Raw genomic sequence first — 101,294 nt, forward strand, 5'->3', positions numbered from 1 at the left:
GCTGTGCAATCATCACCACCACCCACCTCCAGAACTCCTTTCATCTGCAAAACTGCAACTCTGTACCAGTTAAATACCTCATTCCCACCCATTCTTTCTGTCTGTATGAATCTGATTACTCTAGGTACCTCGTATAACTGAAATCATATAGTATTTGTCCTTTTGTGGCTGGCTTATTTCACGTAGCATAATGTTTATCCATGTTGTAGCATGTATCAGAATTTACTTCCTTTTCAGTGCTGAATAATATTCTACTATGTGAATATGCCACATTTTGTGGTACATTTATCTCCATCAACAGACACTTGGCTTGCTTCCACGTTAGCTATTGTGAATAGTACTGCCATGAACATGGGAGTACAAATACCTGTTTGAATCACTGCTTTCAATTCTTTTGGATATATACTCAGAAGTAGAATGGCTGCATCATATGTTAATTCAATATTTAACTTTTTAAAAAAAATCACTGTACTTCCAATATTTTTTTACACAATCTACTGCTTGCCACTGTGGTTGTTTTAAAATTTAATAGAAACAATCTGGAGTAACCAGACCATCTTTAATATTTTTTTTCTTTTTAGGGCTGCACCTGCGGCATATGGAAGTTCCCAGGCTAGTGGTTGCAATGGAGCCGCATCTGCAACCTATGCCGCCGCTTGCAGCAATGCCAGATCCTTAACCCACTGAGTGAGACCAGGAATCAAACCCACATCCTCATGGATACTAGTAGGGTTCTTAACCTGCTGAGCCACAACAGGACTCTCATCTTTAATAAACGATACCTGGATGAAAGCAAACTGTTTGGCGTACTGGTCAGCCAAGGAATTTCCTTTTGTTTCATGGGTCTGTTCCCTAGTCTGAGCTTTGTGTATATAGATAAGATTACTTAAAAATAAAATTATGTGTACATCTGAAAAGCCTCATGTAATTAAAAGGCAAAACCCAGGAAAAGTATGTGCAATATATATGACAAAATGGGGGTCAATTCTCACACACACACACACAACTGTTAAAATCAATAAGCTAATTATTTCAAAAATGATAATAAATGCTAGTGAGGATATGAAAACGAAGACGTCTCATAGAATTCTGGATGGCAATACAAATGAGTATTATGTCTTGGCACTGTGTACCAAGAATGATAACAGTATTCATGCCTCTCAATCCAGTAAATCTACTCCTGGAAATCTATTATTTAAGAAATCAGAGATGGTGAAAATATTTATGTACAAAAATACTCCATTTTTTTGATTGCTAACCTTGAAGAATATATCAATTTGTTTTCCCTGCAAATACTTTTTTTTTTTTTTGTCTTTTTTTGCTATTTCTTGGGCCGCTCCTGCGGCATATGGAGATTCCCAGGCTAGGGGTCTAATCGGAGCTGTAGCCACCGGCCTACACCAGAGCCACAGCAACGGTGCAAATACTTTCTCTACAAATTACTAGCATGAATTTTCTATCAAAAAGCAGAAATGGATAGGTGAAGAACAGATATCTGCTATAAATTTAGAGAACATTTTTATCACACCACGTATTGTGGATTGAAAATCTTTACCTACTACACTTTATAGGGCATACTGAGATAGCACAAACAATAATAACATAATAGCTGTAAGTGCCAAGCTAAGAACTTGTTGGGTAATTGATGCTTGACCACTACCCATGAAATAGATGGTATTACCGCCCTCATTTTACGCCTGTGGAAACTGTCAAGGGTCTTGGGGCTCCTCAAAGAGAGTCCCAAAATTCAGGTCCCATGTCTGTCAGACTATATTGCACAATGGTTTGCGGGACGCGTTCCTGCTCCCAATGCAAGAATGAAAAAAGACTCACTGGGGAAGATGGTAAAAAAGCCTACAAAATTTTTTAAAAGGGGAATAACAGTTATTACTCAACAAGAAAAGGCTATAAAAGAGGGGAAAAGCCACACAGAAAACGGGTCATATAGTATACCAGTGTTATGACATATTTACAAAAAAAAGCACCTGGAAGAAAACAAGTACTTACTCACTTATTCAACAAATATGAATTGAGAACACACCACCAGTCACTGTTTTCTTGATGCTGCAAATACTATGATAAGCAAAAACAAAGCAAAAGACATAGCACCTGTCCTTAGGATGATTATATTTACCTTTGGGTGGGGGGTCGGAATTATTCATTCTTTCCAACTCAGTCATTACATATAGCTTTTCTACTCTTTTAGACTACGGATTCTTTCGGGAGAGAATTGAAAAAAATTTTTTTCGGGTCTCTTCAAATAACTTTTTAACATACTTTATCAGATATAAACAAAACATGTTTAAATCATAATGTGATATGAATCTCAGTGTGTTTACAATTGCACCCTTAAGTGAAGAAATTTATCACGAACTCTTATTAATGGTCATCACTGGGTTATCTGACTGTGACCGAAATTGTTTCTCTATTATTTCTTCTCCAAATAAAATACAGTGGAGTTTAAGCGAATGTCTTAGTTAAAAAATATAGCATTAAAGATCTATAAACCCCCAATCGACTGGAGAAAGCCAATGACAAGACCGTCCAGAAAAGCCGAATTAGAAGTTGCTAAGCAACCCAGTCACCCTTCTCAGGAAGAGAAGCCAATTTGAAAAGCTAGCCGGCTCGGTCTCCCAGCAGAGAATTTGGACAAGGGGCCCCGCCGCCTAAGGGGGCTGAAAGCCAGCAGAGAATCTGGACAAGGGGCCCCGCCGAAGGGCTGAAAGCCAGTTTTAACCGGAGAGCCTGCCAGAGCAGGCGGAAAAAAAAAAAAGAAAAGAAAAGAAAAGAAAAGAAATCCACCAGCCGCTGCTCAAAAGGCTAAACAGAGTTTTTTCAAGCACGAAGGGCGGGGGAGAAATGGGCCGAGCGGCAGCACGAAGCAACACTGCCACCTACAGACCAGAGAAACTGGATCGGCAAAACCGAGGAACTAAATCCACCTTTTCCACTGGTTTTCCGCGCTGAGCACCCGGACAGCGCGGATGCGGAAGCTAGGGCGGAATGCCAGTGAAGCTCACGGACCCGAACGGAAGGGAACGGAACCGAACCGCTCGAGGTGGCTCGGCCGAACCAGCCCCGGCACCGCAGCCTCGGCTAGTCCCGCCCCAGGAACCATAGCAACAGCGGCCGGAAGTTCCGGCGCCCAAGGAGTTAGCGACGCTGCCCTCCGATTGGCGGGCCTGCGCGCCGGAGCCCAGCGAGATCAGTGCCAGTCTCTGAGTCCCGCTCCCCTAGGGGTTTCCCCTCGGACCCTCCTGTGATGGCGCACAGAATGGAAGAGAACTGCCCGAGCCGGCCGGGCGGAACAAGCCCCGACACCCAGCCTCCTCTAGTCCCGCCCCGGGAACCATAGCAACAGCGGCCGGAAGTCCCAGCGCCCAGGATGTACGCGACGCTGCGCTCTGATTGGCGGGCTCTGGGCCAGCGCTCCAGGGCTCGGGGAGATCAGTGCCGGTCTCCGAGACCCGTTCCGCCAGGAGGGTCCTCTCCGGCCCCGCTGTGGTCTGTCGGCTAAGCGACTGGACCGGCGGTGTCTGGGTCCTGTCGCCCACTGCCCCGGCCGCCCCACGTACGGGACACGTGCCAATCCCCTGGTGCTTCTCCTGCGCACGCCTGAACTGTGAACGCGCTCGTGCGGTGGCACACTCACTGGCCCTTCCCTTAGAACGCACTCCTCTTACCCATCTGCAAACTCAGGGCTCACGAGGCTCACCTGGTCACCCGGAACCTCTCGGTCCTCAGCGATGTTCTCCTCTCCCCGACCCCAGCACTCCCCCCCCACCCTCGCCCACGGTCATTCCCTAGGCAACAGGGAAGACCTCACGATGTCTGTTTCTAGCCTGCCTGTCTCTTCACTCCCAGCACCAAGTCCCGGTGGTCCAGGCCAGCTGCCTCCCTCCAGTGCCCCTGCAGCGGTGGCCTCAACCTCCCGGAAGCCTCCAGCCCACGGCCTTCCCCACCGTCCACCTGGCCCCTCGCTACTCAGCCGACCCAGGGCTGGAGACTCTCCCTCACAGACACACCTCTTGGGTTCTTGAGTCTTCTTCCCTACTCACCCCCTGCTAGTATCAGACCACCTGAGCATGGAAGACAACGCTTTACAACTTCACTGAATTGTTTTATTGTTTTCTCTTAAATCCTTGACCAGGAGAGAATTGCTGTTCATTTTCACTTTCACCTACCTACACCACTGCATTACTCACTACCAATCCTCCTCCATTCTAACCACCCCTGACCCCAATTAATTCTTGAGAAGACATAAGCAATCCCATGGGGCTTCTCAAACTTCCTCATTCCTATTGCCTGTTTCTACCCTGGCCCTCTGCTGCCCTTATGCACACATGCTCCTGGCGGCACTCAGCCCCTCACCTCTGTCCAGGGTCCCGTGCCTTCCACCTCCTCAGGGACTCTGTCCTTGCAGTTATCACTCCTCTCCCCTGAACCATCACCTGCTCCCTCCACATCGGAGCATTCCACAACAAAGAGGAGACACCCACCTCCCTCACCACGCATTTCTGCAGCTACTGGCACATGATCTGTTGCCCTTCAAAGCAAAAGTGCCTCAACCTCTACGGAGACCATTACCTCCTCAACCCCCCTTCGGTGGAGCTTTTGTCCCTATCACTTCACACAATCTGGTCTTGTCAAGGCCGATCCACACTTCTTGATCCCGCAGACACTCTTCGGCGCCCCTTTTAGGCAACAGCCCAGGCACCTTTGACCATTCTGTTCTTTACCCTGTTTCTCTTTATATTTGGGGGGCGGGGGTTACCTGACAACACATTCCCCTGTTGTTGCCAACAAGGTACACATCCTACAGTGTGCCCCCTTTGACTGGGATGTGGTGTGGGAAGTCTTGGGTCAAAGGAAAGACAAGCCAAAGGAAAGAGGGTCCGCCCAAACCACGGGGGGGCGGGGCGAAGAGCCCGCAGAGGAAGTGCAGGCAGAGGTCAATCAGCTGAGACAGGGGAGGTGTGTAAAGAAATGAAGAGGGAGTTCCTGCTGTGGCGCCACGAGATTGAAGGTGTCTTTGCAGCAGCAGGGACTCAAACGTTGAAACCCGGGAGGGGGGGACACTGGCTTAAGGACCCACCTGTTGCTGCAGCTGCGGTGTAGGATGCAACTCCAGCTCGGATTGGATCCCTGCCCTGGGAACTCCATGTGCCCCAGGACACACAAAAAAGAAAAAAGAAAGAAATGAAGAGGGGCACCAAGGGCAGGAGGATTTCACCGCATTCCATCACTTGGGACTCACAGGAGAACATGCTGTACAATGACCCAAGAGTGTCTCTGGGCAGAGAGATGGCTGCAGTTCAGGAGTTTTGTTTTCTGGAGCTGATCTTGGTTCCTACTGTGGTGCAGGTGAGATCCCAGGGCTCTGCATTCCCCGAGTCCAGAGCCAGGGGGTTATTACGGAAGCCTAAGCAGGCACTGGAGAAGGTGAGCCTGCAGCTGAGGCTGTGGAGTGGACGCCCTGGGTCTGCAGATGCCAGCAGAGTGAGCAGGGCTGAGTCCTCCTCAGAGCTCCAGGTCCCCACCAAGAGGAGAAAGACAAAAATGCAAGTTTCACCAGCCCCACCCATGGGCAGTGCAGGTCAGGCTACCAGCTCCCTGGAGGGGAGGGTCATCCTTCCCTCAGGGACCGCCCAGGCCACCATGAGCAACACCGATGTGTCATGTTATCGGTCCACTTCCCGCATCACCACGAGACTTGTAAGTGACACACATACTCCTTACCCGTCTTGGAAAGAAGGGAGGTGGGTTGGAAATGCGAGCCTGAGCGTTTCCGCCAGAATCGACTGAGCGAGCATTTGTGTATGTGGACCGTTCGCTTGGTTGCATCCAACCACGCTTACCTGATTAGAAACCTATTCAGTGGGGTTTCCCCTTCCTACTAACCGGTGTGGAAGGTGGACCCGCGCGAGGAGGATCAGATCAGTCAGGGAGGATAAATACACCGAGATGCCCGGGAGTCTGAGGAGCATGAGTGAGCCTGTGATCTCGGCATCCCCTCCCCACCGGCTCCTCCTGTCAACAAGGGTCTGCGAGGCAAGAGGGGGGCCTGGAGGGAGAGGATGGACGTCTTCCTGCAACCCCACTGCTGCACTGAAGCCACCGCTCCCCACCACCTCAACCTGAAGACACACCTGTGAGGCTCTTCCCAACTCTCTCCATCTGTCCTCTCTATTCAGCTGTCCTGAGGATCCTTAGGAGTTTCTAGAAGCGGCATCCTGGGTGTTTTTCCTCTCATTTGGGGGACAGAAACTGACAGCCCCTGACAGCACACAGCCTTCTGCTTCTACTCACCTGCGTCTTTGATTCCTTTCAAGCCAAGGTTCTTGAAAGATGCTCCAGGATCATCCTTATTTGGTTCCTGCCCAATGGGCCCCCATCCACGGCACACCCCCTTGCCAACGCCTCCCAAGAGTTCCATGCGGCCGAACCAGAGAACCGCTGTCAGTCCATTTTTCAAAACACTTTCCTTTGTCAGAACCTGGGACAGCAGCCCATTCTGGCTTTCCTCCTCCCTCACACTCAATCATTACTTGTCTCACTGTCGGTCCATTTCCTTTGACCCCGTCCTAAATCTTGGGCTGGTTTCCACCCTCTGGCCTGTGCTCTTCTCATGCTATACATGATCCTTGGGTGACCCCCTCACCCCCACCCTCACCCCAGAGCCTTTACCCATCTGACATGTGCACCCCGCAGCATGCGGATGGCTTTTCCCACCACCAAGGCACCCAAGAAATCTCAGCTGGTCCCCAGAGGTCCCCGTGCCCCTGCCCCACCACTGCCACAGGCCGGGACCAACGAGGCATCTGCACTCAGATCTCCCACAAGCCCTGCACATCTGCTGGTAGCCCCAACCTGTGTTCCCGTCTCATGGATGGGCACTGCCATCCACCCAGTGCCTTGCACCCAAATCCCGGGGTTGCCGCTGGGTGTGATCTCCATCGGGCCCTGACTCCCTTGGACCTGCTGTGGCAAGGGTGAACCCTCGATCTTGACGTTGCCCAGGACGTGGGGACCTTCCTCTGTGAAACCTCGTTCTTGGTAGACACACTCTGAACGCGTCCTGAGCACGGGCCTGTGCCCGGTTTTGGGTGGGCCCTCACAGGACCTCCAAGGAGAACCTGGGCACGTGGTCCAACGCGCCTGAGGCTGAAAGCCTTGTCTTTTGCTAGAACTCACCAGACAAGGTCTAAACTCGATGAGTCAGGACACGGCAGTGTGAGCCCATCCTTTGGGGATGCGCAGGTGAATCTCCAGAAGAGACCCTGAAAGAGACAGTTTGGGGAGGTGGGTGTTCATGAAACAATGGCTTGCTCAGTTGTATTTTTCACAATAAACACCCTGGTCCTCCTTGGTCTTTGACTGAGCAGGGAGTCAGATTGAGCTCCTAAGTTTTAGGGAAGTTCCCGTTGTGGCTCAGCGGGTTAAGAACCCGACTGGTATCCATGAGGGTGCGGGCTGGATGCCTGGCCTCGCTCAGGGGGTTAAGGATCTGGCGATGCTGCAAGCTGTGGCGTAGGTCACAGATACAGCTGGGATCCTGCGTTGCCATGGCAGCTGCAGCTCCAATTCGACCCCTAGCCCGGGGAACTTCCATATGCCCCAGGTGCGGTACGAAAAAGGAAAAAAAAAAGGGGGGGGGACCCCAAACCAATAACAATAATGATAAAACGTTTTCCAAAGCAAATCAGCACCCTCAGCAGATGAGGCGAGAGCTGATCCTTCTACATGCATGGATACAATTCCCAGCATCTTTCATTGTCAGAGAACTCTTCTGATCTGGTGCATGAAGTTATGCCTACAGTGTTTCACAAACGTTTTCAAGGAACTGAGCACAAGGCACCTGACGAGAACTAAAAAGCACCTAGTTTCATTAGCCAATGCAGGACGCTAACTGCAAAATTTTGGTTTCGGGAACAGGGAGAAGAGCTGGTACAAGGTCACTTTTAAAACACATGTTTCCTTGGACACGTTGTCCCTTTCCTCGGCCAGAGACATGTGGCAAGCGTAGCAGGTCAGGATGAAAGCCTGCCTTCCTTTCCTTGTAAAGAGGACTCTCAAGTGTCCGATCTTAGGTTTCCTCCTATAAGGATGGCTCTGTTTCCAGAGCTGCAATCTTGCCTTTCCTAAGGGAACTTCTCAGATAGTGCTCATGCTGGGACCACAGTCCAGACCTGCTGCCTCAGACTCTCCTGTTCCTGTAAAGCCTCCCCAGGGCAGATCTGATGCACAGCTTAGGCTGAGACGCACAATCCCGTGCTGATACCCCTGTCCTGGTTCTCGATGAAACCTTGGACTTCATGTTTGCTACAAATGAAAGTTTTTCCCTTGTGTGTCTTCTCTTTCAAGAGCTGTCTTTGGCATACTGATTTTATTTCACAGCCACGTTCAGAAGCATTTCAGGGACTCAGGAATGTGTCCACGCCCCCAAGTCCCCTTCCATACCTGGTCCCCAGGCAGGAGGAGGGAAGGGGAGGGAACGGGCCTGGGTCCTGGGGGGAGGAGGCTGGAGTTCCGTTGCCTTGGTTACTGCCCTGCTGTGTAACCCCCGCCTGAGTTGCTGAGCTCAGCCGGGGCCCTTATGGGGTGGGGTGGGGGGGGGGGGTGGACACACAACCCCCTCTACACACTGCAAGTCTTCCTGTGACCAGAGGGTGGAGCTGAGGGCTGAGATCGGTTCCCAGGGAAACGGACGCTGGGGCCCTGGGATTGGAGAAGAATGGAAAAGCTCCTAGGTGGAATTTCAGACCAAGGATGAACTGTGGGAGCCTGCCGTGAGCCACTGAACTGTGCTCACACAAAGGGTGCCTGCGGATGAACACACACAGACACACGAGTCCATGTGCGCTCCCCCAGCAATTCTGTCCCGTTGGCCCAGTGGCTCCATCTGGAGGGAGCGTCTAGCACACATGGTGGAGGCAGGACCCAGAACATGGAAAGAGGGGGGGGATCCTTATTGTCACAACATCACTGGCATATCTTTTCCTGCATGACTGACTTGGACACTGGCATTACATTTCCTAAACAGCTTTACTGAGGAATAAGTTACTTACCACAAACCACACCCACGCAATGGGACCAATGCAGTGACTTTCAGCAAATTTACACAGTTGTGCAACCATCGCCACAACCCAGCTGTGGGACATTGCCAGCACCCCCGAAAGAGTCCCCTGTACCCCTTAGCGGTCAACTCCCCTTAGTACCTCCAGGCCCAAGTATCCTCTAATCTAATTTCTGGGTCGGTTGATCTGCCCTTTCTGGGTATGTCATGTAAGTTGACTCCTGCAGTAAGTGGCCTTTTGCATCTGGGTTCTTTCGCTTAGCATAGTGCTTTGGAGGCTCACCCATGTTGTAGCAGCAACCGGAAGTTTGCCCCTTTCTATCCATCGGTGCGATTCTACTGTATGGGCATGGCACATTTTGTTCCCATGCACAAGTTGACAGACCTTGAGAGGGTTTCCACCTTGGGGAGATTACAGTCAATGCTGCTGTGAACATCTAAGGACACATATTTGCATGCACGTGGGTTTCCTTTTTAATTTCTCCATGATGTATTTTCTTTTTTCTTTTTTCCTCTTTAGGGTCACACCTACAGCATATGGACGTTCCCAGGCCAGGAGTCGAACTGGAGTTGCAGCTGCCGGCCTACACCACAGCCAAAGCAACGTATGATCTGAGTCACGTTTGCAACCTATACCACGGCTCACAGCAATGCCGGACCTTTAACCCGCTGAGCGGGGCCAGGGATTGAACCCTCGTCCTCATGGATACTAGTCGGGTTCCTTGCCACTGAGCCACAATGGGAATTCCTAACTTCTTGATGATTTCATTTCTGGTTTTGCATGATCCTCCAGCTGGAACCTTCCGTCAAAGCTGGATAGAAGTGGCTGGAGCAGACAGCCTTGCCTCGTCCTAGATCTCAAGGGGAAAGCATTCATTCTCACGGTGCTAAATATGAAGCGACAGAGCCGATGTTTCTTGAGGATGTCCCACGTCAGAATGAGGAAGCTCCCTTCTATTCCAAGTTGCCTGACTGTCGTCACCATGAATGGGTTTTGAATTGTGTCAAATGCTTTTGCTTTGTCTATGGAGATGATGACAGGTGGTTTTTGTCCTTTACCATGTTAATATGCTGTTTACCTTAACTGAGGTTGACTGTTATTCCAACATTGCAATCCTGGATAAACCTCGATTAGTTATGTTTCACAGCCCTTTGCAAATGTTGCTGGATTTGCTATTTTCTTTTTCTTTCCTTCCTTCCTTCCTTCCTTCCTTCCTTCCTTCCTTCCTTCCTTCCTTCCTTCTTTCTTCCTTTCTTTCTTTCTCTTTCTTTTTTTTTCTGTGTAGGGCTGCACCTGGGACATATGGAAGTTCCCAAGCTAGGGGTCAAATCGGAGCTACCGCTGCCGGCCTATGCCACAGCTCACAGCCACGCCAGATCTGAGCCAAGTCTGGGACCTACACCACAGCTCACGGCAATGCTGGATCCTTTAACCCACTGAGCGAGGCCAGGGATCGAACCCGCATCATGGATGCTAGTCGGGTTTGTAACCCACTGAACTACAATGGGAACTCCCTGATTTGCTGATATTTGGTTGATGATCCGTGTATTGCTATTACTGATAGATAGCAGTCTAAAGGTTGCTTGTGGTGTTGGTGGCAGGGTAAAACTGTCCCCATAGGATGAGTTCGGCAGGAAATAGTCCCTTGTCCTTTATATTCAGGATGAGTCTGTGACACATGGGCATTGTTTCTTCCATAAACATTTGATAGACTTCAGCAATGAAGTAAGCGGACCCAGGACTTCCCTTTGTCGGAAGGTTTTCCACTTAATGATTTAATACCTTTACTTGCTATAGGTACATTCAGATTTGCTATTTGGCCATCACACCCTAAGCCGACTCCCCGTCACTATTTTCTGGCCTCTGGGTGCCCGTGGCTCAGATTGCGGCCCAGAATCCACGACATAGGTGGGTGTTAGCTCTCTGTCTGATTAAAGACTCGGCTCCTGATGGCGGTGACTGGCTCTGCAACTCCTGCTCACCAGCCAGCCAGCCTGGCACGGAGTGGGCATGGAAGGGACACAGTGAAAACCTTCATGATTGGCTAAACGACTGACTGTGGTTGGCAGGACTGATCTGGGTTGGCTGCTGGAGCGAACCCATCACATCACCACCCTGGTGAACTTGTGCCGGGTGGGGATGGTCACCCCTGCCCCAGTGCACTGTGGGCAGGGTCCTGTGATGTGTCTTACCCGGATGGGGTGCCGCCAGCTGGGTAGGTACACTGCAGTCACCGGCTCCTCCCACTTCACTCCAGCCTTAAGGGCGGGTATGCTTGCTCGGTGATGGTCAAGAGTGTGGGCTGTGACAGAAACAAACTCACACCTGCATGGCCTATTAATGGATGACAACAGAGCCAAGAACATACAACAGGGAAACGGCAATCTCTTCAACACATGGTGCTGGGAAAACTGGACCACTTCCTTACACAATATGCAAAAGTCAACCAAAAATGGATTAAAGACTAATGTAGGACTTGAAATGAAAAAAACCCCTAGGGGAACTCAGAGCCCTTATGTTCTTTGACGTAGGTCTCTGCGATATATTTTTGGGATGGGTCTCCTCAGGCAAGGGCAACAGAAGCAGATAAGCAAATGGGACCACGTGAAACTAAAATGCTTTTACCCAGCCAGGGAAACCATCAACAGAACAGAAAGGCATCCTGCTGAAAGGGAGGAGATATTTGCAAAGGATATATCTAGAAAGAGACAGATATTCAAAATTTATAAAGACTCATAGAACTCTATATAAAAAGAAAAAAAAAATACAAAAAGGGGAGTTCCCGTCGTAGCTCAGCGGTTACCGAATCTGACTAGGAACCACGAGGTTGCGGGTTCAATCCCCGGCCTTGCTCAGTGGGTTCAGGACCCGGCGTTGCCATGAGCTGTGCTGTAGGTGGCAGACGAGGCTCGGATCCCACGTTGCTGTGGCTGTGGCGTAGGCCGGCGGCCACAGCTCCGATTCGACCCCTAGCCTGGGAACCTCCATATGTTGTGGGAGTGGCCCTAGCAAAGGCCGAAACAAAACAAAACAAAAAACAGACCAAAAATGGGCCCAAACCCTGATAGACATTTTTCCAAAGAAGATCTACTGATGGCCAACAGGCCCATTAAAAGATGCACAACACCACTAATCATCAGGGAAAAGAAAAGTCAAGACCACAACGAGATATTTCCTCCTGCCTATTAACTGGCTATTATTGAAGCAGACAACGAAGGGGAAATCTTGGCGAGGATGAGGAAAAAAAGGGAGCCGTCATGCACTGTTGGTGGGAATATAAATTGGTGTAGACACTGTAGAGAATAGTATGGGGTTTCCTCGACAGAGAAAAACTAGAACTACCATATGATCCAGCAGTTCTGCTTCTTGGTGTTTATCTAAAGAAAACAAAACAAAACAACAACAACAAATAAGAAATCAGAAAAGATATATGTACTCCTCTGTTCACTGCAGCATTATTCACAAGAGCCAAGATATAGCAGCAACCTAAGTGCCTACTGATGGATGAATGGACAAAAAAGTGTTGTGCGTTCGTGCGTGTGTGTACATATACATGATGGAATGTTCCTCAGCCGTAAAAAAAGAATGACATCATGCCATTCGCAGCAACACGGAAGGACCTAGAGGGCATTATGCTAAGGGAAATAAGTCAGACAGGGAGGAAAGCCATATAGCACATGATTACACTTCCATATGGAACCTCAAAAATAAATCAAGCGAACACAGAGAACAAAGCGGAAACAGAGTCAGAGGTACTTCCATATCTAACTAACCGGTGGCTGCCAGAGGGGAAGGGGGTTAAGAGATACAGACTTCCAGTCATAAACTACATAAATCAGGGGAACGGAACATACAATGCGGGAGAGAGAGTCCACAATATTGTGATAAGTCTGCATGGTGACAGATGGTGGCCATACTCATCGTGGTCCTCATTTCATAATGTATAAACACACTGTGCACCTTTCTGTGCACCTAAAAGGAATATAGTACCCCATGTCAACTTTAACTTCAAAAGTCAAGTGTGTGGGCTCTGAGTCCTGGATGCATACGTCTGGGTGTCCCTCCTCCTCTGATGGCCTGTGTGACTCAGAGCGGGTCCCCCAACCTCTCCGTATTCCACTTTCTCGCCTTGGCAATGAGCACGGAAACCTTGCAAAACGAGGGGTCTGTGAGAGGGGATTAGATCAGGGGATAGAGAGACACATGGAGAATACTGCCTGATACCTGGTAAAGGGTCAATAAACGTGGAATGCCACGTTACCCTTGCTAAACACACCCCAAATGACTGTCTGAATTTAGACCTTTGACCTTCAGGAGGAAAAGCCCTTCCTTCGACCCTCCGGCTGGGAGACAAGCCTGGCAGGGTCAGGTGAGCTGCCGCGCTCCCTGATGCGACCACAAGTTCGGAATCCAATAAACGTACCTGTTCTCGAGCCAGGTCTGTCCGCAGAAGACGCGTGGGTTTCCTGGGGACACCTAACAGCACAGGCTGACAGAGAGCAGAATTTCTTCCGTTCAGAAGGATCCCACGGGCGCTTGCTGGGTGCACATCACTGGACGTTGTGTGTGGGGAGAAAGTGGATTCAGCAGTCACGCCTCCTGCGAGGAAAAGGCACAAGTCCTAACCCCCAAGACCACTCCTGAACAACTCAATGAGGCCGAATGTGGATCCCATGCAGCAGCCGTGAAAGTGCGATTCACACGCACCGACCCTGAGGACTGTCCCCTGGCCCCCTACGCCAGGGCCACCAGCGCCAGCTGCAGGACCAGCTGCTGTAGACAGCAGACCCTGCTTACAACTCTCCCTGGGCCGGAGGGCCCCTTTCCTTCCTGTCCACCTGGGCCATGTGAAGGCCGGTCTGGCCGCAGAGCCACCAAGAGTGACCAGACGGTGTGCTCTTGTGCCCTCCACCCTGCACTGTTGCAAACCTACGCAGTTGAGAGCGCCTCTTTACAAACTTGGATCTGCTGCTCTGGGATTGAAGGGTAGTAACCTCAGACTTCACCTAGCACAGAACAAGATGAACAAACTTGGATTCTGATGTTAGTTTCCTTTAGTGTGTGTATTCATTTGCTATCAACAACGACAGAAGCGGTCAGAAGGTCCTTCAAGGGAGAAGAGTCATTGCTATGGAGCAGGAAGACCTTCACGTCCGGTGAGCTCCTCAGGGTTGCAAGAACTGACACTGAGAATTCCGTGAAATGGTGAACCACCCCACCCCTCCCCCAGTTCTGGCTCCACACCCCCTCACCACGGCTTGACTGGCCTCATACCATCAAAGCTGGAGCTCAGCCTAGCACACGAGCCTTCCGCCTTCCGGCAGCCCCAGCGCTGCTTCTTGGAGGCAGCCAATAAAATGGCACAGAAGCACATGGACATCAGCAAAGCATGCATAGTACAGGGACACTGGGTACCCCACTGACAACGAAGTAGGGCGGGAGACAGGGTGTGACAGTAATAACACGCATCACGGAAGCTCTGATCTAGGAGCGAAGGTCCACTAGGAATCCATCTCCTTTGCCATAGGATGCCCCAGAATGATCCAGAAATTCCAGGCAGGAAAGATGAGGACCTTCCTGGGATCAGATCAAGTCTCATGCTGATAGGGTTTCCAATGCTCACTCTGCGCTTGAACCTCCTCTGGCTACTGCTCGCTGTTTGGTCCCCAAAGGAAGGCCCGCTCAGGATGTGGCAACACACCAGCACCCCTGTCTGAATCTGTTCAGGTCTATGTCAGGTGGGGATGAGAGTCTCACTTTTCGCCTAACCACCGTGCTGGGAGCCTCCGAAACACTCTTCCGCTTTCCTGTCGCATCTCTAGTTGGAGGTTCTCCCTCTCTCCTGCTGGTGAAGCACCCCGTCTGGCAGAAGGCTGGGCGGTTTGGTACCCAGGCTGAGGGTCAAGGCACTGAGGAACCTGAACTAGGGTCTCCCAGGAGGAAGGATGCCTGGCCCCGTTCCTCTACGCAGGCCTCCCAGAAACACTGGGCCTATGGCTCGGAAAGGGAAGCAGCCCCAACTCACCCGTGGACACAACTGGCACAGACAGAACGGAAGCACAAGACAGAAGCTCTCGTCGGTTGTTGGTCCCCAGGTGGGAGACCCGCAATGGAAGTGCCAGCTGCCTGCTGAGAGCTCCTCCAGGCGAGGGGGAGAAGCTGGAGGACTGGGCCAGAGAAACAGAGAGCCTCTAGGGCTGGACAGAGATGTCTAGTGGGACGTTGAAGTTCATTGCTGGAGCTCATGCAGGGTAAGGCCCGACCTGCAGCCCGCCCCGTGGCAGCATCCGCAGTTGTAATGACGGGGAACGAACGTGCCAGCACATTTCCATGAAGCTTATGACATATTCACAAGTAACACCCTTTCGGGTGGCCTCCTCATCAAGAAGGATTAACCCCTCTTCAGGTGACAGCGGGCCGAGTAAAGTTCTCAAGACCATACGACAGCAAGTGGCAGAACGGGGCTGAAAGGAAGGTTGCCTAGAATCAGAGCTAGTGTCCTTTAGCAAGATGCCATACTGCTCCGCCAAAAAAAGGAAAAAGGGAAGGGTAAGGAAAACAGAAATCCAGACTCAGTGGAACAGGAAGTCTGCTTTGGGCTGTGAGCCAAGAGACAACAGGCCTAATGGGAAAGGTAATTCACAGTCACCCACATGAAGTGGGTGGCAGGGCGGGCTCAGGCACGGTGCACGTGTACACAGACAGCAGTGGGAGTGCAAAGGAGGGCTCGGGGGCGGGGGGGAAGAAGGAGCAGGAGAATCACAGAGGCGAGAGGAAGATGGGGACAGCAGTCTCCTTCCATGAGTGACAGCGCCCACGTGGACCTGCCCAAAGACACTGATTGGCACTGTCCATCCGGCTGAGGGCAGCCTGAGTGATGGCCACTCCTCTGACCCAGGAAACAAAGGAGCCGGGCTGTCCGGGCTGTTTTCATTCAACAAGTAGTCACCCAGGGTGCTTCTGTTCATCAGTGCCCTCTGCAAACTGCCCAATGCAGCTGCGAGTTTGGGCAGACCTCCACCCTGAGAGGGAAAAGATTATCCAAGATACGGAATAAAGGGAAGAAAAGTAGGGAAGAGACGGACCACTGGAAACTCGGGACAGGGTGGCCGCAGCAGACGAGATGCCCCTCACCCACTCAAAGGAACTGCAAGTTGAGCAGAGGCTGTTCACTGCTCACTCACTGGCAAAATGTGCTCAGGAGAGACACGGCTGGTGTAATAGTTATGAACGAGGAAGGGCAATGTGGGTGTTGCACCGGCACCATGGGGTTCTGCACGGGGTGGGGATACAAGAAACCACACCTCCCGGAACAAGAGAAAACGAACCTGAGAGATGTGCTCTAGACACTCTTTCCGATGTGTTGTTTCCAACAAAGGGCCTGACCCTAGCACAGCAGCTACACCGCTCTCTGTGTGCACCCCGTGTTACTCGTGCCATCATCACTCACAGGACGACAGAGGTCAACGTGTTAGAGCATCTGTGGGGCACCAGGCTCCGGGATCCGTGCTTTGGCAGACTTTGTGCGCACAGGCTCGTTTCATGCAGGAAGATGGGCCTGGAGGAGCTCACAGTCTGGTGGGCAGGGAGCTGAACTGAAGACAACAGGGAAGCCGGCGTGATGAGAGCCCGGGCTGGTGGGAGACGGCGGGCCCTGGGACACAGCCCAGAACCCTGGAAGCCAGGTGGTCAGGCAAGCTCCGCCTGGAGGGCGGGGGTGCAATCATACATAATATTAGTGTCCCTATCTTCAGATGAGGTAACTGAGGATCAGAGAGGGTAAGCCTACTCCCACTCAAGGTCACAACCACTGGGGAGTGGTCGCGACCAATGTTCACCCAGGTCTGTTAAAATACAAAGGTCCCAGCACTGTTCACCACACCGATCTCTCCCTCTTAAAGGACTCACCTGTTTTCATTCGCATTCACCACCTTATACGTCCTTTGGCTCTACCTACTACCTAGATGCATACATAATCTTCTAACAAAGCACAGATTTCCTCTTGGCACCTCGACCCCCCACTTCATAAACATTACAGTTTCTCAGGCTGCACGTCGGCCCCGCCTAAACCGAACGTTCGCATTTTGAGCCTGCATCGCACCCACATGCCGGATAAAGAAAAGGGATCCCTAGGATCTGCCGTTTTACTTACCCATTTCATGCAATGACAAGTACAATGTGCAATGTCGCCAATATTCAACTAAAAACAGTAAAACCACTGTTTCCCTGACACGACCACTCACAAAACAGTTAATCGAATGCCAACAAGTTCTAGGCAGGAGACTCCCTTCCCAGAGGGAGCTGGTGTAATACTACTTCTTAAAATATGGAAATCCTTTCTTCTGGTGCGGCTTCTCTGTTGCTGGCACTCCAAGAGACCAGGCACAGGCCATTTCACTTTTCTCTTTTTGAACACCGAGCAAGCAAAATAACCCCAACGCATAGACAACGTATGCAACACGCCCAGTAGGGATACGTCTATGTAGGAAAATGGTGTTGGAAATACAAACGGAAACCCCTAATTAATCTTACATCCACATTTCTGGAGGAGCTGCCTGGTGGCTCAGCAGGTTAAGGAGCCGGTGCTGTCCCTGCTGTCGCTCTGGCCGCTGTTGTGGCACAGGTCCCACCTCTGGCCCAAGAACGTCTGCATGACACAGGCATGGCAATAATACAAAACAAAACAAAACAACAAACAAAACCCCAAACCAACCCTCTCGAAACAAATTTCTGGTACAGTGCAGGTCCACTGCCCAAGATCCCCTGCTTTCCAAACAAGACAAGAAAAGATGCTCTCCTCCTTTTACTGCTTCCACACTGCTGCAAGTTGAGTCAGGTGATAAAAGTTGTCGGAATAACTGCACACCAATGCAGGAATCTAAGAGCCTATCAAAAGTATGTCTATTCCTATGTCACATCATGACCTCTTTAACACAGCCTCGAGAAAGAATTTCTCTGACGGTCCCATAGGGAGTTTCAACTACCTCGCTCTCGGGTTACCAATGGCAACCCCCAGCTAGAAAAGAACATTAGCCATACCCAGACTGTCCGACAGCAATTCTGATCCCGAAGAGATGAGGCGTCGGACAGAAACAACTCTTCTCTCAGAGAGCACCTATCCTACTTGGCTAAAGAGAATTCTGGTCCTGAGACACGAAGGCGTACCGGTCTGGTCCTAGGGAGAACTCTCCCTCCGTCTGCTGTCGGTTCCTCTGTCAGTCGCCTGCGCTCGCTCTCACGCACGTTCCTTCTCCGGATCAGGTTCCCGCCAACCCGGTGCCAGCGGACCGCCTCCCATCCTTAGCCCAGGCTCGGAATCTTGGCCCCTGGGAATAGAAGGGTTAAGACCACAGAGGTGGGGGGGTTGGTCCTCCGGAGTCCTAGAGAGGTTACGCGTCCCAAAGGGGAGGTGGAGTCTGAGGGCCTGCGTCTGACGTCACAGGGATGGGACCCTCCCCCTCGGCCACACCCCCTTAGGGAGGCGGGGTCCTCTTGGGCACCCGGTCTGTTGCGGCTGTCCCGGGGGGGGGCAGCCGGGAGCGACCGGAAGGAGAGTAGGTTCCGACCCGGGGACAGCGGCACTAGCGCCTGGGGATTCGGAGCACAGAAGACAGAAGCCGACCGTCTCGGCCGCGTACCGGAGCCCCCGTCCCAGCAGCTTGGCGATTGGAAGCCGTAATAGCTTCCAGAGTCGCGGGAAGTGTTTCCGGGTAGCGCAGGTGACCTCACAGACGGTGCGTCTGGGTGGTAGCCTATTGGTGCTGGAAGGTGGGGCTTTTGTGCCTGCCGGGTAATTTGTGTTGTGTGTCCTTGCGAGAAACGGCTCCGGTTACTAGAGTTTTTCCTTACCAGTTCTTGCAACTCACAGTCAGTGTGACACCTCACACGTGGAAAGACACAGAACTGACCTAGAGACTGACTTTATTCTACGGATTGCAATGGAGAGACCACCCCAGGTCTGAAGAGCAGACTGTGTCAGCAGGGTGGCTTTGCATTGGACTTGAGAGAGATTAATAGACAGTGCTACTGTGGGAAACATTCGGGGGAGGGGGGAGTCTAATCAACTGAACAGGAAATGTTTGTCTTTGTGACTAGCTGGTTTCAGGAGGGCTGACTTTGAATCTCAGTTACGATTCATGAGACAGAAAACACGGAGCTGAGGGTCTGTGTCTGACCTTTAAGGACTCGGAGGAAGGTCTGTGTTTGGCCTGCTAGCAGGGTACACCCATGGGACACCTGAGAGGCTTATGGCAAATAGGACAAAGAGTGGACCGCAAGCCTTACCTAAGTCCTAAAGGGAAGGCCGGTCTTTGCTGGTAAGCCACTTCGGGAACACAGAAGTCTGCAGAGATGTCTTTTCTGTGGCTCTTTCGGGGCTCAGGTGAAGTTCAGCCTTGTCAAATGGTAAAGATGAGCCAGGCATCTTTCGTGCCTGTCCAAGCAGATATGTGGATAAGAAGAGAGGGTCCCTTCTTACCCTGGAAGTCATCGACACTTGAACAACACTTTATAGGTATCAAAAGGTTTTATTTTCGTGGTCCTTGTTTCAAATCTGGATTGTCAGTGGCTTCCTCATCTCCCTGCTATGCCGCCACACACTGATGGTTTCCAGATCCACTTTAATCCCTTTAATCCCCTCCTGCAGATTACAGACCTCCCTGGTCATCTGACAGGAGTGAGGGGCTACAGGGGGAAGACTGGAGGGTCTGAGGGAGCTCTTTCTTCGGGAGACAGGCTGATGGATTGGCACACTACATGCATGTGGCAATAAACACTTGTTATTTTAAATTTATTTATTTATTTGTTTTACAGTTGGCAATACATGATGCACAGTGGCCACACGGAGAGGAGACACAAAGCAGATATGTAAAGCCCAGCAGACATGCGTACAGGTAGAGACGTTGCCATTGTACCTAGGGGGTAACTGACAGTCAAACGGTACTTTGTGGTGTAAAAGAAAATTCCCCTAGACTAAATTAATGACACAGAAAGCAGTTTTCTTCATCATCAGACTCATTCTCCTCTCACTGATGAGGTGTCTTGGGCACAGAGAGGTTAGGTCAGCTCCCCCACGTCATTCAGGTCATACTTGTTTGAATCCCAAAGGCAAGGAACATTCAGCCCGTCCAAACTAAGCCATCCACCCCGAGTCCCTACACACATCTGCACCTCCTCTAGTGTTTGCCTGACTCAGTGCAAGGCAGCCTTCTCCCCGGCTGCTTTGGCCAGAGATCCTTACAGTCATCTGTGCCTGCCGCCTCTGTCTCACCATCCCCTCGGGCACCAAGCCCCGCCTTTCTGCTCCTAAGTCTAGGCAAGATCTTGCCACTTCTCTCCATCACCACAGTGAGATCCCTAGTCCAGGTCACCCTCAGCTCTACCCTGCACGACCACCACCAATCCTGATCCTTTGCCACCCTTTTTCCATTCCACTGCCCGAGGAACCTTTCTGAAGTCCTAATCTAGGAACGCCACACCTGTTCAAACCTCTGTGGGGGCTGTCCGCTGCTCTAGGGATAGTGTCCGGCCTCCTGGACTAGGCACATCAGGAGTCGCGTGCCCCTGAGTGCCTGATCCTCACCGGACCCCTCCTGCTCCATTCCCCCCACTTGACATTCCAACCACCCCAAACCCCTTTCTGTACCTCACATGGCCAGTGTGCTCACAATCGTTCCTGCTGACCACTCCCAGACTGCACATCCTCACAGGTGCTGTTCCCGCCATCCTCATCTGCTGGTTTCCTTCTTCGGTTCGGTGTCACGTTGGGTGGTGCAATTTCCATTTTACCTGGGCCGCACCTGGATGAGAAGTCAGTTAACTCCTACTTTTATAGAATGGGATGTGGTGGGGATTTCTTGTTGAATTCCCCAAATCAAAACAAGGTTTACTGTGGTTCACAGTGAGCTGAGCTGAAATGCAATCTGATGCCTGCCTTTTTTGGGAAAAGCTTCCTTGCTAATAAGCACAGGGGACAGATGGCAAAGGTCTCTCTGCTTATTGTATTTGGGCCCACTTTTGCCTTTGAACATGGACTTTGGAATCAGATCACAATTTTGGAACTATCAATGGATCCAGGGTGATCACCTGCCTGACAGTGAGGAGGGATAACCCAGAACATGGGAGATACCTGTCACTTTATGGTGTCTGTGACCCAGTAAATGGAACAGGCCCGATCTGCTCTGCCCATGGACTTTGTTTTGATGACACGTTCACTATTTCCCACTCGATTTTATAGTCGGAGTTCTCTGTTAGGACAACAGAAAGTACAGTAACTTTCCTCTCTTTGCAGTGGAGCTGATTTTCTAGTTCTTGGGGCCCTGAGGGTGGCAGGGATCAGCTGCCTGCTCAGGATGGGGGGACCCTCCAAGGTCATGTGCCAGTGCCTTCCTGCAGCTCCTCAGGTGTCTGCACAGGGTGCTGTCAACCCCTGGAGGCACCCAGACGATCCAGTTCCTAGAAGGTCCGGGAGAGAGAGTGTGTAGGTTCTACCAGCTACACACTCAGCTGTGAGGATCCCCTTCATTCACTACAACTCCTCTAAGCAGAACACACCTAAGTATGAAATGAAGCGTGTGTCTCTGATACGTAAGGTCAAAGAAAAAGATGGAAATGGCACCACCCCCCCTACCCCACAGCCACCCCAGTCAGAGGGTGGAGTAGACTCCTGGGGCCGTGGCCTGGATCCCTCCACACTGATGTGTCCCTAACAGGGGTGCAGTGTAAACGGCTCTTCCTCAAGCCTGGCTCTTGAGCTCATGTGAGCAGGGCAGACACGGTTTTATTTCCCCAAGGGCCAGAGAGGTAAGTATCAACCCACCGCCTTCCACAGACAAGGAAATAAGCTCAAAGAGGTTAAGTCGCTGATGCAGTGGAGGGTGGATCTGGGAGTCACGCCCCGGGTCTGTCAGACTCCTGAGCCAGTCTTCTTTGCCGTCACTTCACAACAAACTTGGTTTGGGTTTTTGTTGCTGAGATGCAGATACTGTTCCATGATGGGACAGTCACTGTTGTCCCAGTACCGTGTCCACCGGTGACGTCCAGGCACCCAGCAGGGCAAAGGCACCGTGAACGGCTCTCAGACCCTCTCTGTGTCGCCTTCAGGGGAGCTGCTCTGAAGCCCAGAGACCTGGAGTCCACTGGTGGGAAGGGCCTGCCTCAGAGCCAACAGGCAGGCAGGACGTTGACTTTCCCTGCAGGGAGGCACTGCACCATGCCAGAGAGGCTTTGCCATCACCCCCCAGGCCCGGTTACGGCCCAGTTAGGACTCGACCCGTCTCCCTCTGTTTAGCAGATACTAGGAATTGAGAGGCGAGCAGAGGCAGAGGAGGTGCTTTCAGTGGCTGCATGGCCTCTCGGGAGGTGACCCAGCCGCCATGGTGGTCTGGAGCCCAAAGACTGAGAATGGAAAATGGCTGCACTGGTTTTGCTGTCGGTGCCCTTCAGCCTGTGTGTCTGTAAACTGGAAGATCACGGTGCCTCCCTCAGGAACCTCCCCACCCTTGAGAAGTGTGTCTTGACCAAACACCCACAACCCCTCCCCCTGATACTTTGGCAGGGGTCAGTGCCCTCCTCTGTGTTCCTAGGTTTCTAGGACTTAAATCCCGCCATCACTCACACAACAGGTGGCTGTCATCTGCTTGCAGGTTCCAGCCCACATCATCCCTACATCCCCAAACTAGGCCCAGGAGGCTGAGATGTAGTGTCTTGGCGGTGCTGAGACTGTTTCCTCAATGAACAAAGGACCCTGACTCCAGGTCTATTGTTAATAAAAGGCGGCTCTTCTTGAGCCAGTTATTTCTGCGTAAAAATGACCCAGGAGAATGGGGTAACGAGGACATCTGTGGAGTCAGTCTCTTCCCTGTGAGGGGAGGAGGACTGCATCTGTCATACCCGCCTCTTTCCGGAAACTCCTAATACACGCGGCCACAATGCCTACTACACACGTGTGTGTCACTCTGGTACCTCCACTGCCCGCAGTTCTGCCCTCACAGTTGAACCTGGGTCACGATGCTTGGAGCAACTGTACTGAATGTTTCCTAAGCATCAAGCGGCCAGTGCTCAGCGTGGGTGTTGCAAGCATGTAGCCAGTGGATGGGCTGTTGAATGAACCTGGCCAAGGCAGATCTGGTGGGAATGCTGGGAGAAGCTGCCACAGAAGCAGCCACGTTGAAAAAAAGGCTGGAGAGCTTTTTTCCCTTCTTGCCTCGCTCGGGTTTATCTGAAGCTTTCTCCGTCCCAGAAACAGATTTGTGTCCTCCCAGTTGTAGGAGAGAGCAAGTCAAACTTTTAACATTTTTGGCTGACACGAAGGTCACCTTTCCAAGGCCTGGACACACACCCCCCCCCCCCCCCGCCTGGGCCTAGAGGAAATAACAAACACCAAAGTCCGGTGCTCATGACAGGTACCCCCTCACATCAGGCAGCTCAGCAAAGCAGCCCAGGGATGCAGTGAGCTAACCCTCTGATGCGGGATTTCTTGGTCCTCTTTTTGGCCACACGCATTGCACATGGAATCTCCCAGGCAGGGATTAAACCCTTGCCGCAGCTGTATCCAGAGGCACAGCAGTGACACCACCAGAGCCTTAACCCGCTGAGCAACCAGGGAACTTCTGGATCTTTTCCTTTTAACTTAGTAAGGAACGGTTACCTCTCACACCCGTCAGTGGCTCAGTGCTGCTCTATAGCATGGGTACATCCATAGTCACCGAGCATGAAAGGATCATCATCCTACCGCTTCGTCCACCCTTCAAACGAGGCTTTCACTGCATATCAATGAGGCAGGAGCTCACTGGTGAATCTCATGGCTGCCCCCACTGTTTCAGACGTCCAAAACCACTCTTGCTTTTGGTGAATCCCTAGGAGGGCTCACAGGACCCAGCATACAGTCATCCCCATGGCTAGGAATCAGTACTGCAAAAGGATAGAAAGACAAACAGCCAGGGGGAGTGGTGCACTGGGCATCATCCAGAGGAAACCAGCGTACGCTTTCGAGAGTCCTTTCTCCCTAGAGTCACACAATCTGTCCCTCCAGCAACGAGCCATGACAGCTCCTTCAAACACTGTCTGCCAGAGAAGCTCATGAGAAACCCAGGGCCCAAGCTTTTAACTGGGGACTGGTCCCTCGCACACTCTCTGCCCAGCACGTACCAGGATTCCAGGGTCCCGGGAGGCAAGCAGGCGTTTAGCATCGAACATATTGTTTGGACAGTTTCGGAAGAGGAACCTACCCTTCTCGGGGAGGGAACGGTGGGAAACCACCTGAAATCCAAGTTCCCGGATGCAAGGTAAGGTCAACAAGCTACAGTTTCTAAGGATTATCGGCTCCAGCCTGCTACGTTATATATATGCATATATATGTGAGTGAAATAAGTCAGAGAGAAAGACAAATAATGCATGTTCTCTCTTACATGTGAAATCTGAAAACGTCTAGGTTACAGAAATAGAGTTTATTTATTTATCTTTGATAGGCAAGAAATAGATTTATTAAGATAGGACGCTTATGAGAGATGTAAGCAGGCAGGCATGGAAGCTCTACCAGAAGTAGAGTTTGGAAGGGTGCTTGCCAGGGGCTGGGGGAAATGGTGGTCAAAGGGTACAAACTTCTAGCTATAAGATGAATAAGTTATGGGGATCTAACGTAGAGCATGGTGACGATACTTAATATTGTATTATGTACTGAAAATTAAGTGGCACAGTGAGTTAAGGATCCAGTGTTTTCACTGCCATGGCTCGGGTGGCTGCTGTGGAGTGGGGTCGAGCCCTGGCCCAGGAACGTCCGCTTGCTTCAGGAGCAGCCCAAAACAAAACAAAACAAACAAATAAATGAACTAAAACACAAAGAAACAGAGCAAGAAATAAAAGAAAGGAATAGAAAAGAATGAGAGAAGAACTGAAATGTTATCACCAAAAAACTTTTTAAAAACATAATGATGTGAGCGGATACAGTGCTAACTAACCTTATTGTGGTAATCATTTTGCCTTTGTTACCCCGAGTAAAACAGAAACATCCTCACCTCATGCCCCTTCCCCTGATCCAGCCTTTTCCGTTTACATTGCACCTGCCACCTTTGATGTGCTTGCTCTATGTGTTTACGGAGCACCTTAGGAAAGGAGAAACTTTGTCAGTTTTGTCCTGTCAGAAACTCCCAGATGCACTCAGGTACGTGATAGGTGCTCAGAAAACACTTGTTGAAGGATGGCTGGGAAGCAGTCCTTTACACATATGGTTCCACAGATTATACACCGTTAACACCCAGCGACCCAAAAGCTTAGAAAAGACACACGCCCAGGTATATAAGCACATCAAGGCTAAGGCTCTTTGTACTATGGCTCGCAAAACCCACTCATAAAATACCTCTCTCATCAAAAACTCCCGCAAACCCTCAGAGATAGCAGCTGTACCCAAACAGCATCTGTAATGTCAGACGTAACGATACGCATCTCCAAACTGCATGACCCACGTTACCTCTCTATCAAACAATCCCAGAGACCTCTCTCTGCACTTTACACGAATCGGTGCGACTGACGGTGTGGAACCACAAGCTCCAGACTGAAGGCTAAACAAGACGGAAAGAGCTCAACGTGAAGACAGCACGGTCACGCCGCACAACCAGCGACTGAACCTAACCTCGCCACTGACCGGAGCAGCTACGAAGCCACTTCTGGGCAGTCAGCAGCGTTGAACAACTCGGAGAAAAAGCACCGTGACAGTCCCCGCCCCCCGTACCCGCACGCAAGCCCGCAAAAGGGCGGAGACGCAAACGCAGACGTACACCTCTCACCCCGCCCTCCAACTCTGTGATCACCGTGCCAGTCCCAGACAGGCTGCCAATCGGAACCGAGCCGACCACTAGGAAGGGTGGGAGTAGCGGACTTACGGAGCGGTTTGGACCCCGGAAGAGCAATCTCTCCGTGGCCAATCACCGCCCAGAATACTTTCTGACCCTGTCTCCCATTCCCGGGAGCCAATCTCTAGCCCCGTTGCGATCCCCAGTTGGCTGTGACCATATGGAAACGAAGGGGTGGATTTGGAGTCGATACAAAGATGGTTGAATCCTGAGACTCGCTGTCCACTCGTGCTCGAATGCCACAGGAAGAGAGCGCGGAAGGAATGGGGTTGTACCCAGCGGCGCCATGCTTGCCTCTCCGGGAAATGCGGTTGATGCCCTACGCGGCGAAAGGGTACCCTCGTGTTGTCACATAATGGATTATTCCAGAACGGATTATTCCATTATTCAGAATGGATTATCCCTCCTACCCCCAGTGGTACCTCCCTGAGTGGGATGGTCTCACCTCCGCCCCTCAGTGGTACTTCCCACGACGGATGTTTCATCTCGCGCGCCCCTTGGTGGTGGGATAGGGGAAGAGCAGATGCAGACGTTCGTGTACCATTGCGCGTTAGTCCCCAAAGGCAGGGAGGGCCGAGATAGGACGAAAACCCCACAACTCAGTGGTGTCTTGGACTTGGGGAGAAGGCTTCCTAAACGGAAAACTTCCTGCTTTTAGTGGCACCATTAAAGAGGGAGCTTTACAAGGGGTTTTCTCTGTGCCGGGCATTGGGCTTGCTTGTGCCTCCCCCGGGTAATACTGACTAGGTCTGGTGGGGGAAGCCAGCCAGTTCCTCAACAGGCAGGACTGGGCTCCGAGATCCTGGTGCAGGGCAGGCCGTTGTTCTTGAATGTGATTACAAGTGAAAAGGACAGCAGGACCGTCTGTACTGTTAGGAAAATGGCCATCTCCCAGGGGTCGCAAGGACAGTGAGTACGTGAGATAAAGTCCATGGGCTTTGTCATGTACCCTGTTGGAATCCTGGGCCCGTCTAGCTATGCCTCGCAGAACAGCTAGGTGTGGAATACAACTCGGAGAAAAAAGGACAACCGGAAAAGTCACCGCGGCCACACACGCATGCACGCACAAGCACACAGAGCTCTCAAAATTCTAACTCTGCGACCAGTACCAGAGAGACGGCCAATGGGAATGTGGCACGTGGGACTTCAGGCCCCGCTTTGGGACCCCGAGACCTATTTTTGGCCTCTCGTCGTGGCCAATCAATAACCCAAAACGAATCTTGACCCCGCATCCCGGAGCCAATCTCCTGCTCCGACGCTGACCCCAGTAGGATGTGACCATTTAGAAACGAGGGGGTGAGGTTAGAGCAGATACAAAGAAGGCTGCAGCATGGGACTCAGTGTCCGCTCCGGCTCAAATGCTGTAGGAGAACAGAGTGGAGCAAAGAAAGTTGGACCCAGTGGCACCATGCGTGCCTCTCCCGGGAACTGTGGCTGATGCCCTAGGTGGTTTAAGGGGACCCTCAGTGTTGGAACATAACGCATTATTCCATAATGGAGCCGCCTCCCTAACGGTACCCTCCTGAGTGGATGGCCTTACCTCCGCCCCTCAGTGGTACATCCCAGGACAGAACTGTTTCATCTCGCGCGCCCCATGGTGGTGGCATCGCAGAAGAGCCCATTCAGACGCCCTTGGACCATTCCAGGCTGATCCACAGAGGGAGGGAGGATACAGCTAGGATGAAAACCTCACAATTCGCTGGAGTGGTGGACTCGGCAAGAAGTCTTCCTAAACAGATACTTACCTCCCTGAAGTGGCACCACTATAACAGGGAGCTTTAACAAGCGTTTTCTCTGTGCTGGGCATCGGGCTTGTTTATGCCTCACTGGGTCATACAGAACAGGCCTACTGGCGGAAGCCAGCCAAAGTCCCTCAGGGGCAGGAGGGAGAAAGGTCCCGACTGGGCTCCGAAGTCCTGATGAGGGGGCAGGCCTCTGTCCTTGACTGTGAGTACTGGGGGAAAAGGACAACGGGACCTTTGCTTGTTAGGTAAAGTCCATCTCGCAGGGGTTGCTATGCCCCTGAGTATGTGAGATAAAGTCCACAGGATTTGTCACTATCCTGTTACCTCTGAACATGTTCCCTGGCAGAATTCTAGGCCTGTCTAGCTCTACTTCTCTGAACAACTTTGAATCTCTCTATTCATTCCTTCCCTCCAAGGATGCATCAAACTGAATTATCGGTGTCAGGAGAGAAAAAAAAAAAAAACCTCTCATGGAGCTTACATTCTTTTGAAATCATACAGCCCCCAAAGGTATGTGATTTGTCAGGTGTTGGTAACTGCTGTGATTAAAATTAAATCAGAATTGTCAAATAGAGAGGAGGGGGCCTATCTAGAAAGAGCAGTCAGGGAAGGTCTTTCTAAGATTGTGACATTTGAGCGGAAACCTAGAGGAGAGGAACATCTGAAAGAGATGCATGCCCCCCCCTCCCCCGAGTTCGGTACGGGTCAGTGGAAAAGTTCCGGGGTGTAACTCAGTCTGTCATGTGTGAGAAGGTGAGGAGGCTGATTTGGCTGGCTCAGCATGATGGAGGGAGGGGTAGGAGATCTGGTGAAGGGGTAATGAGGGCCAGGTCCTGTAGAGCCTTCTGGGCCATGGTGAGGACTTTGTCTTGAGCCTCCAGAGGCCTTTTAGCAGAGAATTCCCGTGTGTCTCTCTGAGGCCAGAGGCCCAAGTCGCCCCCTTGAGGAGGTGGAGCTCTTGGTTTACCCCAAAGAAGAGCCCCCTCCCCAGCCTCTCTGGGGAAGCTGAACATGCTTTCCTGGAAGATTATGGAGACTCAAGGGGAATCCCCCCAACTGCTCCCCATGAATATCCATGTCCAAAGATGATATGCTCATGTGGGGAAAAGCAAGGGCCCTCATGGTGTGAGCGAGGTCACACCCTGTCCTGTACAAAAGCACAGGAGGGAAACGAATAGAGATTGGAACAGAGAGTAGAAGAAGAATAAATATAATCAATGAAACCGAATGTTGTTTCTTTGAAAAGAGCAGTACGAATTCATAAAATTGCACCCAGAGAGACACAGAAAATGATAAATCCTGCCTCATAGCACAGGGTGCTATATCTAGTCACTTGTGATGGAACATGATGGAGGATAATTTGGGAAAAGAATACACACACACACACACACACACTTCTGGGTCAGTTTGCTGTACAGCAGAAATTGACAGAACAGTATAAATCATTACAATAGAAAAAATAAAAATCTTAAAGAATGATAAAAAGACACAACAATATGAGGAATGACACAGATATAAATGTAAAATGATCTAACAAAATGGGGACACATATTGTGTTCATAGGTTGATAAATGCAATATAATTGGGATGTCAACAGTCCCCAAAAAGATCCATCAATGTCATACAATTCCAATGTAAAATGCCAGCAGGATTTTTTGGTACATATAGACTGATTACAAACTTTCTGTGGTAAGGCAAAGGCAAATGAACGAGAATAGCCAAATTAATTTTCGAAAAGTAAACTGGAGGACTAACACCAACTTTAACATTTACCATGCAGCTTCAGCCAACATATGTTAACGTAAGTGTCCAAGTAAGGATGAATGGGTAAAGAAAACGTGGTGACATACACAATGGGGTATTATTCAGCCATAAAAAGTAGAGTCCTGCCTTTTGCAACAACATGGATGGACGTTGAAGGCTAAGTGAAAGAGGTCAGAGAGAGAAAGGCAAATGCATGTTCTCTCTTACATCTGGAATCTGAACAAAGTCTAAGTCACAGAAATAGAGTTTAGAATGGTGCTTGCCAGGGGCTGGGGGAAATGGTGGTCAAAGGGTACAAACTTCTAGCTATAAGATGAATAAGTTATGGGGATCTAACGTAGAGCATGGTGACGATACTTAATATTGTATTATGTACTGAAAATTAAGTGGCGCAGTGGGTTAAGGACCCAGTGTTTTCACTGCCATGGCTCGGGTGGCTGCTGTGGAGTGGGGTCGAGCCCTGGACCAGGAACTTCCTCATCCTTCAGAGCAGCCAAAAACAAAACAACACACACACACACACACACACACACACACACACACACACACACAGAGAGAGAGAGAGAGAGAGAGAGAGAAATAAAAGGAAAAGAGAGAAGAACTGAAATGTTATCACCAAAAAATTCTTAAAAACATAATGATGTGAGTGGATACAGTGCTAACTAACCGTATTGTGGTAATCATTTTGCCATATATGTGTATCAAATCATGATATTGAGCACCTGAAACTTTCATGGTTTGAGTCGGTAATACCTCAATAAACCTGGAAGAATGAAAGAGTCTCTGGTTTTTCAAGTGGGATTGCCTTTGCCTTCAAGCTGTATTCTCTGTCCCCTTGACACATCCTCCTCATTCCTTGAACTTTTCCTTACTGCTGACATGACAAGTGAAGCCAGCCTCATTTATACTCTCCCTCCTCGGCCTGGGAACCCAGCATTTAGTGGAGAATGGAATTTGGAAGCTAGGATCTGGGACGGGGTGTACTTATTGCCATTGGGATCTTGCTGCTTCCACATCTACATGTAAGTATCTGTCTACATGTGCACACTTATCTACTGAAAACCAGGCCTTCTCATGGAGAACTTCCAATTCCAGCAGAACACCTCAGAATGTGTTCTGCTTTACTTCTTTTCCATATCAGAAATTCCCTTTTCCAGAAGGGGCAGACGTGGCGCCCACTATCCTCAAACATTTGCTGAGGTGATGAATTCCCAACGTAAACAAGCCATCCCTCCTCCACTGAGGTCCTCCTCACATGCTGCACTGACCCATCCCTTGCCCTTGACCTCCTCACCCCAACTCAAGCTTGAATCCCTGAGCCAGTTAGCCTGCACCCTCGCCCAAACCCAGGGGTATTCTCCTTACTGCCTTGCGCTCTGACTCTGCAAGTTGAATGTCCCTACACGCCTACACTTGTCTTGTCCTCAAGCACCAAGTGGCTTTAGGACTGAACTGCTCAGGCCCAAGAGAGAGGGAAGGAAAGAAATGGCAGAGACGGGGAAAAGGTGAGTATATCCTCATATGATCAGTTAAACAAGGTGAACTGGGCCAAATCCAAGCAATATGATGAAGCCAGTGGGTTTTTTCTCACTGTCTTCCAGCTTCTCCTTCCTGCCCCTCTCCTTTGCCCCAGTCCCTTTCTCATTCCTAAAGCCCTGCCCCCCATCAAGAGTAGAAACGTTATGAGGGGCAGGACTCCCGTATTATAAGTGATGTTGGCTGTTTGGCTGACATTCAGTGTGGATGGTGTCCTCCCTGTGGCTCTACCACTCAAGCCCTCTGTCTCTCATGACGGACTAGAAGGTTTCACCCCTCTTCGGTAATGTCAAGCATAAGCAGGGAGAAGGTGCAAGACACATCTTGGAGCCCCGGGTCCTTCATCTGTGAAACGGGGAGGACCACAAGCTGTGGGACAAAGAGCCAGAGCAGCACCAGACACCAGTTCAATGAGTGCTCGGAGCCAAAGCCAGGGCATCACAGGACTCCTTCTTGAGACCCAGAAGCACCTCAAGTAGATGTCCCCGCCAGGACTGCTGCATCTGCTCCTTCTTCCGCCTGGAATGCTCTTCCTTCAGGTAATCCCATGGCCTTCTCCCTCGCTTTCTCCAGCTGTCTGCGCGATCGTCACCTTTCAGATAGACCTGCCTTTGCCTTTGTTACCCCGAGGAAAACAGAAACATCCTCACCCCATGCCCCTTCCCCTGATCCAGCCTTTTCTGTCTACATTGCACCTGCCACCTTTGATGTGCTCTAATGTGTTTACCGAGCACCTCTATGAAAGGAGAGGCTCTGTCAGTTCTGTCCTGTCCGAAACTCCTAGAACAGTACTCAGAAAACACTTGCTGAGCCATGGCTGGGAATCAGCCCTTTACACTGTTACAGTACACTGTTACACAGGTACTGCCCATGATGGCCATTGGCCCCATTTAATTCATTATGATACATAGTGCAACTCCAGAAGAGAAGTGACTTGCTCAAGACACACAACCAGCACGTGGGGTTCGCGGCTTTGGAATCCTATCTACCAGGTTCCAAACCCCTCCGTTCCTGGACAGAGACTTTAAGGCCAAAACGGTAAGAGACGTTACTCCTGACACCCAAACCCCAAACAGCTGAGATCCTCTACGCCTTTGGACAAAGCCTTCCCAAAGCAGCTCAGAGACTTCATAAGTTGGTAGTCAGAATCGCAAATAGCTCAGACACCTCACAGTCCGGGGTGCACACGCCTACAGAGCAGTCTAAAACCCAGTGACTCCAAAGCTCAGAAAGTGCATACCCAAATATACAAGGCAGACAAAGCCTAAGGCTCTTTGAACCATGGCTCCCAAAATCCAGTTAGATAAACTATTCCGTTCACCAAAAACTCCCCAAAGCGCTCAAAGACATCACATGGACCCAACTAGCATCTATGATGTCAGGCGTAGCGATACATAGCTTCGAACTGCATGACACACGTTACTTCCCAGGGAGAGACACCAAACAAACTCAGAGACCTCTCTCTGGACTTTACGTGAATCTGTGCGATTGACCATGGGGAACCACAAGCTCCAGAATGTGGGCTCGACAAGACTGAAAGAGCTCACGTGAAGACAGCACCGTCACTCCGCACAGCCAGCGACTGAGCCTAACCGCGCTACTGACCGGGGCAGCTACGATACCCCTTCCGGACAGTCAGTAGCACAGACCCGCTCGGAGAAAATGTAGTGTGAAAAATACCCGCACGCGCAAGCGCACGGAAATGCACGCACGCACGCATGCGCAAGCGCAAAGACGCATACGTTCACCTCTCACGCTGCGCTTCAACTCTGCGACCTCGGGGCCCCCCCAAACAGACGGCCAATCGGAACTGGGCAGACGACTACGGAGGGTGGGAGTAGAGGACTTCCGTCGCTGGTTGGGACAACGGAAGAGCAATCTCGCCCTGACCAATCATCACTCATAATCCTTTCCGACCCCTCCCACCGCCTCCGGGAGCCAATCCCTTGCCCCGTTGCCGTCAGCCCCAGCTAGAGGTGACCATATAGAAACGAAGGGGTGAACTTGGAGTAGGTAGAAAGAAGGCTGCATCCTGGTATTCAGTGTGTACTCGTGCTCGAATGCTCCGGGAAGACGGAGAGGATACAATGGGGATGGACCCAGCGGCTCCATGAGAGCCTCCTCCGGGAACTGTGGTTAACGCCCTCCGCAGTGTACGTGAACCCTCAGTATTGGAACACGATGGATTATTCCAGAACGACCGCCTCCTACCCTCTAATGGTACCTTCCGAGTGAATGGTCTTACCTCCGGCCCTGTCAGTGGTACGTCCCATGACAGATGTTCCATCTCGCGCGCCCCTTGGTGGTGTCATCGGGGAACAGCCGATGCAGATGTTAGTGGACTATTCCAGGGTGGTCCCCAAAGGGAGGGAGGGCAAAGTTAGGATTAAAACCTCACAATTCGCTGGAGTCTTGGACCCGGCAAAAAGTCTTGCTAAACAGAAATGTACTTCTTTGTAGTGGCACCAAGCGTTTTCTCTGTGCTGGGCATTGGGCTTGCTTGCGCCTCCCTGGGTAATATAGAATAGGTGTAGTGCGGCAAGCCAGCCAGGGTTCCTCAAGGGGCAGGGGGGAGAAAGGTCCCGACGGGTCTCTGATGTCCTGGTGAGGGGCAGGCCTCTGTCCTTGACTGTGAGTACTAGGGGAAAAAGAGAGCAGGACCTTTGGTTCTGTTAGGAAAAAGGCCCTCTTGGAGTTCCCGTCGTGGCGCAGTGGTTAACGAGTCCGACTAGGAACCATGAGGTTGTGGGTTTGATCCCTGGCCTTGCTCAGTGGGTTAAGGATTCGGCGTTGCCCTGAGCTGTGATGTAGGTTGCAGACGTGGCTCGGATCCTGCGTTGCTGTGGCTCTGGCGTAGGCCGGTGGCTACAGCTCCGATTGGACCCTTGGCCTGGGAACCTCCATATGCCTCGGGAGCGGACCTAGCAAAGACAGAAAGACAAAAAAAAAAAAAAAAAAAGGCCATCTCCCAGTGGTCTCTCTGTCCCTGAGGACGTGAGATAAAGTCCACAGGATTTGTCACCATCCTGTTACCTCTGAACATGTTCCCTGGCAGAATTCTTGGCTTGTCTAGCTATGCCTCCCTCAAGAACTTTGCATCTGTTTATTCATTCCTTACCTCATTCATTCCTTCTCTCTAAAGTATATGTCAAGCACAATTATGGGTGTTGGGAAAGAGAAGAAAAACAACCCTTGCTCTCATGGAGGGTCTATTCTATTCAGCCCCCAAAGGTATGTGATTTGTCAGGTGTTGGTAACTGCTGTGATTAAAATTAAATCAGAATCGTCAAATAGAGAGGAGGGGGCCTATCTAGAAAGAGCAGTCAGGGAAGGTCTTTCTAAGATTGTGACATTTGAGCGGAAACCTAGAGGAGAGGAACATCTGAAAGAGATGCATGCCCCCCCCCCTCCCCCGAGTTCGGTACGGGTCAGTGGAAAAGTTCCGGGGTGTAACTCAGTCTGTCATGTGTGAGAAGGTGAGGAGGCTGATTTGGCTGGCTCAGCATGATGGAGGGAGGGGTAGGAGATCTGGTGAAGGGGTAATGAGGGCCAGGTCCTGTAGAGCCTTCTGGGCCATGGTGAGGACTTTGTCTTGAGCCTCCAGAGGCCTTTTTAGCAGAGAATTCCCGTGTGTCTCTCTGAGGCCAGAGGCCCAAGTCGCCCCCTTGAGGAGGTGGAGCTCTTGGTTTACCCCAAAGAAGAGCCCCCTCCCCAGCCTCTCTGGGGAAGCTGAACATGCTTTCCTGGAAGATTATGGAGACTCAAGGGGAATCCCCCCAACTGCTCCCCATGAATATCCATGTCCAAAGATGATATGCTCATGTGGGGAAAAGCAAGGGCCCTCATGGTGTGAGCGAGGTCACACCCTGTCCTGTACAAAAGCACAGGAGGGAAACGAATAGAGATTGGAACAGAGAGTAGAAGAAGAATAAATATAATCAATGAAACCGAATGTTGTTTCTTTGAAAAGAGCAGTACGAATTCATAAAATTGCACCCAGAGAGACACAGAAAATGATAAATCCTGCCTCATAGCACAGGGTGCTATATCTAGTCACTTGTGATGGAACATGATGGAGGATAATTTGGGAAAAGAATACACACACACACACACACACACACACACACACACACACACACACACTTCTGGGTCAGTTTGCTGTACAGCAGAAATTGACAGAACAGTATAAATCATTACAATAGAAAAAATAAAAATCTTAAAGAATGATAAAAAGACACAACAATATGAGGAATGACACAGATATAAATGTAAAATGATCTAACAAAATGGGGACACATATTGTGTTCATAGGTTGATAAATGCAATATAATTGGGATGTCAACAGTCCCCAAAAAGATCCATCAATGTCATACAATTCCAATGTAAAATGCCAGCAGGATTTTTTGGTACATATAGACTGATTACAAACTTTCTGTGGTAAGGCAAAGGCAAATGAACGAGAATAGCCAAATTAATTTTCGAAAAGTAAACTGGAGGACTAACACCAACTTTAACATTTACCATGCAGCTTCAGCCAACATGTGTTAACGTAAGTGTCCAAGTAAGGATGAATGGGTAAAGAAAACGTGGTGACATACACAATGGGGTATTATTCAGCCATAAAAAGTAGAGTCCTGCCTTTTGCAACAACATGGATGGACGTTGAAGGCTAAGTGAAAGAAGTCAGAGAGAGAAAGGCAAATGCATGTTCTCTCTTACATCTGGAATCTGAACAAAGTCTAAGTCACAGAAATAGAGTTTAGAATGGTGCTTGCCAGGGGCTGGGGGAAATGGTGGTCAAAGGGTACAAACTTCTAGCTATAAGATGAATAAGTTATGGGGATCTAACGTAGAGCATGGTGACGATACTTAATATTGTATTATGTACTGAAAATTAAGTGGCGCAGTGGGTTAAGGACCCAGTGTTTTCACTGCCATGGCTCGGGTGGCTGCTGTGGAGTGGGGTCGAGCCCTGGACCAGGAACTTCCTCATCCTTCAGAGCAGCCAAAAACAAAACAACACACACACACACACACACACACACACACACACACACACACACACAGAGAGAGAGAGAGAGAGAGAAATAAAAGGAAAAGAGAGAAGAACTGAAATGTTATCACCAAAAAATTCTTAAAAACATAATGATGTGAGTGGATACAGTGCTAACTAACCGTATTGTGGTAATCATTTTGCCATATATGTGTATCAAATCATGATATTGAGCACCTGAAACTTTCATGGTTTGAGTCGGTAATACCTCAATAAACCTGGAAGAATGAAAGAGTCTCTGGTTTTTCAAGTGGGATTGCCTTTGCCTTCAAGCTGTATTCTCTGTCCCCTTGACACATCCTCCTCATTCCTTGAACTTTTCCTTACTGCTGACATGACAAGTGAAGCCAGCCTCATTTATACTCTCCCTCCTCGGCCTGGGAACCCAGCATTTAGTGGAGAATGGAATTTGGAAGCTAGGATCTGGGACGGGGTGTACTTATTGCCATTGGGATCTTGCTGCTTCCACATCTACATGTAAGTATCTGTCTACATGTGCACACTTATCTACTGAAAACCAGGCCTTCTCATGGAGAACTTCCAATTCCAGCAGAACACCTCAGAATGTGTTCTGCTTTACTTCTTTTCCATATCAGAAATTCCCTTTTCCAGAAGGGGCAGACGTGGCGCCCACTATCCTCAAACATTTGCTGAGGTGATGAATTCCCAACGTAAACAAGCCATCCCTCCTCCACTGAGGTCCTCCTCACATGCTGCACTGACCCATCCCTTGCCCTTGACCTCCTCACCCCAACTCAAGCTTGAATCCCTGAGCCAGTTAGCCTGCACCCTCGCCCAAACCCAGGGGTATTCTCCTTACTGCCTTGCGCTCTGACTCTGCAAGTTGAATGTCCCTACACGCCTACACTTGTCTTGTCCTCAAGCACCAAGTGGCTTTAGGACTGAACTGCTCAGGCCCAAGAGAGAGGGAAGGAAAGAAATGGCAGAGACGGGGAAAAGGTGAGTATATCCTCATATGATCAGTTAAACAAGGTGAACTGGGCCAAATCCAAGCAATATGATGAAGCCAGTGGGTTTTTTCTCACTGTCTTCCAGCTTCTCCTTCCTGCCCCTCTCCTTTGCCCCAGTCCCTTTCTCATTCCTAAAGCCCTGCCCCCCATCAAGAGTAGAAACGTTATGAGGGGCAGGACTCCCGTATTATAAGTGATGTTGGCTGTTTGGCTGACATTCAGTGTGGATGGTGTCCTCCCTGTGGCTCTACCACTCAAGCCCTCTGTCTCTCATGACGGACTAGAAGGTTTCACCCCTCTTCGGTAATGTCAAGCATAAGCAGGGAGAAGGTGCAAGACACATCTTGGAGCCCCGGGTCCTTCATCTGTGAAACGGGGAGGACCACAAGCTGTGGGACAAAGAGCCAGAGCAGCACCAGACACCAGTTCAATGAGTGCTCGGAGCCAAAGCCAGGGCATCACAGGACTCCTTCTTGAGACCCAGAAGCACCTCAAGTAGATGTCCCCGCCAGGACTGCTGCATCTGCTCCTTCTTCCGCCTGGAATGCTCTTCCTTCAGGTAATCCCATGGCCTTCTCCCTCGCTTTCTCCAGCTGTCTGCGCGATCGTCACCTTTCAGATAGACCTGCCTTTGCCTTTGTTACCCCGAGGAAAACAGAAACATCCTCACCCCATGCCCCTTCCCCTGATCCAGCCTTTTCTGTCTACATTGCACCTGCCACCTTTGATGTGCTCTAATGTGTTTACCGAGCACCTCTATGAAAGGAGAGGCTCTGTCAGTTCTGTCCTGTCCGAAACTCCTAGAACAGTACTCAGAAAACACTTGCTGAGCCATGGCTGGGAATCAGCCCTTTACACTGTTACAGTACACTGTTACACAGGTACTGCCCATGATGGCCATTGGCCCCATTTAATTCATTATGATACATAGTGCAACTCCAGAAGAGAAGTGACTTGCTCAAGACACACAACCAGCACGTGGGGTTCGCGGCTTTGGAATCCTATCTACCAGGTTCCAAACCCCTCCGTTCCTGGACAGAGACTTTAAGGCCAAAACGGTAAGAGACGTTACTCCTGACACCCAAACCCCAAACAGCTGAGATCCTCTACGCCTTTGGACAAAGCCTTCCCAAAGCAGCTCAGAGACTTCATAAGTTGGTAGTCAGAATCGCAAATAGCTCAGACACCTCACAGTCCGGGGTGCACACGCCTACAGAGCAGTCTAAAACCCAGTGACTCCAAAGCTCAGAAAGTGCATACCCAAATATACAAGGCAGACAAAGCCTAAGGCTCTTTGAACCATGGCTCCCAAAATCCAGTTAGATAAACTATTCCGTTCACCAAAAACTCCCCAAAGCGCTCAAAGACATCACATGGACCCAACTAGCATCTATGATGTCAGGCGTAGCGATACATAGCTTCGAACTGCATGACACACGTTACTTCCCAGGGAGAGACACCAAACAAACTCAGAGACCTCTCTCTGGACTTTACGTGAATCTGTGCGATTGACCATGGGGAACCACAAGCTCCAGAATGTGGGCTCGACAAGACTGAAAGAGCTCACGTGAAGACAGCACCGTCACTCCGCACAGCCAGCGACTGAGCCTAACCGCGCTACTGACCGGGGCAGCTACGATACCCCTTCCGGACAGTCAGTAGCACAGACCCGCTCGGAGAAAATGTAGTGTGAAAAATACCCGCACGCGCAAGCGCACGGAAATGCACGCACGCACGCATGCGCAAGCGCAAAGACGCATACGTTCACCTCTCACGCTGCGCTTCAACTCTGCGACCTCGGGGCCCCCCCAAACAGACGGCCAATCGGAACTGGGCAGACGACTACGGAGGGTGGGAGTAGAGGACTTCCGTCGCTGGTTGGGACAACGGAAGAGCAATCTCGCCCTGACCAATCATCACTCATAATCCTTTCCGACCCCTCCCACCGCCTCCGGGAGCCAATCCCTTGCCCCGTTGCCGTCAGCCCCAGCTAGAGGTGACCATATAGAAACGAAGGGGTGAACTTGGAGTAGGTAGAAAGAAGGCTGCATCCTGGTATTCAGTGTGTACTCGTGCTCGAATGCTCCGGGAAGACGGAGAGGATACAATGGGGATGGACCCAGCGGCTCCATGAGAGCCTCCTCCGGGAACTGTGGTTAACGCCCTCCGCAGTGTACGTGAACCCTCAGTATTGGAACACGATGGATTATTCCAGAACGACCGCCTCCTACCCTCTAATGGTACCTTCCGAGTGAATGGTCTTACCTCCGGCCCTGTCAGTGGTACGTCCCATGACAGATGTTCCATCTCGCGCGCCCCTTGGTGGTGTCATCGGGGAACAGCCGATGCAGATGTTAGTGGACTATTCCAGGGTGGTCCCCAAAGGGAGGGAGGGCAAAGTTAGGATTAAAACCTCACAATTCGCTGGAGTCTTGGACCCGGCAAAAAGTCTTGCTAAACAGAAATGTACTTCTTTGTAGTGGCACCAAGCGTTTTCTCTGTGCTGGGCATTGGGCTTGCTTGCGCCTCCCTGGGTAATATAGAATAGGTGTAGTGCGGCAAGCCAGCCAGGGTTCCTCAAGGGGCAGGGGGGAGAAAGGTCCCGACGGGTCTCTGATGTCCTGGTGAGGGGCAGGCCTCTGTCCTTGACTGTGAGTACTAGGGGAAAAAGAGAGCAGGACCTTTGGTTCTGTTAGGAAAAAGGCCCTCTTGGAGTTCCCGTCGTGGCGCAGTGGTTAACGAGTCCGACTAGGAACCATGAGGTTGTGGGTTTGATCCCTGGCCTTGCTCAGTGGGTTAAGGATTCGGCGTTGCCCTGAGCTGTGATGTAGGTTGCAGACGTGGCTCGGATCCTGCGTTGCTGTGGCTCTGGCGTAGGCCGGTGGCTACAGCTCCGATTGGACCCTTGGCCTGGGAACCTCCATATGCCTCGGGAGCGGACCTAGCAAAGACAGAAAGACAAAAAAAAAAAAAAAAAAAGGCCATCTCCCAGTGGTCTCTCTGTCCCTGAGGACGTGAGATAAAGTCCACAGGATTTGTCACCATCCTGTTACCTCTGAACATGTTCCCTGGCAGAATTCTTGGCTTGTCTAGCTATGCCTCCCTCAAGAACTTTGCATCTGTTTATTCATTCCTTACCTCATTCATTCCTTCTCTCTAAAGTATATGTCAAGCACAATTATGGGTGTTGGGAAAGAGAAGAAAAACAACCCTTGCTCTCATGGAGGGTCTATTCTATTCAGCCCCCAAAGGTATGTGATTTGTCAGGTGTTGGTAACTGCTGTGATTAAAATTAAATCAGAATCGTCAAATAGAGAGGAGGGGGCCTATCTAGAAAGAGCAGTCAGGGAAGGTCTTTCTAAGATTGTGACATTTGAGCGGAAACCTAGAGGAGAGGAACATCTGAAAGAGATGCATGCCCCCCCCCTCCCCCGAGTTCGGTACGGGTCAGTGGAAAAGTTCCGGGGTGTAACTCAGTCTGTCATGTGTGAGAAGGTGAGGAGGCTGATTTGGCTGGCTCAGCATGATGGAGGGAGGGGTAGGAGATCTGGTGAAGGGGTAATGAGGGCCAGGTCCTGTAGAGCCTTCTGGGCCATGGTGAGGACTTTGTCTTGAGCCTCCAGAGGCCTTTTTAGCAGAGAATTCCCGTGTGTCTCTCTGAGGCCAGAGGCCCAAGTCGCCCCCTTGAGGAGGTGGAGCTCTTGGTTTACCCCAAAGAAGAGCCCCCTCCCCAGCCTCTCTGGGGAAGCTGAACATGCTTTCCTGGAAGATTATGGAGACTCAAGGGGAATCCCCCCAACTGCTCCCCATGAATATCCATGTCCAAAGATGATATGCTCATGTGGGGAAAAGCAAGGGCCCTCATGGTGTGAGCGAGGTCACACCCTGTCCTGTACAAAAGCACAGGAGGGACAATGTAACAGGCACAGAGAAGACAGAAGGAAAGATAAAGCATTAGAGAGACAGGGACGTAGAAACTATTTCTGGGAACACAGTGTCCCCACTTAATTACCACCCTCGCGTGGGCCTGCAGCTCTGTCACTGGATGTGGTGTCTGCTCTGCAGGGGATGAGAAGCCCCTCCCGAGGGACTGTCTCTAGGGAATGACTCAGCTGCCTGTGTCCTGGCCTCAGTCACATTACCTTGACACACATCAGGGCCCTCTGCCCCTCAGGACAAAGACATGTTCCCGTTATAGGCAGGTTCATGATGTACGCAAGTTTCCCCACCTCCCTTCTAGCCCTTGACTGGCCTCCTGTTGATCTCAGTGCCAAGAAGGGCTTGAGGGGGAAAGAAGAGTGAAGGATCTCTACATTTTTGGTGGGTCCTTGGGTGCAGTGATGAATCGGATGTATTTCCCAACCTGCTTGGAGGCTCACCTGTACTTTCACTACCCCCTCCACAGGGAAGGTGAGAGTTCCATTCCATACATCAGGAGTCAAGCAGGGTGTTTGATCCAGAGACACAGAAACATATCCTGACGGTGAGTCGGTCCCAGGGTCCTTGTTGTCTCAGGCCAAACCTCCCCCTCCCCATACTCCCACAGCCTGGCCTGGGCTGTACTGAGCCTTTCCTGCCTCCTCCCAGGAGCCCAAGTTTGCATCCATTTCCTCCTGTCCTCTTGAGCTGAGAACTCCCATCCACCCTGGCCTCAGGCTCCCCATCTGCTAACGGTGACCTCCTTGTTGGGGGTTGGGCAGAGTAACTGCGTGAATATGTGTACATAGGTTTTGTCCCAGGCCCCCTAGCAAGGGTAGGAGTGATGCCACAATATATTGTCCTTATCCTTATCATTACCGTGGTCTCCTGTGAGGTGTACATGACTGAGGACGTGCCCTCCCTGAGGATGGGGACCCTAAGCTTTCATTTCCATGGTCCCAGGGCAGGCATGGGAGACTCACAGCAAACGTGAGATCTCACGCCTTCTTCTAGGACCTGTGAGAGTGAGGCCCATCCTGCCTTCCTCTCCAGAACATTCTGGATTCAGATACGTGAACAGCTCAGAGAACCAACCCTCTGGGAAAAAGACACCCCCCTCCTAAACAGTTCAGAGACCTCATGCCCTGGTACAGAGTCCCACAAAGAGTGCAGACATCTCACATCCTAGACACCACCCACAAACAGCTCAAATACATTACACCTGTCTGCACAGTCCCCAAGCAGCTCAGACAGTTTTGACTGTGGATGCAGAAAAATTAGGATCCCTCAGACAAGGAGAGGCATTCACCCCCCACGGGTTCTGCAAGGGTTAAGGTGTAAAACCCCTGCAGTTGCTGACCAACAGTGCACTCCGAAGGAATTCCGGGTGAAAAACAGGATGAGGCCCTCTGTGCTCTGGACAAGCAGGCCCTTATTTAGTTATGTGCATATCTCAGGAAGAAGTTCAGTGACCCAAGATTCTTCCATCCACAGAAAAGCGTGAACCTCCTTAACCTTAGCTATCTGATTTTTGTGGTTAACAGGAATCTTTTTACCAATACGCATGCTTGACTGCTAGCATTTTCTAGCCCCAGATCATCTCGGTTTCTCCGCTACCTCTCCAGAGCTAACCGAGGAGCTGTCTCCCAGGCTGTAGTCCTCCGGATGACCCCGAGTAAAACTTAAGCCCACAACTCTCAAGTTGTGTGTTTTGCTTTAAGTGCACACCACTCCAGGCAACAGGTCCCCTTCAGCTTAGAGGCCTCACACACCTCCCCCCAGAGCCTAGAGGCTGCACTCTGGGACACAGAGCCACACATCTCCAGTTCTGGGCTGCTGTGTGGGCAGTGACAGTGAGTCTTTGTTCCAACAGGCCAGGGGAGAGGCCTGGTGTCTGCCATCCCTGCAGTCTTCCATCACCGGCATTTCATTGTGACAAAGGCAGGTTCACTCCAGGGATGAGGAGCACCCTGGGGCTGAAGGTTCTGAAGGGCCGTCCCAGGTCTGGGTCCTGGGCATGGCCATCGTCTGACCCATTATTATCACCTCTGGTCATGATGATACTGCATCCTACTCCACAAGGGGTTTAGGGTAAATCCTAGATTCCCAGCGGGAGACCTGTGGAGCTGGTCATCTCTGCCATCTCTTAGCACCCACTTTGCATACTGGATCCTGGAGATGTGAAGTCTTCCCTTCTCATCGCCTATGTCAACCCCCTTAAATCCCTCTGATCATCCCTGTCTTTTCTCACACTCCCTCTCTTGGTACAACTGCCACAACTCCTCTCTCTCCCCACATTCCTCCCACCAGGCCTCCCCTTCCACCCCAGGTGCCTCTGTAGCCCCCTCCCCCAGCCCCATTCTCAGGACATCAGTTATATCCTCACCCCCATTGAGTCCCTTCACCCAGCACCCAGGGCTTCCTCAGAGGATCCCCTCAGGACCCTCCCTGCTCCGTGCTCCCTGCAAGGGCACAACATTCTACAGGACACTTCTCTCCTGCCTAGACACAGGGATTGGTCATAAAGTCCCTGTTAGGGTGGAATTGAACATCTCTACAGGATCCAGGGGAAATCCAGACCCAGACTAGTAGTCCAGGGCAGTTCCTGCAGGGCTGGAGGGAAAGGGATAGGGTTTCTCAGGAGCTTAGCTGAGTGCCCTGCAGGAGGTGGGATGACACAGTGTAGGGCTGGGTCTGTGAGGACAGGGAAGGGGCCCTGACAGGGCCTGGGGCAGCAGGAACACCAGGACTGCCCGCCCCAGCTGTTGTCCTCATGGGCTCTGGCACCTGGCCGAGCTCTGTCCCACCGGAGTTAGAGGATTAAGCAAGCCACTTACGTGCCCTCCCTGGGCCCAAGTGTCCTCATAGGGACGGGGTGACAGGGTTTTCTTCCAAGAGACCTAGTGAGGATTAATTGAGATGCTACCTAAGAAGTGCTTAGGACACTGCAAATCAGATCACTGACTATCTAAAACTCAGAGCCTGGTGCGTGGGTGCCAGCTGACTCCTAGAGGGACATCACTAAATTGGCCACTGACTGCGGTGCTCAGGGCAGAGGCCCCCACTTCGAGCTCCCGCCCCTCAACCTCAGCATCTGACTGTGTGAGCCTGGGGTCTGGCTTTGGGGCTCTGTTCCTGTACCCAGTGAGAGCCTGAGCCAGGTGTCTCTGGTTGGACCATGCAGAGTGGTCCAGGATTCCTCTCCTCCCACGTCTCACAGCTAATCAACTACCCCCTGGTTGGCTCCCGGTGCATTCAAATCTGCAGGAGATGAGCTTGGCCAAAATGGGACTGGAGCCAACTCCCAGGCTGTCTGAGAAAGTGTGGGGGGTCCACCTAGGATGGGATTGGAGGCTGGGGTACCAAGACAGCGTCCTCCCCACCTCTGTCAAAAGCTAGGGGCTGGTTCCCCTGGGGTCAGGCGGATGTTCTTATCCCTCCATACACAGTACTTGCATTGTTACACAATAGAAGCTCCTCCCCTATGGTACCTCCAGTAGTGGTGCCTTCCAGCCCCGCACCTGCAATGGTACATTCCAGCAGTGGAGCGTTCTGTCCTCACACCTCATCCTCTCCACCATCCCTTCCCCCCTCCGACCCTGACCTCCAGGAGGTGTGACCCGCCGGATGGGGGGCTGTTTCTCACTTCAGCCCTGTGGGTTATTCTGGTGGATTTAATGCAAATGTGGAACTTTACCATAGATCCCAGAAATCTGGAGGGCTTATTAAAACTCTGGTCGCTGCCCCCACCCCGCCCCATCGATGCCCCCCACTCCACCCCATCGCTGTGTTTCTGATTCTGTTAAGTCCTAGGTGGAGCCTGAGAATTTGCGTTTCCAACCAGACTCAGCCCCCTCCTACACAATTAAGTGGAGCCTTTGATCCCAACATCCCTTCACCATATCACTAGTGAACTGTTCCTTCTCTTCTTTCCCTCCCTCCTCGCCCCCTAACACACCCAAATGAACAATCTTATCGCCAGACCCTGAAGATCTTGAAGGGAGCAAAGTTCTAAGCATTCTGTTCACTATAGAAGGGCGTCTGCCCCAAGAATGGTGTGAGAAGCTTGTAACAAGTTTTTCTTCTCCTGCACCTCTGATGGACAGCGTTCAGGCAGCAGCTGTCAAACTGAAAAATCCTTACAATGCTCAGTTTGTGAGGGCAGAGACTTTTTTTCCCATCCAATGTAGTCAGTCTCCCCAGTGCCCAGCACGGAGTAGGCACTCACTGGATGATTGATGAATGACTGAGTTTTGACTCAGAAATCCCACCTAAAAATGTATGACAGGAGTTCCCGTGGTGGCTCAGGGGAAACGAATCTGACTAGTGTCCATGAGGACACAGGTTCGATCCCTGGCCTCGCTCAGTGGGTTAAGGATCCAGCGTTGCTGTGAGCTATGGTGTAGGTTGCAGACACGACTCGGATCCTCTGTTGCTGTGGCTGTGGCACAGTCCAGTGGCTACAGCTCCGATTCAACCCTTAGCCTAGGAACCTCCATATGTGGTGGGTGCGGCCCTAAAAAGACAAAAAAAAAAATGTATAATAAACACATTCAAAGATCTGTGTGTACAAGGAAGGTAGCAGCGATCATGAAAAACCACTAAATGTCCATTAATAGTCAGTGATCATTGGATGATAAGTGAACAGCAATGGGTTCATATTATACCACAGAGCACACCCTGGCCATGGAAAAGGATGAGGGGACCAGTGTGTACTGATCAGAGGCATCTTTTTCAGGGCATGTTGTGGGGGGGAAGGGAAGCAAATGGGGAATGTTCACGGTGGAGCCTGGTGTGTGCATGTGTGTGTGTTGTTGTTGTTGCTGTTTAAGTACGGAGAAATATGTTTGAAAGGAACAACGAAATACCTGTAACTAACCCCAGCCCTAGGCACAGGAAAAAGAATGTGAAGGAAAGGGATGACCTGTGTATTCCATGTACTGATGTACTAATGGAATCTTTCACAGCAACCCCATACTCACCTATTATTGAAGAACTCTTTATAAAACAAAGTTGTGTGGTGAAAACAATACCTGCGCCACAGAGCATTTGTGTGAGGGCATCTGCATGGTGTCCAGGACAGGGTTCTCAAACTCACATGCCCCAGAGCCAGGCAGTTAATGTGCACAGGAGAACCCAGCTCTGGGGAAGGTGAGGAAGAGCAGAACATGGTAAATGTTCCCTACCAATCAGCTTCCGGAGTGGGTACAATAGAGAAGATGGGACTGGTGCAGACCCCAGACCCTCACGACAACCTCCTCCTCATCATTAATAGTGGTAGTTGCCAGAATAGCAACAGCTATCCTGACAAGACCTCAGGAGTTTCCCTCAACCTCTTCATCTCAGCGCGCGCGCGCGCGCACACACACACACACACACACACACACACACACACACACACCTCATGATAAAGATAACAGATCCTTTTAACACAGCATTCGGGAACTAGTTAAGACTTACTTAGGAACTGGTTTTGCCCATGATGAATGAATGGGTTTGGATTTACCCTCCCACTGTAAATAACTAAAACTTTGGAAGTGATGGCTTTCAAACCATGCAGGATGTTGATGTCTGAGAGAAGGGGGAAAATGAGGTGAGCATTACAGTTTCCCCCAGCTTACTTCCTGGAGAGAGTTTCCAGACATCGGTGCAGGGAGAGGAAAGCTGAACAGAGGCCAGAATTTCTCCCAGGTGAGGAAATAGAGTTTAGCATTCAGGGAAGCCAAGGAAGCTAGAACTCCTAGAGCAGAGGACCAGAGAAAAGAGAGCTGCATGGACAGGGGAGGGCTGCAGATAGAAGAGAGAGAAAGAGAGAGTGAGCAAGGATCTGGAGTTCTGCAGAGGGTTCCCTGGGACTCTCCTGCTAAATTCAGGCTGGGAAAAGAACCACCAAAAAGGAGTGGGAGTACAGAGCTCTCAAAAGGATAGAAATAGTTTATTTTCTCACCTACCAGAAGTAAGAAAACCTCAAAATAGTTAAGGTATTGGGTAGATTTCTCAGCTAGTTTTTACCCCAGTCGTTAGGAAAATTCGTTCTTGACTAAAAACTATTCTGGTCCTATCTTAATAATGCTTGAGAGCAAGACTCAAAGGGATAGAACTCTTTCCAAGTAACTTAACTATGTCCTGGGATGAAGTTCCCAGAATGTAAAGAAATTACTATTAGTGTAATTACATAATTCAGAACCCAACATGAGAAAATTCACAATGTCTGGCACCAATAAAAAATTATTAAGCATGCACTGGAAGAGAAAATATAACTAATAATGAGGAGAAAAGTCAATCAATAAAAACAGACTCAGAAATAACACAAGTGATACAGTTAACTGACAAGGATATTAAAAGAGCTACTATAAAAGTATTGTACATGTTGAAGAAGATAGAAGGAAGATTAAGTTTGTTAATAGAAGACATGAAGTTATTTTTAAAAGATCCAGATTGAACTTCTAGGGATAAATACACATGGTCTGAGGAAAAAAAAAAAAAAAAAACACTGGAAGAAATTCACAGGAGAAAAGACTAGTGAACTTGAAACATAATGAAATTCTTAAAACATCCAAAATGGAGCACAAAAGGAAAAAGAAAGCTCCGTTAAAAATGAATGAAGCAGAGTGCCCACTGTGGCTCAGCTGTAACGAACCTGACTAGTATCCGTGAGGATGCAGGTTTGATCCCCAGCACCACTCAGTGGGTTAAGGATCCAATGTTGCCTTGAGCTGTGGTGTAGATCTCAGAGGTGGCACAGATCCTGCGTTCCTGTGGCTGTGGCTGTGGCTTAGGCTGACCTAAGTCACCTAGCCTAGGAACTTCCCTATGCCATGACTGTGGCCTAAGAAAGCATACCAAAAAAAAAAAAAAAAAAAAGAATTTATTTATAAAAACAGAAATAAACACATATTTCAGAATCAAACTTATGATTACCATTGGGGAAACCACGGTGGGGCAGATGAATTAGGCTGATGGGAATAACATATACACACTACTGTATATAAAATAGATAATTAGGAGTTCCTGTTGTGGTGCAGCGGAAATGAATCCGACTAGGAACCATGAGGTGGCAGGTTTGATCCCTGGCCTCGCTCAGTGGGTTAAGGATCCGGCGTTGCCATGAGCTGTGGTGTAGGTCACAGACACGGCTCGGATCCTGCGTTGCTGTGGCTGTGGCGTGGCCAGCGGCTACAGCTCCAATTGGACCCTTATCCTGGGAACCTCCATATGCCGTGGGTGTGGCCCTGAAAACACAAAAAGCCAAAAAAATATAGACAGATAGATAATTAACAAGGACCTACCATAAAGCACAGGGAAATCTACTCAATAGTCTGTAATAACCTATATAGGAAAAAAGAATGACTATATGTATATGTGTAAGTGATTCATTTTTCTGTATGTCTGAAAATAATACATTGTAAGTCAACTATACTCCAATAAAAATTTTTAAAAAGGCATTATCACACTGAAAACATAATCTAAATAATTACAATGGAAAAAAAAGAATGAATACCTATCTCACACCATATGCAAAAAGTAACTCAAAATGGATCAAAGACCTAAATTAAGAGCTAAAACTATAAAAATCTTGGAAGAAAATGTAGACCTAAAACTTCATGACCATAACATAGGTTCCTTAGGTATGACAACAAAATCACAAGTAACAAAAGAAAAAATAGATAAATTGGACTTCATCAAAATGAAAAATATTTATGCTGCAAGGGACACCATTAGAAAGTGATAAAGCAACCCATATAATGGGAGATTTTTTTGTAAGTCATGTATCTGATATCTAGATTGCAGAGAGAACTCCTACACTAATAATTAAAAGACCCATAGGAGTTGTGGTACCACAGGTTAAGGATCCAGTGCTGTCAGCAAGTTGCTGCTGTGGTGTGGGTTCAATCCTTTGCAGGAACTTCCACATGCTGTGGGCATGTCCAAAAAAAAAAAGAGCCCAGTTTTCAAATGGGCAAAAGATATGAGTAGACCTTTCTCCAAAGAAGATATACAATGACCAATAAACACATGAAAAGATGCCAACATCTTTAGCCATCAGGGAAATGCAATCAAAACTATGTGAATGACCGCATCATATCCACTGGAATGTTGGTGAGGATGTAGAGGATTGGAACTCTCATCCACTGCTGAAAATGTAAAATAGTGCAGCTGCTTTAGGATACAATCTGACAATTCCTCAAAGATTACATATACAATTACCATGTGACCCAGTAATTCCACTCCTAAATATATACCCAAGAGAACTGGAAGTATATATCCACATGAAAATTTGTACACAAATGTTCAAAGCAGCATTATTCATAAAAGCCCAAAAGTGGAAAAAACTCTAATGTATATCAACTGATGAATTGATAAATAATATATGGTATATCCAGTCAATGGTATATTATTCAGCAATAAAAAGAAATGAAATAATAACACATTCTACAACATAGATGAACCTGAAAGCATTATCCCAAGTGAAAGAAGCCAATCACGAAAAATCACATATTGTACAATTCCACTTACATGAAATTCAGGAATTCCTCTTGTGGTTTCGCAGTATGAGCCCGACTAGTACCCATGAAGATGTGGGTTCCATCCTTTGCCTCATTCATTTTATTAAGGATCCAGCATTGCTGTGAGCTGTGGTGTAGGTCACAGATGAGGCTCAGATCCCAAGTTGCTGTGGCTGTGGTGTAGGCCGGCAGCTGCAGCTCTGATTAGACCCCTTAGCCTGGGAACTGCCATACGCCACAGGTGAGGCCCTAAAAAAAATCACATTTATATGAAATTCCAGAACAGGACCGTTGATAGAGATGGAAAGTAGATTAGTGATTGCTTAGGGATGAGGTAGAAGGGGGACTCATGTGCATAGGTTTTTTTCCCTTTGGAGGAGTGATGTAAATGTTCAGAAGTTGTGATTATTGCATAGTTCTGTGAATATAATTTTAAAATTTAATCGTATCTTTAAAACAATAAATAGTATGGCATGTGAATTAAAACTCAATAAAGCTGTTGTTTTTTAAAGGACATGATAGGATGTTTGGGGTGACAGTAATGTTTGCATCTTGTGGTGGGTTTTTTTTTTTTCTTTTTTTTTAGGGCCGCACCCTTGGCATATGGAAATTCCCAGGCTTGGGGTTGAATCAGAGCTACAGCTGCTAGCCTGCACCACAGCCACAGTAACGCAGGATCCGAGCCACTGATCGAGGCCAGGGATTAAACCCGAATCCTCACGGATACTAGTTGGATTTGGTTCCACTGTGCCACAACAGGAACTCCTTGTGGTGGTATTATAATTGAGTGTATATATTGGTTTGAACTCACTGAAGTGTATGCCTAAAATGAATGCATATTATGGAACGTAAACTGTACCTCAATAAAGTTTTTTTTTTTTAGAGAAAAAAGTAATAATATGGTAAAAGATATTCCATACAAATACTAATATAAAGAAGCCAGAGTGGCTATATTAATATCATAAAAAGTACTCACAGACTTTGAAAAACTTATGGTTTCCAAAGGAGATAGGTTGGGGGGGTGAGTGGAATGGGCTGGGGGTTTGGAATGGAAATGCTATAAAATTGGGTTGTGATGATCACTGTACAATTACAAATGTAATAAAATTCACTGAAATAAAAAAATTTCAAAAACAAAACAAAAAAGTAGAAAAGTATTTCAGAGTAAAGGATGTTACCAGGGATGCAAAGGGCTATTTTGTAATAATGAAGGAGTCATCAGCAGGATATAGCAATTCTGAACATTTATGCACCTAATAATAGAGCTTCAACATACATGTAGCAAAAACTGATGGAACTAAAATGCAAAATGTAAAAATTCATGATTACAGTTGAAGGATTCAACCCATCTCTCTTGTAATCTATAGAACAAGTAGACAAAAAAAATTAATTAGAACATAAGAGTTGAAGAACACTATCAACCAACTTTACCTAACTGATATTTATAGAACACATCATCCAACAACAGAGTAGACATTCTTTTTTTTTTTTTTGGTCTTGTTGCCTTTTCTAGGGCTGCTCCCGCAGCATATGGAGGTTCCCAGGCTAGGGGTCCAATCGGAGCTGCAGCCAGCGGCCCACACCACAGCTCACAGCAAAGCTGGATCCTTAACCCACTGAGTGAGGCCAGGGATCGAACCCACAACCTCATGGTTCCTAGTCAGATTCGTTAACCACTGAGCCACAATGGGAACTCTGAGTAGACATTCTTTTCAAGTGCACACAGCCAAGATAGGCCATAGTACTGGGTTTAATAATGGCCTCTAAAAAGATGTCCAAATCCTAACCGCCAGAACTTGTGAACATGGCCTTATTTGAAAAGAAGGTCTTTGAAGATGTAATTAAGTTAAAGATCTCAAGATGAAAGATGAGATCATGCTGAATTTTGGGTATACCCTAAATGCAATGACAGGCACCCTTATAAAAGAAAGGCAGAGAGAGATTTGAGACACAGAGAGGAAGGCATTGCAAAGGCAGAGACAAAGGCTGGAAGGAATGCCAAGGAATGCCAAGGATTGCCAGGAGGTACCAGAAGCTGGAGAGAAGCATGGAACAGATTCTCCCTTAGAATCTCCAAAAGGAACCAATCCTGCCTACCCCTTGATTTCAGACTTCTGCCCTCTATAATGTGAGAGAATAAATTTCTGTTGTTTTAAGCCATCAAGCTGTGGTAATTTTTTATGGCAGGCTTGGGAAACAAATGCAACCATATTCTGGACCATGAAACAAATCTCCATAAACTTAAAAGATTCAAATAATACAGAGTATTTTCTCTCAACACAATGGAATTAAATTAGAGATAAAAATTTCAAGGTATTCGCAAAATATGCAAATATTTGGAAACATAACACTACTAAATGTTGTGTCAAAGAAGAAATAAAAAATGGGAATAGAAAAATTTTCAGCTTTATTGAGGTATAATTGACAAATGAAATTGTAATATATTTAAAGTGTAAAACATGGAGTTCCTGTTGTGACTAAGCGGTAACAAACCCGACTAGCATCATGAGGATGCAGGTTCGATCCCTGGCCTCGCTCAGTGGGTTAAGGATCCAGCATTGCTGTGAGCTGTGGTGTAGGTCACAGAGGCTGCTCAGATCCAGTGTTGCTGTGGCTGTAGCTGGCAGCTGCAGCTCCAATTTGCCCCCTAGCCTGGGAACTTCCATATGCCAAAGGTGCAGCCCACAAAAGCAAAGAATATGATAATAAAAATAAAGTGTAAAACATAGTTCTATATGTGTACATTATGAAAGTATCCCCACCATCACATCCATCACCTCACATATTAACTTTTTTGGGTTGTGGGTTTTTTTGTGAGAACATTTAACTTCCACGCTCCTAGCAAATTTCTATTATATAATGCAGAATTATCAGCTATAGTGACCATGTTATACATTAGCTCCTCAGACCTTATTCATCTTATAACTGAAAGTTTGTACCCTTTTACCAGCCTCTCCCTAGCAATCACCATTCTACTCTCTGTTGATGAATTTAACTTAAAAAAAAAAATTACACATGTAAGTGATACCATCCACCATGCCTTCAAAGTTTATCCATGTTGTCGCGAATGGCAGAATTTCCTTTTCTTTTTTTTTTTTTTTTTATCTTTTCCAGGGCTGCACTTGCCAGATTCCCAGGTTAGGGGTCTAATCGGAGCTGTAGCTGCCAGCCTACACCACAGCCACAGCAACTCTGGATCCGAGCTGCATCTTCGACCTACATTACAGGTCACGGCAACTCCAGATCCTTAACCCACTGAGCAAGGCCAGGTATCAAACCCGCAACCTCATGGTTCCTTGTCGGATTCGTTAACCACTGAGCCACGATGGCAACTCCCAGAATTTCCTTATTTTTAAAGCTGAATAATATTCCTGTGTGAGTATGAAAATACCACATTTTCTTTATTCATTCATCTGTTGACAGATAAGTTGTTTCCATACCTTGGCTATTGTGAATAATGTTTCATTGACATGAGTGTACAGATTATCTCTTTGAGACAGTGATTTCATTTCCTCTGAATACATACTCCATAGTAGGATTGCTGGATCATATGGTAGTTCTTTTTTTGTTGTTTTTTTTTTTTTTGTTTTTTTTTTTTTTTTTTTGCTTTTTAGGGCTGCACCCTTGGCATATGGAAGTTCCCAGGCTAGGGGTCGAATGTGAGCTACAGCTGCTGGCCACAGCCACAGCAGCGCGGGATCTAAGCTGTGCCTGTGACCTACACCAGAGCTCACTGCAAAGCCAGATCCCTGACCCACTGAGCAAGGCCAGGGATCAAACCCGCATCCTCATTGATACTAGTCAGATTCGTTTCCACTGCACCACAACAGAAATTCCTGTAGTTCTATTTTTAATTTCTTGAGGAAACTCCATACTCTTTCCCATAGTGGCTGCACCAGTTTACACTCCCATCAACAGTGTACAAGTGTTCCCCTTTTTCCACATCTTCGCCAACAGGTCTTTTTTTTCTTTTTATAATATGTCTTTTTTTTTTCTTTTTATAATAGACATCCTAACAGGTGTGAGGTGATATCTCCTGGTGGTTTTGATTTGCATTTCCCTGATGATTACTTATGTTGAGCATCTTTGAAAAACCTACAGCTAACATCACACCCTATGGAGGAAAAACTGAATGCTTTCTCTTTAAGATCAGCAACAAGACAAGAAGGTCTGACCCTACTTCTATTCAACATTGTACTGGAGGTTCTAGCCCTTGCAGTATAGTAAGAAAAAGAAATAAAACATACCAGATTGTATAGAAAGAAATAAATCTATCTTTTTTGCATATAACATTATTGTCTATAGAGAATCCTAAGAAACATACCAAAAAAACTACTAAATGAGTTTAGCAAGGTTGCAGGATAAAAGGTCAATATTCAAAACCAAATGTATTTCTATAAACTAGCATTAACAATTGGAATTTGAAATCAAAATATCATTTATAATAGCATCACAATATATAAAATACTTAGGAATAATCTGATGAAAGATGTGCAAATCCTGCATGCTGTGCATTACAAAACATTACTAAGAGCAATAAAAGATCTAAATAAAAGAAAAAATATCCTATGTTCACAGACTGGAAGACTCAATATTGCTAAGGTGCATACATTGACAAGCCAATTCTAAAATGTATATGGAAATGCAAAGGACCTAGAATAGCCAAAATAATGTTTAAAAAGAACAAAGTTAGAGGACTTACACTACTTGGTTTCAGGCTGCAGTAATCAAGACAAAGTGGTATTGGAGTAAAGATCAGTGAAAAAGAAGAGAGTCAAGAAATAAGCCCATACATAAATGACTAATTGATTTTTAGCAAAGGTATAAATGCAATTCAATAAGGGAAAGAATAATATTTTCAATAAATGGTGCTGGAACAATTGAATAGCCATATGAAAAAAAAATTTGAATTTTGAACACTGCCTCAAAACATGTACAAAAATTAATGCAAGATGGATCATAGGCCTAGATGTAAAACTGAAAATTACCAAAATTTATTAAAGAAAAGTTAGAAGGAAACCTTTTTTTTTTTTGCTTTTTAGGACCACACCTATGGCATATGGAAGTTCCCAGGCTAGGGGTCCAATCGGAGCTACAGCTGCCAGCCTACACCACAGCCACAGCAACATCAGATCTGAGCCACATCTGTGACCTACACCGCAGCTCACAGCAATGCGGGATCCTTAACTGATCAAGGCCAGGGATCGAACCCGCAACCTCATGGTTCCTAGTTGGATTCGTTTCCACTGCACCATGACAGGAACTCCGGAAGGAAACCTTAATCACCTTTGGGTTGGCAGGTATTTCCTAACTAGGATTCAAAAAGCATGGATATAAAAGAAGCATTGATAACTTGGACTTTATCAAAACTAGAAATTTTTTCTTCAAAAAGAGGCTGCTATGAAAATTAAAAGGCAAGCCACAGAATGGAAGAAAAATTTTTGTAGAGCATATATCTGATAAAGGATTGTGGAGTTCCCTGGTGGCTCAGTGGGTTAAGGAACCCACAGTGTCACTGCTGTGGCTGGGTCACTGCTATGGCGCAGGTTTGATCCCTGGCCCAGGAACTTCCGTACGCTGAGGGTGTGGTAAAAAAAAAAAAAAAGTTGATAAAGATCTTGTATTCAGAATATGTAAAGAACTCTGAAAACTCAGTAATAAGAAATCAAACAACCCAATTTTTTAATGGACAAAAGATCTGAACAGATACTTCACTAAAAAAAATACGCAGATGAGAAATAAGCACATGAAAACATGTGCAATAGCATTGGTCATTAGGGAAATGCAAATTAAAGCCATCATTAGATGCTACCATACACTTATTAAAATGGCTAAAATTTAAAAGACTGAACATTCCAAGTTTTGGCAAGGATATGAAGGAACTGGAATTCTTATACACTGCTGGTAGGAATGAAATGGTACAGCTACTTTGGAAAACAGATCTAGCAGTATCTTACAATGTTAAACATATACCTACCATATGATCTAGACTTCCCATTCCTGTGTATTTACCCAAGAGAAAAGAAAGCATATGTCCATACAAAGATGTGTGCGCAAATGTTCATAGCAGCTTTAATTATTATAATAGACACAAGTGGAAACAAACCAAATATCCATCAACAGGTGAGTGAATAAAGAAACTGTGGTATATAAATACAATGGAATACTACTCAGCACTAAAAGGAATGGACTATTGACACACAACCAAAAAGATGATCTCAAACTAATTATGCTGAGTGAAAGAAGCCAGACCAAAATAAAAGAAAGAGAAGAAAACATACTGTATGATTACATTCATATGAAATCTAGAAAGTGCAAACGAATAGATTATTAGACTTCAGGATGTGGGATGTGAAAGAGAGGGAGGAGTGAAGAATATCTCTAAGAATGAGTCCAGAGCAACCAGAAGGATGGAATTGCCAACATGGTAAGAGAAAGACTGCAGGAGGAGCTGGGTTTAGGGGTAAAGTCAGGAGTTTAGTTTTGGTTTTGGTTTTGTTGAGTCTGAGAATGCCTATTAGACTCTCAAGTGGAGATGCCTACTAGAAAGCTGGATATGAGAAACTGGAGATCAGAAGGGAAAACTGAAGAAGTTACTTGGTAGCCTAATGGTTGAGGATTCGGTATTGTCATGGCCATGGCTCAGATTTAATCCCTGGCTCAGGTACTTCTGCATGCTGCAGGCACAGGAAGAAGAAGGAGGAGGAGGAAGAAGAAGAAGGGAAGGAGAAGAAGAGAGAACTGGGCTGGTGAAAATTTGGAAGTCTGACTCTGGGACTTCCAAGCATAACCACCAAAATATATCATTCCCTGAATGTTGCTGTAGCTTCTTCACAGGCCTCCCTGACTCTTGCTCTTATCCCCCAGCCAATCCATCTTCCCTGCCCACTGTTGGAGGAATCCTTCTAAACTGCAAAATAGGCCTTATGATCCCCTTTCTTGAAAAGTAAAGAGGAAATGAAGGAGGAGGAGGAGAAGAGAAAAAAATTTCCTTAGTGTCCCAGTCCCCTAAGGGATAAAGTCTCATCTTCTTAACCCAGCACCCTAGGATTTCTGTGTGACATATTCTTTGCCTCACTAATTTACTCTACAACTTTATTTTCCCCCCTCCACCACTAAATGCAGTGCCCTCTGACCCAGACTTCCCAAAATGGTAGAAGTTCCTGGCTCCTCACCGTGTTCTCCCCCTGCCTGGACTGGAATCTATATATATATATATCCCCCTCTCTTTCTCATAGGATAATAGGGTGAAAAGGTAATAGGGTGAAAAGGATGGGAAGGAGGATGCAAATAAGGTACAGGGCATGGGAGAGTGACATTTCTCTGGGTATAATTTTTTGTATGGTTTTGACTTTTAAAATCATGTTACCCTCCTACACTGTTGGTAGGAATGTAAATTGGTGCAGCCATTATGGATAACAGCATGGAGGTTCCTTAAAAAACTAAAAATGGAGTTACCGTATCATCCAGCAATCCTACTCTTGGGCATATATCCAGAAAGGATGAAAACTCTAATTCGATGAGTTCCTGTCATGGCACAGTGGAAACGAATCCCACTAGGAACCATGAGGTTTCGGGTTCAATCCCTGGCCTTGATCAGTGGGTTAAGGATCTGGCATTGCTGTGAGCTGTGGTGTAGGTCACAGACATGGCTCAGATCTGGCGTTGCTGTGGCTGTGGCATAGGCCGGCAGCTGTAGCTCCGATTGGACCCCTAGCCTGGGAACCTCCATATGCCGAGGGTGCAGCCCTAAAAAGCAAAAACAAAAACAAAAAACCCCTCTATTTCGAAAATGCACCCCAATGTTCATAGCAGCACTATTTACAATAGCCAAGACATGGGAGCAACCTACATGTCCACTGAGATGAATGGATAAAGAAGATGTGGTACATATATATACAATGGAATACTACTCAGCCACAAAAAGGAATGAAATAATGCCATTTGTGGCAACATAGGTGGACCTAGAGATGATCATACTAAATAAAGCAAGCCAGACAGAGAAAGACAAATGCTGTATGATATCACTTATATGTGGAATCTAAAAAATGATAAAAAAGAAATTACAAAACAGAAATAGACGCACAGACACAGAAAACAAACTTATGGTTACCAAAGGGGGAAAAGGAGAAGGGATAAATTGGGAGTTTAGTATTAACAGATGCCCTCTACTGTATATATAATAGATAAACAATAAGGACCAACTGTATAGCACAGGGAACTATACTCAATATCTCATAATAACCTATAATGGAAAATAATCTGAAAAAGAATGTATACATGTATAACTGTCACCTTGCCATGCACCTAAAACTAATACAACATTGTAAATCAACTATACTTCAATTTTAAAAAATCATGTTAATGTTTTATATAGTCAATCAGTCAACAAGTATGGGGGAGAAAGAAAATGAAATACAAATATGAACAAATGAGTCTATTTCAAATGAATAACATAACTACAGTAAAGGAGAAAAAAATTATAAACAAATATTAAACCTAAGTTAGTAGCTTTATTTTTCACAGTAGTAGGTTGGCTGTTCTGAAACTACTACATGCATATTGATTGAGCAAATAAGTAAATATATTGTGGATAATGAGAAACAGATTTCTCACTGTCAGAGAAGGGAATTAGAAATGCAGAAAAGGGTGGGGAGGCCAGAATGAATCTTGTGGTTTGAGATTAGAATTGGAATACCATTATGAATTCAGGATTTTAAGATGACACAGAGATTTCATAGTTAGATGGATAGATAGACAGGTAGATGGATGGATGGATGGATAGCTAGATAGATAGACATGTTTATGTGTTTAAAACTATATACGTATACACCAGCTCTGTCCACTGAGATGGACTAGAAGCAATGACCCCTAGTTGCAGCAATGGTCACACACTAAGTGCCCCTATCTTGGTATCTCTACCGGAAGGAACCAAGGCTGGATTCTTGGAGAAATGGCTGGTTCCAGAGCTGGGGCAGGAAAAGTACAAGACGCGTCTGGAGCATCTTGATGTTCCAGAAAGTAAGTAAAGGCTCAAAAGATGATAGGCATATCAAAAGGACACAAAAGCAAGCTTGAAAGGACTCCCCTTGTCAAATTCTAGGACAATTTGGGAATCAAAATAAACAAAAGTGTAGCCGTTTATGAACCATTGGGTAAAATAAGAATTCACAAACCATATCACAAAACTAAATGAATGAATAAAGGAAGGAAGGAAAAAAGACAGCTATTCCTCATTGTAGAATGTGAACAAATAAACGTAGAAGGAAAAATAGAATTAGAAAATCACCATTTGGCAACCACCGTAGGAATAATTGTTTCAGCCAAGTGCAGTGAGATTGAGAGAGCGAGCAAACCATGGCTTATTGTTCCATATACTTCTGTGTTGTTTGAGCATCTCACGAGTGTGCATGTTCTCATGCATCACCTGTGTAATTAAAAATATGTTTATTCTTTTGACATGCTGAAGGACAAGTGTTTGTCACTGTCAGTGCTTGCTGCAAGATAGTGGGAGATAAATAAGTCGCACTGAGGCAGCACCCAGGAGCACTGTCTCCTGAGAGACAGAGATAAGAGCAACAGCTCTAATTAACTGTAATACCGAAAAAATACACTAGAACATGGTGATAAGTGGGATCACTCGTGCCTGAATACCTCAGCACAGTGCCAGGAATATAATAAGCATTCAGTGGGAGCTTCCATAAGGCGTAAAACAGCATATCCAGTCAATACCCTTGCACAAGAAAGGGGGGCATGCAAAGTATAAATATGATCTATAAATATACATAGGTACATATATAAGCATTTAAGTAGATACTTATATTTTCAAAAAGCAGTATTGGAAGGATAAACCAAAAACAAGTTTTAAAAAGTGATCTATGAGGGAGAGGGTGTAACAGGATGTAGGGAGGATGGAAGTTATGTAGTTTAGACTATATGTTGGAAACATAAAAATGTTTTTACCTATTCAAAAATTTAAATTCAGTTAAAAATTTAAAGCAATCCCTAAAAACTGGAAAATAAACTGGAATGAAAAGCCCTAACTATATCACATTCATGACATAGCTTACAAAGATAATATATTATTTCCAGCAACTTTAGAACACCGTGTTTTGAATGTATGCCCTTAATGGAATATATTCCAAGGACAAATAGAACTGCTAAGAAATCTTAGACCTCTTACAGGGTCTAATTGCTGGTAGAAATATTGGTTTTTATTACTTTACTGCAAAGAAGCCATTATATAAATGTTGTTAGGAACCAAGATTTTCCCACTTTTGAAGTATAATATTTTTAAATTGCATAACCACTGGAACACTAATTTTCAATTGGAAATATCAATATGATCCAATGACTTTTTTGTTTCTCTCAAAGAAAAAAGTCTTGCTCTGTTCATTGAAAATACCTAGAAGCAGGGACACCCACTATCAATGTGCACACCTAGTACCCTTATTTTTTTGTCTAAAAACATCCCAACTGAAAAGAACCAGGACTCCTTGAAAAAGTGGCTGATTTCAGATATGGAGCAGGAAATGTCTAGAATGAGCCTGAAATATCTTTTTTTCCCTAGAAACCATGAAAACTATCAAAGTTTTACTCATGTTATGTGGAAAATGTACAGAATCAAATTTGAAGGGGTTCCCACTGGCCAAATGAGGGAAAATTTGAACATCAAATAAAATAATTGCAATGGACTGAGCACTAAATGCATTTTTATAAAACAAAAACTATAAGTTAATAATGACACTAAAAACAAGAGGAAACAAGATAAGATTAAACGAAAACCTCATTTGAATCATTGGAACCATAGGGCATCAATTCCTTACTCTAAAATTGGCATTTGTGTAGTTCCCTTAGGGCATAGTGGGTTAAGAATCCGGCCTTGTCACTGCAGCACCTTGGGTTGCTGCTGTGGTGCTGGTTTGATCCCTGGCCCAGGAACTTCCACAAGTCACAGGTATGGCCAAAAAACCCTGGCATTTGTAATGACAGAATTACATCTTTATCTTGTCTTTTCTGTATTTTGGGTGACACAATAGCCTGAGTTGATGAAGGAAAATTGGATGGATTTATTTATTTATTTATTTATTTATTTATTTATTTATTTACTTATTTATTTACTTATTTATGTATTTATTGCCACTCCCACATGTGGAAGTTCCTAGGCCAGGGATCAAACCCATGCCACAGCAGTGACCTGAGCCACTGCAGTGACAATGCCAGATCCTTAACCCATTGCACCACATGGGAACTCCAGGAAAGTTTTTGCTTACATAAAAATGCCAGTTAATAAACGTAGAAAAGTGATAGAATTTTAGAAAAATGGTCACTCTTCAAGTCCTAATAAAATAACTGATTCAGGCAACTATCATCAATAGATGAAATCATTAAAGGAAAGGTTGATGGGGAAATTTTTCATGGAAGGATCTGGCTTAACCCACCGATAAATCTTAACATCATTAAAAGCAGGACCACCAGATATTGTACACCTCCTGGTATGATGAAATAGGAATCTCACAGAACCACCTATGAAGTGTTAATAATAATAATAATAATAAATAATCTGAATGCAATACAACCCTCAGAAATAACTTCTATCTCCAGGAAAAATGGAGAGTAAAGAACATGTTAAATGACACCACAAGAGAGCAAACAGACTAATTCAGAAGATGAGTCCTTCTACTGCAATAAGTAAAGGGCATGACACAAAAAGTGGGAAGAGAGGACTTGCTCTAAATTAAGCGACCCTCAAGAGACGTATTAAGCAATGAAATATGTTCTGATTAGAACAAACCCACTGTAAAAAGACATTTGATTATGAAGACAACTAAGTGATTGTGGACTTGCTCATTATTAGTCATTACCAAGGAATTATTGCTATGCCTAAGTGTAATAATGGAATGATGGTTTTATTTAATTATGTCCTTTTTTTAAGAAATGCATACTGAAGTATATATGGATATGATTTAGTGTCTGGGATTTGCTTTTAAATACTTCAATAAAAGAAAAAAATGGAATACTTTAAATATGGCAGAATCTTATTCATTGTCCAATCTTAATGGTGTGTGTGTGTTTAGGCTACCTACTCTCTTCTCATATGTTTGAAATGTTCATAATAAAAAAGTTAAAGTTTGTTGAGAGAATGAAAGGGGCCCTGGGCTATGACAAATCCCAGAATAAGTTGGAAAGAAGCATTTTTATTCAAGCCTGGGATAAAAGCCTTGTTTACATTCAGTAACTAGGACAGTTAAACATGAGTGAGAAATGTACCAAACCATTCCCAACTGTTTAGACACCAAGTAGAACATTCCTTATGATAAGAATGTGGTGGTGGTGGGGGTGTTTTTGTTTTTCTTTTTTGGCCGCCCAGCAGCATATGGAGTTCCCAGGCCAGGAATCAAATCCAAGCCGCAGTTGTGACCTAAGCTGCAGCTGCAGCAACACCGGATCCTTAACCCATGGTACCTGGCCAGGGATGGAACCTGCGTCCCAGAGCTCCCAAGATGCCACCAATCCCGTTTTGCTATAGTGGGAAATCCCGGAAGTTTTTTGTTTTTAAAACAAAAGAATCAGGCATTCCCTGATGGCCTACCAGTTAAGGATTGTCACTGCTGCAGGTTTGATCCCTGCCAGGGAACTTCCACATGCTGTGGGCGGGGCCAAAAAATAAATGGGGGACTGTGGCTACAAGTATATGACTCAGTTTACCCTGTCTTCTCCCCTACAGCTCTGCCTGTTGGATCCTATGTATTTATCTCATAGACAAGTGCCTTTTTGGAGAACTCTTTTTTCCCCCTGCAAAGGGGGGAGAGGAGGGAAGGGAGCTTGGGTCCAGCTGTCCTCTCTTACCTTCTTTTGCAAGCCCTTCTTTCCTCATCGCTGTTCCTCTGCCATCTCCAGCGACCTCACCAGAACAATCCTTTCTCCAGAGGGCCTTAAAAGGACATTGGTTGGAGGCTAAGGGCAAATCAAGAACAGCAGGAGCCCAGGTCAACATCTCTGTGTTCAAGAGAAAGTCGGAGATCCTTAGCCTGGCATTCAGTGTGTAGCTCATGCTGGAAGAGCATCCCTCATCCAGGCCACAATAAATTGCTTCTACCATGCTCCGATTTCACCTTGCCTTCTGGGACCCTCAACCCTTTGTACAAGCTGTTTCACTTGCCTAGGCGCTATTTTTTATTTCATCAAAATGTGCATGGCTGTAATTTTATGCCTTGGCTTTATTATGAACACTTTACAAATATTACCTCATTTATCTTCCCAACTCTATGTTGTAAGCACTATTATTACCTCATTTAATAGCTAAGGACCTTAAGGAGTTCCCTGGTGACCTAGTGGTTAAGGATTCGATGTTGTCACTCTGTGGCTCGGGTTTGATCCCTGATGTGGGAACTTCCTCATGCCATAGGCATAAGAAAGAGAAAGAAAGAAAGAAAGAAAGAAAGAAAGAGAGAAAGAAAGAAAAAAATGAAGGAAGGAGAGAGGGAGGGAGGGAGGGAGGAAGAGAAGAAACTTGAGGTGCAAGGAAGGGAAGAGGCATGTTTTCAAACCCAAGCAGCCTGGAGGCAGTCAGTGCTCTTAGCCACTACACTACGTGGCCTCTTTTTTTTTTTTTTTTTTTGTCTTTTTGCCATTTCTGGGGCCGCTCCCACGACATATGGAGGTTCCCAGGCTAGGGGTCCAGTCGGAGCTATAGCCGCTGGCCTATGCCACAGCCACAGCAACGGGGGATCTGAGCCACATCTGCGACCTACACCACAGCTCACTGCAATGCCGGATCCTGACCCACTGAGCAAGGCCAGGGATCGAAACTGCAACCTCATGGTTCCTAGTCAGATTCGTTAGCCACTGAGCCACAACAGGAACTCTACTATGTGGCCTCTTAAACTTCTCCCAACTCACTTCCACTTCTTCCTCACTTACCCTGGATATCAACACCTCTCCCCACACCACCCATGGCATCTTCCAGCTCCCACAGCTCTCAGTCTCCACCTTTGTCTTCTGTTAAAATGAAACATTCTTACTGCTTATTTTACAATTTCATTTTTTAAAACTTTTTTAAATTGAAGTTTAACACACATAAAGAAAAGGGCATAAGGAGGAATAAATGTACAGCTCTCAATATACTGTTACTAAGTAACCGCACATTTAATAAACACGGAAACCAAGAAACAGAACATTCTTAGCACTCCAGAAAGTCTTCCCTGCCTCCTACTCAGACCCCAAAGGCGATCAAGATTCTGACTTCTATCACCATAATTTAGCTTCACCTGTTTTAGACCTTTGTATAAATGGACCCATGCACTATGTGTTCTTTTGTATCTGGTTAGTCTCCTCAGTATAATGTTTGTGGAACCCATCCATATTGTTGTATGCAGTTGGGGGGCATTTCTTCTCATCGATGTGTAGTATAGAATTATGTGAATATACTACAATTTATCATTCTTCTGTTAATGGCTTCTGTGTAGTTTCTTATGAAATAAATGTTATTGTATATGACTTTTTTTCTTTTTTCTTTTTCTTTTTTTAGGGCCACATCTGCGACATGCAGAGGTTCCCAAGCTAGGGCTCAAACCGGAGCTGTAGCCGCTAGCCTACAGCCACAGTAATGCCAAATCATAGCCGCATCTATGACCTACACCACAGCTCATGGCAACGCCAGATCCTTAACCCACTGATCAAGGCCAGGGATCTAGCCTGCATCCTCATGGATACTAGTCAGATTCGTTTCTGCTGAGCCACAAAGGGAACTCCTCAAATCTCCCGAATTAGTATTTCTAGGAGTTAGCCCTGGGGATCCCAAACTCTATGGAGGTTCAGATGCAGGTGGGTTGCAGGACCACAGCTTGGTTGTGGAGCAAGCATTTACTAAGGGCAGAGAGTAAGTCTGACTCACCAGTCTCCCCTTGTAGCTCACTGGGTTAAGAACCAGACTAGTATCCTTGAGGATCCGGCATTGCCGTGAGCTGTAGTATAGGTGGCAGACTCAGATCAGATCCCAAGTTGCTGTGGCTGTGGCAGGCAGGCAGCTGCAGCTCCAATTCAACCCCTAGCCTGGGAACTTCCATATGCTGCAGGTGCAGCCCTAAAAAGGAAAAAAAAAAAAAAAGATTCACCTGTATTGCCAGTGCTCACCACTGGACCTAGCATACAGCTAAGTTTAAGAAATGGGTGAGGGGAGTTCCCATCGTGGCTCAGTGGTTAACGAATCCGACTAGGAACCATGAGGTTGCGGGTTTGATCCCTGGCCTTGCTCAGTGGGTTAAGGATCCAGCGTTGCTGTGAGCTGTGGTGTAGGTCGCAGACACGGCTCGGATCCCACGTTGCTGTGGCTCTGGCTTAGGCTGGCAGCTATGGCTCCGATTAGACCCCTAGCCTGGGAACCTCCATATGCCACGGGAGCGGCCCAAGAAATGGCAAAAAGACAAAAAAAAAAAACAAAAAAAAAAGAAATGGGTGAGGGAGAGTTCCCATCATGGCTCAGCAGTAACAAACCCGAATAGTATCTATGAGGATGCAGGTTTGATCCCTGGCCTCACTCAGCGTGTTAAGGATCCAGTGTTGCTGAGAGCTGTGGTGTAGGCCAGCAGCTGAAGCTCTGATTTGACCCCTAGCCTAGGAACTTCTATATGTCATGGTGGGCCCTTAGAAGACCCCCACCAAAAAAAAAAAAAAAGCGGGGGGTGAAGAATTCCCATTGTGGTTCAGCAGGTTAAGAACCTGACATAGTATCCGTGAAGACGTGGGTTCAATCCCTGGCCTCGCTCAGTGGGTCAAGGATCCAGCATTGCCGTGAGCTCCTGTGTAGTTCGCAGATGCAGCTCAGATGTGGTGTTGCTTTGGCTGTGGTGTAGCAAGCAGCTACAGCTCTAATTCAACCCCTAGCCTGGGAACTTCCATATGCCACGAGTGTGGCCCTAAAAAGTAAAAAGAGAGAGAGAAAGAAAAGAAAAGAAAAAAGAAAAGGAAGAATCTGGGAATTCCCTCATGGCTCAGCAGGTTAAGGATCCAGCATTTTCACTGCTGTGGCTCTGGTTACAGCTGTGGTGCCAGTTCAATCTCTGGCCAGGGAACTTTTGCATGCTATGGTGTGGCCGGAAAAAAAAAAAGAAAGAAAGAAATGGGTAAAACCAATGAATGAGGAAGAAAACAAATAAAATTGCTTACATCAAGAAAATTGGAATTCTTGAATGTCATAAATTAGGGGAAACACTATGGAATCATTTGGTCCCAATTTAATTTATTCCGGATGGAAATATTTTTTTCCTTGCCTTCGAACCTCTGCCTACAAGACTTTCTCCTTGCCTGTCCCATTCCGCTGTGCTGCAATGTGGCCTTAAGTATGGGTGCGTGTCTCTCTACTGGCCCAGAGAAAGTAGAGGTGGCCCCGGAGATGAGGTCCTGAGAAGGGCTGTTCGAAGATGGGCAGCTCTGCCTGCCCCGCCCCCGCCCCCGCCCCACCCCATCCCACCCCCATCCACCTGCAGGTCTTGCTGGGGAAATGCCCACAGAACCCATTCTAAATAAGGTTGCCTATCCCACCTCTCAGAGCATTAAGTCTCCCCGCCGAGCCAAAGCTTTGAAAAACTTCCACCGGACCTTTCTGCCCTGACCCCGACCGCAGATCCCCCACCCCTGCCTCCTCTCCACTTGTAGCTTATGTGAGTTGCTCCCTCGGCAGCCTCTTGGCCACCTCTCCCCACCTCCACGCTTGCCTCTCTCCAGCATCTCAGAAAGGCCGAAGTCTGAATTCCCCGGCCTGCTACTGTCCTGGCAGCACAGCCGCCACGCCAGCATCCCCACCCAGTCGGCCAGCCAGCCAGCCGGCTGCTCCCGGACCTCGTCAGCGGCCCCCGCCTCTTCCCCGCCCCGCCCCAGGGAGGACCAGGCTGGCGGCTGGGAGTCTCCCTGCCTGTGCAGCCTCCCTCCTTCCCTCCCTCTCTCTCCCTGCCTCCCTCCCTCCTCCGCCCGCCCCTGAGGCAGGGACCGTGCAAATCGAGGAGAGGGGGGACGGACAGGCCGGATGGGGTCCAGCTTAGTGCCTTGGGCTCCCTCCTGATGCCCTCTCCACGCTGGGTGTTTCCAGCATCTTGGGACCTAAATTTGCGTGAGCTTGGGTGGTTCCCAGGCTGGGGAGTCCCCTCCGGTAGGTCCACGGTGCCCCCGTTTTGCTTCAGGACCCCCCCCTCGGATGCTCTGAGCCACCCTCCTCAACCCGGATCTAAAACCTGGGACAGAGCTATCAGGCCAGCCTCTCTCTCCACCCCACCCCCTCTTTCTGGCGTCCATCCCCTCCCCAACCCCACCTCTGCTGCTGCCTCTGGCTGTGGACCTACACCTCTTCCCCATCCCCAGCAGGCCTGGGGAGCAGGGTGAGCCTGGATGAGAGCTCCCCCAACCTGGGGCTCTCCCAGGCCATGGCCCAAGTGCTCCCAGGGAGGAGCCCCGGACCCTGAGCATCTGCTAGAGGCTTGGCAGAGGCCCCGTGGGGACCGTGTCTTCTGAGGACAAAAGGCGGCGGCCAGCAGGCAGACAGGGAGGGGGAAGGGGGGGACCGGCAGCCAGGCGGGCAGACGGGTAGCAGGGACCAGTGCTGGCCCCCCTCCCAGTTTGGCGGTGGCATGAAGATGGGGGTGGGAGTGTATAGTTGGGGAAGCACCTGCCGGGACCCTCACCTGCCAGCTAGCTGGGCACCCCAAGGCTATGTGCTGCCCACCTGGTGTTCCCCAACACCCACAGCCCTGCCCAGTGCACCCCTCCGGTGCTTGCTTCCTCTGATGTCTGCGATTTAGACCAGCCCGGCTGTATCCACGGCAACAGAAGCAGGAGTGTCACTGGCGGCCAGATCACTTGAGGGTCCCACAATGTGGCCTGGGCTGTGATTTATCCTAGGTGAGACAGCGTGAGCCCCTTCCCTGGATTCCAAGACAGCCCTGCTGAGAGAGACCAGGTAAGTAGTCAGCCTCCCTCCACTGACGGTGGGGGGCTGGGACTTCTCTTCTGCCTCCCCACACATATTTCACAGTCTCCATCACTGCCATGCTCTCTGTCTCTCTCTGACTCTATTAGTCTCTCTCTCTTTTTGCTCCATACAAGGGCTACTTGGGCACCCAAGCCTGGAGAGTCTATTAGCCATCTCCATCTTCCTCAATCCCACATGTCCCATGAGAAAGGGAACCACCACCTGTTCCCCCCCCATCCCCGTACAAGGGTCTGTTTTTATCATTATGGTTGCATTTGAGCATGAGGCTGTGTTCATATTTCCTTGTGTGCTATCTGTGTAAGGCATGCCTGGAGCCCGGCGGTGTTCCCCTCCCGATGCCTGCACCCTGGGCAGGCTCAGGCTCCTGCAGCTGCCTCCTCTCCCTCTCCCTCCTCCTCCACTCTCCGCCAAGTTGCTTGGCCGGCATGCAGGGTGTGTGTGTATCTGCCCGTGTGTGTGAGCAGGCAGGTGGGTAGACATGACAGAAAAGCTACTCTCAGCCCAGACCACCCCCCACTCCTTTTTTCCTTCTTTTCCTTCCTTCCCCTGTCTCTCCCGACAGGTAGCACAGACTTTTGCTCATTCACCACGGAAGGTACAGCTGTAATTCCCAGCTAGGGGAAGGAAGCCACTGTAGGGCTAAAAAGAAGGTGAGGTGGGGGTGGGGAGCACTTCCAGGCCTTAGACTGCCTCATGCCTCTGTGGGAACAAGGACCATGCCACACCACCCTGCAGGGACTAGACACAATATGGTTGTCCCCATAGTGTGAGCCCAAGCCTTCATCCAACCCTCTCAATCTCTGTTTCAGATGTCCATGTTGTGTGTAGGACTCCCCAGATATTATGGTCTTGTCCACAGTGGCCAGTGGTCCCTATGTCTGGAGAGGCAGGAGTGCCTGGTACATGGAGAACATGGATTCTCCAGGGACACCTCCCTCAACTACTGGCTCAGCAACTTTAATGAAAGTGTGCTACTTATTGAACCTTGGTTTTCTCATCTGTCAAAGAGACTGATAACCCTTCCTTCATGGTGTGTGTAGTGACTAGATGAGTTGGTGCATGTAAGTAAATGATGTGTATAGAAGTGGCCCTGGGGCAATATTAGCAAAGCTCATGGTCAATACTGTTGCTGAAGATTCATGATTAATATTGTTATTGATAATCTGGGGGAAGGACTGGTCCCTCTTCTCCAGAGTCTTGGCTGAGATCTGGGGAGGGCAGCAGGTAGGTAAATGGGAGAGGGGTGGGGAGGCAAGGCAGGAACAACTCTATATTGTTAACTGCTTGTTTATAAGTGGTAGCTGAGGACATAGCCTCCTGCCCTTACTCTCCTCCAGGCTCCTTCCCTGCACTTGCCCCTGTCTGTACACACACACACACACACACACACACACAGGCTTGAGCCCCCATGAGCTTGCAGAGGCCTGGCTTGCAGCCTGCAGCATTCCTGGCCCTGGTGATGTATGCGTCTCCCTGTTGAGGGGAGACTTGGCAAGAGTTGGGCCTGTGGTCAGTGGTTGGCAGGGCCTAGTGACAAGGCTGAAGCTTCTGAGATCACAGGGCTTTGGGTAGAGCTGGGGTGTGGCCCATGCAGCAGCTAGACCTGTGGGGGACAGGTCTCAGGGAGTTTCTAACATAGAATCTGGTGGCTGGAGGGTTGGTTGGATCTCCTGGCTTGTTTCTGGATGTGGAGATGTGGTGGAACACTGAGTGAGAGGTCAGTGGCTGCAGGAGAATCCTCAAAGCCAGGGGAGGAGTAGGTGGAGGGGAAAGACTGAGACCCAGAAGACCTCCTCGGTTGGAGCAGGGAGGGGTGGGGTCTTGAGGTATAGACTTTTCTGAAGAAACATTTGGTGCAGAAGGGAGAGAACCCTGCCTGTGGTCTAGAGGCATCTAGGACTGAGTGTGAGGGTACATGGGCAACTGAAAATGTATGGATGTGTGTGCAGTCTGTGTGCACATGTCTGCTCATGGGTGTGTGTGTGAGTGAGCAGGTCACATGATGGTACGCAAATGTGTGGGTGTCTGGGTAGGATGGTGTACAAGGGAATGGGTATGACTTAGCATGTCTGTCTGAGTGAGTAAATGGGCATGTTTGATTCTGAACCTGAGTGAGGGTGTGTTTCTCTGAGCCAATAGGCCTGTTGAATGTCTGACTGTACATGTCTGTGGTATCCATTTGTCTTTGAGTGTATATGTCTGATTGCATGTGTATGAATGTGAGGGTTACAGAATGCCTGGGTGTGCATGTCCTATTAGGTGATTGCCTCAGTGTATCTGATTATGTACATTTGCATGTGCCCATGTGTGCATAGGAGTATAGGTGCATCTATATGGTGTGTTTGCAAGTGTAAGGGTGTGCGTGTGTCCATGCATGTATGTGAGGGTAACTGTGTGAACATGCTTCTGTGTGGGTGTGCCTGTCATGTATGTGTATGAGTAGGCCTCTGTGTGAATGTCTTTGTGGACCCTCCAACATTTTGAATTATGTATATGTCTGCGTGTGCATATTGTCTGTAGACAGAGTACATATTGTCTGTAGACAGACCCATTAGTCCACATCTGATTAGGGAAATGTTACTGTAGATGGTCACAGTAGTGTAAGGAGAACTAATTGTGTGGGTAGGGAAAAGTGTGTAAGTACATGTTTTGTGCATAAAAGTATATTTTGTGAGTTTGCCTATGTGTGCACATTTGATTATATATATGGGTATGGCTGTGGGGGAGTATGCCTTTAAGTATATGAACAAAAGTCTGTGTGCATAGGTAAATTGATGCATGTATATATGTCTAGTTGTGTTTATGGGTACACTGTTGCGTGTGAGTGCATGTCTAAGTGTGGTGTGCATGAGTAACTACGTCTTGTAATACGTGATGAACATCTCATTATGTATCTTATTTGAACTTCTGGGCGTGAGTGTCAATGTGTGAGTGTGGAAATACCTGTGAGTGACTAGAGTGAATATGTACGTATATGGTTGTATGTGTGAACATTCGGCTGTGTGTGCATTGTTTTTTTTTTAGGGCTGCATCTGTGGCATATGGAGGCTCCGAGGCTAGGGGTCAAATCAGAGCTACAGCTGCCAGCCTATGCCACAGCCACAGCAATGTGGGATCCTAGCTGCGTCTGTGACCTGCACCACAGTTCATGGCAATGCTGGATCCCCGACCCACTGAGTGAGGCCAGGGATCAAACCCGCATCCTCATGGATACTAGTCGGATTTGTTTCTGCTGCACCACAGCGGGAACTCCGGCTGTGTGTGCATTTGAGTGAACATGTCTATATATTTGCCTGTGTATTCACACACATCTAAGCATATGTGTATGTGACTATGCCTGTGTAAGTGCCTGTTTGAATGTACAGGTGTCTGAACTGTACCAGTTTGTATAGTTCCAGTTATTTACATATGTGTATTTGTATGTATCTACTATTGCTTGTTCTGGAGCATATGTTGTAGAACAATGTGCATGAATGTATGTGCATGTCACTCTTGACCTATAAATGCATTTTAGTGTATGTGTGAGGATGTCTTTGCATGTGTGTGTCTCTGATGAACATTATCAATTATTTTTGTGCAGATGGTCAAGTGTGTAAGAATATGTGACTGTTCTTCCACGTGTGCATGAGTCTTCTTTTGTTTGCATAGCTTCTCCTACGGGTGTACGAATGTGTGTACCTGGTGTGTGTAATTGTTTGAATGTGTTTTGTAAATATATTTGTGTCTCCATGTCTGATTCCATGCATGTAGGAATAAATGATGTACAGCCTGTGTGTATGTGAATGTGCTTATAGGTGTAAAAGCCCAGCACTGTGTACAAGTTGTGTGTGTTAGAAGGTTCATGTATGAATATACCATCTAACTGACAAGCATGTGCACATCTGGATGTTTGTGTGTATGAATACATCCACGTGTGAGTGTGTGTGATCATACTTATGTGGTCATGTCTGGCTATATGTGTATACATTTTAGAGCTTACCTGTGTGTGTCATGTTTGTTCATTGTCTCGAGTATGATAGAGTCTGCCTGTCTGTGGACATATGTGAATATGCCTGTGTATACACTGTGTTTGTATATATGTACTTATGTATGTATGTATGTATGTATACACTGTGACTGTATGTCTTTCATGGCATTATGCCATGTGAATGTATGCTATACATATATATCTTTGAGAATAAATGTGGGACCAAGTGCAGTGAGTGTGCACTGTTGTGAGTGTACCTGTGTAAGGATGAGTGTGGGTATTTGTGCCTGTCTCATGGTATGTATGTAAGGGAGAGAGAGAGATTCGGCCTTGGGCCTGTGCAGATAGGCCTTATCATTGAGCAGGTGACAAGGGAGGGTACTTATGAGTCTACATGATGCTATGTGCATCCCAGCATGTATTTATGCGTGTGTCTGAGAGTCAGTGGTATCCTGCTAGTCCATGTCTGGCTCTAACTGTGTAGACATCCTACAGGATAGCAAGCCATAACACCTGAGCAACCCATGACCCCATCCGGCCTTGACCATGTACTGGGCTTTTGTGAGGGTCTCAGGATAATTCGAGAAATGAGACCCAATCATGGCTAATATCCTACTAAGGAAGGGGGCCTGTGACTTCTTTTGAAAAGGATTTCTTGAGGCACAGAGACCTCCTTTCGCATCCTTTCCCCCACCATTAAAGGCCCAGGACAAAATGTATTGTATGGTATCTAGGGTAATGATAAACCATTATGTAAATTGTTTTCACACGCAACACCCAAATTGTGCCATCCATGCAGAAATCTAGGTGTAAATCTGAATGTATAAGTGAAAAGTGAAAGTATATCTGGGTAGAGTGGGGTGTGTGTGTGGAGGGGGTGCTATATTGGATGAGAGAGAGAGTTACACAGAGACAGAGAGAGAGAGAGGGAAAGAGAGATGGAGAGAAGGGATTTGGGTTGTGTGTATATACGAGAAAGTCAGTGTTTCTGGGTAGGGGGTGTATATGGGACATTTGTGAGGCACAAATGGACTATATGGGTGGAAGATGGTATGAGTGACAGTTTAGGTGTGGCTGTGTGGGAGTATGTGTGAGGATGTGTATATTTGAGAGGCATGTGTATATGCATGTATCTGGATGGTGCAAGAGAGAGTGTGGGTTATCTAGATGATGTATGTTTTACAGTGTAGACCTATTTGTTATGTGTATAAGAGAGACTGTGGGTGTTTCTGGGTAGAGTAAATGTGTGAAGGAGTCTCAGTGTATTGGGGTGGGGGCAGTCAAGTGTGGGCATGTCTGGGTGGTGTGTAGGTGGGTGAGAACACAAGTGTATCTGGGCAATGGAAGTGTGTGATAGAGTATATATCTAGTTGGTGTGTGTGTTTTTATGTCTGTGTAAGAGAGAGAATTTGGGAACATCTGAGTGAGGGTGGGGACATATGTAAGTGTGTTTGTAATTGAGGATATCTGTAGATGCTGTGGGGGTATATGTGGGTGAGGTGTATGTAGTGTGTGTGAAACAGTCTGAGTATATCTGAATGGTGTGTATGGAGTGTGGATATTCTGGATGATGGTGATTAAGGGAGTGGGGAGCTGGATCATGCACATGTGTAAGAGTGTTTCTGAGTGTGGTGGGGATGTGAGAACGTGAATGTATCTGGTGGGAGGTGTGTATCTGATAGGGGTAGAAGTATTTGGGTTTAATTGGGTCAGCGAGTACTTCGGGGGTGTGAGTGGGTATATCTGGATTATGTGTGTGTGTGTGAAATGGATATATCTGGATGGTGTGTCAGAGAGTGTGGTACACCTGGGCTGTTTGTAAGACAGTGCGTGAGTGTATTTGGGGTGGAGGGTATTTGAATGTGAGTGAGTCTGGATGGTGGGTGGGTGAAAACACAGGTTATTTGGGTGGTGGAGTGCGTACTAGGTATATCTGGATGGTGTGTTGTTAGAGTTGTGGTTGTATATCTGGGAGTATATGTACTTGGGTATGTTGTGAGTGTGTGTATAACTGATGGGGTGTGTGAAAGAGAGTTTGGGGGGCATTTCTGGGTGAGAAATGTGAGTTTGGATATAGGTGCACCTGAGTGGTGTGGAGAGGATGAGAACATTGAATGTGTCTGGCCAGTGGAGTGTCTGGGGAGGTGCACCTGGATAGCATTGTGAAAGTTGGATGTATCTGGGTGGGATGTGTGTGTGTGATTTAGCAAATGTATCTAGATAGTAGTGGAGTGTATCAAGATAATGTGTGTGGGTGTGAGTCTATCTCAGTGTCCACATGGGATGAATCTGGATGTTGTGTATATGCATGAGAGGGTGGGTGCATCTGGCTGAGGCTGTGTGAGCGGGGCTCTGTTTGTGTTTGTGTGTGTGTGTTTGAGAGAGAGACAGAGACACAGACATAGACATAGAGAGAGACAAAGAAACAAAAAGAACATGAGAAGTGTAGGCATATATGGCTAGGATTTGTGTGTGAGTGGGTGTCTCTAGATTATGTGTAGGTAGGTATCTGTGCATGTGGATGTATTTGAGTTGGGTGAGTATGAGTATCTGGGTGGGGTGTGTGTAAGTGTAGTGTCTTTGAATGATGTGTGTCTGTCATTGTGAGTATGTCTTGATACAATGTGTAAGAGAGATTGTAGGCATGCCTGGGTTGGGTATGAGGGCTCTAGGTTGGGAGTGTGTATGAGTTTGAGTGTATCTGAATGTTGTATGTGAGAGTGTAGGTGTACTGAATTGGGAGTTTGCATAAATGTGGCTGTATCTGGGTGGAGTGCATGTGGCTGTAGGTGCCTTTGATGTATGTACATTTGAGGATGGGTGTGTTTAGATGGAATGTGCATGAGAGAGAGTGGCTGTTTCAGTACTGGGTGTGTGTAAGAATGGGTGCATCTGAATACTGCGTGTGAAAAAGAGAATGTGCACCTACCTGGGTTGGGGCATGTGGGAGGGCTATACCTAAGTAGGTTGTATGGGGTTCTCTATGGATGGTGTATGGGAGAGAGATGGGTGTGTGTGTGTGTGTGTGTACATATGAATCTATGTGGATAGTGTGTGAGACCATTTGGGTATATTTGGGTGGAGTGTGTATTTGAGAATGTGGATGCCTCTGTATGTGAGTGTAGATTTATCTAGTGTGTAGGTGGTCTGTATGGGTGTTTTTGTGTTTAATAGTGGGGTATGTCTTGGTGGGTATGTGATTGTGGGCATGTGTATGAATGTGTATATCTTTCCTAGGGCAAGATTACCTCTGCTGGAGTGTCTATAAATGTGAGCATGGCCGTGTGTGTGTGTGTGTGTGTGTGTGTGTGTGTGTGTGTGACTGTTTGTACCCGAGTGTATCGGTACATGGTTTGTGTGTGCATATACTTGTGCTAGAGTAGTGTGTCTGAGTTATAGTGTGTTTGTGTGTGTATATACTTGTGTAGAGTAGTGTGTATGAGGTGAGTGTGTTTCTACATGTAAGTTGGATCTGCAAGGTCTTGAGCCAGGCTTTGGATTTGCATCCTGATTCTGCCTTTATTAGCTGGATGGCTTTGGGCAAGTCACCTAACCTCAGCTAAGCCCTAGTTTCTCACTTGTAAAGTTGGGTAATAATACTAATATTTCATTGGGTGAGGATTGGATGAGTTAGTATGCAAAAAGTACTTTGGACAGTGCCTGGTACATACTGAGTCCTCTGTGTCATGTAAGATGTTACCCAGTACTAAAATTGTCACATGCACCTATGTGTAGGTGACAGTGTGTATCTGTCTGCAAATGTAAATAGAGTAATTCCTATGTGCACACTTGCCACATTATCAGTATCCATGTGTATTTGTGAGAAAATGAGCAGATCCTGTGTGTATGTGAGAGTGTGTTTCTACATAAAAGTGGGTTTGTACTCATATGTGCCCCGGTTTGTATCTAAAACCATGGGTGTATGAGAATGGAAGTGTGGGTCTAGGAGGTTGATGGAGGGGGTTTGGCCTTATGTGTATGTTTCCCAGCATACACACATCTGAGTGTATGAGTGCATATACCTATACCTGTGGTAGGGGCAGTGTGTTTTTATCTGAATATGTAAACTGGTTTGTAGTGGTCAGGATATAAATGGGTGTGTGCTGTGAATGTCTGTAAATGTAAGATATTCAGGTTTATATGTGATGATGTGGGTGGGCATGTGTGTGTGTGTGTGTGTGTGTGTGTAAAGGATTTATGCCTATATGGCCATGTACTAGGATGTATTATCTGTGTCATGTGCATGCATGTGTAGATGTGAATGAATGTGTCCGCATTAATAAGCAGTGGTGGCTATGTGGGTGTGTATGCGTGAATCTGCATTACTCCACATGCCTGCCTGCCTCTGTGTGTATGGCAGTGAGCCTGAGCAATGTGCCTATATATGGGAGCATGTCTGTACTGTGTGCATATGTACCTGTGCCAGGGCAGGGTCTGTATAAGATAGTAGGCTTTAATCTCTTAGCGTAAGAGCCTGGGGTGGGTAAGGACCTGGATCTGTAGGATATGCACAGGACTTGCTCTGCATCTGAATTTTAGTTCTTTCAGTCATGCATGACTGTGTCTGAAAGCATATAAGTCCATATGGTTTGGCTTGTAGGTGTGTGTGTATACATGTGCCCATGTGAATGGTGAATGTGTCAGTGCCTAGGCCTGTATTTCTATAGAAGGGTGGTTATATATGTGTATGTTGTATTTATATGATTTGCTGGTAGGTGAATACCTACACACAGGCCTAACTCTTTATGTGTAAAAGGGGAGGTGTGTGTGTGAGGACCTGATTGCACTCATCAGCTGGGGTAAATGTGGATGTGAAATGCACATTCATATCTCCACGTACACATATGCTTGTGTGCTCGTATCTGTTCGGGTGCGCAAGTGTCTACATAATATGACTACATATGAATGTGTTAGGCACAAAGAGGTGAAATATCTGTATGGTACACCCGGAGTAAACTTAAGATTTAGGGGTATTGGAGTTTAGTGAAAAAAATGCCTTACATATTTGTTATATTATAGAAATTATGGTAAGAAAAACAAAAATGCCAAGTTTTAGGAGAGTTATTAAATATTGAATTTGTATGTGACTTTCAAATGAAATCTTTTCCTATTTTTTTTCATAGCACACTTGAGCTCACTTTTTAATTCATGCATACAAATTTGTAGTTGTCAATGTCATGCCCACTTCTTCTGAGCCTTTGGTCTTTGTCTTGATTTATTTTATGATCACTTTCATCACGATTTGGTAAGTCACTTGGTGCTTTAGATCCTTTATATCAAGTTAGTATGTTTCCTGGTAAAAAAAAAAAAACCCAAACAAAACAAATTAAGCAAATAACCATCAGTACTTTTTTTCCCTTGCCCACCAGATGGCCCTTTTAAAAAAATTATTATAGTTAATTTACAATGTTGTGTCAATTTCTGCTATACAGCAAGGTGGCCCAGTCATACATATATATACATTCTCTTTCTTATATGATCTTCTATCATGGTCTACCCCAAGAGACTGGATAAACACTGAATTCACAGATACGCTATTTCTACTAATCTGTTTCTGTTTTCTAGATAGGTTCATTCGTGCTATATTTTAGATTCCATAAGTGATATCATATGATATTTGTCTTTCTCTTTCTGACTTACTTCACTTAATATGAGACTCTCTAGTTTCATCGATGTTGCTGCAAATGGCATTATTTCATTCCTTTTATTCATTATATCACATCTTCTTAATCCATTCATCTGTCAACTGGTGCTTTTGACACAGATATAAACTTCCACGTGGCCTGCCTCTTCTTGATATTGAAAGGCATGTTGTTGATGGTAAGACCCATTCCATGGAGGTTGTTTAGGGTACTTTGCCCTAGTGTTCTTGTAATTAGTTTGAATGTATGAAATGTAGCAGCATGGTTCTACAGGTCAGCAAAGCTTCCCTTAAAATCATGAGCTTTGGGGTCATCAGGTACCATTTTGGTTTCTCTGAAGCATCAGGTGCAGTTTCTAATGTTGAATATGGCTGATGCTTTCACACCATACCAACATTTCATAAGAAATGGAACAACTAACTGCTTGTTCTTGCCTCCCTTTTCTACCTCCCTTTTATAACTCACTTGTTCTTGCCACGCCAGGCAGAGACCCAAGTTTTATGTTCGGAATAGCTACAAGATCTCTTCTTCCAAGAGGAAGTCACCATCAACAGGAAACTTCTTGCATAAGTAAGTGGTAGCAAATGGTCAGAGGTTATTTTTTTTATTGATTAAAACTCCTTTCTCATCAATAATCAGAACTTGGATAATCCTTAGTCTTTGAATTTTGTGTTTCGAAGTCGAGATCCTTCAAGATTTTAATTTTTTCCATTATAGTTGATTTACAATGTTCTGTGAATTTCTGCTCTACAGCAAAGTGACCCAGTGATACATATATATACATTCTTTTTCTCATATTATCCTCCATCACATTCCATCACAGGTGACTAGATAGAGTTCCCTGTGCTATACAGCGGGAGATCCGCATTTAAATCTAACACCTCTTTCTTTTTTTTCAATCAAATTTGTTGTTGAAATTTCTTTTAACAAATGCTCATAAATTTTGAATCCAACAGGAAATTTTCATTTTGAGTATTTAAAAATAATGATGAAGTTTCCCCCAAGTAGACCTTGTTCTACTCATCCTACTGTCTTCTTATAACACTAACTAAACATCATCCAGAGAACCATTCTTGACCTAACCTCTTCTAAGTTGAAGCTTGACTTCAAATCCATAAATGTTGTTGGTATACTTTCATGTATCTTTGAGTGTCTTAAATTTTTGATGTAATTTTTTCATGTACTCAAAGAGCCATTTGTTGAAGCCAGTAAGCATCAAATCTGCAAAATGAGAATCATTCACAAAGGAATGTTGAGATCTCTCTTTTAGCTCATAAATCCTTTATGAAATTCTTACACACTTAGGTTTAAAACAATAGAGAAGGGTGGACTAATTCCAGTGCTTCACAGAAAGCTGACAAGTTGGGTGGGTAGTGCCTTGGATCTAATTAAATTCACCTGGCACCATTTACTGTGGAAGTTAGACCTTCAGGCAAACTTTTATAGGTGAAGGCGCCTCAGTGAATGACTCTCAGCATTTTCAGAACAAATTCCAGCTGTATACTTCTTTGCCATCACAACAGCAGCATCAGTCCACAGACTTATGCAGAGTTTCCACGGTATTTCTAAATATTTATGTATCACTTTGAATATTTCAATCTTAGTTTATTTTGGTGTTTCTGGCTTTTCTCTTCAGGCTTTTTGACTAGTTCTATGAACCGAGCACAGTTAATCAACATCCGGAGTTACATCAAAATAAAATGAAAACCCTTTTAATTCAACAGTCTTCTGGGTTGATGTCCTTTGATCTGTCATCAGTGTGTCTCCTAATAGCAAGAACTGAAAGTGGGCCCTTTCCTATTTTTTTTTTACCTCGTTGGTCTCAAATATAGCGTGGATAATTTACCGGCAGACTGCTAACATATGAGATTCTACTGGGCAGGCATCTTAGCTTTACTTGTTCATTGTATAACCCTGTCACTAGCTCGTTGAACTCCATCTATGAATGTTCTAACTCATCTCATCAAAGAGCCCAGTTCCTTCCTTCCTTCCTTCCTTCCTTCCTCCCTCCCTCCCTTTCTTTCAAGGCCTCACCCACAGCAAATGGAGTTCCCAGGCCAGGAAATGAATCCAAGCAACAGCTGTGACCTGAGCCACACCTGTGGCAATGTCGGATCCTTTAACCCACTGCACTGGGCCGGGGATCAAACCCGCACTTCTGTAGCCATCCAAGCCTCTGCAGTCAGGTTCTTAACCCATTGTGCCACAGTAGGAACTCTTCATTTGCTCTTCCAGATGCTTCCAAAAGTCCAAATCTCTCTCTGTGCGATAAAGTGTTTTGTGTTCTGTTGATCACCATAGCCTACTAGGAAGGCTGCTTTGGATAACTTTTTCACACAAATTGGACATTTAGGCTGAGGAAAAAAGGGCTAACTGGGCACCTGAGTCCAAATTTGAGACAATTCTCATTAAATTGCTTAAATTAGGGATATCCTGGATTATTTTGGAGGGCAGACCTACTACGTTTGTCTCATGAGTCACCTTTTTACTGTCTGGACATGAATTTCTTAGATAATATAATCTCTCTGCATATATAATTTCAAAAGAAAATCCATATAGTATTTTATATAATATCCATATTATATTAACTCTAATACAAATAAGAAATAAAAGTGATTTATAAGAAAATAGTTTGTATTTCAATATGGAAATACTTGGGCATGGCACTCCCCAGGAGGTACAGTGAATCAGAGGCTTGTAATGTCTGATAACAAGTAAACAGGGATCTAGGAGAAGGGGAAAAATCAGAAGCTCTCTGTTGCATGAAGTGCAGGAAAATGACAGGCAAAGGCCTAAGGGTGAGATTTTCTGAAATAGTGAACAACTCAAGGAAAGTGCTCCACAAAACAAAGTACAGTCTCTGGGTGTTTATGACAGCCACATTTCTGGATAATTCAGGGTATATTAAATCAAGGGAACAACTGTGTTTGTGAAATAGAGTTAGATTCTAGGTTCAGCTCATTACAGATCCAAAATCCTATGGGATGCAGGACATAGGTTGCCTTTGTGGGACTGTCCCATAGATCACTGGCTGGCCAGCATCCTTGCCGAGGACCCCTGGATGTTAGAAGGACACACCCAGCACCATGGCAACCAAAACGACTCCTACAGCTTTCCAAGATGACCCCTAGGGGGCAGTAATGGCTTTGAGGAGGACAGAGCTTTGGCGTTTAAGCAGGGTACACTGTGCCTGTGTGAATGAGGCGACATGTATGGTAGACTGCGTGTGTGTGCGCGCGCCTGCATGCCAGTGTCCCTATGCGTGAACCGGTTGCTGTCTGTGGATCTCCATAGCAGAAGCCTAAGTGTCTATGAGTGTGTCCCTAGGTGTCTGTGCTTCTCTAAGGGCATCTGGGGCACAAGCAGGTGTGTGCATGTTACGTGTATGCACACACAGCCTTAGCTTCAGGTGGTCCCGGGCTGTGTGGCTACCGGTCTGTACTCAGAAGAACCCTCTCACTCTATATAATCTCCTCAGCTTTCCAGGCAACATCAGGGTTTTGTTTGCTTGCTGCTATTGGTTTGTGTGTTTTGTTTTAGTGTTTGTTTTTGTTTTTGCTGAGACTCTGGGCTACACATCACCCACCTTCTCAGTCTTAGTGTCTCTCTGTATCTCCCTCTCTCTGTCTCCATCTTTATTTCTGCTCTGTTTCTATCCCCTCTCTATATATGTCTCTCTGTCCCTGTCCCTCTCTCTCTGTTTCTCTATATGTCTCTTTCTTGGCAGTAGCCCTCTCCTTCTATCTCTCTGTCTCTGTCTCCCTCCTCGCTTTCCTCTCTCCACCTCGCTCGATTTTTTTCTATCTCTCTCTCTCCGTCTCTATTTTTTCCCTTTCTGCCTCTATTTCTGTTTCTTTCTGTGTGCATGTGGCTTGTCTCTCTTTTTCTCACTTTCTCTCTTCATCCTCTTTCTGTCTCTATTTCTATCTCCTCTCTGTGTAAGGCTCTCTCCTTTCTCTGCTTATTTTTCCCACCCCTTCCCACCCTCCCTCCTATGTCTCTGTCTCTCTTTCTCCTCTCTCCTCTGTCACTCGTGTGTCCCTCTGACTCTCTCTTACATTCAGTCTCGGTCTCTGTCTCTTCCCCTGCCTCTCCTCAAGGCTGAGTGTATGTGTGTATGTGCATGTGTAAAACACAGCCAGCTATCGGCTGGTCCACGGTTCTGTAGCAGTTGGGGCCCCCCAACTCCGCTTCTCCCAAGCCCCCGCCCTAGCACTTTCTCTTGACCCCTGGGGCATCGGCTCTGAGACTTAAGGGTACCATCAAAAAAGCCTCGCCCCAGGTGGCTGTGGCAGGCCAGGTTGGACTGAGTTGGGAAACAGTAGAGAGGGGAGCCATTTTCCTGGGAAGAGGTAGAAAGACATCCACATAAGCCCCACCTCCCCCACCCTCAAGCCCATAGCAGCCCCAACAGGAGTTCTTTTTTTTATTTTATAATGATTTTTGTTTTTTCCATCATAGCTGGTTTCCAGTGTTCTGTCAGTTTTCTACTGTACAGCAAAGTGACCTAGTTAAACATTCATGTATACATTCTTTTTTCTCACATTATCATACTCCATCACAAGTGACTAGATATAGTTCCCAGTGCTACACAGCAGGATCTCATTGCTAATACATTCCAAAGACAATAGTTTGCATCTATTAACCCCAAATTCCCAAGCCACCCCACTCCCTCCCCCTCCACCTTGGCAACCACGAGTCCCCAACAGGAGATCTGAGCTTCTCCAGCTTCTGCCTTGCTGCCTCTACTCAGGAACCTTCCCTGCTACCTGATAAGCCAGCTATCCCCCACCCCACACCCCCTACCCCAGCCAACATACCTAGGAGATCTCCTGCTGCCTACCAAGTTTTGCCTGTGCCCTTCCATTCAGGCACTGCCCAGACTACTTTCTTTTTGTTTGTTTTTTTATTACTCAATGAATTTATTACATTTATAGTTGAACAATGATCATCACAATCCAGTTTTATAGGATTTCCATCCCACAACCCCAGTGCATCCCCCCACCCCCCAAATTGTCTCCTTTGGAAACCATAAGTTTTTCAAAGTCTGTGAGTCAGTATCTGTTCTGCAAAGAAGTTCATTCTGTCCTTTTTTCATATTCCACATGTCAGTGAAAGCACTTGATATTGGTGTCTCATTGTCTGACTGACTTCACTTAGCATGATAATTTCTAGGTCCACCCATGTTGCTAAAAATGCCAGTATTTCGTTCCTTTTAATGGCTGAGTAATATTCCATTGTGTTTATGTACCACATCTTCTTGATCCACTCCTCTGTCAATGGGCATTTAGGTTATTTCCATGTCTTGGCTATTGCAAATAGTGCTGCAATGAACATTGGAGTACATGTGTCTTTTTTAGTCATGGTTTTCTCTGGAGAGATGCCCAGGAATGGGATTGCTGGATCAAATGGTAGTTCTATTTTTAATTTTCTGAGGAATCTCCATACTGCTTTCCACAGTGGTTGCACCAATTTACAATCCCACCAACAGCGTACTGGGGTTCCTTTTTCTTCACACCTTCTCCAGCACTTACTGTTTGTAGACTTTTTGAGGATGGCCATTCTGGCTGGTGTAAGGTGGCACCTCAGAGTGGTTTTGATGTGCATTTCTCTAATGATGAGTGATGTTGAACATCTTTTCATGTGTTTTTTGGCCATCCATATGTCTTCTTTGGAGAATTGTCTGTTTAGACCTTCTGCCCATTTTTTGATGGGGTTGTTTGTTTTTTTGGTATTGAGCTGCAGAAGGTGTTTATAAATTTTGGAGATTAATCCCTTGTCAGTCAGTTCACTTGCAAAGATTTTCTCCCATTCTGTGGGTTGTCTTTTCGTTTTGTTTAGGGTTTCCTTTGCTGTGCAGAAACTTTTAAGTTTAATTAAGTCCCATTTGTTTATTTTTGTTTTTACTGTCATTACTCTAAGAGGTGGATCTGAGAAGAAGTTGCTGTCATTTATGCCCGAGAGTGTTTGGCCTCTGTTTTCCTCTAAGAGTCTTATAGTGTCCGGTCTTTTATCTAGGTCTTTAATCCATTTGGAGCTTATTTTTGTGTATGGTGTTAGGGAGTGTTCTAATTTCATTCTTTTCCATGTGGCTGTCCAGTATTCACAGCACCACTTATTGAACTGGCTGTCTTTTCTCCATTGTATATCCTTGCCTCCTTTGTCATAGATGAGTTGGCTGTAGGTGTGTGGGTTGAATTCTGGGCTTTCTATCTTGTTCCGCGGATCTATATGTCTGTCTTTGTGCCAGTACCATACAGTTTTGATGACTGTTGCTTTGTAGTATAGTCTGAAGTCAGGGAGCCTGATTCCTCCAGCTCCATTTTTCTTTTTCAGGATGGCTTTGGCTATTCTGGGTCTTTTGTGCTTCCAAACAAACTTTATTTTGTTCGATTTCTGTGAAAAATGTCCTTGGTGATTTGATAGGGATTGCATTGAATCTATAGATTGCCTTGGGTAGTATATTCATTTTGATAATATTGACTCTTCCAATCCAAGAGCATGGTATGTCTTTCCATCTATTTGTGTCTTCTTTGATTTCTTTCATAAGTGTCTTATAGTTTTTAGAGTACAGGTCTTTTGTCTCTTTAGGTAGATTTACTCCTAAGTATTTTATTCTTTTGGATGCGGTGGTAAACGGGATTGCTTCCCTAATTTCTCTTTCAGCTCTTTCATGGTTAGTGTACAGAAATGCTGTCGATTTGTGTGTATTAATTTTGTATCCTGCAACTTTGCCAAATTCATGGATGAGCTCTAACAGTTTTCTGGTAGAGTCTTTAGGATTCTCTAGGTATAGTATCATGTCGTCTGCAAATAGTGATAGTTTGACTTCTCCCTTTCCAATTTGGATTCCTTTTATCTCTTTTACTTCTCCGATTGCTGTGGCTAGGACTTCCAAATTTATGTTGAAGAGTAGTGGCAAGAGCAGGCATCCTTGTCTTGTTCTTGATCTCAGTGGGAATGCTTTCAGCTTTTCACCATTGAGAATGATGTTAGCTCTGGGTTTGTCATATATGGCCTTTATTATGTTGAGGTAGGTTCCCTCTATGCCCACTTTCTGGAGGGTTTTTATCAGAAATGGGTGTTGGATTTTGTCAAAGGCTTTTTCTGCATCTATTGAGAGGATCATATGGTTTTTATTCTTCAGTTTGTCAATGTGATGTATCACACTGATGGATTTGCAGATATTGAAGAACCCTTGCATCCCTGGGATAAATCCCACTTGATCCTGATGTACAATCCTTTTAATGTATTGTTGGATGCAGTTTGCTAGTATTTTGTTGAGGATTTTTGCATCGATGTTCATCAGTGAAATTGGCCTGTAGTTTTCTTTTGTTGTGGTATCATTGTCTGGTTTTGGTATCAGGGTGATGGTGGCCTCATAGAATGAGTTTGGGAGCATCCCTCCCTCTTCAATTTTCTGAAATAGTTTCAGAAGGATAGGTATCAGCTCTTCTCTAAATGTTTGATAGAATTCACCTGTGAAGCCATCTGGTCCTGGACTTTTGTTTGTTGGGAGTTTTTTAATCACAGTTTCAATTTCAGTTCTTGTGATTGGTGCCCAGACTACTTTCTCAGCAGTCCTACCTGAACGCCTCCTGGCAGCCCTCCCTGAGCCACCAGCCCACCTAGTCCCTCGAGCAATTGATTTGTCAGCTTTTGACTGAGGCCTGCCATGGGCTGTGCACTGCTCTTCTAGAGGAGAGTGTGGGAGTCAATAATCCCCTCCCTTGTGGAGCTTTCCTTCTGATAGGGAGAGTCAAGAAATTAACCACGGAATTCCCGTCGTGGCATTGTGGTTAACAAATCTGACTAGGAACCATGAGGTTGTGGGTTCGATCCCTGGCCTTGCTCAGTGGGTTAAGGATCCAGAGTTGCTGTGAGCTGTAGTGTAGGTCACAGACGCGGCTCGGATCCCACGTTGCTGTGGCTCTGGCATAGGCTGGCGGCTACAGCTCCGATTAGATCCCTAGCCTGAGAGCCTCCATATGCCATGGGAAGTGGCCCTAAAAAAAGGCAAAAAGACAAAAAAATAAAAAATAAAAAGAAATAAACCACAATTTAAAAGTATATCTTATAATAACTGTAAATGGAGTATAACCTTTAAAAATTGTGTATCACTATATTGTACAACTGTAACTTATAGGATATTGTACTGCAACTACATGTCAATGAAAATAAATAAAAACAACTATTTAAAAAATAATTCATGGCGTTCCCACTGTGGTGCAGTGGGTTAAGGATCCAGCATTGCCACAGCTGTTGGTGTAGGTCACAGCTGTGGCTCAGATTTGATCCCTGGCCTGAGGAACTTCCATAGGAGCAAGTGCAGCCCCCCCCCAGACAAAAAAAAAAGAGTAAATTATGTAGTGCATTAGAAGAGAGAAATTATAGGAAGAGAAATGAAGCAGGACAAGGAGCATGGGGCTGCTATTATTCCTCCCCTGGATTGCTACAGGAGTCTCTTAAGTAGTCTCCCTTCTTTCACCTTTGCCTCACATGGTCTATGCTTCTTACAGCAGCAAGCAGGATCTCATTCAGTCCTGGGTCATGTCACATCTTGCCTGTGTTCAAAACCCTCACACAGCTCCCATCTTTCCCAAAGTGAAAGTCTCTCTCCCTCCCTCCCTCTCCTCCCTCCTTCTTTCCTTCTCACTATGGCCTATGTGATCCAGCCTCAACACCTTGCTAACCTCACCTCCCACCACTTTCCCCTCACACACTTTGTTCCACCCACCTCCTTGCTTTTCCTCCAGTGCACCACGTGCAGTCCCACCTCGAGGCCTTTGTTCTGGCTGTTCCCTCTGCCTGGTCTTCTCTTCCCCAAGATATCCACATGGCTCGCTCTCTCAACTCCTTCATGTCTTTTCTTGGAGGACATCTCCTCCATGAAGCCTTCCCTGTCCACCTCATCTGAAACTGTACTTCTCTCACCCCTAGCACTTCCTAGCTCCCGTCCCTCCTTAATTTTTATTTGTAGGAATTTATCATCATCTGACTTACTATACTTCACCTATGTATCTTTATTATCTAGAATGTCAGCTTCACAAAGGCAAAGATCTTTGTCTACTTCACGGCTGTATCACTAGTGCTTGGCACACAGTAGATGCTCAGATAGTTTTTCAACAAATGAATACACACAAGCATGTCTACATCTTTATATTCACCCATACTCCCCACCTCACTTAAAGTAAGAACCCAAGTCCTTGTCATGGCCCTGGACCCGTCTATGAACTCACCTTCCACTGTCTCCCTCACCCTCCCTGTTCCAATCACATTGGTCTTTCCACTGTTCCTCCAGCATGCTAATAAGCATATTCTTGATAATGAATAAAGAAACCAATGAGTGGCTACCAGCAGTAACCCCCCAAACCATGAAATAGAATAGACACTAATAAAATACATTACACATAGGATATGTACTGTGTTGTGAAAGTTTTGTTTCAGCTATATGCCCACATACATATGTGTACCAGGTTGTGATATAAAATGTATTTCTTACTATGGCTGGCAGTTTAAAAAGTTTGAAGAACACAACTTTGGGCTTTGCAAAGGGAGAGAAGAACCACACCAACATCCCTATTCCACAGACCCACCATTGGAGGAAACAGGTAACTGAAGACATCCAGAGAGACAAGGCTCCCTCACCAGCAAGGAGGGAGGAGGAGCAGCAGTGGGCCAGGGGCAGGGCCTGCCTGACACCAGCCGGGGAGTAAGTGGGGAGGCCACCGTAGATACACTAACACTGCCCTTTCTGTTTCTTCCTCACCTTTCCTTTCCACCTGTTTCTCGCTGTCTCTTTCTTGTGTTTCTCTTTCTCCCTCCCTCTCTTTCCTCCCTCCTTCTTTCCCCCTCTTCTTGTCTCTCTGGTTCTGTCTCCTTATCTCTTCTCATTCTTTCTTATCCCTTCCATTTCTGTCTCAATTTGTATCCATTTTCTATCTCTTTGTTCTGTCCTTTCTCACTCTGTCTCTGTGCCTCTATGGGTATTTTTCTCTCTGTCTCCCTCCTGCCCTCAAATCTCTGTCTCTCTGTGTCTGTGTCTCTCCCATTATCCTCATTTGCAGGTGCAGCCCAGCAGGACAACTGATGGAGTCCCCCGGTGCCCATCGAGTACCGGACTGGCTAACCCCATAGGGTTGGGAGCAGCCTCTGCCCCTCAGTATGGCCAACACCACTGGAGAGCCCGAGGAGGTGAGCGGCGCACTGTCTCCACCATCAGCATCGGCTTACGTGAAGCTGGTGCTGCTGGGACTGATCATGTGCGTGAGCCTGGCGGGCAACGCCATCTTGTCCCTGCTGGTGCTCAAGGAGCGTGCTCTGCACAAGGCTCCTTACTACTTTTTGCTGGACCTGTGCCTGGCCGACGGCATACGCTCTGCCGTCTGCTTCCCCTTTGTGCTAGCTTCTGTGCGCCACGGCTCCTCATGGACCTTCAGTGCACTCAGCTGCAAGATTGTGGCCTTTATGGCCGTGCTCTTTTGCTTCCACGCGGCCTTCATGCTGTTCTGCATCAGCGTCACCCGCTACATGGCCATTGCCCACCACCGCTTCTACGCCAAGCGCATGACACTCTGGACATGTGCAGCTGTCATCTGCATGGCCTGGACCCTGTCTGTGGCCATGGCCTTCCCACCTGTCTTCGACGTGGGCACCTACAAGTTTATCCGTGAGGAGGACCAGTGCATCTTTGAGCATCGCTACTTCAAGGCCAATGACACGCTGGGCTTCATGCTTATGTTGGCTGTGCTCATGGCAGCCACACATGCTGTCTATGGCAAGCTGCTCCTATTTGAGTATCGTCACCGCAAGATGAAGCCCGTTCAGATGGTGCCAGCCATCAGCCAGAACTGGACATTCCATGGCCCTGGTGCCACCGGCCAGGCTGCTGCCAACTGGATCGCTGGCTTTGGCCGTGGGCCCATGCCACCAACCCTGCTGGGTATCCGGCAGAATGGGCACGCAGCCAGCCGGCGGCTGCTGGGCATGGACGAGGTCAAGGGTGAAAAGCAGCTGGGCCGTATGTTCTACGCGATCACACTGCTCTTTCTGCTCCTCTGGTCACCCTACATTGTGGCCTGCTACTGGCGAGTGTTTGTGAAAGCCTGCGCCGTGCCCCACCGTTACCTGGCCACTGCTGTTTGGATGAGCTTCGCCCAGGCTGCCGTCAACCCCATCGTCTGCTTCCTGCTCAACAAGGACCTCAAGAAGTGCCTGAGGACTCACGCCCCCTGCTGGGGCACAGGAGGTGCCCCGGCTCCTAGAGAACCCTACTGTGTCATGTGAAGCAGGCTGGTAGGCAGACAGGCAGGCAGAAGGTCATGGCCACAGCGATGCGGCCAACAGAAGGGGAGAGATGGGACCCCATACAGGAGCCTTTCTTTCTGAGCTCCAGCCCCAGCCCCTTGAACCACTCGGAATGTAGGCACCTTTGCCAATACCTCCCCAGGGTTGGGGACTGGGTGGGGACTGGGAAAGAGGCATTTCTAGTCCTGTGAGGCCTGTCTCCACTGCCTCCTTCTCCACTTATACAATCTCTCTCCTTCTCTCTCTCTCTCTCTCACTCTCTCTCTTTTTTTTCTCTCTCTCTCTCTCTCAATTCAGAAAAAAAAAAAACAACAACTGAAAATGCAGATTTTTCTACTAAAAGCTGAGGAGACAGGCTTTCTTGCTTTAATGTCTCTCCTCTGACATTGTCCAGAAGGGGGAAATTTGTCCTGTAAAATAGATTTCCAGAGCTCTTACTGTCCCCTCTGCTCCCACACACCCTCCCCCTTTCAAGTCCTTTAGCAAGGCCTGGATGTTTAGGGAGAAATTGCTCTGCTGACAAGAAGGACTGAAGGGGGTGCTGGGTCCCCAGGGAGCAAGGAATGTTTAATTGCTATGTTGTGTGCAATGTTGTTTTAGGCTAACCCTGATCCCAAGCCCGGTCTCCTCTCCCTCCCCACCATGTCCAGACCTCCCAAGTGTTTCTTGAGCATCTGTTTGAGAAGCCAGGAGGGAAGGGAGATGGGCCTCTGGGATGGGCTCAAGTTAGGTGAAGAGCAAGATGTGAGCTACACACCTTGCTCTGAAGAGACCCCAGCTTGGCTGCATCCTCTCGAATCCAGCTGCCTCCTGGATCCCTATCTCCCACCTCTCCTTCCTGAGGATGGAAATCCACTTCAACCCCACTGGAGTTGATGTGGGTGCCATGCAGATAGGAGCAGCACCCTCCCTCCATCAGCCCAGGGAAGCGTAGGGAGAAAGTTCAACTCCCCAGAGTGGCTGGATCTCAAAGCCTGGGGTCAGAGAAGAATTCAATCCAGAATTGTCTCCCGAGTTCATGCTGCTCTCCTAAAGATGAAAATTCTTTGAGGGACTTGGTAAATTATGGTGGTATAAGCTCCAAGGCACTATAGACTTGAGTCCATTCCTCTCTGACCTCTTTTTGCCCCCGTCAAGCCTCAGGGGCCTCAAGCTCCTCTGTGGTAGCCCTTGGTAGCCCCCAACTTCTTTACCCTGAACAGCCCTCCCCCTTTCCTTCCTCCACCATAACTTCCACCCCCAAGTGGAGCAGACTGCAGCCAGATTCCCCGGTGGGAGATCCCAAGCTTCCTTCCCAGGGCATAGTCCACTCCGGGCTCACATCAAGACTGGTTCTTTTGGACAGTTGAGCCAAGTTGGCATTTCTTTGCCTGGTCTTGCCCAGGTTCTCTGTCCCCCTCTCATTTCCTGAGGGAGGGGGAGATCTGTATTTACCCCCTTTCCCTTCCCCATAGAAGCCCTTGTCCCAAGCTCCCTCCCTACCCCAAGACAGCCCCAGAACTGGGCAAGCCTTGACCCAAGGGCAATGGGGAAGGCACTCTAGGCATTAATGAGCCTGGCTGTGGAGTGGTCCTGGAAAGGCAGGCCAGAGTGGCTGAGAGGCTTGGGTTGCCGGGGGTACCTATTCTCTCAGTGATGGTGATGGGGGTGCCTTTCCCAGGGGGTGGGATGGGGGGACCACAGGGGTGGGGGTAGATAGGGAACATGCAGGAGGGTTTTCCTCCATTTCTTTTTTCTAACTGCCTGGATTCACCATTGGATTTTGTAAATGGAAAACTGAAATGAACAATGCTATATTGGATGTTTTCTCTTTCTGACTGTGTGTGTGTGTCCTGTCTGTGTGACCACATACGGGGAGGTATGGTCAAGTGAGACAGTGTGTGTCTGTGTGACTTTGTTGGGGATGGGCAGCCCTGCCTGGTGCACACATGTGAGCAAATGCCTGTATGTGGAGACATATATGGCACAGGGGCGTGCGCGCGCGCGCACACACACACACACACGTGCGCACCTGAGAGGAGACAAAATAGAGTATGTGCCTGCAGCAGGAAGTAGAGTGATCGGAGAGATGGAACTTGAAAACTGTACTTGAAAATGGTACGTATATACGTAGCAAGAGGATAGACTCCCATCTCATAAGATCTCCCTCCCTTGGTCCAGGCTCTGAGCAAGCAGGATACTTGAGAACCCCATCTCTCCCCACGTACCACTTCTAACTCCTGTATCAGTCTCCTCTCTAAAACCCAGATAATGTGTTCCTGAAACTGGACCACCATGGAGAATAGGGACGGGAATTGGGGATCAAACTTGGGGGGAACTGTTGGGGTTAGGAAATGCCCCCCCCACATGCAAAGTAATGGCTTCTGGAGGGACTGCCCCGTCTGGGATTGGAGCCCTTCCAAAGGATCCAATGTGTACAGCTGGGGTTTGGGGTAAGCTTTGACTAAATTCAAAGGGAGGGAGGTCACAGGGAAAAAAAAAAAACAAAAAAAACCAAGCCTATAAGTCTACCCAGCCAGCCTGTTCCTTGGTCACTCAATTACTTTACCATTTATTTATTTATTCTCTCAGGTGCACAGAATTGAGTTGACCATACTCCTCAGTTCTTGGCACGCTGTATCATCGTTGGTCCAAGTGAGGCCCTTATGTTTTTTTGTTTTGTTTTCTTTTGTCCTCTTCACTACCCATCCCTGATTCCATCCCCCCTCCCACATAGGCACTCACTCTTGTGTATTTACTGTATGTCCTTCCAGTCCATCGTTCATATGTTTATTTACATATATGTGTATCTGTGAAAAATGTATGGTATTGTGTGTTTTAATTTACATAAACAGTGTTGTACTATAAATCTTGTTCTGTTTCTTTTTTCACTCAACATTCTGTTTTTGAGAGATCCAGCCATGTTGCCCTATGTAGATCTAATTCATTCTAGTCCATCTTATACATATATCATATTTTTTCTTATCCATTCCCCTGGGTGATGGGTCTCTAGATTGCCTCCAATTCTCTGCTACCACAAGGCTGCAATGGGCAGTTGCCTACATGTCTTTTTAGGGACTCCTAATTTACAAGAGAAGAAACAAGCTCAGGGAGAGGCAGTGATTTGTTCAGGGTTAAAAAGTGAGGAGCAGACCCATAACGCGAATCCCAGACCAAAGCCAGAACCCCACCACCGTGCCTCATGAGAGACCATCCGGCTGGCCCTCCCAAAATCAAAAATGCAGTTCGGAAACAGCATACATTGAGGAAATGGAGAGGAAAGGATGGGAAGAAGTATGGAGTCAGTGAAGAAACGGAAAGTCCTAGAAAGATCTAGCAGATAAACCGAATCACAATCATTTTCATGACGCAGAGGAAGTTACTTTTTTGGTGCGATTATTATTTCTAGAGCCATCTTGCAGAAATGGAAAACGCCACGTCAAAACCTGGCCCCCAACCAAAGACCCCAGGTTCCTTAACCCCAGGTTCCTTTAGAGCCACCCAAGCCCCAAAAGATCGCCTCCGAGTTCGCCCCCGCCAAAGGAGCAAAAGCCTGGGCGAGGGGAAGGGGCAGATTTAAGAAGTGCGTAGTAACCGAGGGGAGGGGAGAGGAGGGGGAGAATGACAGCGAGGCTCTCCGAGTCTATCCGAGCACATCCTGCTCAAGGCCTGCGCTTGTTTTTTGTTTTGCATTTGGATCTTCAGAACCACTGGTACTTTTCCCATTGGATAAAACGTCGGCAAGGGCGAGGGACAGGGGCTTCTTCTGCTCAGCTCTCTCCGCGGCCAATCACCCCGCCCTGCCCCTCTGGTCACTGAGGGAGTCGGCACGCTGATTGGCGGGCCCGAGGGGAACCAATGGGAAAGTGATGAGGTGCAGTGTTGGCAAGCAGATTGCGTGCGAGCGGCAGGGGTCGGGGGAGCGCGAGCGCCGCCGCGGCGGCTGGCAGCCAATGGCGAGCCTGGACGGCTCCTGGCGTCAGCGAGGGGGCGGGGCCTGGTGCTTGGCGCGGAGGGAGTAGGGCAGGCGCTGTGGGAGGGAGCGCCAGAGCGAGGCTGAGAGCAGAGCTGGTCGCGTGAGGCGCGGCGGCTCTGCTTCAGGTGTGACAGGCAGCGGCGGCCGGGCTGAGAGCGAAGGGTTGAGCGCGAGCCCCTGGGCTGCGAACGCGGTCACCATGGACCGCCCGGATGAGGGGCCTCCAGCCAAGGCCCGTCGCCTCAGTGGCTCCGAGCCCCCTCAGAACGAGCTGCAGCCGCCGCCTCCGCCGCCTCCGCCGCCTCTCCTGCGCCTGCCCCTGCCTCCACCTCAGCAGCGCCCGAGGCTCCGGGAGGAAACCGAGGCAGCACAGGTGCTGGCTGACATGAGGGGGGTGGGACTGGGCCCCACTCTGCCCCCACCGCCGCCCTATGTCATTCTAGAGGAGGGGGGGATTCGCGCGTATTTCACCCTGGGGGCTGGGGGTCCCGGCTGGGAGCCCGCGATGGAGTCAGGGTATGGGGGGGCGCCCCCTCCCACGGAGAGCCTGGAAACATTCTCTCCCTCGGAGGTTGCTGGGGGAAGCCTGGAGATTGACTTCCAGGTGACGGAGCCCAGCAGCTTTGCAGGAGAGAAGGCCCTAGAAACCTGTAGCGCAAGGGGGCGGGGGTACCAGAGGTTAGCTGGCCCACGGGGGAGGGAAGAGACCGTCATCATCGTGGAAGACGACGACGAGGATGAAAAGGAGAGTGTGAGGAAGAGGAGGAGGAGGAGGAAGAGGAAGCCCAGGAAGGTGAAGAAGGAAAGCAGAGAGAAGAATGCCGAGAAGATAGAGTGCATCCTGCAGGCGCTGGAAAATATTCAGCTGGACCTGGAGGCGGTGAATATCAAGGCGGGCAAGGCCTTCCTCCGTCTCAAGCGCAAGTTCATTCAGATGCGAAGACCCTTCCTGGAGCGCAGAGATCTCATCATCCAGCATATCCCAGGCTTCTGGGTCAAAGCAGTATCCTTGTCATCTATACTCATGGGCCAAGAGCCCATGACCAGAAATGGGGGGTGGGGTGGGGGGAGGGACAGAATGGGTGAAAGGGTGTGGGGGCGGGCCCCTATTGGAAGAATGACGTGGTCTGGTGGAGGAGGGATGGAAGGAGTGTGGCAAAACATCAGAGAAGCTGGATTGGAGATCGTGAAGGGGGAGGGGGGGCACACAACATAAAAACTGGACCACAGATGGGAAAGGGGGGAGAGGAGGAGCATAACATAAAAAAATGGATCACGGACGGTGGAAGGGGGAGGATAGTAGAGGGCCACACAGCAGAAAAATTCGACCAGAGATGATGCTAGGAGGAGGGGAGGGGCACACAAAAAATAAACTGACTCGGAGACAGTGAAGAGGGAGGGGAAGAGCACACAGAAATGGCCCAGAAGGGGTGCCCAAGTCACATATGCCTGTGATAGCCTAGGTCTCTGCTGAGATGCCAGGGAGACCCCAAGCCTGTCTGGAGAGGAGGGGGCCAGAAAAGGGCTGGAGCCCTGAAAGATCAGGAGAAGGAGTACCTAGGAATGGAGATTAAGGAGTTAAATGAAGGAAAGAGAAGAATAAAAAGAATCCTTTTCACTATTGTTAAGCTGATCTCTGGGTGATGTCCCTGGGGGATACTCATACTTACATGCAACATGTTAAGAACATGGGGGTTAACATCCTAATAGAATTACATGGACACAGACCCTTGGCATTCTCATACAAAGCATCTCATGATCACAGGTTCTCAGCACCTAGGCACAGTATTATGTGGCAACAGGTCCTCAGCACACAGACCACAGCATGGTCTGGACACGAACCCTCAGACCCAAACACAATATCATGTGGACAGAGACCCATAACACCCAAAAATACTACATTATGTGACGACAGTCCCTCAGCATCCAGATACAGCATCATCTGGATACAGGCCTTCAACCCCCAGACACACAATGGCTTATGAACACGAGCCCTCAGCACCCGGAGACACGTCACTTGGACATAGACTATCAGCACCCAAACACGGCAAATATGAACTGGCAAAACCACCTAATACACAGGTTTGACATTTTATAAACACATATTCTCACCACATAATATCGTGGGAATATTGCTCCACACATATCACATGAACACAGAAGGAATTCTCCTGCTCCAGCCTCTCTTTTGTTCTGCCCTGCCCAGCCCTGCCCGGCCCTGCCTGGCCTTCCTTCCCTCCTTCTCATTGAATAGTCACTCCTTGACCTAAACTGCTCCCTCCATCAGTTCCTCAACCACCCCAAAATTTCAATCTTGATCAACCAACGTGATGAAGACATTTTCCGCTACTTGACCAATCTGCAGGTCAGGCCAAAGAGATATCTTTTCTACTAGGACCGGGCAAGGAATCTGGTCCTTGGAGGTGAGGGGGGTTTGGGTGGGAGGGGTCACGGTGTGGTGGGGAATTCCACCATTACCCCCACCCTGAGCAGGTACAGGATCTCAGACATATCTCCATGGGCTATAAAATGAAGCTGTACTTCCAGACAAACCCCTACTTCACAAATATGGTGATTGTCAAGGAGTTCCAGCGCAACCGCTCGGGTAAGAGGCAGTCTCAGGGCAAATTCATGCCCCCCTCAAATCTATCCTTGTCCAGTGCCTGCCTTCTCTATAGCCTTCTCCCCCCCCCCCCACCCCAGGCCGGCTGGTGTCTCACTCCACCCCAATTCGCTGGCACCGCGGCCAGGAACCCCAGGCCCACAGGCACAGGAACCAGGATGCCAGCCACAGCTTCTTCAGCTGGTTCTCAAACCATAGCCTCCCAGAGGCCGACAGGATTGCTGAGGTAGGGCCCCTCCTGGCATTGCCAGGGAAGTCCTTTCTGGGCTTGCCCCTGGGGTATTGGGAGTAGGCACTTGGGCTTGTACTCTGTTCTCTCTTCCTCTCCCCCCCCCCGCCTCTCTTTCAACAGATTATCAAGAATGACCTGTGGGTTAACCCTGTGCGTTACTACATGATGGGAGAAGGGGGCTACAGGGCAAGCAGAAAGAAACAAGAAAAGGAAGAAAGGTGATGAGGGGACTGATGACTGCGAGGTGGTTGGTTAGGGATGGCGCAAAGACTAGTCTAGTGTCACACGGGATTTGTAGAGCCAAAAGGGACTTTTGAGATAATCCAATCCTATATGTTTTATAAGTGGGGAATGATGCCCGGAATTAGGCAGTCAGGGGCAGAAATGGGACTCTCCCCACCTCCCCTCATCCCTGGGAACTCTTGTAGCCCACTACCTCCCCAGTTACTTACCTAAAGTGTCTGCCCCAAGTACACTACCTCCCACCAACCCTATGCTCAACCCCAGGCTTCCCCTCAGTAAAAACAGGGATGAATATGAGGTGGTGATCGTAGAAGACTCTGATGACTATCACATCATGGAAGACATTATTGGCGAGACCTCAGACAGTGATGGTATCACCGACAATGAGACCATCCATGACATCAAGATCTCTGACTTCATGGAGACCACTGATTGCTTTGAGACCACCGACAACGAGATAACTGACGTCAGCGAGAGCCTCTGTGACAGCGAGTGTCCTGGCCACAATGAGACCACCGACAACAACGAGAGCCCTGATGACAATGAAACCACTGATAACAATGAGAGTGCTGATGACAACGAGACTACTGACAACAATGAGAGTACCGATGACAACAATGAGAATCCTGATGACAACAATGAGAATCCCAGTGACAACAGTGAGAACCCTGAAGACAACAACACTGATGACAATGAAGAGAACCCTGATGACAATGAAGAGAACACTGATGACAACGACGAGAATGCTGATGGTGACGAGAACCCCAGTGGTGATGATGAGAACCCCAAGGGTGGCAACCATGGCAGCAATGGCAACAACCAGGACAACAGTGGCAGTGACAACGGAGACAATGATGGCAGTGACATTGAAGATAATGATAGCAATGAAGGTGACAATGAAGGCAGTGATGACGGCAATGAAGGTGACAATGAAGGTAGTGATGACGATGACAGAGACATTGAAGACTACGAAAATGACTTTGAAGACTCTGACAAGGATCACCATAACAGCACCTACGACGACGAGGTAGAGAACATCTTCGAAGAAGAATCATCAGTGGAGGAAGAAGAGGAGGAGGGCAGTGAGGAAGGTGAGCTAGACCCTCACCTCTGTCTTACCTCCTTTCTCTTCTCTCAGAGAAAAGCTGCCCAGGGTCAGAATATCAAGGCATGAGCACAATCTGCTCTTGTGGAGGAAAGAGGAGAGCATTCTGTGTAAATTTTTCAACAAAGAAAAGCCAGGGAACATTTAATTTACAGATGTAACAAAACCAGAGAAATAAATTTCAGTTTTTGGTGATGGTATATAGGTTGTAACAGAGCACAAGACAAAATGAAACAGAGAGGAGAGATAGGAGACAGTGGGTGGAACTAAGAAAGATAGATTCACACACACACAGAGAGGGGAAAAAGTGGCAAACATTGCAATTCAGCACACCCTGTACCCAGCACTAGCCTTCTGGGAACTCCCAGGCTTGTTTGGGGAGCTGGGGGTGAAATGAACAGTGAGGCCAAAGGAGGGAGGTGCTAATTCTATCTCCAGAATTGGGAAGGGGAGAACTAGAGAAAGGAAGTGATCTTTGAATTAGTGGCTGCATTATGGGGCATTCTTGGTGGAAGGGATCACATGTAAAAGGACCTGAAAGGGTGAAAGTGTGTTGGGCGTGTTTTCCCAAATTGTCTTCTGAGGATCCTTCACCAGTTCCAAAAACTGCTTACAAAAAGGTTCAGTGGTCAAATATGTTGAGGAAATAACTGCATACAGTAATATCCTCATGTAGAGTCACATATATGTTGGCATCTTACAGGCGCTGATAAGTCCTGCTCTAAAAATCCTATTTAAACGTTATAGAAGCCAGCATTTCCCAGATATCTTGATCACAGAAGCCATTTTTCACTGTACACCAAATAATTCATTTTGAGAAGTGCTGAGGAAGGGTTCACATGAGGGGTTGAGGAAGAAGGCAATGTTTAAGGTGACAGCCAGGTTTGGTTCCGGCCTGGATGACTGGCCAAAGGAGGCACCACTTCCTGGGATGGGGAAGGGTCTGGTGGTGGGATTGATGGGATGCAGGGAGGAACATGGAGTTGGAAGGGCTTGTTGGATGGACATAAAGCAGAGGTGGGCCCAAAGCCAGGTGGCTGGTGATATGTCTGGGAAGCCGGGAGTGGTAAAGAAGGGATAACAAGCCAGAGCAGAATCCTAGCTCTGGATCCTGGGGCCAGTTAAGATTAATTGGGTTCCCTTAACATTAATAAAGTGTAAAGCATATGCCAGGCACTATTCTAAGTGATTTTCTAGCTTTAACTTATTTAATCCTCATGTCAACTCCTATGAGGTAACCTTTTATAAATGAGGAAACTGAGGCTCTGAGAGGGTAGAGTTAGGAGGAGAACCAGGTCGTGGAATAGTCTAAGAAGGAGGGGATTGTCAGCAGTGTCCAGTGCTCCTGAAAGGTCATGTAAAATGAGGACTGGGATGTGTCCATTGGATTGGGGGCTGAATAGATCATCTGTGACCTTGGGAAGAGTAGTTTCAGTGAATTGGTGGAGGCAGAGCCATAGCACAGTAGGGAGGGGGAGAGAATGAGCAGGAGGTAAGGTAATAAGAGTCAAACCTTTTAGGAGGAGGATGGCAGAGAGCAGGCAAGGGAGCCTGTTTGAGCCTGGCTATAGGTAAGCAGACACAGGAGAGGCAGCCCCTTGGAGGAGGTGGAAGGAGCAGGAAGACCAAACACTCCTGGGGGTTTTGGCCATAGGATACCTGACAGACTTCTAGAGGCACTAAAGGAGGAATTGAAAGAGCAAGTCTACTCAATCTACACATATTTTTAGGTAGGGAAACTGAAGGAATTGCTGGCCCCATCCCCTCCTACCCGGTGGCATCTCTTCTTGCAGAAAAGGGTAGGCAGAGTTACCTGCACAACTCTAGGGTGGGAGTGGGGGTGGGGAGGTGGGCTGAAGAAGACACACTGAGGCCTCTTTGGATCAGACTGGGGAGAAGGAGTGAGGGAGCTGCCTTTGGATGAATAGAAGTTTTATTCAGCTGAGGTCAGAGCACAGGAAGAGACACACATTGCATACTGGGGGAGAAAACACTACTTGGAGAGATATATCAGTTTTGATAGGACAGAGGCAGCCTGCTCTGCCTTCCTGCTTCCCTTCGCTCCCCCTTACTGGAGTTCACATACACACCTGGCTGCTTGTTCCAAGCAGAGATACTTGGTGAGTGGTCCCAGGCCCCGCAAAGCCTTGACTGTGGGCTCTGTTCCCTGTAAGAGTAACATCTACCTGCCTGTCTAACCAACATCCTCTGTTTCCCCCTCCTTGGTTCTCTCTCTCCCTGTGCAGCCAGCGAGCAGGAAGGTGAAGACAGCGATGATGAGGAAGGAAGTGAGGAAGAGGAAGGAATCGAAGAAGATTCAGAAGGAGGGGAAGACTCAGAAGACTCTGACATGGAGGAGGTGCTTCAGGTCCAAAATCCTTGGGCCAACCCTGGGAAGAGGGGCAAAATGGGATAAAACGTCTTACCCTTGCGGGGGCTGCCTCTCTGTATCCCTTTCCCCCTGCCCCACTTGCCCTCCCTATCAGCTAGGGCCGAGCGGCCCCACATTGCACTTCTGGGGGGTGACTGACTTCACTTCGTACACGGGTTTAAAGTTTATTTTTATGGTTTAGTAATTGCAGAGTTCTTATTTTGGGGGGAGGGTAAGGGGGATTGCCCCCTTCCTTTTGGCCCTCCTCCCCCGCAGGCTTCTGTGTGCTGCTAAACGTATTTATTGTGATGCCTTGGTCAGGGCCCCTCTATCCCCCTCCTCGTGCTGTGTGGAGTGGACACCCTTAATCCCAAAGCGGGGAGGGCCGCTGTGGCCTTGGGGGGCTCTGTTGCCACCCTGTTCTCCCACGTTTCTCTTTCTTTCCCTCTCCCCCTCTCTCCCTCCCTTTCCCCCCACCTCCACCTCCATTCCTCGCCTTTCCCCTGCTGTGCCCGCTAGCCCGCCTCGGTGTCTATGCAAGGCCGCTTCGCCATTGCGGTATTCCTGTCCCCCTCCCCCAGAAGTCCCGCCTCGTTCCCTGTGAACCCTTATAATCCTAATAAAATACTGAGCAAATTCAAAGTGCTGCTTTTGAGTCTTTTGTCCCGCCTGCTGCGCGGTCCCCAACAGCCAGTCTCCCTTCCCACAGGCCCGCAAGTAGCCGCCTCGTCTGTCTACACAGTGGCCTGCAAGAAGGTAGTTGCTGGGGGTGAGAGTGGGGGCGGCTGGTGGGGGCGAGCTCCGCGGGGGCCGCAGAGGTGTTGCGTCAGGCCAATGCGGACCATCCTGGCCAATGGCAGGGCGAGGCTGGAGAAGCCCCTCCCTTCCCCAGCGGCTGCAGTAGACCCGGGCAGGTAGCAAACAGCTTCCCACGCCTTCCCTTCTCGCGCAAGCGCACAAAAAACGCTCTGCGCCCTAGAACATTCATTTATTCAGTGATTCATCTTTTTATTTATCGTGCGTCACACCTTTCCTCGGGCCTAGTGTGAGCTTGGGCGTGGGGGAGCCTGAGGAGTCCATTTTTCTCAATCGCCTGTAGTAAAATAAAAATGATAGCGGTCGAGACTTACACAACCCAGTAATGCAGGAGTGCTCTCTTAGGAAGGAGGTGCAGGATCCTTGGAATTGGGCTTGGGAGAAATGGCAAGAAAAGACAGCCCAGGCTGAGGCGTTTGCATAGAAATAAGGGAAAAGCAAAGGAAAATTTTATTGTTGTAGCCGTGTGATGGTCGAAAGTTGGGCATCTGAAAGGCTTTATCTGGGAGAACTTGGAAAGGCAGTTACTTTAAATTTGGGATACGGTAACTTTACTTTCACGGACACCAGAAAAACCTCCCAGATTCTTTCTGGATTATAATGATAATTTATACAGATATCCTGGTCTGTCTTCTGCAACATCCCTCCCGAACTTTCCATCCAACAGCCATATTTTGCTGGAAGGCTTCAGATATAGTCAGATTTGCATTTTACAGAATGCCCTCTGCTGGCTGCCAGGAGAATGGATTGGAAGGGAGGGAGAGCAGTGAGGAAGCTGACACTATACCTACAGTGAGAGTGGCAGTGATGGGGGTAGACATGGGAGGTTTTTAAAAAATTGTTTTTTTTAAAGTTTTAGATTTACAGAATACTGCAAAGATAATACAGAGAGTTCCCGTATACCCTACAGCCAGTTTCTCCTATTGCTAACAACTTGCATTAGTATGGTGCATCTATCACAATTATTGAACAAATATCAATACATTATTATTAACTAAAATCCATATTTTGTTCAGGTTTCCTTAGTTTTTAACCTAATTTCCTTTTTATGTTCCAGGATGTCATCCAGGACACAACATTACATTTAGTCATCACATCTCCAGAGACTCCTCTTTTTTGTAACAGTTTCTCAGAATTTCCTTGTTTTTGATGACCTGGAGTCATCAACATTTGAAGAAATACTGGTAAGGTATTGTGCAGCATGTCCCCCAGTTGGAATTTTTCTGATGTTTTCCTCATGATTAGATTGGGATTATGGGTTTGGGAAAGGAAGGTCACAGAAATAAAGTACCACTCTCTTCACATCAAAGGTAAATGCTATCAACATGCCTTATCCTTGCTGATGTTAATTTGATCACCTGGCTGAGATAGCCTCTGTCAGGTTTCTCCAGTGTAGAATTGCTCCATCCCCCTCCTTCCATACAATACTCTTTGGAAGGAAGCCACTAAGTGTAGCCCACGCTTGGAGAATGGGGAATTACACTCCAACTCCTTGAGGGGGAAGTAGCTACATAAATTAATTGGAATTCTCCTGCACAAGAAATATGTCTATTCTATGAGTGAGTTTAAGATGATGGAATCAACAGGTTCTAGGTATAGGAAAAGACAGATTAAGAGAAGTCAGGGATAGCT

General features: G+C 47.6%; 4 protein-coding genes and 2 long non-coding RNA genes across 38 annotated transcripts; 4 read left to right on the top strand and 2 right to left on the bottom strand.

Annotated features, from left to right (window-relative positions):
- Nucleotides 1-4,099: 4,099 nt before the first annotated feature.
- Nucleotides 4,100-32,647, bottom strand: LOC146394605 (uncharacterized). Of its 18 annotated transcripts, XM_085007996.1 has the most exons (10): nt 25,543-25,777; nt 25,091-25,177; nt 23,725-23,987; nt 20,722-20,875; nt 19,362-19,509; nt 18,243-18,403; nt 16,406-17,724; nt 13,501-13,676; nt 11,270-11,411; nt 4,100-7,280 (listed from the first exon to the last, which is right to left on the bottom strand). In XM_085007996.1, the coding sequence occupies exons 7-9, from the start codon at nt 16,518-16,520 to the stop codon at nt 11,397-11,399; spliced, it is 306 nt and encodes a 101-aa protein (XP_084864122.1). In that variant the 5' UTR covers nt 16,521-17,724; nt 18,243-18,403; nt 19,362-19,509; nt 20,722-20,875; nt 23,725-23,987; nt 25,091-25,177; nt 25,543-25,777; the 3' UTR covers nt 4,100-7,280; nt 11,270-11,396. The 18 variants fall into 18 exon arrangements, 4 of the variants coding, with proteins under 4 accessions (XP_084864122.1, XP_084864119.1, XP_084864120.1 ...); XM_085007993.1 differs by lacking the exon at nt 23,725-23,987 and adding an exon at nt 21,205-21,322 and having other exon boundaries at nt 11,270-11,379; nt 16,406-18,403; XR_014835432.1 differs by lacking the exons at nt 16,406-17,724; nt 23,725-23,987; nt 25,091-25,177 and adding an exon at nt 21,205-21,322 and having other exon boundaries at nt 11,270-11,379.
- Nucleotides 18,553-24,941, top strand: LOC146394606 (uncharacterized). The gene is made up of 2 exons (XR_014835486.1): nt 18,553-18,811; nt 19,890-24,941. It is a non-coding gene; the product is annotated as an uncharacterized LOC146394606 (long non-coding RNA).
- Nucleotides 32,648-35,276: 2,629 nt separating the features above from the next.
- On the bottom strand, nt 35,277-66,231 carry LOC146394607 (uncharacterized). The gene is made up of 3 exons (XM_085007992.1): nt 66,134-66,231; nt 62,268-62,375; nt 35,277-39,651 (listed from the first exon to the last, which is right to left on the bottom strand). The coding sequence occupies exons 1-3, from the start codon at nt 66,213-66,215 to the stop codon at nt 39,356-39,358; spliced, it is 486 nt and encodes a 161-aa protein (XP_084864118.1). The 5' UTR covers nt 66,216-66,231; the 3' UTR covers nt 35,277-39,355.
- LOC102157934 (uncharacterized) lies at nt 38,967-63,917 on the top strand. Of its 4 annotated transcripts, XR_014835485.1 has the most exons (4): nt 38,967-39,275; nt 41,399-41,476; nt 42,785-44,428; nt 50,005-50,564. It is a non-coding gene; the product is annotated as an uncharacterized LOC102157934 (long non-coding RNA). The 4 variants fall into 4 exon arrangements; XR_309220.4 differs by lacking the exons at nt 42,785-44,428; nt 50,005-50,564 and adding an exon at nt 62,146-63,917; XR_014835483.1 differs by lacking the exons at nt 42,785-44,428; nt 50,005-50,564 and adding an exon at nt 53,426-53,556.
- A 171-nt stretch (nt 66,232-66,402) lies between the features above and the next one.
- Nucleotides 66,403-91,165, top strand: GPR173 (G protein-coupled receptor 173). 11 transcript variants are annotated; one of them, XM_013986174.3, is made up of 5 exons: nt 66,403-66,564; nt 67,311-67,368; nt 77,494-77,580; nt 86,525-86,621; nt 87,078-91,165. In XM_013986174.3, exon 5 carries the CDS (start codon nt 87,175-87,177, stop codon nt 88,294-88,296), a length of 1,122 nt encoding a protein of 373 aa, XP_013841628.1. In that variant the 5' UTR covers nt 66,403-66,564; nt 67,311-67,368; nt 77,494-77,580; nt 86,525-86,621; nt 87,078-87,174; the 3' UTR covers nt 88,297-91,165. The 11 variants fall into 11 exon arrangements, with proteins under 11 accessions (XP_013841628.1, XP_084864116.1, XP_020935729.1 ...); XM_085007988.1 differs by lacking the exon at nt 66,403-66,564 and adding an exon at nt 67,964-68,051 and having other exon boundaries at nt 66,642-67,368; XM_013986173.3 differs by lacking the exon at nt 66,403-66,564 and adding an exon at nt 66,642-66,790.
- A 1,142-nt stretch (nt 91,166-92,307) lies between these two features.
- TSPYL2 (TSPY like 2) lies at nt 92,308-99,488 on the top strand. Of its 3 annotated transcripts, none has more exons than XM_005673641.4 (7): nt 92,308-93,275; nt 94,560-94,637; nt 94,766-94,877; nt 94,976-95,121; nt 95,248-95,345; nt 95,635-96,461; nt 98,722-99,488. In XM_005673641.4, the coding sequence occupies exons 1-7, from the start codon at nt 92,472-92,474 to the stop codon at nt 98,889-98,891; spliced, it is 2,235 nt and encodes a 744-aa protein (XP_005673698.1). In that variant the 5' UTR covers nt 92,308-92,471; the 3' UTR covers nt 98,892-99,488. The 3 variants fall into 3 exon arrangements, with proteins under 3 accessions (XP_005673698.1, XP_005673699.1, XP_084864112.1); XM_005673642.4 differs by having other exon boundaries at nt 95,647-96,461; XM_085007986.1 differs by having other exon boundaries at nt 95,656-96,461.
- Nucleotides 99,489-101,294: the final 1,806 nt, after the last annotated feature.

Source organism: Sus scrofa, chromosome X (assembly GCF_054392235.1).
Source record: "Sus scrofa isolate SSC_HxYL_T2T_F1_AM1 chromosome X, Sscrofa_HxYL_maternal_Yorkshire_Landrace_v2.0, whole genome shotgun sequence".
In the NCBI taxonomy this organism is placed as follows: domain Eukaryota; kingdom Metazoa; phylum Chordata; class Mammalia; order Artiodactyla; family Suidae; genus Sus; species Sus scrofa.

Bases quoted from the DNA above. Each gene is read 5' to 3' on its own strand.
- LOC146394605 (XM_085007993.1), bottom strand. From the start codon at position 16,520: ATGATGGCACGAGTAACACGGGGTGCACACAGAGAGCGGTGTAGCTGC. The intron at 13,677-16,405 runs GTTCGTTTTCTC...TTTTCCTCGCAG, and splicing joins GTCTAGAGCACATCTCTCAG to GAGGCGTGACTGCTGAATCC. The intron at 11,380-13,500 runs GTACGTTTATTG...TTTCTGTCACAG, and splicing joins CAGACCTGGCTCGAGAACAG to CCCACACTCTTGACCATCAC.
- LOC146394607 (XM_085007992.1), bottom strand. From the start codon at position 66,215: ATGCTGGCGTGGCGGCTGTGCTGCCAGGACAGTAGCAGGCCGGGGAAT. The intron at 62,376-66,133 runs GCAAGCGTGGAG...ATTTGCCCTTAG, and splicing joins TTCTGAGATGCTGGAGAGAG to CCTCCAACCAATGTCCTTTT. The intron at 39,652-62,267 runs GTAAGAGAGGAC...TTTTTCCCCTAG, and splicing joins AGAAGGGCTTGCAAAAGAAG to TACTCACAGTCAAGGACAGA.
- GPR173 (XM_013986174.3), top strand. From the start codon at position 87,175: ATGGCCAACACCACTGGAGAGCCCGAGGAGGTGAGCGGCGCACTGTCT.
- TSPYL2 (XM_005673641.4), top strand. From the start codon at position 92,472: ATGGACCGCCCGGATGAGGGGCCTCCAGCCAAGGCCCGTCGCCTCAGT. The intron at 94,638-94,765 runs GTCAGGCCAAAG...CACCCTGAGCAG, and splicing joins GCTACTTGACCAATCTGCAG to GTACAGGATCTCAGACATAT. The intron at 95,122-95,247 runs GTAGGGCCCCTC...CTCTTTCAACAG, and splicing joins AGGCCGACAGGATTGCTGAG to ATTATCAAGAATGACCTGTG.